The sequence below is a fragment of the Gopherus evgoodei genome, chromosome 4, assembly GCF_007399415.2.
Source record: "Gopherus evgoodei ecotype Sinaloan lineage chromosome 4, rGopEvg1_v1.p, whole genome shotgun sequence".
Taxonomy (NCBI): domain Eukaryota; kingdom Metazoa; phylum Chordata; order Testudines; family Testudinidae; genus Gopherus; species Gopherus evgoodei.
This window is the reverse complement of record NC_044325.1, coordinates 11,712,318-11,856,496: the sequence shown is the minus strand read 5'-3', so window position 1 is coordinate 11,856,496 and position 144,179 is coordinate 11,712,318. Positions and strand designations below refer to the sequence as shown.

At 42.6% G+C, this 144,179-nt stretch overlaps 1 protein-coding gene across 1 annotated transcript; it reads right to left on the bottom strand.

Annotated features, from left to right (window-relative positions):
- Positions 1 to 23,443: 23,443 nt before the first annotated feature.
- Positions 23,444 to 139,218, bottom strand: PELI2 (pellino E3 ubiquitin protein ligase family member 2). The gene is made up of 6 exons (XM_030562981.1): positions 139,036 to 139,218; positions 98,439 to 98,568; positions 44,498 to 44,599; positions 32,921 to 33,118; positions 31,961 to 32,149; positions 23,444 to 29,618 (listed from the first exon to the last, which is right to left on the bottom strand). Exons 1-6 carry the CDS (start codon positions 139,110 to 139,112, stop codon positions 29,052 to 29,054), a joined length of 1,263 nt encoding a protein of 420 aa, XP_030418841.1. The 5' UTR covers positions 139,113 to 139,218; the 3' UTR covers positions 23,444 to 29,051.
- Between the last annotated feature and the right edge of the window lie 4,961 nt (positions 139,219 to 144,179).

Genomic DNA, 144,179 nt, shown 5'->3' with positions numbered 1-144,179 from the left:
CAGCCAGTTCTGGGAGCAGCATGAGGCCAGGGCAGCCAGGGAGCCTGCCCTAGGCCTGCTGCTCCGATGACCAGGAGCCACCCAAGATAAGCATTGCCTGGCTGGAGCCTGCATCCCTCACTCCCTCCCACACCCCAACCCCCTGCCCCAATCCTGAGACTCCTCCTGCACCCAACTCCCTCCCAGAGTGCACCCTGCACTCCCTTCTGAACCCCAACCCCCTGCCCCAGACTCAGCCCCTCACCCCCTTCCACGCCTCAACCCCCTATCCCAGTACTGAGCCTCCTCCCAGAGCCCACACCCTAACCCCATACCCCAGCCCTGAGCCCCCTCCAGCATGCAAACTCCCTTCCAGAAATTGCACCCTGCACCCCCTCCTGTACCCCAACCCCTTGCCCCAGGCTCAGCCTGGAGCCCCCTCCCACACTTGGAACCCCTCAACCCCAGCCCAGAGCTCACACCCTCACCTGCACCCCAATCCCCTGCCCCAGCCTGTTGAAAGTGAGTGAGGGCAGGGGAGAGCGAGTGATGGATGGGGGTGATGAAGTGAGCGGAGGGGGGCTTGGAGAAGGGGCGGGGCCTCAGGGAAGGGGCATGGCAAAGGTGTTTGGGGTTGTGTGATTAGATAGTTGGCAACCCGACTAATTTGTGCTTCTAGAGTGCCTGTACCTCAGAATTATTATCCCTTGTGCAGAAAATAACAGAGGGGCTGCCGGGTGTCTGGAAAACAATTCCGTTTGGCAAGGTTTCGAACGTTGTGTTTGTTCAGATGTGGAATGGCAACAAGACACTTCAAAATCTGTCATGGAAAAGCATGCAAGGGAGACACCCCTAAATAGCCAGGTGGCCTAGGATAGGATACCCCCATTCAGATCCCTTCTCCACCTGATTCAGAGTAGGAATTTGAACCTGACTCTCCCAGGTGAGTGCCTTAATCCCCAGGCTATTGGGATCACTCTCCTATCACAAACCTTCCCAACGAAATGTTCATCAGAACTGATGCGTCTCCGCACAGCTTGTCCCATAGTAAGCACTGCGCCAGTGAAGCAGATGGCACCGATTCACTACCTCCTTGGCACTTTGCATTGTCCACCCTGATCTGGTACCAGTTTGCACACGTGTAAGTGATTGCTCAAGGTAGCGATGGCTCAGACCCTGTATCACAAGTCATTGCAGTAGCACTTGGGGGTAGGGTCAACGGGAGGCTTTCTGGGGGCCTGGGATTAGCCAGGATAGATGAGTTTGCAGGATCTATGGAGGTATTGGCACAGCCCCTGTGGTCAGAGTATCTGAGCATCTCACAGTCCGGAGTGTGTCCATCCCCACAACAAGGAAGTACTATGACTGTTACATTAGAGGCAGGAAGGCAAGGCACAGAGCTGCTTGCTCCAGGTGGCAGAGGACGGCTGTGTGGTGGAGCAAGAATTCAAAACTGGATCTCCCAAGCCCCAGCCCAGCCTCCTAACTATCAGACCATCTTTCCTCCCTTCTCAGAGCCCAAACTTGTCTTTTTATATCACACCACATAAATATCTAGCTCATGATCCTCTGAACCCATAGCCTGCACCTTCTGGTAGGTATCTTGCATGGTAAGAAATGCCCTGCCTGCTTGCCCGCCCTTGGGGATACATGGGAGGGAAGTAACCCTTCTCCTGACAGACCTCTCAAGCTGATTTAGTAGTTTCTGAACATCCCACGACCGTGGAAGCAGGGTGCAGAACACAATTTATTATGCTCCAAAGCGGTTATTTTAGGAAACCTATTCCAAAGCTGCATTATCTCCCGGTCCCCACATTTGCATTGTCATTATGATGCATCCGCCCGCCTGCGGTTTTTCAATTCACGTACGCTGCTTAACGGGCTGGAATAACAAAAGGGCCATAATGGTGACACATCAGAACAGTGACAGGAAAAGCCATTGAAACAGCACGGAAGGCTGTGGGGACAGGGCTGGTTGCTGGGTGCTCTTTTTCTGCCTGCAGTGTTTGCCACTGCGCTGTTTGAGGCAAGAAGGGCCAAATGGAATAAAATGATTAAAAACATGTAGCGATTTTATAAAACCCATCTGTGAACCCCCTGTAACTCAGAGCTCCAGTCTGCTCTAGGGCTGGGATTTCCAAATGTTGGCCTAACTCTGATGACAGTGCCTAGCTCTTAGCGCTTTTCATCAGTCGATCTCAAACCACTTTACAAAGGGGATCATTTTACTCCTCCATTTGCCTGTATCTATCTTCTGTCTCTTGTCTCATACATGGATTACAAGCTCTTTGGGGCAGCGGCCGTCTGTTGGTTCTGTGTTCATACAGCACCAAGCACAGCAGGGTCCTAGTCTTGACTAGGGTTCCTAGGCCCAACGGTAATACAAATAATGATTTCATAGAGGGGAAACTGAGGCACAGAGATGAAGTAACTTGTCCAAGGTCACCCATGAGGTCAGGGGCAGAACCAGGAACAGACATCTGCTCTCCTGAGTCTCACTCCCTTTATCCACTAGTCCACTCCGCCTTCCCATTTGGAAATTTTACCATTGACTTCAGGGGGAGCACAATTAGTCCAGCTCTGAGCACTTTTGAAATTCCCACCCGTAATGACATTTGCTATCTGACCAGTAGCCATTTACATGTTTAACAAAAGTGATAAAAAAATAATCTCTTCTTGATAGTTTATGAAGCACCTAGCCAGGAACAGCCTGGGAGTTAGGGCTACAGAAATCCCTGTCATACATACAAGGTGAAATATGATAATCCACACCAAAAAAACTTTAAAAAAAAAGAGAGAAAGCTAGATTAAAGAGAACACTGAAGCTGTGCAGTGAAGAACATATATTAGGAAATGGCTACGCTAAGGTTGGCTGGATAACCTTAACTGTGCCCCTTTAACATGCATTCTGATACAAATCATACTGACACCAATGTAAAGACTGCCTCTGACTAAAATGTGCTTTGGATCAAGCTGTTAGTGTTTTATTAATCAGTCACATTTCTCAAAATGAGACAAAGTAATATCATTCATTTAAAAATAAAAATAAAAAACAACCTTATAACAGATTTGGACATCTTGTAGTGATGGATAGTGTTGTGCATATGAGACCACATGCTACTCAAACTAGGGAATTTAGTATCAGACCCTTTCATTTGCAAAGCCAGGCAGCCATTTTGTGTTAATTACAATGCAAGCTATTATGTGCTCTTCTGAGACTTTATTTTTGTCCCTTCTTGCTTTGCTGTTTTCCAAAGCTAAAATAAAGGCTATTCTGATGACAAAGCACAGGGAAAAGCACTACCAGGAGTAGACAGACTGGCTAGCTGCTGTAGCCAACCAGAGGAGAAGCTGGATTTGAAGATGATTAATGGGCAGTGCAATAACAAGATAGTCATATATATTCTAGAATCATAGAATATCAGGGTTGGAAGGGACCTCAGGAGGTCATCTAGTCCAACTGCCTGCTCAAAGCAGGACCAATCCCCAGATAGATCTCGATATATATTATCCTTGATCACTTATGGCAAAAGAACATTAATAATACAAATCAATATTAATAATCAATATTTATTCATTGGAGATTTCATCCATTTTTAGCAACTTGCTGGAGCAGAGTAGATTGGCTTCCTATGGGGCGTTTCTTGCCACTATAGGCAAGATATGATCAGATCTGAGCCCCTGTGTCTAACTGCAATAGACTGGCACATCTTTACTGGCCTTTCAGAAATCCAATTTTATGGTGTCCGATGTGGGGAGTTGATTAAACCTGATTTGAATCAACAAGTGTCCAGGAAAAAAGTGTCCTGGGGAGGAAAAAAGAGTGACAGTTTAATAAACAGACCTGAGAGATAAATATCTACTTTCATTCCAATAAAGTTCCCGTGTCAAAAAATTGACAGTAGTGCTAAGGGTAAAAGAGAGAAATATCTCCAATGTAGTAACAGTTTCAAATAAATAGGCCAAGCCACTAACTACAATAGAAAAGCAAACCTGAAGCCAGTGTCCAAGCACTGCTTACCTAAGCAATATTTTATTACGTCTACATGAAGAGCAGGACATTAACACTAGAGGAAACGTTTGACCCTGTTAAAAAGCCCAGTGCACCCTGGTGCTGCTTCAGAGCCAGGCAAAAGCAGCTCTTCCTGACCCCTCTTGCAATCACTGAACACCAGGCAAGTCTAACCCTTTGTTCTCTTTGAAAATCGCATTTGACCATCTCCATTTAGGGGACCTGTGATTTTCAGTTGTACTGTAAAACTGGCTGCACTGCGGTTTCACTTCCTAGGTCATTGCACTCAGTATGCTGAGGCCAAAATGCAGGAGACCCAGACCACAGGATAAAGGAAGCAGCAGTGTAAGTACTGGGAACCTGCATGGGACCCCTTCCTTTTGGATCCATAGAGCCGAAGTGTGGCTATGAAGCCAGCAGCGCTGTCAGGGGGCAGTGAGAGGCACCCTGCTGGGTGAAGGCACTGAGCAGGGGTGCAAGTACCATGCTTCTGGCAATGCAGCCGATGTTCTACCCTTTGAAAGGTGGCCCCACCAGGTGCCAGGTCTGCCGGCTGGTGCCAGGAGAAGGGGGCATGTTCCATCCATTCCCTGTGCAGTGGACTCATGAGACCTACTGCCCTGAGGCTGGGTGTTCTCTGGCCCACAGCATTTTCTATGGCCCTGTCCTAGGGTTCAGGTTTGTGGGAAATACCATGCGTGTCGGGCGGATCCACAGAGGGGCCTGGGAGAGGTCTGCCCTCGTTTCTGGGCCAGAGGATGATATCTCATCCCTTGCACTCGTGTGATGCTCCAGTCCTGCTTCTCCGCTGCCCTGCCCAGAAAGCTACAGCTCAGACATCATTCTGCTCCTCTACGCAGGCATCCCTCCTGGACTCCCTAGATGGTATCCCTGTCCCTATTCGCTCTCCCAGACGCCACTTACCTGCCAGGCCCCTGGCTCAAACTCCCACTCTGCCCCACCTGCTGCTGCCCTTCTGGCCCCAGAGAACCATGATCTCCTCCATCCTGCTGGCAAGACCCAGCATAATCCCCTGGAGGATCAGAATCTGGCCCAGAAAAGCTTCCTCCCACCAATGCGGTTCCAGAGGAGCCAAGAAATCCTTCAGCTCTTGGCGTCTCTCTTGCATATTCATTGAGAACAGCATGAGAGCAGGCATGCACTATAAATTCCCCCCATCTTTCTCCCGCGCAGCAGTTCTGCAGTGTCAGAGCCATACATAAAACATTTCTCTATCTCCCATATTACTAGCCATGAAGATTTATCCCCAGGCACCATGTTAAATACAAACAGAAGCACTCGGGAATATAGCCCACTTCAATCCCTGTCTGAAAGCTGCAGGGTCCATATAAAAACCTTGGTCATTAATCAGGCACTTCTCGAACACTCCCTGCCTATCAGGCACTGTGATCAAACAAATAAATAACCTACCCAGAGAGGAATTTTCTTCCTCTCCTGTCAGTTAGCAGTTGCTTAATATCTTGAAGTATGAGGGTTTTATATCCCTTTAAAATATACATCTCAGCTAATGTACCAGTGAATATCCTTCTTATCCAATGTTACATCCACGTTGATGACAATTCTTCCAAGTCAGATAAAGGTCATGACAGTCACAGGACAATCGCAGATGGAGGCTGGCTCCACCCCTCCAGCTGGCCACATGCATGAGCTAGTATTTGGGTTGGAACTGGCTGGGGGGCACGTAGACATTTTACTCGTGTGTGATATTGTTCCGTGTAAGTTGAGAAATGGTACGTGACTAAGTCTTCCCTATGTACAGTAGTAGCCTTTAGTACAGGATGCCACAAATATCTGTCTAAGGCTCTATTGTTCAAAACGTATGACTAAGAGAGAGTATGTCACCATGTTATAATATTCACCACTGCCCCATGGCTGGGCTCTTCACTTTGCAACTTCAGCGTTCTTTTCATGTAAAGTGAACGCTGGCTGCTGAATGTCTTCGGACTCAACTTTAATTTACCTTATCCTGCTGACAAACGTAACTCTTACGTAATTGTTGTAATAGACAAACTGACTTCAGGGCCCTAAGATGTGCACAGGGCCATAATGTCTAGGAGCTGATCTGTGTGTGCACAAGTGCATGCTTATTTTGCATTTGCACAAACATGCATGCATGCAACTGTCCATTTTACATGTGCCCGTGAGTAAACAGACATGTATGCAAGCCAATTCAGGATGTGTGCACATGCTTAGAGTTTTGCATACACAAAATAGATGTGGCCTCAGTGGGGCACTGAAAATTGGATCCTGGAAATGCTGAAGATGTACTGTACAGAACCACACACTAAAGTCCTCAGGCTCTGCTCTCCTGTAACATACACTCCTATGAAATATACCAGGAGTTCTGTGGCAAGGGACCAGAAGCCAGCAGCGCTGACTGGAATTTATTAGAAGACGTCGTCCTCAAAGACCATGCAGTCAGTACAGAGCAGTATATATGGGACAGCTCAGACATGTGCTGGTGCTGCGTAAGATATGGTGGCTAAGGATCACTGGCGAATGTAGAGTTTGACTGTAAGAAGCTCGGTTACTTCTGGGAAAAGGGGTTGTAATACGGCAGGCTGTCCTGTGCAACAATGGGGATTGTTTACACAAGCAGAGTGGGGTGAGACTCTTTCAACAATATTTGTACAACATCTGTATTTTCATTGAAAAACTGAAACCCCCCAAACAGAACATTTTTCAATTAAAAATCTGAAAGTTTTCATTTGCCAAAAACGGGACATTTCTCGTGGAAAATTTTAGACGAAAGTTTCTGGTTTGTTGGGAATCGGGGGGGGGGACTGGAGGGGAGGGAGAAGGGGCAATATAAAATGTTTTAACTAGCTTTAATCCCAAGATTTTTGTTATTAGTTTTATTTTTTATGGCCACACATGGCCTCAGTTTTACACCTCATCTGGAAGACAGCACATCCCCAGACATGCAGATTTCTCCTGGGAAAACTGTATGTTGTTAGACACTGGAAAGTCAATCTGACAAGTTACAAACCCAAATCCCCACTGTCCCATTTCACTCACACACTCTCTTTAAATTAACCTACAATGCTACTAAAACCAAGCATTTCTATTTATAATGTTCACTGCTGCATATTCACAGAGGACTGATAAGAAATTGTCTATACACAAAATAAAAAAAAACAAGGAAACCACACAACTAATAAGTCTTCCAGATAGCCCAGACACTATAAACACAAATGTTTAAGAAATGAAAACAGAGACTATGAAGCACCAATGGCTCAACAAATAAACCAACCATGACCCATAATAAATATGTCCATATTTAGGCACTGTTGAACCAGCTATTGTGCCAGTCTGAGCCACTAGAGATTTCACAAATCAGATTATCCAGTTCATCTAGTATATGATTCCTTTGTCCCATTTTCCTATCCAAAAACCCCATAGCATCTTCACAAACAACTCATACATATTTTTTTTTTAAATCAGCATTAGTTACGCAAATCTCGTCAGAGAAACCCACAGAAACAGTCATTCTCTCACAGGCAGGAATTTCAGCTACGAATTTCCTCTTGGACCTCGAGTCCCAAATATGTCTGAAAAAATGTGTAATCTCTTTAACAGATCAAATACTTCCTTGAGAATTCCAAAACAGATATAACCTTCTCACAAACCCATGGGAACTCAAACACAGTAAGACATCTAACTCTTTAAGCTGTGCTGTGCTGTTTTAATTTCCAGGTTTCTTCCACTGTCATGAAACTCATGGAGATCAACCCTTCATTCTTCCCCAAAATTCACAGGGAAAAAACCCTTCCCTCCAGCCTGTTTTTACTGTATTGATTTGTAGGAGATAGCAGCAGCTTTCCCAATATCAGCACTGGAAAGCACTTAGTACGAGCAGAGTAGTGGTTGAAAGCTCATCCATTCTGGCTTTGGTTCCCTCTTTCCAATTGCCTCAGCAGCTTCGCAAACACAGAGTGGCAATCTTTGGGAGAGCAAAGTGGGCTTGGTTATAGAAGGAAAGCATGACATATACAATGAAAATGCCTGACACAGACTTGACACTTCTCAGCTGTCAGAGCTGACATTTACTCATGCCACGATTCAAGCTAGCTTTATTGGGACCTTCCAACCTTTCAGGTGACGTCAGCACTTGTGAGAGATGCCTGCTTGCCTGCCTGTGGGGACGTCTAGGCTGAGATAAAAGGCCCACGGCACAGCCATGGCTGGCCCTGGTCAGCTGACTCAGGCTCACAAAACATGGGCTGTCGGGCTGAAAATTGCAGCGTAGATGTTTCTGTTCATGCTGGAATCCAAGCTCTGAAACTCTGCAAGGTGGGAGGATTTCAGAGCTCCAAAGCCCAAACATCTACATTGCCAGTTTTAGCCCTGTGAGCCCAAGTTAGCTGGTCATAATTGCAATGTAGACATACCCTTAGCAACTGGTCTCACCTGTGTACAGAAATGGTGCCAGGGCAACAGCTGTGCAAGATTCCCATGGTGCTCCACTATGCAACACTTCCCTGGGAGCACCACATCATGCTACAGGCGTTATCAGTGGCAGATTACCACACAGACTAACAGGGCCCATACCAAGGGCCCTGGCCAATTTGGGGCCCCCCAAAAAATCTCCTCCAGCTGCAGCCTCAGCTCTAGAGGAGCTTTCGATCCCTTCCTTGGCCCCAGGCCAAGGCTGGGAGCACAGAGCTTTTCTGGTCTCGGTGCTGCAGCGGGCGGGGAGCCTGGCAAGGAGTGGACAGGGCGGGGGCTATAGTGGAAGGGGTGGGGCTGCAGGGGAAGGGGCAGAATGGGGTGGGGCCATAGGCAGAAGGGGTGGGGCAGGGCCCACCTCACTTGCACAAAAAGCCATGCTCTATTCTGGGCTTTGTCTACACATACAACCCGTTTAGTTAAAGCAGAACAACCTCCCCCCCTCCGCCCAAGTGTGGACACAACTGTATTGGAATAAATGTGCTGAAGGCAATACAGGATAGGGGAAATAGGGGGAATAGACTATACCAGTATAAGGCACCTCCAGATGAGTATAACTGCATCTACCCTGGTGGCGGGGGCGCGGGGGGGGGGGTTGTACTGCTCTACCTATTGCAGTTAAAAATCACACTCCAAACTGATCTGCTGCTATTGGTAAAATCAGTGTAACATCTTGGGGAAAGTCACCATTAATACCGAGCGTGTGGGCTAAGGGTGTGTGTACAGAACTGGGAGCCAGGCCTGGGCAGCATGCAACTCTGGAATTTCCGGAGGCTGGGCCTGAGCGCCAGAAGCTCCCTAGAAGTGGGGGTGCCCCCCCCCCCCCGGGGCCTGCCCCTGCTCGGCCTCCTCCCCTCGAAGGGTTTTTGCCAACGATTACAAGATTTGTGATACAATTGCAAGAGTTGGCAACGCCTGCTTGTAGTGGTAGGTACTGTATCCTCTGCCTGGGCCTGCTCCTAGGTCTAGGGGGTAACATCACTCCGTCAAACACACAACGCCACTAGATAAACCCCTGCCTTCTGCTCGCTTTGCCTTGATTTTGTTCTATGGCTTATTGCGTCACATCCTCTTTTCCTGCTCCACTTGCGAAAGGCATTTCTTCACCTTCTCATGCTGGGACTCGGCCAGCAAGGCCATTTCCCCCTTCTTCGAGATAAAGAATTGAATGTGTGTGCACACAACTGAACAGGAGCTGTATCTGCATCAGACAACTGGCATATCCAGGGAAACTGCAGCCCGCTAGCGAGAGATGTGAACAGCAGAGCAGGAAGGAAATGAACTACCCCATCTAAACCTGTCTCAAAGTTCACCAGTCAATCAGGGATTTAATCAGCTGAGGGCATCACAGCTTCCTCTCTCTTACCCAGGGGCTGGCACTCTGCTCTTATTTCTTAGGCGCCGGCTCTTCTTATAGAGAACTGGCCAGTCAGGGTACGTCTACACTGCAATTAAAAACCCACGGCTGCTCCATGCCAGCTGACTTGAGCTCGCGGGGCTAAGGAGCTGTTTAATCGCAGTGCAGACATTCAGGCTGCAGCGTGAGCTCTGGGACTCTGCCACCTCACAGGGTCTTAGAGTCCAGGCTCCGGCCCAAGCCCACCCCAGATGTCTAGACTGCAATTAAACAGACCCTTAGCCCAAGCCCCACATGAGCCAGCTGCGGGTTTTTAATCACAGTGTAGACATACCCCCATTACCCCTCGGTGCTGCCCTAAACCTGCTCCCGCTGAAGTCAACAGTGAGCACTCTTGTGAATCTTATCCCAGCTACCTAAACCGCTGTTTGTACAGTCACTAAGGGAAGCTGCGGTAGAGCTGGGCAATGTATCAGTGGCAAACTATCGTTCGGATGGATTTTGTCTCTCTCTCTTCCCGTTTGGCTTTAACTAAAATCATTCACCAGGTAATTTCCCTGCACTGTAGATGGTTCTATCACAATTCCTTCTGAATCTTTCACACCCAAAACACTGAGTGAGGGGGGTGGGTTTGGGCTTCACACCCAGCTATTGCAGCAGTCTCCATCCCAGGAATAGAAAACGGTAACTTTTCGAATCAGGTTTCTGGTGACACTAAATTATCTGCTGGTCCCTTCCGACCTTAAACTCTGAGTCTAGGAGAAACCTCAAGTTCAGACTTCACATTCCATCGCCATCTCTAATAACTCACAGGGCGTGCTCTATCCCCTGTAGCAACTGGGCTGCACAAAGGTTCAGTCTGCTGCAGCCTTTGAGTTAACAGAGCAGGGTATTTTAGCTCAGGCAGTAGTTTCAGATGTAGATTCAGAGGTCGCATGTTTTCTCTCAACTCCTGAGAACCCAGGGCACTGCATTACAGGGGCTTAAAAACTGGCTTCCGTGACCATGGAAGTGAACTGAAATCAGAGTTAAGCCCAGTGAAAGAATTCAGGCTTTTTTTCAAATGAGTATTCATGGGACTATTGCTGAGGTATTTTCCCAACTACAGTAGTTTCAATATATAGACTAGAGTTGGGCAGAAAATAAGGGTTTTTTCCCGAGTAAAATTTTGCTGATGAAAAACCAAAGTTCTCCAAGAGAAATTTTGATGTTTCATCAAAAACAAAAACAAACAACCCCTCTCCCCATAAAACGCTACCATTTTATGGCCAAAATTTTTCTGTATCCAAGAAAAAAGTTTTCAAACTAAAACCTTTTTTTTTCTCCTGCAGAAAGCAAACACTTTTTGTGAAAAAAATAGTTTTTGTCAAAAACAACTTCTTATCTGAAGATAGTTTGGATGGCAAATCTTTGAGGAGCTCAGATCCAGACAATTCTCAAATATACTATAGCTCAACCAACAGCTGTTGGGCCTAAGGCATTTTTGAAAATGGGATTTAGGCACTGAAGTCTCTTAAGTGCATTGGAAAAGTTTACTTGGGATGATCACAATGCTCTCTTCACGCCTTGAGATCCATCTCTACAGCTAGAACCTATTCCCTGATTGTCAAAGTTGTATTAACCCTGAAACAACCTTTTTAGCAGCTCTAAAAAGCTGCCCCCCATTTAGTTTGTTTGTTAAATTCATTTGTTTCTTAAAATTTGTTTCTTAAATTCATTTTGGAACATCTTGAAAAATACCGAGAAGGATTCCAGCCAACTGTTGCTGCTTCAGTCGTTTTTTGATGGGGCTTCTGAAATTAAAATTACTATGAAAATAATTATATCATCTCTGGCTGATTTCTGTTTGATCTCTTTGTAGCGTATTAAATGCTTTGCGTAATCTGATTCATAAAATTGATATGGAACTTGAAACAGCAAGAGGTCACTAGCATCAAGAATCTAGGATCGGTATTTAAATCTCAACCCTCCATTGCGATTCATGGGGGAAATTCACACCTCTGAGAGCTGCAGCTGTGTCTGAAGACTTGAGACCACCCCAACGTCACAATGTGTTTGGAAGAATATCTTTGCAAACACAAGGGCTAGAAACTGTTGTTTCTGTGATGGGATGTTAGATGGGATGGGATCTGAGTTACTACAGAGAATTCTTTCCTGGGTGCTGGCTGGTGAGTCTTGCCCACATGCTCAGGGTTTAGCTGATCACCATATTTGAGGTCGGGAAGGAATTTTTCTCCAGGGCAGATTGGCAGAGGCCCTGGAGGTTTTTCGCCTTCCTCTGCAGCATGGGTCAGGGGCCACTTGCTGGAGGATTCTCTGCAGCTTGAGGTCTTTAAACCACAATTTAAGGACTTCAATAACTCAGACATAGGTTAGGGGTTTGTTAAAGGAGTGGGAAGGTGAGATTCTGTGGCCTGCATTGTGCAAGAGGTCAGATTAGATGATCATAATGGTCCCTTCTGACCTTAAAGTCTATGAGTCTAAATGCCATTGGACAGTCTGCAGGAACTGGGGACTACCAGAGAAGTGTGGTAGCAGAAGCATTGACCAGTACTGCCTCACTTGGCCCAGGACTATGGCATCAATCCATTCTCTTCATTTTCAGCTCAATTTGTTTGCTTTAGAGCAGTGGTTCTAAAACTTATTTGATTGCGCGCCCACCTTCTCTGTGTCTGTAACAGGTTATGCACCTCCCCCCCACCATACAAGTACATATACGATATATGTGGTGGCGGTCTTTCACTTGAATCAGTTTCAGCTTCTTTGCTTTTCACTTGAGTTGGTTTTTTTCCTGTTGCATGAATGAACCAACGATCCACTGTCATAAAAAAGCAAAACTGAAATTGTGGTCCATGCTTGCAGTTAAATGTGCACACTGTGTTGTAGCAAACAGATTAAGGTATAGATGGCAAGGACTTTGTATCATGCTATGGAAGATGACCAGAAATCCATCAAAATGCACAGCACTATCGAGTGTCAAATGCACAGTGCCATTGTAGCACCTGATACGTTGGGATGCAGGGCCCGGGACATATGCCCAAAGTTTCTAGCTGCTGGCGGTGCTCCCTCTGGCTCCACCCAGGCCCCACCCCCTCTCCACTCCTTCCCCCAAGCCCCGCCTCTTCCCCACACAGTTCTGCGAGCATGCTGCACCCTCGCTCCTCCCTCCTCCCCCCGCAGCGCTTCCACACAAAACAGCTGATCAGCAGTAGGGTGAGGTGCTGATTGACAGGGCCAGCCGGTGGGCAGGAGGCACTGGGAGGAGGATTTGGTAGGGGGACTCCTTCTCGCTCCCCCTCCCCACCTGCCTCTTCTGGAAGTGTGGGGCCCCCCAAAGCATGGCCCTGGGGTGGTCGCCTGGCTGGCCATATCCTAGGGACACCTCTGACAGCACTTAGCACAATAGGGTCCTGGTCCATGACTGATGCTCTTGGAGGTGCTACCACAGTACAAATAATAATTAACACACTAATTTCTCATTCTCCTCATTTAAAGATCTCTGTGTTTCACAGCAGTTTTGTCGGAATTCTAGGAGTTGTTTCTTAACGCTAAACATAGCTGGCGTAACTGCATTGAATTCAATAGAGCCGCAACGATGTGCACCAGCTGAAAATCTGTCCATTGAACCATTTCATCACTTGTGTTCTTCATTTAATAAATGCATACACAACATCATCTATAGTTAGTTCCTAGCTGGTTTCCATTTGCCATCATTAAGCTTTTGTCAATAACACGAGCCCTTAGTAGAAATTCCCAGCATGATTTGCTGGTGACAAACGCAGTATCTCCATAGCTCAGTTCAAGCTCTTTGAAACTGAGGACGCTGTCATGGAATCACATTACTTGAACCTTTGACAAGTCTACAATTGGTTGGAAAACAGAAATTCTGATATTTTTCACCCAGCCTGGGACAAAAATGTTGAAATATCAAAAGCGTTCATTGAATAGGAAATTCCAAACAGTTTCGCTTTGGAAATGTCAAAACAAAAATGTCACCAAGTCGAATGTTCATTCAAAAGAAAAACGTTTTGAATTTTCCCACAGGAGTTTATCAAAATTGGACATTTCCCCACAAAAATGTTGAATTCCATGAAACTGTATTTTGTCAGAGAAAAAAAAAGGTGGTTCAAAAATTTCAACCAGTTCTACAATGTACAACGTGTGTATAAGCAGCACAAATGCAGCCTGTCTACAGAGCTTGGATGTTTTACCCTCCGCGACCTGCCTAAGCTGAACAGCTTTCTCCAATGACAAGTATCCTCCTTGAGATTTCATCTTTTCGCCAGTTCATGAACCTGTAAAGCTACTGGCAAGACACTAAAATAAAGAGGGTCCATTCAAATGCAATGGAGGACTAAGAAGTTAGGACAGTCTTCAGCCTGTATGCATCAAAGCATGAAGTACATGCTCAACTTCCATTGAAGTCAGCTAAGCTGCATTGGGAAATTGCCTATCGCTCATTGATTATTATTTTTTTTACAGTAGCAATATTTGTAATAAAATATAAAGTTGAAGCGAACACAAGAAGATAAAAGCCATGCCACTCACTCAGATACCATGGCGAAGGGCACAACATAAAAACCCAGACAGAGATCCATCCATACTCACTTCAGAGCAGCAGCTGTGTTAGTCTGTATCCGCACAAAGAACAGGATACTTGTGGCAACTTAGAGACTAACATTAATTTCAGCAGAAGTTTTCGTGGGCTACAGCTCACTTCTTTGGATTCATAGAGTGGAACACACAGACAGAAGATATTTATACATACAGAGAACATGAAAAGGTGGATGCACGCATATCAACTGTTAGAGTCCAATCAATTGAGATGAGCTATCATCAGCAGGAGAAAAAAAAACCTTTGAAGTGATAATCGAGATGTCCCATAGAAGGTGTGAGGAGAACTTAACATGGGGAAATAGATTCAACATTCCTAGTCTCTGTTTAAACCAGAGTTAATTGTATCTCATTTGTATATTAATTCGAGTTCAGCAGTCTCTTTGGAGTCTGTTTTTGAAGTTTTTTTTGCTGCAAAACTGCCACCTTCAAGTCTGTCACTGAGTGGTTAGAGAGGTTGAAGCGTTCTCCCACTGGTTTTTGAATGTTATCATTCCTGATGTCGGATGGTATTTCTAAAGTGACAAACCCTGTAATATCAAGGTGCTGTCTCTTGGCAGCTAGAGGTGGACACACCAGAGACCTTCAGCTAATGAGGAGGGGTAGAGTCATTGCACATGGGGATTTGTTAAATGAAGAGAACCCTTCACTGGACATTTCTTTTCTTAGGGTTAGATTAATAGATTCATAGACTCTAGGACTGGAAGGGACCTCGAGAGGTCATTGAGTCCAGTCCCCTGCCCTCATGGCAGGACCAAATACTGTCTAGACCATCCCTGATAGACATTTATCTAACCTACTCTTAAATATCTCCAGAGATGGAGATTCCACAACCTCCCTAGGCAATTTATTCCAGTGTTTAACTACCCTGACAGTTAGGAACTTTTTCCTAATGTCCAACCTAAATCTCTCTTGCTGCAGTTTAAGCCCATTGCTTCTTGTTCTATCATTGGAGGCTAAGGTGAACAAGTTTTCTCCCTCCTCCTGATGACACCCTTTTAGATACCTGAAAACTGCTATCATGTTCCCTCTCAGTCTTCTCTTTTCCAAACTAAACAAACCCAATTCCTTCAGCCTTCCTTCATAGGTCATGTTCTCAAGACCTTTCATCATTCTTGTTGCTCTTCTCTGGACCCTCTCCAATTTCTCCACATCTTTCTTGAAATGCGGTGCCCAGAACTGGACACAATACTCCAGTTGAGACCTAACCAGCGCAGAGTAGAGCGGAAGAATGACTTCTCCTGTCTTGTTCACAACACACCTGTTAATGCATCCCAGAATCACATTTGCTTTTTTTGCAACAGTATCACACTGTTGACTCATATTTAGCTTGTGGTCTACTATGACCCCTAGATCTCTTTCTGCCATACTTCTTCCTAGACAGTTTCTTCCCATTCTGTATGTGTGAAACTGATTGTTCCTTCCTAAGTGGAGCACTTTGCATTTGTCTTTATTGAACTTCATCCGGTTTACCTCAGACCATTTCTCCAATTTGTCCATTTTGAATTTTGACCCTGTCCTCCAAAGCAGTTGCAATCCCTCCCAGTTTGGTATCGGCTGCAAACTTAATAAGCGTACTTTCTATGCCAACATCTAAGTGGTTGATGAAGATATTGAACAGAGCCGGTCCCAAAACAGACCCCTGCGGAACCCCACTTGTTAGACCTTTCCAGCAGGATTGGGAGCCATTAATAACTACTCTCTGAGTATGGTTATCCAGCCAGTTATGCACCCACCTTATAGTAGCCCCATCTAAACTGTATTTGCCTAGTTTATTGAGGATATCATGCGAGACCGTATCAAATGCCTTACTAAAGTCTAGGTATACCACATCCACTGCTTCTCCCTTATCCACAAGGCTTGTTATCCTATCAAAGAAAGCTATCACATTGGTATGACACGATTTGTTCTTTACAAATCCATGCTGGCTCTTCCCTATCACCTTACCACCTTCCAAGTGTTTGCAGAGGATTTCTTTAATTACTTGCTCCATTATCTTCCCTGGCACAGAAGTTAAACTCACTGGTCTGTAGTTTCCTGGGTTGTTTTTATTTCCCTTTTTATAGATGGGCACTATATTTGCCCTTTTCCAGTCTCCCGGAATCTCTCCCATCTCCCATGACTTTCCAAAGATAATAGCTAGAGGCTCAGATACCTCCTCTATTAACTCCTTGAGTATTCTAGGATGCATTTCATCAGGCCCCGGTGACTTGCAGGCATCTAACTTTTCTAAGTGATTTTTAACTTGCTCTTTTTTTATTTTATCTTCTAAACCTACCCCCTTCCCACAAGCATTCACTATGTTAGACATTCCTTCAGACTTCTCAGTGAAGACCGAAACAAAGAAGTCATTAAGCATCTCTGCCATTTCCAAGTTTCCTGTTACTGTTTCTCCCTCCTCACTGAGCAGTGGGCTTACCCTGTCCTTGGTCTTCCTCTTGCTTCTAATGTATTGATAAAAAGTCTTCTTGTTTCCCTTTATTCCCATAACTAGTTTGAGCTCATTTTGTGCCTTTGCCTTTCTAATCTTGCCCCTACATTCCTGTGTTATTTGCCTATATTCATCCTTTGTAATCTGACCTAGTTTCCATTTTTTATATGACTCATTATTTTGTAGGTCATGCAAGATCTCGTGGTTAAGCCAAGGTGGTCTTTTGCCACATTTTCTATCTTTCCTACCCATCGGATTAGCTTGCTTTTTGGCCCTTAATAGTGTCCCTTTGAAAAACTGCCAACCAGGGTTTGTCTACACTGGTGCGTCGTTGGGAAAACTTTTGTCATTCAAGGGTGTCGCTAAAAGCCTCGTAGTATAGTCATAGCCTTAGTTACCTTCCTGAATCCTGAAGTCCAACAGCAGCGACTGTTTTACTTCAGTTAATACTTGGTCACACACTGCTCTGCCTGCATGTTTGATGGAGAAGTGCACAGGTGAGCTGTTGAGCAGATAAAGCTCATTTCTCCCCTAGGACTAATCATGCACCCAACATTTTTGATGCGAGTTTTGCCACTGCCTTCCCTAGACGCAGGATCAGACCCTCCTGGAGATTAAAGGAAGCAGGTCTGCCAACTTGTCTGGAAAACGTGGTGTTTCCAACCTTGCTCTGAGATTGCTCCCTGCCCATGCAGACTGTGGATCATGCAGAGAGGCACAATCAGAATGAAGGCAGAGATAGAACATCTGGATTACACTTGTCTGGGGGTGGAAGGACATTTTTCCAAGTGCAGAAGGCAATTCCTGTAAATTTTGCAATTCTGGCCCTCTGGAGGCTCCTGGATCCCTTCAGATCCATGTACTCAAAACCCCAGCTGCTACTAATCCAACACCTAATGCCCTTCCTCCCGCTTCCCTTTCAATGGACAGCACAACTCCTATCCACTCTACAATGATCTTCCTCAACCAAGGAGCACTAGACCAGGAATGATGCTCCTAACCTGGTCAAAGGATAGCGAGTGACAGGCCACACAGTGTGCTAGCCTGTAGCCCGGCCTGTTAGCCATTGGTGAAAATTGGCAGAGCAAAGCAGCGATCAGAGCCAGAGAACCACGCATATGGAATAAACAACCTACCAAACAATGTGGGGGCACTGGAGTTTAACCCTTTGCACTGCATATGATCCAAGCACCATGTTGTACAGTCATTGACAAATAAACCTCAAAACATTCCCAGGAGAGACAGGTGTTAATATATAGCTAGTTGGAAAATGGGTTCCCCCTCAGAACATTTCAATGAAAATGGGAGGGGGTTGTCAAAACATGGAAAGCCCACACTTGGTGTGAAAGTGTTGGTTGAAAAGCTGATTGTCCATCAAACAGTTTCAACAGAGTTTCTGCCAGTGATAGGTAAATATTATCCCCATTACACCCATATGAGGAAACAGACAGAAAGGGTATGTACTTGCCTAACGCTAGGTCAGCAGCAGAGCAGCATTCAAACTCAGGTCCTCTTGCCTCTCATGCTTGTGGCACTTTTCGTCAGACTTCTCTCTCATTTAGCTTTATGGCTTATATTGCGCTTACCTCATAGGGCGGCTGTATCATTTCAATACAAAGCCATGAGCTACATCACATTCTTACTATTACTCTTTTCCGTACTGGGGGCTGTGAGCTCCAATAGAGATCAAGGTCCTATGGTGCTAGGCACCATAAGAGACAGTGCCTGCTCCAAAGACCTTACAATCCAAAGTGTAGGAGGGGACAGAGGAGTGAGTTGCCCAGGATCACACAGCAGGTGAGTGGAGGAGCTGGGAACAGAATACGGGTCCGTACTTGTCCGAGAGATGAGATTCAGAAGCAGGTTGGGATCCTGGCAGATTTAATTAAATAGAAGTCACTCACAAAGCACCAGCAGATTTCAGTTTGCCTTTACTAAGGATTTGATTAACCCAGCCTAGCACCCCACCATCTGGACTCTCTCATAAGACAAAAACATAACCATTTAATCTTTTCCCTTTCTGCTTAGTGGAGGGGTGTGGCTGAGGGGGCATAAGGGAAAGGAGGGGGGGGACACGAGCTACAGAGCTAGCTCAGAGGTGACAGATGTTATTCGTAGCTTTGACCAGCCAGTTGAGCTGAATCTGTAACTTTAGTTTTGCAATTTGGCCCACAACCTTCTCCAGTCTCAGAGCCTGAACAGTTCCCACTGCCCCACCATGCACACACCTGGCTGGGCTGCTGGCAGCCCTTAAATCTCAGGATCTAAGTAATCTCTGTGCTGCTCATGTCACACCCTGGTGAGCTGATGATAAGGAGCAGCACATGAGGAAATCTCAGGCCTGCAATTCCCCCAGCGATCTTGGTTTGGAGTTGCCCCGTTATCAGAACTGAGCTCCCTGTCCAAACTCTGCAACAGACTCTTCACATCCCCTCACACAGAGACTCTTATTGGCACAAGGGACCTTCACAGTTCTGCAGCAGAGGCCTGGGTTTGGCCTTCAGTGCCAAGTGCTCTGGTGAAAGGACAGCCATGGCCAGCCCACGTGCTCAGGTTTTCAGCTGCCTGCTCTTATCAACCTGCTGCACTAATACAAGGGGCTAATACAAGGGGCACTTTAAACAACTTGCCTTTAGAACAAAGGTGGGTACTGCCCCCATCTCGTTACAAGAATAACTATTAGCCCTGGCACCTAGTGAAATTCCCAGTGGATAACTGCATCCTACATATCTCCCCCCCAGGCTCGCAATCCAATCCAGCATTCACTTTTAGCTCTTGCACAGCTGCCAAGGTATACCTAGGCAGCAGCTGCTTGTCCCTAGAGGGCCAAGTTTTGCCTGGAGGTTGGGAGGGGGGGGGAAGGGAGAGGGCAAGAGGGGAAGATGCATGTGCTGCCAGAGGAATGAGGGCATAATCTTCCACAGTGAGGGATCCCAGGGCTATACCCATGACATGGAAGACAATGGTAAAAACAGATAGGAACATGCTGTAGAGGTGACTTCCCATCCCCACCCTGGGTTCCAACCAGCACTGTGCGGCTGTCTAGATCACACTTTGGGTGCGTTCTGCACTCAGTGTTTTCCCCAGAGGAAGGGGCCGCTCATGCCCCAAACATTTGTTCACCCCACGTCCACTTTTGAAGTTTCCCCTCTTCCCTTTAAAGGGCTGTAGATTCACAGCCACTGGGGGATTTCATGCTGTGAAGCAAAGACAACTAGAAAAGTGCCACTGTCAAAAGGGCAATTTCACACCAAATGACGTGATCGTTGGTCAGCTGGAGGGCAGGGCTCGGGGACACCAGCTGTTTGCTGCACCATCACTGAACAGCTGCATTCCTGCTACCCGAAGAAAGAGTTGCCCTTAGTTTCACCCCACGGACTAAGGACAATGTGCTTCTATAGATTATCTGCTCTCAGTGTTGAGCAGTACATTAGTAGCAACCCCACCTACTACCGGTATCCAGGCCACCCATTAGTCAAAGAGCACCCTGGGCAAGCCAGAATTTGAATCGTCCCAAAGTAAGGAGGTGGGAACACACACTTATCGCAAAATATTAGCATGACTCACCTTTTCTGGAAGCTTGAAGAGTTGTCCAGGTTGCCCATCCATGTACAAAATGCATATTCTCAGCTTGACCAATGACACACATCACATACAGGTACCACAATGCTGTCGCACTGGACAGCCAGTCTCATCACTGCAGGCCTGTTTACTAGGCTTACTTCTGCTGTCTGCTTCCCCATCTTGGATCTCACCTTGCCATCAGGGGTATCTGGTATGGGTCAGGAATGCAGGATTACAGCCTCATGTCACACTTATCTACCGTGGAAACCTCTTCATAACAATCACTTTAAAATAAATACTTTGCATGCAGGGGATAGTCTCTCCTCATAAAGAACTTCAGCCCTCTTCAAGATTACAATGCCACAAAAACATGACACAAGGGGCACATAAATAAGACATAACTGGATCTGTGGAGATGGAGAACAACAAAGGCAACGCGATGATAGCTGCCAAATCAGTTTTCCTTCCACCAGAGCACCAGGGAGAGCTGTGGTTTAGCACCACTTAACTCTGGAGAGAAAGGTTCAATGGTGGGACTTCAGTTTGAGAGGAGGCAACATCTTATTAATTAGCACAGTGATACCCTTAGGGGACGTCAAGTAACTGTTGGTCTCAACACACTGTAGAAACTATGTGCAGAGAGAAATAATTTCATCACTGTTGAAATGCAGCCACCTACCAGGTGAAATGCTACAGCTATATAACTTGATGGCAGGAACAACAGTTTATGACCGGAAGTGAAGGATACTATTTGCATATCAAAACGGAGAATGTAAGGAGCAGGAAGATTTGGGCAGGCCAGCACTAAGCCTAAAATAACAGTCTCTATCCCTCTAAATGCATTAGGTAGCAAGATGGAGGAGGTAATATCTTTTATTGGACCAACTTCTGTTGGTGAAACAAGCTTCTGAGCTCCACAGAGCTGTTCTTCAGGTCAGTATTTTTAATCACATTCCATTATACAGCCGAGAGTGAATTCAAACTTGTTTGCTTTTTGCAAACGAGCTCCTTTTCCATCTGAAATTACTCGTGTGATCTCTAGCCAGAAAGGAACTTTATGTAAGTGAGAGATTAATTGGAGGGTTTTTTGAAATATTCAGTTTTGGAAAAAAGTGTGTTCTCTTATAAAGTCCCTCTAAACACTTTAAGTCTTGACTGGAAGACTTCTAGAAACAGTCAGCAATCCAGTGTATGCATCTTCCTGCACCTAAGTACAACAGTCTCCTCTACACTGCAATCAACAGCTGTGGTGCTTTGTTTTATACCAAATGAAACTTGAGTGTAAAGCATTCACCTCTGCACCAGTACCTCTTTGATTCTATAAAAAACATCAAACAACCCTACAATGCCTGAGAATCTGAATTAAGATCCACATAATTTGCACCCCCCTCAACATTACCCACATGGCAATGTATGCTTCCATCAGAGGCTGTCAGTGCGGTCCTAAAAATGCACAGCAGGATCTGCATGACAACTAAGTATCCAATCCACATGCAACTCTTCAGAGGCCTGCAGTAGCAGATGTTTTCTGTTAGTTCTGATTTGCCCTAGAGCTTCCCTTTTCTCCTTCTCCACCTCAGTCCTGGCTCCTAGCATCACCTCTCCCCACCTCCTCCCCCACAGCACAGAACCACCACCAAAAAATTCCTCCTCACCCAGTACCAGGATTGTAAACAGACTGTCACCACCACTACTCCTTAATAAATCAGGCCCAGCACAGCTATTTTTCACCTCTGGTGGATTCCTTCCGCCTGCAATTTTAAGGCAAGTAGTGCTACTATTGGTACATTGAGCTACTGCCTGATCAGGCTTGGGTTGCTAATGTTTAATGTGTGTTGCAGAGTTATAGTTTTCAAGACACTTTATGGATAGATAGAGGTCCCAATTCAGGAAAATATTATTTTGACCAGAAATTAAGCATGTACTTAACTTTAGGCCTCTGTTTAAATTCCACTGAAGTCAGTGAGACTTACACACATGTAACTGTAAACATATACTTGTGTGTTATCCTGAAAACAACTAAGCCAAAGCATGTCCTTAGGTACTTTCCTGAATCCTGGCCTAAAAATGCCTCAAATTTTGGAAGGCCACAATCCTTCCTGTTCTTATACACATAAGTAACTTTAAGCACCCAAGTATGTCACTATGCAAGGTTACTCACATGCAAAAATATCTGCAAGATCAGGGCTTAAGAAGAAACAACAAGTCACGGGGCAGATCAGGCATGGCTGTGGAGAAGAAAGATGCCCAGGAGTGGGGTTTTAAGGAAGCATTTGAAAGAGAAAAGTACAAATGAAACAGCTACCCACACATGACTAGTTTAAAGGCAGAAGACTGAGAAAGCTATTTTCCCATGTGTACTGGTGTTAGCCGTAAGTTACAGATAGAACCATTTATATACAGATAATCCAAACTTCTGGTTTTCCTAAAGGATCAGACCTCCTCGAAAATTATTTAAAATAATTCTCCATTAAAAACAGCCTGGTAGAAAACATCATACTACCATGCTGAGAAAAAGTTGCAGGTTTTTTTGTTTCCCCTTTTCATGCGGTCTTTAACATTCTCACTCCCCCACAAATAAAAACAAACACACAGACAACCATTCTTAGGTCATTTAAAAAAAAATGAAGTTTATATATTCTGTGTGTGCATACAAAAAAGGGACAAATACAGAGATACAAACAAAATATCAAAATTGCCATTAAGGGAATTAATTTTAAAAATCACAAAGCATGTTATTCCTGGAAATTGCTTTTATTTAGCAATGATGTTAACACCACAAGAAGGCAGCTGGCATTGAAAGCGCAAGAAAAGTTCAATTTAAACAAGGGACAAAACGTAGATTAACTGAAATTTTAGAGCATTCACACTGAATACACCCCATTAACTTGTCTGCACAGAAGTTCTCAGCCAGGGTGTTTTGGTTTCTTATGTTGACTTTAGTAACTTTTTTTGGAACTGAAAGTTACATTTCACTGACAACCTGGAGGAAAAAAAATAATTAAAGGACACAAAGTCAATATTGAGATAACATTTTAATATTTTTGAAGTGTTTCCTGTAAAATGGCTTGTACTTCCACGGGTACAACAGTGGAGAAATAATTTTTGAATCCATTTCACATGGCATACAAAAGATTAGTTTTACAAATATATCCTGAAAATTTAACAACTGGTAACACTGCAAAAGGTAAACATAGCCACTTTCCCTTGATACTGGGCTTGCTGTTCAAATGAGACTTTTCCTACAGCTGTGTTACAAGACAAGAGCCTGTGTAAGGATATCTATTTAGCAATGTGTCTGATGAAAGTGAAACATAATGCACATCTTTATCCATCAGTTAACCATGATGCAAAGGAACACAAGGTACTTGGTGAAGGTTAACTGCCCATCTGGAAAGTATAAATATGCCCCATTAAAAATAAAGTGATTTGAGAGCTACTGCTTTCTTCAACGTAACTTCTGTTTGGCGTGCCAGCAATTTATACTTTTGCTCTGCTGCTAGCAAAACCAAAGATGGCATGTCTTTCTCTAACTAGCGCTGAAAGTAATAATATACCCCCCAGCCCCCATCTATAGGAACCAAAGGCCAGATACTGTGGTCTTTTCAAGAACAAAACTAATGCTGAAGTCAATGCAAATTTGCTTGCATAAGGACCACAGAATCTGGGTACGAGTTTTGTTTGCGTAAGGAAGTCAGAAATTGATCCTGAAAAGTTACCCTTCACTTTTCCTAGTACCAGCTTTGGAGACTACTTACAATGCAAACCATTATAAATGGGAATTAAAGATAATTGCCAAAAGAGAGAAATATGTACCCCTCTTTGCTTCTTTGTGATCAAGCAATCCTGAAAGGCTTTGGTTTTTAAAACACCAGCCCTCCACAAAACACACTGGTTTTCTTGCACTGTCTACCCTAGAACTATATGAATGGAGAACAAGAGGAATTAAAATACCACAAGAAGCTGTAAACTGAGCATCAGAAAGAGGAAAAGATTTTATCCAGAATATTTCAAACTATTTGGCTTTTTTAAATCTCAAACTCAAGTGCTTAAAGACACTTCCCTTAAGTGTTTGAGGTTCAACACTTCTGTACTTCAATTCATGGGTGAGAGCTCCCACCTGGCATCTGAGTCATCCACAAAATTGGGGAAGACCAGACTTGACATTGCTCATATGGAGTAAATCCTCTCAATCCTTTGTAACGATCAGAGAGCATCAAAAAGGGGCACAAATCTTGTTTTAAAATGCCATTTGCAGCTCTCACCTTTAATATAAGTCGGAGACGCGGCAAAGCAGTTCTGTATCAGAGACAGCTTTGTTACCAAGCTGGAATGCATCTCAGTGCCTTCCATTAGCAATGATGGCAGCCAGATGATGAATTCTTTTTGGCTGGTCTTCTGCATTAGAATTTAATGTCAAGGCTTATCAACATCGGAGATAAAGGTAGATTTCTCTTTTAGGGCTCTATTTTGAAGAAGTTCCATTTCCCGTAGTATGCTTACGCCTTTAAAAAATTGTGAGCAAGGAAGTAACTTAGCTGCTGCAGCAGCCCCAAACAGACAGCTATCAAAGCTCAAACCAATAGTCATGTTCTGGCTATTTTAGTATGTTTGTGTGTGTAAATATATAAAATAATTATATAAAGACACTTTGTAGTCTCTTAAAAATAGTGAGTTATTTAAGTACAAAGATTAGGCAGCATCCCACTCCCACCCCCTCTGCTTTCTGGCCATATTCTAAAACAGGATTCTCAAATTCCAGAGTCAGAAACAAAGAGTACAAAAAATCCCTCCCCCAACCCATAAAGCAGCAGCAAGAGTGTCAAGGTTTTTTTCTTAATGAAGTGAAGACAAACCTTTGTTGGACCTATCTATAAAAAGGATTCTCTTCAATTTTTGACTGTGTAATAAGTTAAACAAGTTTGGAAAATCAACCAAGAGATGCATGAAAATCAAAATGGCTATAAACATGTTTATATCCTGTTTTGCATCATAATTGGTTTGATGCTCTTAAGAGAGCCAGTCTATTCTTAATGGCTTTCTCCTTCTTTCCACCCATGTCCCAAAGAATGTCTTCTCTAACCATCTATGCCAGGCTACTCTGAGGCACAAAGGTACCATACTTAATAATTAAATATTGAGGCATGATTAATATGAATTACTGTACTAAAAGATTTTGCTTAATTTGGACCACAATTCAAGAACAGACAACTTAATACTGAGTCTTCAGTGTAGACTTTAGCCCTCCTTCCAAAAAACTGCCTGAAAAAAGGAGAATGTGAGAGCTGCAGCATATAAGAACTGAGAAGCAGAGACTAAAAAAAAAAAACAAAACTTTAGTAGAGCTGTGCTTCAAACAGCTTTGACTCATTCAAATGAAACTGATGGAGTAACTGGTAAAATATTACTTACGGAACACTATTATTATTGCTGACTTTTGTTGAGGGATATGCTAAAGCACTGACAGGTCTGAAGGGATGGTCATTTAAATCATGAAATAAAAGAACATTTGTTTTCTGTCTAAAGATGAACTTTCTGCAGATTCCTTTGTATGTATGTATGTATGTATGTATGTATGTATGTATGTATGAGAGATACAGAACAATTTCATTAATTCAGAAAACCTGAATCCCCCTCCCTTTAATTCCAAAGCAATGAAAGAGGATTGGGGGGAAGGGCGGGAGAGAGAGAAGAGAAAGAGACTCCCTCTGATTCCAACTACTGGTCAGTGGGAGAGTACCTGGATTTATACAAGTGAACTTCTAGAAGTTGGTTTCACTGGTAAGACACTATTTCCCTTCTTGCAGCATTTCTTGCGCTAATCCAAGCCTGATGGGAATAAGAGAGTTTGGACATAGTCTTTCAAGTGATACCTCTGCAGCTGAAAAATCACAGGCCTGAAACTCCAGAGTCTTGCACTCTAAGGAGTTATTTACACCATGGCAAGGTCAGTGTGAAAACTGTGGCATTTTACACCCACTTTGTACAGGTGTACGTGATTGGGCAAGGTATAGGGACATCAGCTCCCATATCTAGATTATAATGGCGAAGGAGGAACGTAAAGAGGCTTGGTATGGAGGTGCCTGGGAACTTTTATGACTATATGGGGAGACTACACTTGCCAAAATAGTTACTATCTCAGGGATGTGAAGCATATTGTAGTCCTGTGAGTGCAAAAGGTCTCAAAATCTAGGGCTCTGACGACGACCACTGTTAATCCCTACTGCCAAGCGTTAAATCTTGTGACCTTGAGACAACAATGTACATTTCCTGAAAGTTTGATTTTGTGGCCTCTCTCATTACAAAAGCCCTCTAGCTAACAGAGACAGTTCAACAGAACAGGGTGTAGTCTGCTTCTCACAGATGAGGTATATGCTAAGTAGAACAAATGCTGCAGAATGCAAGTGGAACCTGAGGAATTTATACTGAATACAGCTAGGGAATGGAAGAGACAGTTATATCCTTACGTTTCTGCCACAAACCATGGCAAAGAAATGAAGGCTAATGGCATTTTTTTCTGTCTGGTTGGGTTGTCCTTCTTGGTGGAACATTAACCACAAGACTGCCTTGTGGAAGGACTTGGAACATGGAATCACAAAAGGATCTCACTGAAAAGGCACTACGAAGAAGTGTATAGTTCTAGACTAACAAGATTTGTCCCCTTTCCAACCAGTGAGTGAGACAAGCAAACCATACAATTTGGGATTTGTACATGGAATGCTGCAGAATGAACACTATCTTTTATGGCAAAACGAAAATAAAGTTTAAAAATAGAAGTAAAGCTATTTTCAAATTATTAAAATGCCAAACTTTTTTACACAGCAAAATTATATTAAACAGCAGCAGACAAAATAATATGTCCCACTACCATAGGCAAGAGACATTTTAAATGTTTATAATGTTAACTATAAAACAATTTGACAACCAAAATATGAACAGGCCAATTCAAGTATATACACAATATATTAAAATCATATAAATTATCTATTTATACAAAGGGCACAAATATAGCAAATTTCAAGTGATATAGTAATCACTTTAACAGAACTGAGTTTTGAATAATCAATTTCACCTTTTGATGATTTTCTCCCAAAGTTTTTCAACTTGGATAGACTGATACCTCAGATACCTAGATTACAGAGAGCAAGGATCAAGAATTATTATTCTTAACCAAATGAAACTGGCAGAGTGGGATGGTAGATCTCATGAAATTCTGATTTAATTATTTCCCTAGTAAACACCTATTTCTTCTCTTAAAAATCAGGAATTTCAGATTATCTACTGCAGATGAACAATCTACTCTATTGTGTGTATTTAATGATTACATTTGAATTCTGTTTGATTTGAAAACATTTTAAATAAAAATAGATTCCAGCACTTCTCAAAAATGCAAGAAAAGATGGCAATAAGTCAAACAAAACTACAGTTAAATTATGGAAGGATGCTCTCCTCATAGTATTTTGGCTAGTATCATGTAAGTGAGCTTAAAAAAAACAGTAGCTTATTTTTAATCACTTTTTGATTTCAAAAGAAGACAGCATGGCCCCAATCCAGTCAAGCACTTAAGCCCCACAGAAGTTGAAAGGGCTAATGATGTGCTTAAAGTTAAGCATGTGCTTAGAATGCCTTGCTGGATTTAGGTTTATGTGCATAAATTCTGTATAACAGCACTTAAACCTATATTCTATTGCTGCAGTGCTACCCCTTCATTAATGCAATTCTTAAAGGGTTGCTACATCTTAATTAACCCAGTAGTTCCAGGCATGCAAGGTGAGCAGCAAGGGCAGAAAGAGGGAGAGCACATTAAGCAGAAAGAAAGCAAAGGCAGGACTACAAATATACAGAAACTCTCTCTTTAAAAAGGTACAAACAACTTTACATGTTTAAAAGTAATTCAATTTCACAAAAGGCAGGTTAAAAAAAAATCAACCATATACTGTATTTCATGAACACTGGATATATACTACACTGAAAGGAAATCAAAGCAAACAGGAATTCCCCAGTTTCAAGTAATCCTTGATGCCTTTTTGGCCAACTGCATTATATCATAACAGGTCATTTAATAGCATTTATATGCTACAATTTATGCAGCTAGCCTTTCATGTATGACCCAAATTGACAGTTGTGTCTAGTTAACATTCACCTATGTTTGCCCACACATTCCATATTAGCTCTTTGAGAAACTATTCAAGTTAATTATATTGCAAATTAAAGACAAATTACATTCTGTATGTTCCTTCTAGATTTGAAAAAATAGGTTTTTAAAGGCTTGTCAAAGTTTAGAAGAAAAAAAATTTCCATTAAAAAATCCAAGATTAAAAAAAAATTGACTTTTTTTTTTCTGATCGAGGGTACTAATAGAAAGATTATTACAAACATACTACAATTTGATCAAGAAGACTTCATGAATATGCCGCTGATGAGCATGCAACACCACTGATATCTGTCAAGTTCCAGGTATCAATGCATCCCCATTTTGTCCCCCGTCAAGTCCCTTACCTCCCCCCCTACACACCTCCCCAGTAATAACAGTATTATAAAAAGGTAAAATCTAGAGTTAGTGGCAAAATCTTCACAGTAAATTGTTAAAGAAAAATGTTATTGTGGTCATTTGTAAAATGGCATCAGTCAATTGGACCCTGAAAAATTAGTTTGACGCAGTTGTGTTCCCCAGTCAGCTGTGCTGCACAAAAAGGGCAGGAAGCATGAAATGCATGAGTACCATGAGGCAGTGGGATTTGAGACCAGTATTTTGCAGATTTCTCAGAGCACACATGTCCACAAGGGGTGAAAGCATAAGTTGGAGGACCAGCATCCACATAAAACCCTGCCTCGCAACCAAGCCAAAGAGGCACATAGGGACCAACGGTTCTGCACATAGGACACTCGCGCTCATTGGCTTCTGTGTCACTGCGATGTCCCCAGTTGTGATAGCCATGAACGTGACCACAGCTAAGGTAAGCCCAAGGCTGTTTCTCTTCTACCACATCTTTACGATTAATGCTGGGAAACGCTAAAGTATTCAGCCCAACAGGACACTGTGGCCTAGCGGCATTTATCTCCTGTCGCAAAGCTTCAATGTGTTTCTGAGTCGGTGTGTGAAACAGACCATCTGCTGTTCTCCACAGAAGAGTGGCTCCACACAGGTCAATGAGAGAGCCATCTTGTAGTATGTTGGTCTCATTTTCTACCTAGAGGTACAACACAGACATAAATTTGAGACGGATCTTTTACAGACAATTTAGCTAATTCTGTGAATGACTCCTTTTCCTCAACATATACTATTCACTACCACAATTCTCTGGTAAAATTCCCAGACTGTTTATAAATAACCTCTCTGGAAATTATCCTCCCCTCCCCCAATACCCCTTTGATGTGGGGGGGGGTCTCTCTCCTACCTACCATATCTCTCTCTCTCTCTCATCTTCTAGTATGGATCTTCCCTGGGTTTCTCTAGCATGGATTTTCTCTGCGGTTGTCTCTGTTTTACTTACAGACAGTTCTGACAGAATTTAGAGAGTGTTCCCACTCCTTCATTCTGAGTTGTGTGCCAGATAGTCAGCTGTATCACTCCTTCAGAGCTTTCTGTTGCATTTTGCTTCCTTTGTTTGGGCGGGCAAGTGACATTTTTTATTGCAGATACCAATGCTAGCCAAATTCACAAATACTTTTGTAAGTTTAATACTAAGGCATCAAAGTAACTGACAGCTAAAGCTTAGTCCCCAATTTTCAGAAGTGAGGGCACCTATTACTCATTTTGAAGTCTATGGAAGCAGAAGGCACTCCACTCTTCTGAAAAATCAGGCTCTTAGTGTATAAACAGGCATTGTGTACAAACCACAGCATAAGATTTACTGTCTAAAAATTCTCATTTTCTCTTCTGAATGAAAGCAGGTGATTATTCAACATTTTGAGAGAATATACTAAACAAAACAACAGCTTCGGTGCAGCTTTCTTTAATTTGTTTTAATGTCAGAAACATATAGGCAATGTGCGCTGTTGGTACCACCCTTGAAATGCTGAATGCACATTAAAATGTGTGTGTGACATTAACTGAGAACAGACTGCTTCTCAGGAGCGAGAGGTGTATAATTAACCAGCCTCAGCTTTACACATTGCTAAGGGGTGGAACATCCAGTGCTGTCATATCAAATAAATATCCTGGATATTAAACAGAGCACTTCAAATAAGTGTGGCTGGCAGGAGGAGGACCACACCTGATATATTCATTCAGCCCAAATTTGTGGATTAAGAACAGTAAATCATCCCTGTAAAAACCTTAGATAGCGATACAATAATCTATTAATAAAAGGTAATTTACAGCAAGTGCTAGAGGTATGAAGTTCAGTGACCAGAACAGAAGCTCATCAAATGAGGAGTCAGAATTCTTTACAAACAGAAAAGGGAGAGGTTTCTTGGTATCATGGACTGAACACATTGCAAACTTCATGGATTTATTTTTACGAATCCACTCAAAGAATATTGCTCACAGCAGTACTAACCAGTATGCCATGTAATTTTATTTACAATAAGAAGGCAAGTTGTTTTTATCTGTGGAAGAGGAGACTTAAGAAGAGGAGACTTACTTATTCTAGAGCCGCTTTTCCTCAGCAGGACTACAGGTGTTTTGCTAACAGTGTACAATTCTGTTCTGTCATTGTATTTTTGAATATCGCAAAGGCACTTACTGCCCAGGATATGGTGCTCTCCCTTTTTATATCAGTTACAATCAAACTAGAATTAATAAGTCAATGCGTCATTGCAAGAGGTAGGAATACCTGGGGGAACAACAAGTGCCTACTCAGAAGGAGAGGACTCCTGCTTCTAAGAACTGCAGTCCTAAGCAACCCAGACAGGAAGCATCAGTCGTCTCCCCCACATATCCGTAACAGTCAGGAATGGAGGGAGGAGAGGGAAAGGGTGCAAAAAAAGAATCTCTTGAGCCCCAGAGCTGGAAGACGCAGTAGGAGTGTGGCCATACAGTGGGGAAGAGGGGAAGAATGGGTTGCCCAGTAAGAAAAAATGTGAGGCTGAAAATGGATGAGTGGGAGCTGGAAAATTATTACCTACTTCCCCCAATCCTCAGAGTCTAACAGCTTGATGGCTGAATCGTTACATCTGGCCCCTCCTTAGAAAAAAAGAAGGAAGCTGGAAAGCAGAGCACTGTAGCAAAAAAACCAGAATAGACATTGAGATGTGCAAACCCCTCCCCTCAAAGGCCTGGAGGCAGTATAGGGACCCTGCTTCTTTCTCTCTCCCAGCTAGTGGCAGATCAAAGGGAAGCCAGGCCTCTCAGGGGTCTTTAGGAAGCTGGAGGAGGAGAAGTAGAGCTCACTTCTCAGGACTGAAAAGTGTGTGTGTGTGTGTGTGTGTGTGTGTGTGTGTGTGTGTGTGTGTGTGTGTGCTCAGACACAATACTGTACTTCATGTACCTCACACTTCTAATATCAGAGTTCTCAGTACCAGAAAAATAAAGAGGTTTTCCTATGTTAGTAGTACTTTGGTTTTGAATAACTGTTCACTTTCAACTTACTAGCTTCCCCCTTTGTTGAGCAGATCTGGTTTCTCGCAGAGTATATACATCACCACAGACAGAGATTTCCCGCCACACTCCAGGTTTAGATTCTTCGGTAAACCCTCCTTTTGGATGCATGACCAGAACACCATTGGTTGTTAATCCATCCATGTGCCCATCAGGATTTTTCCATTTTGCTGCTTTTTCCTAGATGTAACACCACAACAATGGGAAAGAAGGCAGCCTTTTACTTTCAAAGCCTCAAGAGGGTCAGCACTCAAGAGTATTTCACCACCACAGTTAGTGTTTATAAGGGTGAAAAACACTCTTGGTGAAGGCTGGTGGGGGATATTTTCAAAGCAGCAAGAGATTTAGCTGCACATTTTAAACTAGTATTCAAACTTTTGCAGAAAATTGGTACTTCTAACTCAATAAACCAAATGTCATACATGAGATGCTTGTGCAATCACTATGTTGGCTTTACAGACACTTAAATCATGAAGATGCTGTTAATCACTATAGTTTATATAAATTACAGTGTTTACTGTGGCTTGTACTGGGTGGCTGTTATATCTTTTCTTGGTAGCTAGAACTCATATAGCCAAAACAATCCCACTGTAAGTCTAATTAAGGGTGAATGCCTCATCAGAACTCATGTTGCGCCCTGAAGAGCTGTTGCCGAGTCTTTTGTTTGTTTGTTTGTTGAAGAGGCCACTTAATTTAAACTCTGATATTAAAGATAGGTAGAAGCCACCGTGAAGAGTTCACAGAGTGGCAATAAATTTGGCTAATAAATTTGAAGTTCCCAAACATTTTTCAAATAATAGAATTATTGAGCTTTTAATAAACCTAGGCACCAAAGTCAATAGCAATATACACAATTTGTAATATGCAAATTCTTGTGCTTTTTTTTTTAAATCAGTCATGGCATAGTGGCTATTTTTGCTTATAGATAACATAGCAATCAGCAGTACTTACTCCAAGAAATATGTTTTTAGAAGAGTCAAATCCTGCTGCAAAAATCCTCGCTGTATATGGTGCATTCCTATCACAGACAATCCTGCATGCAAACCTGGATATGGTGCTTTGTGTGATCTGAGTTTCATCATTGTTTTGACTGCCAGAAATTGTATCTGTTACTACAAAGTCTATAGGGCTTTCTGTTGATCTCCCAACCTGCAAAAATTCAAAATGCATTTGATATACAGCTCTCTAAATATACCTCACAGAAACATCAATGCTACCATTTTCACAAAGTTAATTTGGATCACATCACAATCTGCCAACCTCCTGTCTGGAAGGTGAAATTCCTGCTCTGGACTGTCATATTTTACATATTTGCCCTTGGCAAAATTTCACCATTTTCATAGCAAGACAGCTTTTCATTTGATAAAACTGCTGTGGCTGTGTATGTACCAGCAAATCTGAAGCACATCAATTTTATTTAAAAGGGGAGGGGGGATTTTGGCCAACAGTGTGAAAATGTGGGTTACTGCTGTATTTCATACCCCTTTCTCTGCAAATAAATACTATACTCCTACGTTCAGATAAATAAAAAGTTAAAGAACTTTCTACTGTCATTTTAAAATCGCCATAAAATGAAAACATGTTTTTAGACCAAAACAGCAGTTTAAAAAATATATCTTCACAGAAAATGAGAGTAATTCATATTTTAGGTATCATTGCATTTTTGTAAGTCTTATACATAAGATTCTCAGGACAGGATACTCATTTGGCCAGATGTATTAGAGCAGGGGTCGGCAACCTTTCATAAGTGGTGTGCCGAGTCTTCATTTATTCACTCACATTTAAGGTTTCGCGTGCCAGTAATATATTTTAACATTTTTAGGTGGTCTCTTTCTATAAGTCTATAACAGGCCTGCACAACTCGTAAAGCGGCGAGGGCTATATTACTCCAAAGAAAACAGCTGAGGGCCGACCTCCCCCCCGGCCCTGCCGACCCCCACCCAGTGCCGCCAAGCCCCCCAAAACACAAGACCTCCCCAGCACCATCCAGCCCCCCTGAAATACTCCCCCCCTGCAGCACCGCCCGCCTCACAGAAACAAGCCCTCTTTCCCCAGCGCTGCCCCACCGAAACAGCAGTATTGAACCATGGTAATATGTTATAGCGGGCACCTAAGGTAGTATAATTAAGGTAAAAGAAAAATGTCTTTTTGCTAGAAGTAGAACAAGCTCTTCCCCCAACTTTGTAATCAATTGCCCTGTTGAATGAATGAGGTGTGATTGAGGAAGGCGTGGAAGGCAGCACCTCCAGACAGCTGCAACCCTTGGAGAGGGGATGGGAGCCAGAGCAGATCAGTAGACCAGGTCAGCCACTGACTCCTTGCTCATCTCCTCAGCCCCCCACCCCCTCAGCCCCCGCTAGTGCCTGCCCGCCCCTTCAGCCCCCCTCCCTCACCCACCGCTTGCCTACTCATCCCCCGGGGGCCGCACAATGAGCCCACACGGGCCACACGTGGCTCCCGGGCCGCATGTTGTGCAGGCCTGGTCTATAATATATAACTAAACTATTGTTGTATGTAAAGTAAATAAAGTTTTTAAAATGTTTTAAAAGCTTCATTTAAAATTAAATTAAAATGCAGAAACCCCTGGACCAGTGGCCAGGACCTGGGCAGTGTGAGTGCCACTGAAAATCAGCTCACGTGCTGTCTTTGGCACACGTGCCATAGGTTGCCTACACCTGTACTAGAGCCACCCATGTATTTATGCAAGACATTTTAAATAACACTTTTTGTATTAAACACTTACTCTGAGAAAAATAAAGCAGCTGAGATAAGGAACGAATCTCTCATAAGGAGTCCTAAGCATTTAAACCTTTCAACCCACATCTATAAAACAATTATAAAACAAGGAACAACTGTGCATTTGGAATTGCAAATTATAAAATGGACAAAGGGATCTGACTATCGAACAAAGGTGCAGATACAACACTGAGCTGGGACTAGTACTTCTATATGCAAGTAATGTTACACCACTCTGGACAGTAATCAGGTAGTTACAGGTTAGAAACAAAAAGAGAATTTAAAGTACTTCTGAACAGATGCATTGTGACCTGCTGCTAAGCAGAAGAAAATTATAAATATTTTGTATGCCAATGTTTCAGAGTAGCAGCCGTTTTAGTCTGTATCCGCAAAAAGAACAGGAATACTTGTGGTATCTTAGAGACTAACAGATTTATCTGAGCATAAGCCTTCATGGGCTGCAGCTCACTTCATCAGATGCACAGAATGTAACCATATAGTAACATATAGTTAATTAATTCTCATTTAATTTGAATAAGAATTAATTTGCAAACTAGATGCCATTAACTTGGGCTTGAATAGAGAATGGAAGTGGCTGGGTCATTACACATATTGAATCTATTTCCCCATGTTAAGTATCCTCACACCTTCTTGTCAATTGTCTGGAATGGGCCATCTTGATTATCACTACAAAAGTCTTTTTTTCCTCCTGCTGCTCATCTTAATTAATTAGCTTCTTAGAGTTGGTATGGCAACTTCCACTTGTTCATGTTCTCTGTATGTATATATATCTCCTTACTATATGTTCCAGTCTATGCATCCGATGAAGTGGGCTGTAGCCCATGAAAGCTTATGCTCAAATCAATTTGTTAGTCTCTAAGGTGCCACAAGTACTCCTCCTTATTTATATGTAAGATAATAACTTCTCAATGAAGATCTTTAAAAAGTTTTGTGAGGAGGTTACAATCTGTGTAGCTTACTTGCACTTCAAAGGCAAGCAATGGGAACATATATATGGATCCATCATCTGCATCAACACCTCTGCGGGTAAAAAAAAAGAGCCAATCTCTAAAACATCCCCCCTATAAATCCACTTTGTCTATACAAAGAGAGAAGAAAAGCTCTCCAAGAATTAGGCAAATATATGACTGTTAATATTCACCCTATCAAATGAACCTGTAGCAACATCAATCTATGCAGCAAACCCACCAATACATGCTGAACCTGACATTTTAACATATTAACATAAAAGCAAGCGAGGATTTCCCCTGCCCCAGCGCTAGATTGCTTTTAGAATTTAGTAAATTTGCTAAAGCAAAACCACACAGAAACAATGAAAGTACTAATCGGTCTAACCAAAACTATTCACTTTAACTTTTCAGAGAAAGTAAGATTTTTAATAGAATGTACAAAACAGATACAGTAAAAATTAGGTACACAAAGTTGGATGTGTCACAGTTTGTGCCAATTAAAAAAAAGTCAAACCAAAAATATTATAGAATGCTCCATTAACTGTACCTCTCTTGAAATCCTATTTCCAATGGACTTGTATTTGCCTCCCTATGGAATTCTTGTTAAAAGGTACCATTGTTGCACAGTAGCAACAGATTGGTCTTATTCCCACCTGACTTCAGAAACTGTTACTGACTTAGAATCTGTTCCACCTTAATTCAAACCATAACAATGTGAGGGTCACCTCAGTCATGCTGAAGCTAATTAGCTTTATTTTGCTTTAATATGAAAAAAATTCAGCTGTCTCAGTAACCTGCATATAAAGGTTAACTTGGTCCTGATTCGGTGGTAGCCGTTGACAGATTTCCCAACAAACTTTTCGCACATGTTGAAGGCTCAGAAGTTATCTTAGATTGTGCCTTTTCTTATCAATGTTGAAGTCATCAAGACACTCTAGTCTATGATTTTGCATAGTGATGCAGAGATCAGTCAAATGCTATAAAATGTAAAAGACACTTACAGATCTACTTAAAGGGACATCAGATACTACTATGTAAGTTGTTTGCTTACTACTATGGTTTCCTACTGTATTTCTTCCAGCTGTTAAACCTCTAACTCTGGATTGCTATTAGAGCTTTTAAGGTACTTAAAACAAGAGAAGAATGATCCTATTGGCCTTGAAATCCAAGTGTTAGCTCTTGGCTTTCTGCATAGCCACATCAAAACACCTGGCAACAGGGAACCTCAACTGTTTTAGACACTAGCATTAAGATCTATAGGCTTGAAGCTTTTATTTCTTGTGCCCATCGGGCTTAGACACTGCTGAAACGAGAGGAAATATTTAGTTGTCTTTTTTTTAAAAAAAAGTGGCACAGGACAAAGATAATCCTGAGATTAACACATTTGCGTTGATAAAACATATATTTGTACTAAATTTATATTCTATTTCATTCTCTTTGTAAAATGACGTAGAATTACTTCTGTGTAACAGAATACTACATATTAAATGCAATAAAGCTATTTAAAAAAATCTCTCAACATTTTACAAAGGAAATTCAGCATTTGCTAGAGGCACTAAATTCACTCAGGACTATGGTAATTTAAAACAGCAGTATACTGTTCTTATGGATGTGGCAGGAACTACCTTCACAAAAGAAAGCTATCCAGTCTCCATGCAAATTCAAATCTTTTGCCTTTGAGACTATCAAAAAAAAAAAGTTAATCAGTACCAATTGCAATGATTTTGGCCACATGGGCAATTATCCATTAGGAGATAAGTTGACCATTAAGTCATTTGACAGAGTCAAAGGACAATTACTCTGTACCTACACTAGATTTGATCTACCAATTTAGAGGTGAAAGGTTCTGGATTTCATTACCATTTCTCTGAAAGATTTAGTTCCCCCACCCAGTGTCTTTCTTTTGGAAGGTCATGCTACTAAGTATCAGGTTGCAGATTGTTGCTTCCATTTTGTTTTAATACTTTATGAGCTCTTATTTAGAGAGCTATAGGATACAGTTTGGGACACATACATGAAACATGCTAGTGGCTACAAACACTGCTATACTGTAATGCTGAAGTACTCCTGAAAGTCAATCATAACTTTTCCAGCCGATAACTTGTCAGACAGCCGATAACCTGTCAGACAGCCTCACTGCCCACGATTTGTTATTAAAAGCTATAATAAGTCACCCACTCATTGATCCACTAGTGTCTACTTAAGATCACTCTTTGAAGATTCAAAAAGCTTCAAAAACAGACTAACAAGAAACTGCTGAACTTGAATTAGTATGCAAACTAGATATCATTAAATTTAGGCTTGATAGAGACTGGGAATGGCTGAGTCATTACACAGATTGAATCTATTTCCCCATGTTAAGTATCCTCACACCTCTTGTCAACTGTCTGAAATAGGCCATCTCGATTATCACTACAAAAGTTTTTTTTTCTTCTGCTGATAACTGCTCATCTTAATTAAATTAGTCTCCGAATTGATATGGCTACTTCCACCTTTTCATGTTCTCTGTATGCATATATATCTCCTTACTATATGTTCCATTCTATGCATCTGAAGAAGTGGGCTGTAGCCCACAAAAGCTTATGCTCAAATAAATTTGTTAGTCTGTAAGGTGCTACAAGTACTCCTGTTCTTTTTGGCAGATACAGACTAACACGGCTGCTACTTTTGAAACCTGTCTTTGAAGATGGTGGGCCAAATTCTCTGATGATGTAAACAAGCGTAGACCCATTGACTTTAATGGAATTTTACTCAATGACAACAGAAGAGAATTTGACCCTACTACTTTAAACAGAATGTGGGAAGTTCGGCTCCACTCTGACAAATAAAGCCTTCATACTCAAATATATTCAGGGTCATCATTGCTTTATAGTACGTGTGATATTATTGACATGAACTGTGACCATATAGATCATTGTTGCAACCAGGGTCCTATGTTTGCACCAGGTCTTTTACGGAGGAGGTCAAATGAGGTGTCTATGGAAAGGTTGTATTTTGCTGGTTATGATTATGCTGTCAGTATGCCTGCATCATTTTTGTATTTGAAGTTACGAATATTGGCTATGTACTTGTATCTCAATGTGTTTGATTCTAAGTAGCCTCAGTGAAGCATTTGGTCAGGTTCTTGAGAAAGGACTATTCTCAGTAAGTGCTCAGTCAAGAAATTGACAATGGACTCTGGGAGACACTAATCTAGATCTGAGATTTTCTAGGAATGTTTAAACTAAAATGTAAACAATGGCGTCAGCCTGCGAAAAGCTGAATCATTCATGGACATGCGACTTGTCCAGGTGGCTACGAACTCCATCTTGTTGCTGTGACTTTGCACAGAAGAACAAAGAGGTTTCTGCCCACAAGAGAGAATATAAAAGGCCCTGGAAGCCTCTCCATTTTCTCTTCAGCTGGCTCAAGAGATGGCCTCTCCACCCTCAAGAGATGCCTGAAAGAAACTGGAACAAAGGACAGTAACTACGGGGGTAGGAGTGATTGCTGGACCCAGACTAGGAAGGAATCCAGTCTGTGAAAGAAGCTTATTGGAACATCTCTGGGGGTGAGATTACATCTGTAATCAATTTCTTAATGTATTAGGCTTAGACTTGCATGTTTTGCTTTTTGTTTTGTTTTACTTGGTAACTTACTTTGTTCTGTCTGTTACTACTTTGAACCACTTAAATCCTACTTTTTATATTTAGGACAATCACTTTTTGCTTATTAATTAACCCAGAGTAAGTAATTAATACCTGGGTGAGCAAAGAGCTGTGCATCTCTCTCTATCAGTGTTATAGAGAGCGGACAATTTATGAGTTTACCCTGTATAAGCTTTATACAGAGTAAAACTGATTTATTTGGGGTTTGGATCCCATTAGGAGTTGGGTGTCTGGGTGCTGGAGACTGGAGCACTTCTTAAGCTGTTTTCAGTTAAGTCTGCAGTGTTGGGGTGCGTGGTTCAGACCCTGGGTCTGTGTTGGAGCACACTGGTGTGTCTGGCTCAACAAGGCAGGGTTCTGGAGGCCCAAACTGGCAGAGAAAACAGGCTCAGAGGTAGTCTCAGCACATCAGGTAACAGTCCCAAGGGGATCTCTGTGACCGAACTCGTCACAGAGGGGACAGCAGGCTCTGCAAGATTGCCACTGTGAGGCAAATCCTCAGCCAAAGTAGGGCTGTGTGCTTAGCTGCCTCTCCAATGGATCCGGACCTCAACATTGGGCCCCTGTCCCATGAGCCTCCCCAGCTGCACCTTCCACACCAGCTGAGTCGGCTGCGTAACCTGCAGCCGGCCTGCCTCTGAACTGTGCCTAGGAAACAGCTGTACATGCCATGTTCCATACCCTTCACTTCCTGACCCTCATGTCCTGTCCTGACACCAAGTAGCAGGACCCCTTATCACCCGTGGAAAGTGATAAAGACAAACCTACTTAATGATGATTCCCCATTTACAATTACATTTTGAGATTGATCAGTTATCCAGTATTTAATCCATTTAATGAATTCCAAGTTATTTTTTTCTCTCTCTAGTGTTTTGATCAAAATGTTGTGTGGTACCAAGTCAAATGCTCTACAGAAGACTAAGTATATTATGTCAAAACTATTACATTTATCAACCAAACTTGTAATCTCATCAGAAAAAGATACTAGGTTCATTAGATGGGATATATTTTCCATAAATCCATATTGATGGCATTAACTGTATTTAACTCCTTTAGAGAGACAAGGTGGGTGAGGCAGTATCTTTTATTGACCAACTTTTGTTTGTGAGAGAGACAAGCTTGTTCAAGCACTCTGTGTAAGATCAAAAGCGTGTCTCTTTCACGAACAGAAAACCTTTTTCTTGGATATTAGGAAAAACTTTTTCACTAGAAGGGTGGTGAAGCACTGGAATGGGTTACCTAGGGAGGTGGTGGAATCTCCTTCCTTAGAGGTTTTTAAGGTCAGGCTTGACAAAGTCCTGGCGGGGATGATTTAGTTGGGGATTGGTCCTGCTTTGAGCAGGGGATTGGACTAGATGACTCCTGAGGTCCCTTGCAACCCTGATATTCTATGAAAATATATTACTTCACCTAGCTTCTCTCTCGAATATCCTGGGACCAACACGGCTACAGCTTAACCTCCTTTAATTCTTTATTAATAAGTCCCGTATAATCAACTCCATTATCTTGCTCAGGGTCAATATCAGGCTTACAGGCCTGTAATTACCCAGGTCATCCCGTTTACCCTTTCATTAGCTTTCTTCCAGTCTTCTGGTTCTGCAACTTCCCCAGTGTTCCAAGACTTTGGTCATGTCTAACTTACGGTGCAGTATGGGGTATGTGTAGCTACACACTGCAGTGAAACACAGCCTGTGTCCACACTTGTCACTGCAGTGTATAGCTACACGCAGCACTGAAAGGCTTCGGCAGCTCCCCACTGTGGCAATGAAAGGTTCCAGTAGTGGGGAGTCAATGGGGAAAGGCTTCCACAGTGTGGAAGCAGCAGACCACTACACTGCTAAAAACAAAAGGGTAGATGTGGGAGGCACTGCTTGGGTGTATAGAAAGCTGCGTAGGGCATACAGTCAAGATTCAGGCACATAGGGCATTCTTTTCTGCTCTATTCACTCAAGCTGTGTCTCACCATCCACACTGCTATTTATACCTATGCTAGCTGGGTGCACAGCGTCTGCACTCTACACACTGCCTTAGTGTAGCTGTACTCTATTGAAAATCAACATTAACAGTCCAATGCGCACTTGAGCTAGATCTTGGAAAACTCCTGGATGTAAGTTATTCTGACCTGCTGATTTTAAAAGGTCTAACTTTAGTAGCTGCTGTTTAACATCCTACTGCGATCTTAGTACAGTGGAAAGAGTGGTATATGATATGACTAAATCTGTTTTTTTTCCAAACATAGAACAGAAATATTGAACATTTCTGCCTTTTCTGCATTATTGAAAGTGGGGAAATTCCAGCTCCAGCTGTCAAGAAAGGCCTGATTTTGTTTATAAAAAAAATTCACTGTTGAGATTCACCGAAGTGAGAGAAAATAAAAATGGAAAAATTTGTATGGCACCGTAACGTATAGCTGGATCTGTGGACAAAAACCCAGAACAGTACATCTCCATAATATTTTCCTGTTCTATTAGTTTTCATGGAAAAGCCCATTCTTCTATTTCAATTTATTCATAATGGGCAATGCTAATTTGCTATGGCACAAAAGTACATTAAGAAAGCAAGACTATAGCAAAAACTACACTTCTCGTTAATCACTAAATGGAAGTAAAAAGAATTCATGCATCACTAGATTCCCCTGGGAGAACTTTAGATGGAGCAAGAATAGAAAATGATTGGAGCAGAGTGTATTTACATTTGGATAGTTAGGCCATTTCCTCTCCTCACTGTATCAACAAAGAAAACCAAGTGCTGAACACTTAAGTGCTACAGACTGAACAAAGGCATTTAATAACTCAAAGCAGGATGATTTAATTACTGTTAAGATGAATGTGCGTGGCCTTGACAAGAAAAGATGGTGCAAGTTTCTTTTCCTCAGCCTAGTGACCCTATGTACAGAAATCCTTTATTTTTTATAATTACTAGGGCTGTCAAGCAATTAAAAGAAGTAATTAATCACACTGTTAATAATAGAATACTATTTATATAAGTATTTATGGATGTTTTCCACATTTTCAAATATGTTGATTTCAATTACAACACAGAATACAAAGTGTACAGTGCTAACTGTATATTTTTATCATAAATATTTGCACTGTAAAAACAAAAGAGATAGTATTTTTAAATTCACCTCATACAAGTACTGTAGTGCAATCTCTATCATGAAAGTTGAACTTACAAATATAGAATTATGTACAAAAAATAACTGCATTCAAAAATAAAACAAAGTCCACTCATTCCTACTTGCTGTTCAGCCAATCGTTCAGATAAACAAGTTTGTTTGCATTTGGAGGAGATAATGCTGCCTGCTTCTTGTTTACAATGTCACCTGAAAGCGACAACAGGCATCCGCATGGCACTGTTGTAGCCAGCATTGCAAGATATTTTCATGCCAGACACGTTAAAGATTCATATGTCCCTTCATGCTTCAACCACCATTCTGGAGGACATGCGTTCATGCTGATGATGGGTTCTGCTTGATAACGATGTAAAGCAGTGCAGACCAATGCATGTTCATTTTCATCATCTGAGTCAGATGCCACCAGCAGAAGGTTGATTTTCTTTTTTGGCGATTCAGGTTCTGTAGTTACCGCATCGGAGAGTTGCTCTTTTAAGATTTCTGAAAGCATGCCCCAAACCCCGTTCCGATCAGATTTTGGAAGGCACTTCAGATACTTAAATCTTCAGCCGAGTGCTGTAGCTATCTTTAAAAAGCTCACATTGGTACCTACTTTGCATTTTGTCAAATCTGCAGTGAAAGTGTTCTTAAAACGAACAACATGCTGGGTCATCATCCGAGACCGCTATAACATGAAATATATGACAGAACGCAGGTAAAACACAGAGCAGGAGACATACAATTCTCCCCCAAGAAATTCAGTCACAAATTTAATAAACACATTTTTTTACTGAGCGTCATCAGCATGGAAGGATATCCTCTGGAATGGTGGCTGAAGCATGAAGAGGCATACAAATGTTTAGCAGATATGGCATGTAAATACCTTGCAGTGCTGGCTACTAAAGTGTCATGTGAATATTTGTTCTCACTTTCAGGTGACATTGTAAATAAGAAGCGGGACAGCATTATCTCCCGTAAATGTAAACAAACTTGTTTGTCTTAGCAATTGGCTGAACAAGAAGTAGGGCTGAGTGGATTTATAGGCTCTAAAGCTTTACATTGTTTTGTTTTTGAGTGCAGTTATGTAACAAAACAAAAAATCTACGTTTGTAAATTGCACTGTCACGATAAAGAAATTACACTACAGTATTTGCATGAGGCAAACTGAAAAAATACTATTTCTTTTGTTTATCATTTTTACAGCGCAAATATTTGTAATAAAAATAATATAAAGTGAGCAGTGTACACTCTGTATTCTGTGATGTAACTGAAATCAATATATTTGAAAACGTAGAAAAACATCCAAAATATTTAATAAATTTCAATTGGCATTCTATTATTTAACAGTGTGATTAAATCTGCGATTAAAAAAAAATTGTGATTAATTTTTGAGTTAATAACGTGAGTTAACTGCGATTAATCAACAGCCCTAAAAATGACATTAAAAAATAACCTACGTTAAGAGAATGTTACTCTTGCAAAGTCAAGCACTCAAAAGTTAGACAATGACAGAAATAAGGCTGCCTGTGTATCCTCAATTCAGCATCCTTGTTTATATGCATTATGATGCAGTCTTTAATTACAATATCGTATATTATTTTTTCCATAGGACCCCTGCCTCCTTGAAGGCATAGTTCTCATCCCTGGTTCTCACCCATGTTCCTATTCCTTGCCCCACCATCTTCTGCTCCCGTTTTGCTCCTGCCTCTCCCTTCCTTCTCCCATCTCCTGCTACCAACTACTCCCTTTCTATGCCAACCCCTTTAACTCTAGTTGTATTCTGGGCCTTAGTGTTTCTTAATGCTCCCAAATACATTGCACGTGCCATTTTTACAGCTGCTACGATATCTGTATGGAAAATAAACAGTGGTGGAATGGTAAGGATGTTTAACAGATTCTGGCTCTGGTTAAAAAAGATAGCCTGCTCAATAAGAAGAGCAACTCTAATTATGGTCATAAGAATTCTATAGCACAAAGGTAACACTTAACAAAGAGTAGAAGTGGGGTTGCTTGCAGAGGCTGCATAACAAGTATACTATTTTAATAAGCCGAGACTTACCTGAAACATATCTGTATCTTTATCATGTGTATACTCCACTACAACTGTCTGGTTTCTGGATAACGTATAAGAGATACTGTGCTGACCTTTACAGCTGATGGCCTGTTGAATAAGAGAACAAATAAGAAATTTCCATTGCACATAAACTTACCACTAAACATTATAATCAGACTCATTTCACTATATGAACACCTGACAATAATCAGGAAAAAGAACTGTACTACAACATTCTATTACAAAGCTGAGTAAATCGACACAAACAAAACCCCTTACTTCTTAGAATGGCTTTTCTGATTCAAGAACTGTATCTGTTTGCTCCCTATGTATTTTAGGACTACAAGTGTAACTAATATTTGAGAAATTTAGATTCCCCAATCTATCAGATTTGTTTTTGAAATTTCATCATGAGTCTAAAATTACTACCCCTCAGAACCCCAGCATCCATATCCCCCCCCCAGTCTTCCTTTGCACAAAAACAAAAAAGAAAAGTAGACACCACACTTACACTAGACATTTCTTTTTTTATTAAAAATTGATTTGATTCCATTTTTAGCAAGAATTATCTAAAGCTTAAATAACATCAGCGATTCACTGTTTATATACAAGTTTAAAGTAGTAACTCATTTGAAACAAAAATAATTTTTAAGCTTTCAGATTTCACCAGAATAGCATTACATTGAATATACAACATAACCATTATAAAAAAGTATGAAAAAACCAAGTCCAGCAGATAACGAGATAATACATTAACTGCATATAAATTCATTAATAATTTCTAAAGAATATCCAATGCAAATAATACTTAATTTTTTCATAACACTTTTCCGCCTCATATATCAAAGCACAAAGTACTAAGAAGGGGGTACTAAGGCAAGTGAAATACTAACTAAACTATCATCAGTGACACAAGACCATTAGAATCTAATAATTACATCTTCAAAAACAAAAACAACCAACTAGCCAACATTAACTCATTCCAGATGAATTCTAGTTTTTAAAGATAGAACAGTTTCGCTCAAGTTATTGAGATCCGCATAGTCTGCAGAGATAATAGTTATTCAGCACGCAGATGCATCTATATAAATAGAATTTCTGCAGCACAGAGTACATGTAACAATATAATGGAAATTTAAGTGTGTTAAAAATGCCCAAGTTCAACATTGTCACAACACTACAACATGATGCATAATTAATTATATCAACCGATGTTTAAATCACCAGTGTGATAGACTCTCTCTTTATTCATATTTCTCTTGATCTACAAAATGACAAGTATCCAATATGGAAAGGGATAGTTAAATTGAGCAGCTTGGTATACTTTTCTTTATTGCTTCAGATAAAACAATTTTCAGAGACTTTATTTCACTGAGACATTCTAACTGATCCCAAAGCAATAGAGTTCATTTCTTAAATGAATCCCAAAAAGCTTTTTGGAGTACCATTAAAGTACCGAGAAAGCCACAAAAAACATGGAAACAGCAAAGTCTAATATTTCAGACTGACAAACCTTTTTTTAAAAAAAAAAAAACAAAAAAAACACGACTGTAAGAAAGAAGAAATGTTTCCCATTGTTCCAGGTGAAGATGTTTAGCCATATTTCAGCTTCCTGGAATATAATTTACAACATTAAAGATGTTACAAGACTCAGGCTATGATATTTTGTTTTATGAATTTAGCTTCAATGGACAAAAACAGGACCATTTTTAATTATGAATGTATACATGCACAGTGATCACTGACAAGCTAATTCCTCCATAGATTTAGGCAATCTATCCCACATAATTATACCTGCTATAATGTATAAATACATGACAGAAGTTCCATGCATTTATAACTTTACATTGATCAGAACTGTCTCAACACTTGTTGCAGTCACCTGTTATCTCTTTAGGTCCCATCTTGCCACTGAAGTCAATGGGGCTCTATACAAGTCAGCAATTTGCCAGCATATCAGTAACTGCAGAATTGGGCCTTGGATTGTAAACTGTATAGGGCAGGGACAATCTTTTACGTTTTGTACATACAACACTTAGCACAATAGGGTCCTGAGCCCTGACGATGGTCTGCGGGTGCTATTGTAGTAGAAATAATATAGTGAAACCAGCATATGTAATATAAATCATACAATTTTTTAAACATAGAAAGCAGCAAAGCTTAATATACATAACCACATTTACAAACATTAAGACCAATTTAGTATATAAACACACGACAAACATTAATGGGGTTGGAAAGATTAATTATCAACTCTGAAACCAATTCTGGAAACACAAGTCCTATCTGTCTCAGAGCTAATAGGCACTTTATATAGTGCTGTCTATAACTGAAAGAGAAAATCAAGTAACTTTTAGCCTACACCATTAAACTAGTGTGATCTTGTTTTTTGCAGCATACCATTCTATTGCTCTCGACGTAAAGAATGTTTTCTACGTCTGTAACATACTATGGATCTTTACAGGTATTAATAATGTGGCATAGATTGCATAAATCTAATTAGAATTTTGGCTCCCTTAACATGTCTAATCGTTATTAGACTGACCTGGACCAATACTTTCTCTGAAAAAAACTAGGCCAGGACATGCCTATTTTTATCTCCATTTCTCCAGCCATTAGATTAGATTACAGTCCTCACTAGTCAGTAAGCAGTCTAATGCAACCAAAAAAACAAATCTTTTTGATGTAAGAGCTGTAATATTAGGCCCTTCATAAATGTCACCATATTCCAATGAATCCTATACCACACACTCACTAATGCATTACGGCTTTAACTCCAGTATTCTCGGTTGATTCCCGATAGCAATTTACTAGGTGACCTAAGCTGCAGATGCCTTATTGTAAACCCATACACTAGCTATTTTAGAAGGTGGTTTACCCGAAATGACTTTTAGATTAACTCCTCATAACCCATGCTTTAGAAAAATTCATTAAGATTGCCAAAGGCTGTCATTTTCTTAGGATCTGAGAAATGAAAATCACATTTGAAATAATCTGTCTAGCAATGGATGCACCTTTTCCAATCTGTTATGTCAGCAGGGTTTTTCTCTCCCTTCCATTGAAAAACTAGGTTTAAATAACATGAATTTAGCAGTGTATTTCCTGGTATTGCATAACTGCTTTTCAAAATGCTAAGAAATTGTTCAAAAGTGTACAAGATGACATACTTTGCTCCAGTTCAAAGAAATTTCATATGCATTTTTATTACTTGCCTTAGAAAGCAATTGGCCACTAAAGTAAAACTGTAAAGTCAAAGAATTAAATATCTGTCATTTGTTTCTAGCAGCACCCAGTGTATCGGGCACTGTATAAGCACAGAAAGGTACAGACCCTACCTTTGTAACAACTTGCACTAAGAAACAAAAGATAGAGAAACAATGAGGATGAGGGAAAGAAAGGAAAAAATCAAGTATGATGGTCAGTTGATAATCTGTCACTGCCAGATTATGAAAAGTTTTAACATTACCATTAAATAAAAAGTTACATAATCCCAAATTGCCAAATCCCAAAGCCTTCCAAAAGACCCTACAGAAAGTCATGAGACTGTTTTAAATCTTGTTATTTTAAAGCCAAACAGCAGGACTCAGAGGGAAGACAGAGCCCCCTACCCTGGGTAACATCTGATGGATGTGGGATGGGGACGGGGAGAGCATGGGGACCTCAGGCTTTTCAATCATCCTCACCCCAGGCTGGGCGGTGAGGAGTCACATGGAGGGTCACATGCCCCCCTTGGCTAGTGCCCACCTCCCCATACTGGTAAGACATGGATTTTACTTGCACCCCATGTTCCTACTATACCGTGTGCTGCATCCTGCAGTGCTCTATATTATCTGGAAGGCAGAGTGCTGTGTTGTCTATCACGGCAAGATGGGACATCACTCAGAATTCAGGTTGTGGGATGGGGCTGATGTATACCTTCTGGAGAGGCACAAGGCAGTGCCGGTCAACCTTAACTTTAATGCTGAGTTCTGAGGTAGTGAATTTCTTCCTTTTGTTGAAATGGTGGTAGTGCAGGAGGTACAACTGGCACATACCTTTGGGTACGGGCGCTAAAGGAACACATCACTGCTACTCAGCTACCAACTCTGCCCTCTTTCTGGTGCCTCCATGACTCCCGTACTGCTCCTGGGGCCAAGTGGAGGAAAGAAGTGGAAACCAAGAGGCTCCGAGGAGCACGACTACCAAATAGATGCAGCAAGGGGGAGTGGAGTGGAGCCCCAGATGCTGTATTCCACTTTGAGGATTAGAGGGAAGGGGTTCTGCAAAACCTTCCGGATCGTGGGAGAACTGAAGAGATATGAATGAATCCAGTCATCCCTATGGGTTCTCTTCCCCTAGAGTCTTCGCCCCTATTATGGAATACCCATTTTCAAGACAATCTAGCTATGCATGTTTTTTAAAGCAATTTGACTAAGGGCTCCCTGTTGAGAAGCGGTCCTATATCTGAGGAATTCCTTGACTAAATGACCCCAAGTTTACACCCAAGTAGTATTCCCCAACCCCTATTCCTCCTGTGACATACAAATATTTATAAAAATCTCACTATCCATGTATGTGGATTTTAGAACAAATTTATTAAAATCAGCACCTTATTAACAGTGTGTTAGTCAAGGGGTACTCAGTTAAATAACTCCACCGACACCACTGACTATCCTGGCCCCCAACACTGGTAGCACAACCACTAGTATGGTTGCATCAGCATTTCCATTTTGGACACAGGTGAAAAAAGATGTACACATTCTGGTTTGGGTTAGAGTATTACTTTGAAATGTATATTATTCTCTGTATTAATGCACAGGGGAGCAGTATCAACTGAAGTTTGATACGACTTTTAAAGAGGGGCACATGACTAAAGTTTTATTTCTTTCAGACCCTTTTTTCTAGGCACTACACCAACTTGAAGGATGAAATTGATAAGTGTGAATCCTTTGTCTGCATAGTGTTAAAGAGAAATAGGGAAAGGAGATTTTAGCTAGTGAACGAGGGATGGTGAAAAAGGTAAGATTAACATATTCCCAATGGCCATGAATCCAAAAATCAGAGCTAATGGAGATTTTGGTACTGGAAAAGGAAATTATGGCAAATGAAATGTTGTCCAAATCAGAACAGAATCTCCTGACCATTTAAAACTAGGAATTTCACTACCAATTATGAGATGGTTTCAAATAAAATTCCTTTCAATTCATACAGTCCTACTATTTGTACCTAAAGACTGATGGTTTTCAGTTTTTTATTCCACAGTAATGTAAAACTAACATCAATTAGCCAGAATTATTGCTTCTATAGTACTAGACTTCAATAAAGCTGGAAATGTATACTGACATGATAGACGACACAAAAGAAATGATACTTAATAGTTGTAACTTCTGGCAAGAGAACATTGTCATGGAAACTTCATGGGCTTTGTATGCATGGAGAGGGAGGGGGAAAGTACCCATATCAACCAGACTCTGACTCACAGCTGTTTAAAAAAAGTCTCTCCATCTGCTTCCTATTCAGCCATATACCAGCTCTTCTTTTCACATTATTGCTTTCCTTATAAACAGAAGGACTGAGCATTTATATTAGCATTACAACAAGGTCTTTAAGCTTAAGGGATTTCAACCTACTGTGCACGTTATCTGGGTATCCACTCTAACACCTCCTGGAACACTCATGAGATTGCCCTTGGTCAAAGGGTCAGCAAATCCAGATAGAAAAAGGAAAGGAAAGGAGATGCCACTAAAACAAATGTAAACAAAAACCAGGTGTTTTTTTTTAAAAGTTGCATTTATTGAACATTTTCATGACAAGAAATATTTGCAGAACTAGGCAAATTTGTTTTAGAATTAAATGGGCAAAAAAAACCTGTGCATAAATTTGTTAACTCCAACATTTACTGAAGAGATTTCAGTGTAGCTCATGATCATTTTCTAAAACCAAATGATAATCAGACTAATAGTTAAAATCACTCAATATATCCCTCATCTGAAACACTGTAAAAGGAAGATATTTTTGCAGTTTCCGGGCCATGTACAGTCCGGGTGTAACTTGCACCAGGGCTACATTTGACTTCCTGTCAACATAGTACAAATGGTACATGAAAAGCTATTTTCAAAGAGACAAATGTGGCTAAAAGGGACTTTGAACTACTTTTGTATGAATGTAATTCTGGCACTGTTGTATTTCCTTAAAGAACAGTATTCAGATTGAATTTACAGATACTACTGTTATAGGGTACTACACAAAGCTGCTGAACTAAATATTCCTTTGGAGTCATCATCAGGTGATTTCTCATGTAATAGATCCACTTAAGAGGAACAGCAATAAACTCCATACGATTCAATGGGGCAAGCTCACCACATCAGGTACCTGGCAATGTATTGCAGTGATTAAGTAATGGATTCTCAGATCCTTTAAATGCCACGCCTGACATAGCTACTGTGACCAAGTTTACATGCAAACGGATTTATAGCCCTACAGACCATCTCAGTCTGGTAACTGCAAAACAATCTTTCAGTGAAACCTCTGGTACATGGAAGCAATTGGTATTAGCTAGAATTAGGGTTGCCTGGCATCCAATCTTCGACCAGACCGCCCGTCAAAAAGGGACACTGGAGGCTTTGGTCAACAAGGCTGTCCGGGCTGCTAAAAGTTCAGTCGGCGGCATAGCAAGGCTAAGGCAGGCTCCCTGTCTGCCCTGGCTCCACACGGTTCCTGGAAGAACTCAGACTGACTTTTCTCTAAATACACAGCTCTCTTCATGATTGGTGTGACATCACCAACAGAATGAATTATGAGCTATCACACCAAAGAAGAGCATATGATCCACAGTGAAACTAGTTGGAATGCTCATAGAGGGAGGAGAGAATTCGCTACAAACTGAGTGTACAAGAGATAGGAGGAAATGAGGGTTTAAGACCTGCAGGTCACTGCTGAAGTTTACAAAATCTTTTAATAAAAATGCATGACCCCCAGCATAACACACTAGGGTTTAACTGTGTCAGGAGATCTGTCCTCTGTCTCTCCAAGTATTTCAAATAGAGAAAGAAAATTTTAAGGGCATTAGTCTCTTCCCCCTTTTCCCACTACCAAACCATTTTTTCCTCTCCTTCCATCCTATCAAATGACCTTCTATCTCCTGTGATGCTGGCAGATCAATTGCCAGCTCTTGCCAAGCCCTCTAGATCTCAATGAACACTGACAGATGCGAAGTGGAAACCAATCTGGTTCACTGTGTGTTAGTATTGTTGAGAGATATTAGATTTATAAAATATGTGTCCAGTGTTTAAACTTTATGAAATGCTTGTAAGTGGCTGTACGCATTAATCTTTCTTGTAATATCTGTATCTCAAGTCATAAGGTAATGTTTAAGTGTTTTCTCAGTAACTATATAAATATTTGCTCTGAAACTGTAAACCCAGGTGCCATCTCTTCTCCAACAAAAGAAGGCTCAAACACCAAACAAGCCATTGTGGAACATCAGTGGGCAAAAAGGCTTTGCTGATTGCTCGCCCCACACACACGAAGGGGAGACATGCACAAGCCCTCATCCTGTCAGCTTGAACTCTGTGGGGAGGGAATAAAAATCTTTGTCAAGAAGAAATTATCTCTATGTTGCTTGAACTCAGAGGAGCAAAGATTTCTAGGCATAAGCAAGAGATCCCCAGTTGTTTAGCCTAAGGATATATAGAGCTTGCACATTACAGCAACTTCTATCATCTCCTGGAACCTAAGACTAACTCATTTGTACACGTTTACCTGCTTTTAATCTTGTAAGCAATCCATTTCTTTTTCTCAGTTAATAAATCTGCAGTTAGTTTATGATAGGATTGGCTGCAAGCATTGTCTTTGGTGAGAGACTTAGGGTGCACTTGACCTCAGGTAAGTGACTGGTCCTTTGGGATTGGAAGTAACCAGAGCACTGTTGTGATATTTGGAGCAAGGGACCATCTATCACAAAGGCAAGCTTGCCTGAGTGGCAAGATAGATCGGAGTACCCAAGAGGACTATCTGTGACTGCATGTTAAGGCTATTAAAGTGCTGAGGAGTTCACATTTGATACTTAGCTAGTGAAATCTAAGTATAGAACTCATAACCGATTTGTGGTTTCTGCCCTGCTTTGTCACAGTCTGCCCTCAGGTTGGTACTCCCACTCCTGCAGCCCTCCAGACAGCTTGACATCTCCTGTCTATGTCTACTCGATATCTGGATTATCTTTTCTCCCATTATCCCCTTTTCATTTCTCCCCCACCCCCAGGAATATTTATCCAGGCTTGAGACTGGCAACCACATGAAACTGCAGCAGGCAGAGAATCTTGATTCAAGTAATCAATTTTAATTATGTTCTGCATTTGTACTTTTGAGTTATTTTCTTAAAGAAAGGTTAATTCTCATCGGTTAATAACTATTACACCACACTGATCTGAAACTAAATACAGCCTTTACACTAAATTGGTGCTTCTTTTTGCTATCCAGGAGGATGCACCATATCTATACTCATTTATTTAAGCAATCATGGACTATTGAGATTCCTAATGTTGATGTATTTTATTTTGTTACAAAATGGTGAAGGATGCATTACTTATTTACCAGATATTAATATTTTATTTGTGATTTGTGTTTAGCTCTATTAGCACATAAATTCAAATTCAATTAAAATGCAAAAAACAGATTGTTTTGATAAACTTTTTTTCTTTTGTATCCAGCACATTTGAGGTAGTTTGTCAAAGAGTTTATCAAAACATTTACATTTAAAACTGATTTATTAAAAGGAAAAATCTGTAGTTAGTGAATTGAACTGATTGTTTCTGGTCACCAGGTCCTTTGGGATTTTAGAACTAATAGATCTCATCCTCACTCATGTAGTTTTGCTTCATAGATTGGCAAAGAAAAAGAAGCCTTCCTGCTTTTTCAACTCCCAATTAGTTTCTTAACCTTGAATGAACAAATTATTGTACTGAACTAGTTGAATTAACTAAAATGAACGGAATACTCTCTGCACCTGCAGAAGAGGCTACTGTTATCAAAAGCTGGTTTAGCATTTCAGTGATCTCTAGTTCCACGTGCTTAGCCAGTGACTTCCACCCATTCAGTAGCATGACTTTCTTTAAAACTTGGCAGCAAACATACTGCTTAAGTATTTTTTCATCTTTAAATGATGTTAATAGATTATAATTTCAGGCTTTAATATTGACAACCTATTTTAAAATAGATTTTTAGAGAGTTTATTTTTAAAATAAACCCTCTACTTTAAGGTTAAAAAAAAATCAAATTTAAATAAAATCAATTTATTTAATACTTTTTTTAATCCTCCCTATCTTCCTTTGGCCTCTGACTTTCTCAGCCTCTCACTCCTGAAGACTGCAGGGGCACAAGCTACTGCAAATGCCTCAGAAAGGGAAGCAGAGCTGAGGGCACGAGCTCCCCCAAAATCAAATTCAGCCTGGAGCACAGCTAGGAATTATACATATTATTTAACTGAACTGTTAGTCCAAAAGTTTGGAGTTTTCCCCTCAGTGAAGCTCTGCACCAAGAAGTGGAGGAGGAGCTGCTTGCTGATGGGGTGGCAAATAAACCCAACCCCCATCCCCGACAAAAAAAACAAAGTGAACGATATACAGTAACGCCTCACTTAACGTCATCATGGTTAATGTTGTTTCGTTGCTGATCAATTAGAGAACATGCTCGTTTAAAGTTGCGCAATGCTCCCTTATAATGTTGCTTGGCAGCTGCCTGCTTTGTCCACTGTTTGCAGAAAGAGCAGCCCATTGGAGCTAGCTGGTGGGGGCTCGAAACCAGGGTGGACTGGCAGCCCTCCCTCTTTCCCCCACCAGGGTGTCCCCCTCCAGCTCCTTTTACCCCATCTCCACAGAGTGGGGAGGGACACACAACAGGGCTAATGATGGAGGGAGCCTGCTAGCAGCAGCAATCTCAACTTGCTGATCTACTTTAAAAGGCAGTGCATTTAGAGGGGCAATGCGCGTCTCTCTCATATACACAGGGTGTAATGTGTCTGTCTCTCTCTCTGCCATGCTGTCTCCCCTCCCTCCATCCGTGCTTCCCTGTAGAGTGAGAGGCAACATTAACAACAATGTGTTAACCGTTGAGGGCTCAGCCGAGTGCTAGTTCATCATTTAGCAGTAAGGCATTCCCTGGGAAATATCCCATCTTCCGACTTTACCACCTCAACCAAGCTTCACAATCATCATTGCTGTGTACAGTATTAAATCATTTGTTTAAAACGTATAAGGTGTGTGTGTGTGTGTGTGTGTGTGTGTGTGTGTGTGTGTGTGTGTGTGTGTGTGTGTATATATTATATATATATAGTCTTGTCTGGCGAAAACATTTTCCCAGGAACCTAAGCCCCACCCCACTATTTACATTAATTCTTATGGGGAAATTGGATTCACTTAACATAACATTGTAGTTACGTTCCTGAAAAATGCTAAGCGAGGAGTTACTGTACAGGAATCTTCTGGCAGAAGGGAAATCTTGCTACTCTACTGGCATGTCTGGTTCTGCCTCGAATCTGCAAGCAGGCTGAAGTAGTCACCGTAATGGATCTGTGGACCTTAGCACAAAGAAACAGGCAATTTGACTACAGCTACTTTGCATCACTTTGATCAGCACAGGAACTCAGCATTATCATAGCTGGGCTTGGCACAGCAGTCAGTTGTAGCATGGATTATTCACCAAGCTTGTACAAAATCAAATTCTCCTATGCATGCAAAAAGGAGCAGTTGGTTGGAATGACTAACAGTGGTTCTTCAAGCTGTGATGTAAACGTGTATAGCACTTAGTTATATTCACGCCCAGTGCACTGAAGCCTTTGGCCTAGCATTACCTGTATAAGTGCCTCATAACTGAGTAACTCGTTGTCCTAAAAAGCATCTCCTAAATGAACATTTGTTTTTTCCCTTTTCTCCAAGTAAGCGAGAAGGCCACAGATAGCCACAGGACTTAAGAGGCAACAAAGCAGTTTTTCTGGAGTACTCTTTTATACAGCAATTCCCTAACATTACATGGTAAAGGTTCGCTGGACAAATACTGCCTTATCTGTGGTCTCCTGAAGGGACAATGTTGTCCTTAGAATAATCCTGTCTTTCCTCCAGGAGGGGCAGGATTTTTCCCTTTAAGGATACACACCTACAAACTCAATACCACAGCATACACAGCTGTAGTTTGATGGTATGGCCCAAAGCTTTGCACCACTACAAGAGTTACTACAATAAGCGCAGTATAGGTAGGGTATACTAACCTGTAGAGAAGACCGATAGCTATTAATGCATAGTATACATCAAGAACAAAGCAGTGAGTGCATCATGAGGGCATGACTGTCCTTAAGAAACATGGATGGCCTCCTCTCAGCATGTGCTAGGTACACATTCTCATTAAGTCACCAGTCAGAATCCTCAAAAAAGGGAAGGAAAAATGAAGTGACAATATAAGTTCCTCAGATGACTTCTACTGACGGAGCACACTGGAGGTTTTGTACAAACTGTGCATGAGCAATGTGTGTTCCAGTGAATCTGCAACATCTATGAGCACTGATAAACCCACCACTACTGGCAGGCAGTCTCAGTATACTAATAAGATGAGAAGTTTCAGATCATTCTGCAGTTTCCAGACACTATAAATTGAATCTGACAGAGTGATTTTATATTAAGACAGCCAAAGACTCTAGTTACCTTAACACTGACACCTGTTAAGCAGCTGTCCAAAAATCTCTCATGAGAAATAAAAATAGGTATGAACCTACCCTTGCCAAAAATAATGATTGTTTACAGAAATAGTTTAATAAAACAGAACTGCTATATATCAAGCGTGAAGGAACTTTTCCTCACACACTCCCAGCAACTCAACTAGATTGTTAAGGCTTTTATCTTAGGAATAAGGCATTCTATGTTTTTACCTACTACTGAAGAAAATTATCTTCATAAAACAAGAAGTCAGCTTCAACAGATGCATCAATGAAACTTAAATCCTACTGAAACTGGTCCTGTCATTAAATAACTGCCAAATTTGACAGTATTTCTTAGTTTATATTTAGATTTGCAAGGATTAATTCTTATTCCTAAAAGTCCATCAATGTTGATTTCACCATAGGTACACAAACTGACAACTGAAATCTACAAATAGGCAAGATAAAAAATGCTGCTTGAGAACTTCTGATATGAGTTTGATTTAAGGATATTTATTTTGTGTATTTTGACATGTGATGTTGACAATTTATATTTTAAAGGTTATAAAGCTTTAACTTTTCGAATGCCAATATCTGTCATTAAATACACTGTCTGCCTCAACAATTGTGAACATTTAAAACAAATAAAAAAAAATTCAAAATGCTTAAACATCAATGCTATCTGTCAAAATTAGAGGGGAAAAATAAAGATCAAACTCTGCCAAGCCTATTCATATTACACACTGGGCTAAAAGAGAACTCTCTCAAAACAGACCAGACTGATACAACAGTTGTTGAATTAAACTGGTGGGTGAAAAATTCAGAGATGATGTAATATGCATCAGCACTGCTAAGCAAGACTTGTGTGGGGCTTTTCAGTTTTCTTACAGAAAGAACCAAAAGGGTTGTCTTGTCTATTAATTTTAAGGGCCAGAGATAATGAGATAAATCAGAAGAAGAAACTGTTACTGTGCTATTTTTCTTTGGGCAAGAAAAGCATCTCCATCTATATTTTAGCTGCCCTCCTCCTTCGCTCTGTATTGCAGTGATTCTTTCCCTGAAACACAAATAAGTTGGATCTTCTATACCCAGTCAATCCACTTTACATATAAGCAAAAGGGCAAGAAGATCACTACTGGATTGCTCAGGGAGGGAAGAAATTAACTTGGGGCAGATTCTGGAGCAAACTCTTTATACAAGACCACAATGGCTTCAAAGAGAATTCCTTGCAAGACAGTATCACACTGCCAGCTAGCTACTGTATTTCTAGGTATCTCCCTGCTCCCTCACAGGACAGTACCTTCTGATCTTTCTGAAAAAGTCACGCCAAATCATACCCCTAGAGGCATTTAACCAATTTTAAAAAGTCATTGGAAAAAATAGTGTAAAACCAATGTTAGAGAATCAGGCTCACAATCTCAGTATCTCTATACAGAAGACAAAGCACATGAACACACCAACCAAGTGATTACTCAAAATTTTCGTATTTTATCAAAGAATTTCTGCTACGCATTTGAACTTTGACCAATTATACAAGTATCCAGGATGTGCACATATACATTTTCACTTGAACTCGTGTTACACAAAACTGATTGAAGCTATGGCTGCGTATTACAGTGTTATTTTCCACCATGTTTAGTACGGTAGTACCGTTTCAATGAAAGCGAGCGTATTAGGAGTTGGTGTGAATAATTATTGCTACAGTATAATGGATAAATGGTTGGAAGCTGGTAAAAAAAATTGGGGGGGCGAATTGCACTTGTCCTTGCTTTCTAGAGATTGTATTAGGAAAAAAAAAAAAGAATTAAAGTAGCTCAAGAGTGTAGAAAGGCCCAAGGTCCTCATCTCAATTTTTTTTTTCTAAGTTGTTCACCACCAGTTTCATAATAAGAGAGACAAAGGTGGGTAAGGTAATATCTTTTACTAGACCAACTTTTGTTGGTGAGAGAGACAAGCTTTCAACACACACAGCTCTTCTTCAGGATGGGAAAGGAACTCCCAGCATCACAGCTAAATGCAAGATGGAACAGATTGTTTCGCACAAGTAGCTAGCACATATTCAAGGTACAGTGGCCTGTTAACACCTCTGCAATCTTAGGACAAAAAGAGGGTATTAGTGCGCTACAGATTGTTGGAATAAGCCATAAATCCAGTATCTCTGTTCAGTCCATGATTTTTGGTGTCTAAAAGAGTAATTACATTTAAGCTCCCAGATTCGTCTTTTGAAAGCTTGTCTCTCTCGCCAACAGAAGTTGGTCTAATAAAAGATATTACTTCACCCACCTTGGGCTTGTCTACATCAGAAAGTTGCAGCGCTGGTGAGGGAGTTACAGCGCTGCAACTTTGAAGGTGTACACATCTGCAGGGCATCACCAGCGCTGCAACTCCCTGTTTGCAGCGCTGGCCGTACTCCCGTTTTGTCTCGGGTGTAGAGGATCCAGCGCTGGTGATCCAGCGCTGGTAATCCAATGTAGACACTTACCAGCGCTTTTCTTGACCTCCGTGGAAGGAGGAAGCCTCTGGTAATCAAGCTGGTCTCCTTTCCCGGTTTGCTCTCTCGTTCCCGGAACCCCGAGCAAGCAGGTCTCCTTCCCTGCGGTTTGCAGGGTGGTTCGGGGAACGCGAGAGCAAACCGCGGCGAAGCTGGTCTCCTTTCCCGGTTTGCTCTCGCGTTCCCGGAACCCCCCTTGAAGCCGCCCAACAGCGCTGCAGTGTGGCCACATCTAACACCACTTGCAGCGCTGGTTGCTGTAAGTGTGGCCACTCTGCAGCGCTGGCCCTATACAGCTGTACTAATACAGCTGTAACAACCAGCGCTGCAAAATTTTAGATGTAGACATGGCCCTTGTCACTCTAATATCCTGGGACTGACATGGCTACAACCACACGGCATATAGCTTCATAAGATATTAAAATACTATGCTACTAGCACAAGACTCAATAACATTAAGTCTAGGAATTTAATATGCATAAAATACAGAAATTAAAGTGAACAGTCTTATTCAAAAGTGGTATGTTAACATTTAGACCAAAAAAATAAATAAAGCTTATTTCCTTAAAAATCCAGTTTCTTAAAAACTCTAGCTTAAAAAATGTATATATAAATATTCAACCCATGCAGATTTGATGTAAACTAAAAGTCTAGGTTTTCACTTTCTACCATGCTACGCCAGATGTAGCATATCCAAAAGCCATCACACTGCTTATCTCTACTATATCATTAGAGCTCTGAATATAGTTTAAAAAAAAATCAGTTCATCTTTAGACATCATTTAAAGTGGGATTTCCAAGCACCTTCCACTCTAAGTAAGAGATTAACAAACTACTATCAACATTCTACATTTCACATAAATATATGAAATAAAATACAAATAACACTAAACTAGTCAGTTTAGCCCTTTCTTGGGTCAGCAGAAAGCACAAAGGGGAACCTGCTGCAGGAAAGTATTCTGATATTTTCTTCAAAATCTCCTTTTAGCACAGAGCTCAAGCTCTTCTATATTCTAGACCAGTAAAATAAACTCCTAAACTTGGAAGCCCGGTTACAAGAAACCTTACAGCACAGGCCAAAAATAATCAGAATGCAAAATGGTTTAGTGACTATTTTTGGATGTCTTCTAGTTTCTCCTAAAAACATGTATCCATTAGGTTTTAGCTTTAATGTTGCACCAAACATCAGCAGTTAACAAAAAAGAATATTAACACCCTAAGGACAGAGTGTGCTTTTGCAGAACACAAAGAAACTGTTCTAAACAAGATCATTTACAAGCTCAAGGTACCTATTATATATAATTATGAAGTAAAGGCAATCTTGATCTTTGTAGGAGGAAGAATGTTTGTTAAAAAAAAAAAAGACCCAGCAAAATGTAATTTGAACGATAGAATACGTTTATTCGGAACTGCTGCTTCCATGTGCAAGTCCCTTCGGCAGGCATTGGCCAGTAGAGTCTGCAGAGTTTGGTCATGTTCCCCAGGCTTAAGTGATTTAAATCCCTGAATTAAATCACGATTTAAGTCACTTGATATTTCTAAGGCATTAATCTAAATCAGGTCGAGGCTTTGTAATTTAAAAATTTGTACTATTACAACTTTACATCTTAATTTGTTACCAATTTTAAACTACTTTTTTAAAATGCCTCTGGTGCAGGGGTCTCAAACACACAGCCCATGGAGTTATTTCCTGCCGCCTGCCATAAGCACTGACTCCACCAGCAGCCAATCTCCCTTCTTGCCCGACCCCCTTCCCGCTCCACCACCTACCTCCCAGCGCTTCCTGCCAAACAGCACTTAGGACTTTCCAAGAGGGAGGGAGGAGAAGCAGGGACAGGGCACGCTGAGCGCAGGAGGCAGAGAAGAGGTGGGGCCGGGGCAGAGATTTGGGGAAGGGATTGAATTGGGGGCGGGGAAGGGGTAGGAAGAGGTGGGGCCTCATGGACTAGACGATCAGTCTGAGGTATGAAGTTCAGCATGTATGATTCTTCGCTGTGAGTAGTTGGGAAGAATGTTTGTTAAAGCAGCAATGTATTTTGTATGAATAGTTACTTTAAAATGTTCATGCCATTACAGCAATGTTGATAGACTGTTAGTGTAGGTCATCATCAATATTACTGACCACAAAAGGAATAGTTACAGGTGTTTATATTTTATTAAAACCCCTCTTTGCGTTACAGTTTTTAAAAACTTAATACATTGACTTTTAATAGCATACTATATTACTCTTCATTTTTGACTATACTTTGTATTGTTGTATGAAAAGGTTTCAGTGATGTGGCCCTCAGGCCAATATACTAGTCCTCACGTGATGATTTGAGTTTGAGAGCCCTGCTCTAGTGGGTCTTTTTATTTTCACAAAAATTGCTATAGCTAACCACTCCCCACAAAGTACTGAATATCAAGACCCTGATCCTGCAAATGCTCTAACAGGTACTTTACCTTATTCACACAAATAGCCCCACTGAAGTCAAGTACTCATGTACTTAAAATTAACCATGTGCGTAAGTTTGATATATCAGCAACAAAGTTTTATTTTTTTAACAAAATCTTTGCAATTGCAGAACAAAAAATTGTTTCACCGTTCACAATAATTTTGAAGTTTATACTAGCAGTACATTAGCTATTGTGAACTTTTCAATGCACAGGCTAAAATTTTAAAAGATAGCTACCTACAGTAAAGGCTCCAAAATCAATATATAGGCACTTAAGAGTGGAATTCAAGAGCACCAAAGGCCCATCGATGTCAAACTACAAACTGCAATGGTGGAGTATAGGCTGATCAAAGCATTTCAGCTTTCTTGACATGTGCAAGTTAAATATTTATTAGATGGTGATGTTGGGCAACGAGAGCATGGGTTATTTGCTTATCAATTTTGCACTGGATTTGTCTTTCAACATTGAAAAATATTTTAAGCAATAAACGTCCGATTAGGAAAAAAGGCTGTAAAAACGGAAGTTTTACTAACCATTAAAAATAGGTTGCTAACTTTGGAGGCAGGAACTGCCTTTTGTCCCGTGTTCACACCATGACTAGCACAGTTGGTCCTGGTCCATGACTGGGGCCCCTAGGTGCTAATGTAATATAAATAACAGAACTACTAAACATTCACTTTAGTAATTTAAGTCTATATGATGGGAAGAATAGAAATGTCAGATTTTATCTGCACATTAAAAGGGATTTTTAGTTAAAAACAAACCAATAAAAAAAAAGGGATTGTCTACCCTGATGTCCCCACCTCCTTAATTCAATTTAACAGATTCAAAATGGATTAATCCACTTCATCTGAGCAAACAAAGTACAAGTATTTGTATCAGTTTTCCATCACAGGCAGGAGCAAAAGTATAGGGACTAATATATACTGAGCACAAGTAATTTCAGCACTATGTCATGCAGCCTAAAGTGTTATTAGAACTTACATCATTGCAAGCGTCTGTGCTGCTGCACCAACATATCTTAATGTAAGCAAAAGATGGGAGTTTCCATGTAGCAAAGCTGAGCCACAAGCTTCCCACCCACCCCACCCCAAATTAAAGCCAAGAGCCTAACTCAGGGGATGCACTATTGGTAGCTCTGCTACTATTCACTGACGCACATTGGGCAAGTTACTTAGAGCTTATCTACAGAACGAGTTAGCATGCAGCAAGTCATGGTGCAAATCTAAAGAGCACTAGCCTGCCATGCACTAGCTGGCCATGTGGATCCTGCACCATGCACTAAAAATCAGGTAGTGCACCTTGTAGTACTCCCACTTCAAACACGGAGATTCACACCCTGACATGCCACACACTCTCTCTCCATACAGACAAGTCTTTAGTTGCTTATGCCAGTTTAACTGTACAATGAATTTACTACTACTTACCTACGTCTCAGGAGCAATACAGGTTATTGTTATTTATATTATAAATCAGTAGTTCTCAAACTTTTGTACTGGTGACCCCCTTCACATAGCAAGCCTCTGAATGTGACCCCCCCCTTATAAATTAAAAACACTTTTAAATATATTTAACACCATTATAAATGCAGGAGGCATTTGGGATGGAGGCTGACAGCTCACAATCCCCAATGTAATAACCTCATGACCCCTGAGGGGTCCCAACCCCCAGTTTGAGAACCCCTGTTATAAATAGTAGTGCATAGGAGCCCCATTCAATGCCCTCAGCAGGCAATGCTTAGGGATGACTGATTAAACCAGATGGAGCAGCTAAAAAAGAAAGGATGATGCACAGTATACAATGCATCGACTTCAAGTTACTTACCAGCCTGTTCAACATTGTTTAACTTCTGATTTCATTAATTTACTGTGGGCAGCCCAGAGCCCTTTGAATCCCTGCTGTGGCTCTGGCGGCTGGGCTGGGGCCAGGATTTAAAGGGCTCAGGGCTCCCCTCAGCGGCAGCAGCTCTGGGCCCTTTAAATCCCTGCCACAGCCCTGCAAAGCTCCGGGTTCCCCCCAGCGGCCAGAGCCTCGGGCCATTTAATTTGCCCCTGAGCCCTGAGGGGCTCCCAGCCACCTCTTCAGCTGGGAGCCCCTGGTTGATTTAAAGGCCCTGGGTCTCCCAGCCACAGCTGGTGCCCCAGGGCCTTTAAATCTTGAGAGGCCACGCCCTTTCCGGATGAGGCCACATCCCCCTCAGAACTCTGACAGTACCGGTAAGTCCTGTAAGTTACTTTTACCCCTGCTTCCACATCACTGATGAATGCTGAGCAGTAGCATGACTAGGTCCAATCCCTGTGGAGCTCCACTAAGAACACCTCCACTCAATAATGATTTGATATCAGTTAACCAATTCTTAACCCATTTAACATGTGCTGTCATTTTAATTTTTCAAAATCAGAATGATGTGTGGTATTCAAACACCAAACAGTGTATTCTACTCAGTTACCTTTTTCAACCAAACTTGCAATCTCAAATAATGAAAATCAGGTCTGTTTGGCAAGACCCATTTTCCATAAAACTGTGCTGACTGTAATTACATTGCTATCCTTTATTAATTGAATCCCATAGCAGTTTTTCCCTTATTTTTCCTTCTATTGATGTCATGAAAAGGTGGGAGTTGTCTTACCAACTCTGAGAGGCCAATTAAGTAAGGAAAAAAAACTTTTGAAGTACTGGGCTATCTTGATTATCACTTCAAAAGTTTTTTTTCCCCTTACTTAATTGGCCACTCAGAGTTGGTAAGACAACTCCCACCTTTTCATGCTCTCTGTATGTGTATGTATATATATCTCCTCAATATATGTTCCATTCCAGGCATCCGAAGAAGTGGGCTGTAGCTCACAAAAGCTTATGCTCAAATAAATTTGTTAGTCTCTAAGGTCCCACAAGTACTTCTGTTCTTTTTGCGGATACAGACTAACACGGCTGCTACTCTGAAATGAGTCATGTTGTGTACTACTTGGATATAAACACTGATGTGGGTTCTTGTACAGTAGATACATTTGTGTGTGTGTACACATATACATACCTTCAATAAGGGTTTTTGGCTAATCACAACAAACTTGTAGTGCTGACTTGACAACTAGTGATTCAGTCAAACAAAGAAAAGAAAATGGCCTTGATAATAAAACCAAAGTTCTAAAGCATTATATGTGGCCTCAGAAGGACAGAATTCTACACACACAAAAATTACTTGTTAAAATGCTTTGAAGTATGAAAAAAATTCCTAGTTACCTTCAAGAGTAGTTGCAGATTAGGAAGTCTAAAAATACAAAGAAACCTGCTTAAAAAGAGCACACAAGAGTAATCCCATGAACAGAATATACTTACACTTTGTGTAAAATTGCAACATACTGTACAGTATTATTAATTGCCTTCAATAAAACCACCAGCTGAATGATTGGGTAGTAATAATAATAATAGCATGTTGCTCAGTTAGAATGTTGGTATGGTTTTGTTCCATGCTGAATATCTTTAAAGACTACAAAATTTAGTTACAGTAAATGAGACATTTGTCAATTGAATAAAAAAGCCAGTTGTTTAAAACATAACGGTCGATTTCATCCATTCTTTGCAATTCTGTTGTAAGAATTAACCACTTGTAATTGGCCAGACTGTGAACTCCAGGAAGGTGGAACCCCTCATTTAAAAGGGGCCAGCCACCCTGGGACAGCTCTCCATTGTTGCTACCACTGGTAGAGCAGCATCAGCAGGAAATTAAGAAACGTCTATCATAGCTATATAATCACACTATTCATGGTTATACTAGGATAGCACAGAGCTATCCAGAACAGCACAGATATTACTAAAGCATGTTACTTGTACTATTTTCTATTTGTCTTATGTAGTATCTTATGATGGCAAATTAGTCACAGACTAATCCCGTACTTTACTGTGTGGGGAAATCACAGAAAATCAGGGTTGGAAGGGACCATAGGAGGTCATCTAGTCCAACCCCCAATGGAAATGGAAATATATCTGGGAGGAGCAACACTGACTTCAGAGGGGCTGTGAGGGTGCAGTGTCAGGCTCAGATGCAATGCATTGCAGGCCTGGGGCCAGCTGCAACTGGTGTTGAAGAAAAGCACGGTTTTGCAATTCAATGCAAGAGAATTTCTATTTATATACACTGTGCTTTCCAGGGAATGCTCACAGAGTGGCTTATTTTTATCCTTTGAAGACTTAGACTAAGAATAAAAGAAGCTCTAAGGGTATGTCTACACTGCAATTAAACAGAGATAGCTGGCTGCTGTCAGCTGACTCAAGCTCACAGGGCTCAGGCTCCAGGGTTGTTGAGCTGCAGTATAGATGTTCAGGCTCAAACTGGAACCGCGGGAACGGGGAAGGTTCCAGAGCCCAGGCTCCAACCCAAGCCCGAACATCTACACTGCAACTAAACTGCGCCAGAGCCTGAGCCCAGGTCAACTGACATGGGCCAACCAATGGTGTTTAACTGTCGCATAGACATACCCTAAGGGATCAGCTAGGCTGAAGTAGTGACCATTCATAGTTCCACTGCAAGTGAAACACAGAGTCAACATGCCTGATCACTTAAATTCTGTCCCGCTCTAGAAACAGATTAATTTTATTGGTGGAAGTGTGGATCAGCAGAGGGGTATTCTGCCATTTGACACACAGATGACTGACTATCTGGCTGGAAGCTAGTATTAGGAGAAATATGACAAATAAAATGATAGTTTTGAGAAATAGTAGCTATAAGGCACAGCATGCATCCTACACTTTTCTCCTTAATGGAAGAAAAGTCAAAGCCCCACAACTTGGAAAAAATATATGGAATAGTTCACAAATTGTCAGAAATTCCCTCCTATATGTAATTCCTCTTTTGTTAGTAATGTACATATATACCCAGAGTGTGTGTAAACTGTCAATTTTCTTCATTTTATTGGTTCACAAATAGATGCTAAAAAAAGAGTTTCAAATCTGTGAATTACAATTTTATCAGAAGTGTCTAAAAATGGTTAAAAAGCCAACATGTTCCTGAAAACAAATGTTGAAGACAGTTTTCTTTTAAAGAGACCTTTAACTCTACAACCCGCTTGCAACTTGAACTGCATGTCATTTAAAAAACAAACAAAAAAAAAAGATGCAACTTTCCACCGCCAGGGGTCCTGCATTAGGTTCTACATTAGCTAGAAACCAAACGTTAACTGGGCCTATAACTCCGCCAATTACAGCGCATGGCAAATTTAAATCAAACTGCAAGAATTCACAACACAAGCCTGGTCTACACTACACAGTGAGGTTGACATAAGCTGCCTTTCATCGAATTAGCAATGAAAGGTGTCTTCACTTAAATTTGGCTCCCGCCAACGTAAATGTCTCTGTACACTTACAGTGATGAGGGATGGTCTGGGACTGGACTCTATGGAGCCTGTATATGAGGTGGAGTCAAGGATGCTGCACTTGGAGCGGAGGCCAAGGAGTGGCCAAAATCAAGGCGTACTCCACTGTGTTTCCCATGCTTGGCTCTCTTTAATGTCCTGTCTCAGCCAGCTGCTTCTTATGGGTTTTTTATCCTGGTACCAGTGAAGGAGAACAGTGCTGAGAGACTCTCCCGGCGGAAGGAGCACTCTGCACCAACGCGGAGGTACTGGGAGCTGAGTTAGACTGGCTTGGCTCCAGTGAGGGATGGCATGCTGTCTCCATCAGGAGGGACTTGAACCTGACCTCTCTGTCCTTCCTACGGGGCTTGAAGTTCCAACGGATCTGGCAGTGGTCCCTGATATGAGTCTCTCCAAGGCACTTCAGATAACTGGAGTGTGGGTCACTCACAGGCATGGGCTTGCTGCAGGAGGCACAGGGCTTGAAACCCAGGGACCCAGGCATGTCCTGGCACTGGGAGCAACAAAACTCCAATAACAGAGCAAGAAGTGCCAACTAACTACATACAGCTAATCTACAACAGTCTAAGTTAAGAAAAATAAAGTACTGGGTACAGAGAAACAAGGGGAAAGAACTAAGATCACGGAGTAGGAATATGCCAAAACAAGAGGAGCTGTTCCAGTGACAATCACAGGAGGCAAGGAAGGAACTGAGAGGGTGCAGAGCCAGCTGGGGCCCTTATACCAGTGCATGAGCACACATGAGCAGACTGAAGGTATGCCGGCATTGCTTACTCACAAGATTGGATTTCAGTGAAAAACAACAACAACAACAACAACAACATCCCAATGGTTATAGCTGCCTGATGTATCCTGCATAATATCTGTGATGCAAACAGGGAAAAGTTGCTACCACGATGGAGATGGAAGAGGAGCATCTGTCTGCTGAGTTTGAGCAGCCAGACACAAGGGCTAGTAGAGGAGTGGAGCATGGAGCTATGCAGCTCAGGGAGGCTTTGAAACAGCAGTTTAACAGTGAGCCACAGTAAATGCATGTGTACTGTACTCCACCTGACCTTGCTGTTTTGGGGCCTGTTTTGTGTGGTGCTTGGTGTACATCTATAAACACAGTACCGTCAATGAACCCCCCACCGATCCTATTAGTTGTGTCACACTGTACAACAAGTAGCAGGTGAGTATATTCTGCACTCCTAGGCATTCTGCAGCAAATGTTGGGAATTAATAAATATGAAATATTTTCCAAAGCAATAAAAATTTGAGTAACAAAATCTTTGAAGAAAAAATTCCATGCAAGTTAAAAGGCAAATACATTAAAAGCTTAATAAATTTATGGAATAGGTTATGAAAAGGAAAGAACATTCATGTCCATTTTAGCTACACATACTGCAACTGTGGCTCTCACATATTAGTGTACTTGATGCTATGGCTGTCCTTAATGTCCTTCTGTGTGGAGTGGTAGGGGTAGGGAGGCAGCCCCAGATGCCAGGTGGAATAGTTGCGGGGGAGGGAAAGAGATGTTATAATGGCATTTCCCATGAACTGCAAAGGGAGGTGAGCTTGTGACTGTTGAACCTCTGGGTCCACAAGAGTCTGCAGCATCTGTGTTTGCTACCAGAAGCCATTATGTTCTGGTGCATCTCCCTCTCCTTTTTCTGCTGGGACTCCTGAGCCTGTCTAACACTAAAATGGAACAGAAAGATCAGGTAACTTAAATATAGGTGCTGCTACTAGTTCAACTATAATTTTGGAGGCACAATAAAATGGAGGGCCAGTCTGATTCAGAAGACCTGGGTTCTATTCCCAACCCTGCCACTGACCTACTCTGTGACACTGAGAAATTCAGTTCACCTTGTGGTGGTTGTTTCCCCTGCCACCTTTGTCTATTTAGATTGTCAACAGGGCAGAAACAGTCTCTTACTATGTATTTGTACAGTGCCTGGTTGAGGTCCAATCCTGGTTGATGTCTTTAGGAACTGCTGTAAGACTTATTAATAAGTCAACCAATTGCTGAATTTGGTTTAGCTAAACGTTTAGCAGCATACACAATTGTGCTCACGTAAAAGTCCCCATTTCTATTTTTAGAAGTATGTTGTAGTTAAGCCTGTACATTTTACGCACACCTTTACATCCCTTCCAAGCAGCCTTTCCTTAAAGACATGCAACACGAAACAAGTCAGATCCCTCTCAATATTGCAAAAACATTCAACAACAATCTGTTTTTCTCATCGGATCTCATTATCTATATTACAAAGAAAGGCTACTGCACAAAAACAATCTGTGAGTAATTGAATCCAAGTATAAATTATACTAATATTTTGAAGCCAAGGGCAGAAGACCAAGAAAATCCATTTGTGATGCTGGCATTAGATTCATGTTTTGCTTACCCTATTAATAAAGCCAAACATTTAGAAACACAGTAAGTTAATAGTGTAGCAGTTAGCAATACACCATTCAATTTGACCAAATTTTAAGCAAATAACTTAGCTGTTTGAGGATTTTAAAAAGCCTTAAGGAAAAAAAGGCAGAAAAATAATGTGTTTCTAGAACTATAAAAGGTCTATATAATCATGACTGGGGAATAAGGAAGTGTTATGAAAAGGAATAAACACCACAAGAACTAGGGGTCACCAAATAAAATGAACAGGCAGCAGGTTTAAAACTAACAAAAGGCAGTATTTCTTCACACAACGCACAGTTAACAGGTGTAACTCTTTGCCAGAGGATGTTGTGAAGACAAAGACTAACAGCGTTCAAAAAAGAACTAGATAAATTCATGGAGGTTAGGTCCATCAATGGCTATTAGCCACGATGGGCAGGGATGGTGGGAATGTTAGCGGTGATAGCCGCTACTAGGGCTCCGGGCTGGAACGCAGTGGAGTGGGAAGGCCCGCGTTCCCCCTGCCATCCTCTCAAGGGTGGCAGACTCCCCCTCCCCCTGGCCTGAGGAGGCCACTCAGATCAGTCTGTGTTTGGTGCCCTGCCCAAACCGAGAGCTGGGTCCCTTTAAACTGTATTATTGCTCAGCCCTGCATCAGAGGGTCTGAGCTCCTGACTGACTTGTGTTATTGCTCCACCCTGCATCAGAGGGCCTGAGCTCCCCTGAACTTTGTGTTTGCTCAGCCCTGAGCCAAGAGGGCTATAACTGTGTGTTTGGTGCTCCACCCGACCCAAGGGCTGGGCCCCTTTAAACTGTGCCACTGCTCGGTCCTGCATCAAGGGGCTCGAGCGGCCCGAGCCTTGGGAGAGGAGGCCCTCAGTCCCAGGACTGAGGGCCTCAGACCCCGAGCTGACTTTCTGTTTACTCCGCCCTGTAGCAGAAGGCCGGAGTCCCAAGCGACTGTGCAGCGTCGCCTAACCCTGACCAAAAGGGCAGACTCGGACAGCGTGTAGTGAGGCCAGTGTGGCTCCCCTCCTCCTCAGGGAGGGTCGAGCCCCGGCTGAGCACCTTTACAGTCATCTACTGCCTATAGCAAAAAAACTTTCACATTTCTGACATATCAATGTGGAAAGTTTCTTGGTCTTCAGCAAAACACTTCACACCCTTGCTAAAAGTCAGACAGTGTCATAGGAGATGAAGTAACTAAAAGTTGTGAAGCAGAACAAGTGTGTTCCTGAGACAGGAGATCTGGAAACACTGGTAGATTACCTGGAGTCTCCCTTGAAAGATCCATTGAGAGATCCAGGAGATCTATCTGTTCATACTGGTTGGCCCTAAGTTGGAGTCATCTCAGTGACCATGTCCCATTTGACCTTTCTGACTGCCAGCAGAAATAATGGAATTCCTAGAATCGCGCAGAGATCTCTGCACCAGTCCAACAAGAACGCATCTGTTACTGCATTTGTGCTCTAGGACAAGGAAGCTCAACTGAGGACATTTTGCATTGCTGCTTAAGGCAGAGACCTAGAGAAGATCAGCACCATCTTCTGAGGCGCAGTCCACTTCTGACTGCTTCAGAGACCATTCATGCTCATCTTGTGGTCTGCAACTCAAATTCCCTTGCCATTAACACTGTCTGCCAGACATAGTCTATTAACCAGACACTAGTTCAAAGAGGACTATCGCTTCCTCATGAAGTGGCTAGGAGAGAGAGTGACCCCTGCTTGCAGAGGTAGAACATTACCATGAGGTCTGTCAGAACCTGCATAGTGCAGGTATTTCTGTGGAGATAAAAAGGTGCATGTGTTATATTCTAATACAATGTGTTCTTTAAGAGTACTTAAAAAGCAGTCCAACCTTTCTGTCTGGGGGAAAGGCTTTGTACACTTTTGCTTTCAGCATTAGTCTAAATAGCAAAGGGGGAGGTGCACAGTTTGTTATGTTCTAACGTTACATGTTATATTCATATGCATCTGGATGCAAAAGTAGAAAATTACTGACCTAAAATGGCAGCCACGTTCATGCTGATCTGATATAATTTTTTTATATTAAATTTATGCCATTTTTATATTTATACTAGTACTGAACTAGTATAGATTCTATGGGCACTTTACACAGAATTCCACAACAGGTTCTCAATTCAAAAGTAACAGAAAAGCAGAGAGACTAATTTTAGAGTTTGTTTAGCACATCTTGATTCAGAACAGGCAAAGTGATTTCAGGAAGGGGAAATCCTTACTTAAAATGATGGAATCCTCAGATGACATCAATGCCAGTTGCAGCAGCCACTGTTATGCAATCTTAGATTTTACAAAGAATTTGAAAAGTTCCACATCAAAGATAAATGTCTAGGGTGCAGAGCCATGAAATGAGAGGAAAATTGGCATGAAAACTGATAACAGGCAAAACAGCGGGAAACATATAGATATAAATGGAAAATCTTCAAAGAGAGAGAGATAAACTATGGATTAGCAATGTATTCCAGCTCTCTCTTTTTATAATAATTTGAGAGGGCAGCCTTCTCTAAATTTGCAAAGAAATGTGCATCAAGAGCAGGAACAAAGGCAATCTGATATAAAATGTTTTCCATCAAAGGAACTGTACTAGCCTAGCTTCTGTTTGTCAGAGGATGGAGACGGATGGCAGGAAAGAGATCACTTGATCATTGCCTGTTAGGTTCGCTCCCTCTGGGGCACCTGGCATTGGCCAATGTTGGTAGGCAGGATACTGGGCTAGATGGACCTTTGGTCTGACCCAGTAAGGCTGTTCTTATGTAGTACTAGATGACAATGGGGAAAATTCTTGTCTGTTTCCTTCCGCAGATTTTCTATTCCAGCGTAGACATTACTTATTGGTATATTTTTGCTCAGGTCAGACTGGCTTGTTGCTGCTAGTGCATTAGTTATACTACAAAGGATTCTGTAGCCAAGGCTCCACAACAGCAATTTTTGATCTGGGAATAAAAGGTTAGAGATCCTCTCTCAAAGTGCCATCAATAACTGTTTTTAGATCCCATTTTGCCCTAAACCCAAGAGAATTATCAGGGTAACTACAAAAATATACTTACACAAAAATGTTAAGTAATCTAAAGACATTCATTTCCATCACTTGATATTCAAGTCAAACAAGCACTTGCTGAGACACAGTATGCATCTGGAAGAATGGTATTATGGTGAAAGCACTGGAATAGGGTTTGGGATATATGGGTTCAATTCTCAGCTCTGCCACAGACTACCTGAGGGCCTGGTCTACATTTACAAACTTATGTCGACATAAGCTGCATTAAGTCAATGTGGGGGCACTACCAAGTCCCTTTTACCGACTTAAGGGGCCTGTGAAGTCTACTTCTGTACTCCACCTCCACGAGAGGTGTAGCGCTTGATTAGACATCCACAGGTCCACATGGAGATAGTGCAGACATTGTGTTGTGTAATTTGAATGAACTGGCCTCTACGAGGTGTCCCACAGTGCTCCACTGTCACCATTCTGGAGACCACTTTCAACTCCACAGCACGTCAATCAGGTACACAGCAAACAGCTGCTCCCCTGTTAAAGCCCCAGGAACTTTAAAATTTTCATTTACTGTTTGATCGGTGTGGAGAGTTTGCCAGCACAGCTGATCATAGAGACTCAAGGTGGCAAATACACTCCAGCATGGAATACGCAAGGAGATGGTGGATCTTACTGCTGCATGGGAGAAGAGTCTGTACAGGCAGAGCTCCGATCCAGCAGAAGAAACCTGATATCTATGCCAAGATCACATGGAGCATGAGGGAGAAGGGCTACACCAGGGTCACATACAATTGCTGCATGAAAATAAAGGAGCTTCGGCAAGCATACCAGAAGACAAGGGAGACGAACAGTCGTTCTGGCTCTGCCCCACAGACATGCCGCTTTTATGAGGGGCTGCATGCAATTCTCGGTGGCAACCCCACCATTACCCCAAAATGCTTCATGGATACCTCCCAGGAGCCCCAAGCAACATGGAGCAACAACGAAGAGGACATTGTGGATGAGGAGGGGGAGAATGTGTACAGGGAGATATCCATGAATATCTCTAGGAAACTTTCAAGGAGGTATTCTGCAATCCTTTACAGAAGAAGGTTTCTGGGAAGGGCTGCTTATTTCATCCACCACAGTAGGACACTTTCCCATGCCACTCCACTATTAACTCTGCTGGCATCATTGCAGCACACAGTATTGCAGCATAAGGACCAAGTTTGTACCCAGATACATGCAGCATCTGCTCCCTTGCCGCCTCTGTTACCCTCAGGATAGTGATATCGCATAGGGTCACCTAGGGGGAAACATGGGGAGTTTTCAATGCTAGCCCTTAAACTGCAAACAATTCAACAAGTAATCCACCACCCGTTTGGTGAAATCTGAATCACACAACCATGCTTTCCCAAACATGTCATGGTTTTGGTTGGAAGGGATCACCGTGTGTTGCAAGCAGCATTGAAAAAAGAGAGTGGCAGCTTCCTGTTTGTCTCCCTTCCCCCTGAACCCAGTGCCGCTTCTGTAAAAAAAACAAACTATTTGGGGGGCTTTACACTGGTGCCTCTCCTCAAACACCATCCAGGCTGCTAAGGGAAAGGGGGCTTTTCTTAAGTTCCAACCTACAATTCCAAGAATGTCTTCACAAAAGCAGCAGCACAAGATCTCATGACTCATGGCCTTACTCACTGTGGCTGAAGCAGCAAACCAACTCTTGCAATAGCCAGCGGTTGTGATTACGTTGTAGCTTGCAGTGAAGTGTATTGAGGGGTTTTTTATTATTATTATTCTTTATTTAAAAAAGTTAACTCTGTATCAGAAACAATGTATGCACGGTCAATGCTACTCTTGTGCTTTGCATTACCTGCCGCTGAAACCTTGTCCGTTGCTGCATTCTCCACACTGGGATAGACTTTCCCAGATTAGAAAATGGAAAAAGATGACTTGGGAGGATATGTTTAGTGAGTTAATGCATGCTTCAGAGTGACACGACGGAGCTCAGAGCATGGAGGATTACACTGTCCGGAAACTGGACATGGATAGTGAGGACAGGAGAGCATGCAGGGAACAAGAGCATGCCACACTGGAAGAGATACTGCAGATTATCTTACTTTTCTGAGCTGTCTGTGTAAAACTTACAACATAGAACTTAATGCTTTGAGGAGAAAAGGCTCTTTATTTATTCAACACACAGTGGTTGGTGGGGATAGAGTTTACAGAGGAGAAAATGCAATAGAGAGGACAGTTTGGTAAGGAACAACACAGATAGTGTCACATTATTCTGGATCATTGCTGAAACTGGTTTTCAAAGCCTCACGGAGACACAGACCCTCAATGTGCTCTTCTTATTGCCCTGGTGTCTGGCTGCTCAAAACTGGCTGCCAGGCAATCTGCCTCAACCCCCCACCACGGCAGAAGCTTTTCTCCCTTTGTTTCACAGATATTACGGAGCACACAGCAGGCAGCAATAACAATGAGGATATTAGTTTAACTGAACTGAGGTCTAACCTAGTGAGCAAACAATGCCAGCAACCTTTTAAACATCCAAAGGCACATTCCACCGCCATTCTGAACTTGCTCAGCCTATGGTTGAGCCAGTCCTTACCGCTGCCCAATGTGCCCGTGTACAGCTTCATAAGCCATGGGAGCAGGGGGTAGGCGGGCCTCCCAGGATCATGATTGGCCTTTCAACATCACTAATGGTTATTTTACTGTCTGGAAAGGAAGTCCCTGTTAGCAGCTTTCTGAGCAGACCTGGGTTCTTAAAGATGCATATGTCATGCACCTTTCCCAACCATCCCATGTTGATGCCGGTGAAAAGGCCCTGTGATCCACCAGTGCATGCAACACCACTGAGAAGCATCCCTTTCAATTTAAGTACTCTTTGGCAAGGTGGTCTGGTGCCAAGATAGGGATATGCATTGTCTTTCGCCCCACCGCTGATAGGGAACCCATTGTGGCAAAACCATCCACTATGTCCTGCACATTGCCCAGAGTTACTACCCTTCTTAGCAGAAGTCTGCTAATGACTCTGCAAACTTGGATCATAACAGATCCCACAATAGATTTACCCACTTCAAATTGATGCCCCGCTGACTGGTAGCAGTCTGGTGTTGCAAGCTTCCACCGAGCTATTGCCACTCGCTTCTTCACTGTCAGAGCAGCTCTAATCTTAGTATTGCTGCACCTCAGGGCTCGAGAAAACTATTCACACAGTTCCTGGAAAGTGGCCTTACAGATTCAAAAGTTCTGCAGCCACCGTTCATCATCCCATAGTTGCATAACAATGCAGTCCCACCAGTCAGTGCTTGTTTCCCAGGCCCAGAAATGGCGATCAGCCGTGTCAAGGTGATGTGCGACAGTCACCAACAACTGCAAATTTCTCTGCTCTATGTCTTCCAGCAGGGCTGCTTGCGTGGCATTATATTGTTCCACACAGCGGCTCTGGTATCAGCCATGTAAATATTGTAGGATAAGGCGCAAGATGTTTGTAATGCTCACAACAATGTACAGCTAAGTGGGGTCCATGTTTTTCATGCTATGGCGTCCATATGGGTAACCCAGGCTTGTGAAAAAGGCTTGGTTTGTTTGCCCTTGAGTTCAGGGAGGGAAGAAGGTAAGTGCATCATGGGAGGTTAACGCCATGGTCCCATAACCATCCACACCAATGTTTTTGGTTCCACAAGGCACTGCAAGCCCAACCCAAAATTCCACTCGGTTACATGCACTGTGGGATAGCTACACACAGTGCAGTGCTCCGTGCGTTGATGCAAGCCCTGCTAGTGAGGATGCACTCCACAGACACAATGGAGTGTACTGTGGAGACGCAAATCGACTTAAATCAGAGGCTCCATGTCAACTTACATAAAAAGTCAACTTAACTTTGTAGTGTAGGCATGGCCTGAGTAATCCGAGACAATTCACTGAATCCCTCTGTGCCAATCAAGATATGACTTCTTCCTTTTCCTCACCATTTGGCAGTCTTATCTAGACAGATATTAAGCTCTTTTAGGCAAGGACTGTCTATGTATGTATGGTAGTAAGTACAACAGGGCATTCATCTCAATACAAAATGATATGGTACTAAAACTCGAAAGCCAAAGAAATTTTAAACAAGATCACAGTAACCAATTATTATAATTGGACTTCCCTGATAACACCAGAGCACACAATTGTTAGAATTTCTCTAACTTGCAGTTTTATTTATAACTACTCAAGAAACATTACATTTGCTTTTTATGATAAAGCCCCGAGAACAAAATGTTCCTTCAGAATACTTGCTTGTAAAGTACTGACTGTTCAAAAATTTAGCCTTCTGAGGCCAAAATTTTTCATTTGGAACAAAATAGGGGAAAATGTCCATGCCTGAGGTTGGGTCAGCTTTGTGCCTGTCCATCTCCCATCTGGACCACCAAGATACTTCCTTATTACTCTGACCTCCAGTGCTGGAAGATCTCTAGGTGGGTTCAGGCATGCAAAGGAGGCAAGAGCTTGCAAATGTCTTTTTAAACAAAACCAAACAATACGGTACCCTGAGGAACAGGACAGGGAGGGGCAGATTTTCTATAGTACTGATGAACATACCATGGACTGTAATAAGCAGACTGTAGCAGAGACTTTTTAAGAGAGTTCTTAATTTATCTCACAGAAGAGACACACACCATGAAATCCAGTCAATTATTAAAAACTTGCCTCCTCAACCCCCTTGCCAATTTCCATGCCACTGTCCTATTTAATGTCTCTCTCCTCTTGCTATGTAGAAGACTCACAAACAAAAGGAGAGGGAGGGACTTACCACTGAGTATTCAGTGGGGGAAAATAGAGGGAAAGTGACATGCGCACCCATCTTCCATCCATGGCCCCCCCCACACTCCATCCCTGCTCCGCTTCAGCCCTACTTCCACTTGTCTCATTCCTTCTCTCCTCCCCACCTCCCGTCTCCCACCATCCATGCTCTCTATGTCTCTCCTCCACTCCCCCTCCCCAGTGAGGCCCCTGCTGCTTGCTCTCCACTTCTCTCCTCTCCTCCACTTCCTCTCCCGCAGTGAGTGCCTCATAAGGGAGAGAGGCTGGAGAAGAGGAGGAACATGGCAGGTGGGGGGGCTTCGTAGGAGCAAGGTGGAGAGGAGGGACGTGGCAAGCAGCAGGGACCTCCAGAGTGGGAGGGTGGAGTGGAGAAGAGGAGGGACTCAGCCAGGTAGCAGCGAGAGGTGAGTGCCTCAGGGAAGGGTTAGGGCCTATTATACCCACCGCCTATGGAAACTGACCATATACAGCTATTTTCTCTGATCTTTGTTACAGTAACTTAATTCATGGTACAATTAACACCTAAAGTCATAGGGGGCCATAAGAGTCACTTTTTAAAGGTATCCTTTTAATGAAGTATTCATAAACATTTACTCAGCTACCCATGGTTAACATTACCACCACAGACATTAGTTTGCCTGAATAGCCCTCCCCCTTTCCTTTTTTTTTTTAAGTTGACTCTACAGTTCTAAGGCCTGATCCTGCAACAAGATCCATGCAGGCAGATCGTTAAGTCTGTCTACCTGTACAGATCTCATTGTGCCACTGGAGCTCCAGCACATTTCTGGAGGTTATAACGTATCTTCCAGGGGTCCACCACAGCTTTCATTGCAGGATGGGGGCTCCAAAACACCATTTTAATATTCCCAACTTGAGACAAGCTATACCTTGCAACTACTGCAGCTGCTGTTCTTTGTCACCACTTTCTAGATACTACAAAGGGGTATTTGTATAAACTGTCAGGAAAATATTACTTCAATTTGTTTACTTTCTATTCAAAGTGCTATCAAATATAGTCATTTCACTGTTGACCTGTATAGGCAGTTTCTCCCTTGCAGAAAACGTCCCTATAGCTATCAACAGGTGAGCAGAAAAATCCTTGCCCCTCCATTCCTCCCAGAAAATGCTTCAGCAAAATTCAGACTATAATACTTAAAGAGCTCTACTGGACATTCAATTTTTAAAACCGCCAGTTAAGAAAATATAAAAAAACTTTTAAGTTGACCATCTCCCTTTAATTCTAGTCACACAATATGGCTTTAACCAGCAAGGTCACTACATTTAGGATTCCTTAACGTTTTTAGACATTTCCTTTCTACAAATAGTGAAGATTAGGAAAATCCACTAATTCTCACTTTCAGGGTTTTGTTCCAACCCTTAAAATTTAAAATTCATGTATTTCACTCAGCAGATTTTTAACAAAAAACTGGAACTATGAACATGTTAAGTCTCTACGTGTTTAACGGTGTAGTTATCTCACCCTAATAAATGGCTGTTGTGTTCCAACATATGAGCCCTCCAAAGCACAAGATTCTGATTACTGTATTGCCTCTCTGCCTTCTATACCACTGGTTTTCAAACTGTGGGTCAAGATCCAGTACTGTTAGAAGTCCTGTCGGCGGTGCTGTCTGATTAAGGAAGTCTAGTTCCTACCTGTGCTGACACTGCGCTGTGCCCCAGAAGCGGCCAGCAGCAGGTCCGGCTCCTAGGAATGGAGGAGTGGGGGAGGCAGCAAGAGCTGCTTCCGCACCTCCGCCTAGGAGCCAGACTGGCTGCTGGCCGCCTTCAGGGCACAGTGTGGTCCACAGTGCCAGGACAGGAAGGAAGCCTGCCTTAGCACCCCCGCTGCACCGCTGACCAGGAGCCACCCAAGGAAAGCCTGTGCCCCAATCCCCTGCCCAGCCCTGAGCCCCCCTCAACCCAGAGCACCCCAAAACCCTTATCCCTGGCCCCACCCCAGAGCCTGCACCTCCAGCCCAGAGCCCTGATCCCCTCCTGCACCCCAACCCCCTGCCCCAGCCCAGAGCCCCCCACACACCCTGAACCCCTCATTCCCAGCCCCACCCTGCAACCCTCACCCCCGAACCCTCTGCCTCAGCCCTGAGCCCCTCCCACATCCCAAACCCGTCATCCCCAGCTCTGTTGAGTCATGGGCACCAACAATTTTCTTCAACTGGGTCACCAGAAAAGAAGCTTGAAAACCACTGCTCTATACTTACTACAATTGCAACCAGATTTCACTACTGCTATCTCAAGAGCTACTATACCTAAAAGTAGCTGGATTTTTATCTTTCAAATGGCCTACAGCATTAATATGTAACTCTGGAGGTCTATGATATTGACTTATAAAATGATGCTATAATTTGAGGGAGGGGGAGAAGCAAGGTGAGGAGATTCTAATCATTTGTACAGTGCAAAGTACTTCAGTACTTTTGATAACCGCAATAAGTTACCTGATTTTACAGAATGATTACTGCCTGATTTGTTGTTGCTGAAGGCACAAGAAAACTTCAGAAGAAACTGCTACTAAAACGTTCCACTGGTTCAAACTGTAGCAGTGGTGCATTCCAAGAGTGGAAATATGCAGAGGCCAACCAAAGAGTGAATTAATTTGCAAGAAGCACAGCATTCTACTTTCTATACAAGACATATCTCGTAATGCTAACCACAGTGCTGACTACACCTTCATTGCCAAGTTTCAGTAACAGAAAAGTGGGAAGTCAGTTATCTGTAAACAGAATTTGCCTAAGACTATTCACCTTCTATAAACCATATTTGATCTGAGTGTAGAGGGAAAGATACTTATTCTTCCTGAAACCTGAATAGAAGATTGTCACAAGAGTGTGATTAGTATGGACAGAATCAAGTCTGGTAAAGACATGAACAAATGGCTCAACATCTACATGCTTAGCAAGTACTTAAGTACTTTTATACATATGAGTGGGTTCCTCATTAATCATATGGTCTGTTAGAAAAGACTGCAGAATTAAGCTCTTTAAGAGATGCACTGTTCAGTGAGTTCCACAGGCTTGTAAAGGAAGGAGTCTCCTTCAAATGGACAACACTCATGTTCTCCTCTTCTACTTAGCCATTCCTTTTTAGTTGCAAGGGAAAAGGAGAGACTCCCTGGGCTTGCTGATAGTGGGTGAGGGCAGTTGATTCAGCAGTGTTACTGAGCATGCTGACAGGGAAAAGTCGGCCCTCCTGTTGTTTTGGGCCGGAGGCCTTTTTCCCTGTAGGCCTCAAGCCTTTAGCTAAGAGCAAAGCGTTTTAGCTAAAAGCAAAACTTAGAACTTCTCCTTATTTTGTTTGTCTGTACAAAGGGCATGCAGGGACTGAAAGATAAGAACAAGGCCAAAAGAAGGGGAAATGAATATGGGAAAGGGAACTGGGTGATAAGACAGAGGGTCCCCATCCATGCCAACTTGCAACAGCTGCTTTTGCATAACCTGACTGCAAGGAAGGGGTTGTTAGAACAGTCAAACCACAGACTTGACTGGCAAAGACAATAACAACAGGAAAAACCGAATATGGGAAAATTGATTGGTCAGCTTGCTTTTGATCAGCATTATATTCCAAATAAGGCAATTAACATGTGTAACCAGCGTGCTACGTTTTGCAGTTTTAACCTTTATAATCATGGTAAAATTTGTGGTAAGCAGAGCAAGCTTACCTCTTGCATGGGGTCATGCTGTCACTCTCTGCATATATGCTTGTATCAAAATAAAGGAGCCTCAGGCTGTCTGATCCAAAATCTACCGTGTGGTCAATTTTCCACAACAATGCTCAGTCAAAGCCAAGCAGCAAATTTGTGGGGGCAAGTGATCCTACATCTCCCCCCCCACACACACACACACATCGCCTCTGGGCAGAAGAGTAATGTATTGAATCACTGTGCCTCTTAAACAACCACTAGCTTAGTAAGAGGTGATGCCATGTGGAGGCAACCCTGCTATCTAATGGACCCAACCTGAAAAGCCAAAAGCCCCTGCCTCAGCACAAAACTTTGAAGATTTGAGATACAAATTTGACTAGTAAGACAAAGGCTTCAGAATAGATGAGTACTCATAAGAATCCTGTTCACAGCACCCAAGAAGTCCAATGGGAACAAGGCAAATGAGTGAAGATACAGCACCATCTGATGGCAAGTGAATTCTACAGCACTAGCCAACATCTAGACCAAACACTGAAGCTGAAACTTCCAACAAGAGCTTCTTTGGCAACCTTTGGGGAAGTCGGGAGGGAACACTAGCCTCATTACTTTATCTAGCACTGCTCTTGCGTGCATATAAGGGGTGGTTCCATTACACTGGATTATGTGACAACAGCTCCATTGCATCTCAGACTTCCTGTGCCTATGGGATAGGTCAAGGAGCGGGATATGGCCAAAGGCAGAGATTAACTAACTAACCACCAGCTGAAGAGGAAACCGATTGTGGCAATGTTTCTTCACTCTGTTGCTACAACAGTAAACTTTCCTCAGATTTCAGAAATCCATTTTGAGGTCATTATGAAGTCATTGTCACAGCTTTTACGGCGGGGCCACATATTCTGTTAAACAATCTTCATGATCATGAGGTGACGGAGGGAAATTTCTTATTTTGACAAAGTTACTGGCCTAGTGAAGAGGTGATATAGCCTTTAGTAAGGTTTTTGACAGTCCCACACAACATTCTGATATGCAAATTAGGGAAATGTGGTCTAGATGAAATTACTATAAGGTGAGTGCATAACTGAATAAAAAACCATACTCAAAGACTCATGCAGTCAAACCAGGAGGACACTAGGACACAAAAACCTCTTAATATCAATTGAGAATGGGATTCAGAGAGGTTACAGGGATCTCTTGGGTCTGATATGTACATTCTAGTTCATCAAAGAATGTCATGTGAAATCTCAAAATCCAGTGTCACATTGGTCATCAATATCAATCGCAAAACACATATATGGAGATTATGTAGGGAGGTATGTGTATTCACCGAAAATTATGTTCCCATGGTCTGTGTCTAGGGACTGGCCATCAGCAAAAATGAAAAACGTGTGTATTTGTACTATAACTATTCAAGATGCAGCTGCAGATATGTATTCCACTCAATTGTGTGCATGCCCAGTGCACAAAAACTAGAGAACATGCTTAGCAGTACCTCTCGGGGCAGCACTCGAGCCCTCAGGTCCTTCCACGACTATTTAAGGGAAACTATTACCTGATCCCACTCAGCTCCTTCGCACCAAAAGTCAGAACTGGAGACTCCCAATGCAGAGGGGATGGAGGGTGGCTCATGAAATAAATATCTACACCCAAATCTTGAACAAGAGTTACAGTACAGGTAAGTTTCCAATTTTTCTTTGAGTGCTTACAGACAGGCACTCTACTCAGGTGACTCAAGTGGAAATGGAAAGAGGTGGGCTCAGAGTCTATTTAAAGGAATGATTTCAGGACTGCTTTTCCAAAGTTTGCATCTGATCTGGATGCAGCTGCAATAGAATAGCATTTGGTGAAAGTATGCACTGAAGACCAGGGAGCAGCACAGCAAGTGTCCAATACAGAAACAATCACCAGGAAATACGACAGAAGCCACTTTTAGGCCCTCATCGTGCAAGCCACCAGCCTCTGTGGAGATGCAGTCTGCACTACCCCACATACTGTCATAATTCAATAAGCAATCCCTCTGGAAAATTGGATGTGCAGAGACCACCCGACCTTTCCTCCTATCTGCACAGGAGACAAAAAGGCAACATAATGAACAAAATTATTTCTAGAGAGAACAGCAAGTATCGTCTCACATTGAACATAGGAAGATGCTGTTCATCTGCACTTGAGCGTGGCTTAGGAAAGAATACAGATGAGTATATTGTTTGATTAAGGTGAAACTGTGAAACGACTACTTTTGCCTTTGATAAGGAGAGACAGAGAGCAAGTTACTTAGGGGCTCAAACAGAGCCCCATGAGGGCAACCTGTACAATGTTAAGTACCACAATAGAACTATTTCTTTCCAGGTGGAAACAGATGGACACCACCACCTTTTAGAAATCTGACTACTGTGGAGTTAGTGACTTCCCTTAGGTCAGAAGATGGTTGCAAGATTGCCACTAAATGGACCCTCAAAGAGCTGAGAGACCTGAGAAACTTAGTTGTCCAGAATTTCTCAGCTGAATTTCCCAACCTACAGACCAAACTGAAAAATGCTTCCACTTGGTCAAATAAGAAGCCTAGTAGAGGGGTTTTCTGCTATGAAGCATAACTCGAACTTGTCCTGAACATTGTTCTTTCCTTCTCATCTAGCCATGCACGGAGGTACAGGCTGCTCAAAGTTGGATTCCAAATTTGATGGTGATGTTGAATCCATAGCTTAGGGAAAAGACTGGGTAAGTCAAACAGACAGACTGAGAAGATCAGAAAACCAACACTGTCTTGGCCAAGATGGCGTAATGAGTATAGTTTGGCATGATCCAACTTAAATCACAAGAATAACCTGACAAATGAGGGATCGGGGGAAAGGCGTACATGCATTGATCCCCAGATCAAAAGAAGGCGGCATCGGTTAAAGAGCCTGGATGAGACCCACCTCAAGAGTCCTTTCTTGCAAAGAGGTTGATCATCAGAATACCCCATTCTCTGGAATGAACTCAGAACGCTGCTCTTCATAGGCCACCCATGATTCTGGGAGAAATTCCTGCTGAGGTGATCAGCCAACTGATTCTGAGAACTTAGTAAATGCGCAGTTGTGGGAATATCTTCTTGATGCAAGTTTAAAAAAAAAAGGAAAGAAAAAATCTGAGAACAGGCCAAGGGGAGCACTGCGCTGATAATTCTGAACTGCCACTACAATCCTCAAACTTTCTGTGTCTTGGGAAAACCACCACTGAAATAGACATCCTGAAGATCGAGAGCAGCAAACCAGTCACCGTGATCCAAAGCAAATCATAGGTAGGGTTACCATGAGGAATCTCATGTATTTGATATATTTATTGAGACTGTGGGGATGGAAATAGGTCCTCAACTTCCCTTGGACTGTGGGATCAGGAAGTACCATGAGAAGAATCCCTCTCCCGGATGTTGAAGGAGAAACCTCCTCTATGGTTCCATAAGCATGCAGTCTGGATCTGCTCTAAGAGCAGGACTCACGAGGGCGGTCCCTGAAAAATTGACAATGTAACCTGATCCTACTGTGCTTAGGACCAATTTGTCCATGGTTATCGACTCCCAAGCACTGTAGAAGTGAGAGAACCTGTCCCCAATGGAAGGGATTATTGTTGGGAAATTATTGGAATGTTGCTCTCAACAACAGAGTTAAATCGGTTGCTTGCCCAAAGCTGATGGAGGATGGCTGGCTGAATGAAATTGAACCGGAAGGCCTTCTTCTCTGTGATGTGTATCCCTCCCTGTAGAAATCTTTCTGCCTAGCAGGATAAGTCGAATGCTGGAAATACCACAGTGAGGAGTATTGCTTGCTGCTATTGCAGACTTCCATAATAATAACTCTAATCACTGAAGTACAAAACCCACAATGAACATAAAATAGCGTGAGAGTCCTTCAAAGAATGTAATATCTCGTTTTATTCAGAAAACAAAAACAAAACAAAATCACCATCAAAGGTAAGTCCTCTATGCTTTGTTGGACTTCAGGAATTATAATAGAGTTCTGTAACCACAAAGCTGTTCTCATTGTTACAGCTGAGGTCAAAATTCTGGACGAAGCATCTGCATGTACAACGTTGACTGTAGTGATGTCTTTGCCACAAGATGACCTGCCACAATTAAAGTGTTAAACTCTTCCATGGAAGATTCTGGAAATTTATCCATAAATTTGCACATAGTTTCCCAATTTACAGGTCATCTGATAATAGTACTTGCTCATTAGCACATACCTCGCAAAGACAAAGTTGAATATTTTTCCTTACTGTTAAATCTAATCTTTTAGGCTCTCTTGCTCTGGGGACTGACCCTGCCGAGCCCAAATGGTCTCCGCACCTCGCTCCAAAGACCAATATGCCCTGCCCCACCGTGCCCCAGTTGGGCAGGCGGGCAGGCTCCACATCAGCTCCTTAGAGCCCCGTTCTGCAGGTGATAGGTGAGTCATGGGAGAGGAGCAATGGGGGGTGGGATCTGGAAAAAGAGACGGGGCAATGGGGTCCGGTTTTAAGCAATTAAAGTTAGCAGCCGTAAAACAGCGTGAGGCAAAAATACCACACAGAATTCTCTGACTCCAGCTGCAGTTAGTGAGAAGGAACTGTGGGGGATAGGGTCGGGTGGCACTGCTCTTTAATAGCCAGTCAGAGGGGCCTGAAGTTCAAGTAACACCCTGACAAGTACTGCTAAGCAAAGTTCTCCAGCTTTGGGGTGCAGAGCATGCGCACAACGGCTGCAACCACTCAAGATAAACAGGTTTTCAGTCAGACAAGAAATGTCTTCTGGCTATTTACATTTAAATTTAGAGCATGGCTACACTTGCAGATGTAGAGCACTGTAAGTAAAACCCACCTTTGTAGAGCGCAGTAAGGAAAGTGCTGGGGTCTGTCCACACTGACAGCTTCAAGCACATTGGCGTGGCCACATTTGCGGCACTTGCAGTGGCATTGGGAGCGGTGCATTATGGACAGCTATCCCAGCATGCAAGTGACTGCAACATCCTTTTAAAATGGGGTGGGGTGGGTGAGTATGTTATGTGTATGTGGGGGGAGAGAGAGTGCAGTTTTAGGGGGTTAAGAGTGTGTCAGCATGCTGTCCTTGTAAGTTCAGACACTCTTCCTCCGCCCCACCCCCTGCCCCCTCTCTCATACTCACTCAAAGCAAACAGTAAATGTTTGCTTCTTCTTGGAGCTGATAAGCAGCCGGCTTTTCCGAAACAGAGCTTTGAAAGGGCTTTTCCACATTCCTGCAGGCCAATTTTGCAACAATGACAAGAGTGGCCACTTGACTTAAAGGGGATTATTGGACATTTCCGGAGGTCGATCACAGCACAATAATGCAACACCTTGTTCAAACTGGCGCCGTGGAGCTCCAGCGGGAGAGCAGCAAACATTATTCCTCTCACCAAGGTGGAGTACCAGCAGTGCTAGAGCGCTCCGACTCTGCAGCTACATGTGCTTTGCCAGTGTGGACAGGGAGCCCGGGGCTGCTTTATTGCGCTGTAACTCACAAGTGTAGCCAAGGCCTAGGTGTTGTACAGTTCACAGCGGGTCTCCTCTGAACCAAATGCTAATGAACAACTGTGAAAACTTCAGAGAGAAAAGTAACAAGCAGCAGCAAACAGCTGGGGAGGGGAACTCTATCTCAAGGTGCACAGAGGTTTGGTCTAGTACATTTGGGGAACAGAGAGGACACCTGGTCATCCTTCCCTTACGCAGCAAACCAACAGCCAATTTTCTTCTTGAAAGAGGGGTCTCAGCCAGGCTTGGCTGAAAATGGTAGAGAGAACTTTGGGTGAGATAAGTTTCTTTAGGAAGAGGATAACTTATTAGTTAAGTTTAGGTTCCAGAAAGTGGTTATGATTTTATTTTGTATCTAACCATTTGTTTCTAATATTCTTACTCACTAATCATTTGAATCTCTGTTCCTTAATAATAAACTTATTCTTTTGTATCACTATAAATATATTTAAGTGCTGTGGTGTTAAGCAAAGTGGTGATGCTAAGTTGAAACTTCCAAGCTGGTATCTGCTGCTCCTTTAGGAACGGCAGACCTGGTAATTTTGTGAATGTTCAGTGGATAAGGGCTGGACACTGCAAGGAATGTTCCAAGACCGTGGGCTGATGTGTGCCTTTTACTAACCATACGAGAAAGCAAGGCTCATGGAGGCCTGGAAGTCATGCCTGTATTGCCGCAGGCAAGTAGTTTTAGGGAGCTGACCCACAGCGGGCAACCGACAAGGGTTCCTTACGCTAAGGGAGGTAGTGAGGAGGTGACTTGTGACCTTGGTATCCCTGGTATCACAGGCATATCTCGCAGGGTCCCAGAGGGGTCCTGCCCTTGGTCCAGTACGATTCAATATTTTCATTAATGACTTGGATAATGGAGTGAATACTATGCATACAAATTGCAGAGGCCACTGAGCTGGAAGGGGTTGCAAACATTTTGGAGAATAGGATTAGAATTCAAAATGACCTTGACAAATTGGACAATTGGTCAGAACTGAACAAGATGAAATTCAATAAAGACAAATACAAGCATGACACTTCAGAAGGAAAAAATCCAATACAAAACTACAAAATGGGGAATAACTGGGTAGGCAGTAGTACTGCTGAAAAAGGTCTAGGGATTATAGTGGATCATAAACTGAATGACTCAATGTGATACAGTTGCAAAAAATGGCTAATATTCTGGGGAGTATTAACAGGAACATCATATGTAAGACAGGGGAGATACCATCCACTACTCAGTGCTGGTGAGGCCTCAGCTGGAGTACTGTGGCCAGTTCTTAACGCCATGTGTTAAGGCAGATATGGTCGAACTGGAGGGAATCCAGAGGACAGCCATGAAGATGGTAACAGATTTGGAAAACCTGAACTAGGAGGAAAAAAAAATTACAAAAACTAGGCATGTTTAATCTTGAGAAAAGATGACTGAGGAGAAACCTGATAACAAGGGCTATTATAAAGAGGACCGTGATCAATTTTCTCCATGCTCACTGATGGAAGGACAAGAAGTAATGGGTTAAATCTGCAGCAAGGGAGATTTACGTAGATGTTAGGAAAAGCTTTCTAACTTTAAGGGTAGTTAAACTCTGGACTAGGCTTCCAAGGGAGGTTGTGGAACCCCCTCACTGGAGATTTTTAACAGGTTAGACAAAACACTTTTAAGAGATGATCGAGATATACTTTGCCCTATCTCAGCACAGGGTGGGAGGATTAAATGACCTCTTAAGGTCCCTTCCAGCCCTACATTCAATACTAAACAGACAGACCTAGGAGACAAGCTGCAATATAGGCAGGATACATTTAACAACAAGGATTTTTTGTGTGTGACCTGCAAATGATTAAGCCCCACTCCTTTCCATAATTCAACTTTAGCCATGTGTGCATGCATGGCACAAGTTGCTAATAGAGGCATTCAAAATGTTACAATATGCAGAAGTTGAGACAGTTCAGTTTATTTGCCACTGTTAAAGCCACACCCAAAAACCACATTCAGGATAGAACAGCACCGTATATAATCACTGAAGCTTTCACCTCCGTCTCAAAATGATCCAAAGAGATTTAGTTAAGAGAAACTATCCCCATCAGAAAGAACAGATTGGAGAGGGAATCCCAAAACAGCTTCTTTCATCTCCTCATAATCCTCCAATTGGATTGTGGTATGTTCCCTTCCCTGAAACGCTCTCTACCTCTACATTTCTAACAAAATGAGCCAGAGGACTTCTAGCTAATCCTAGAAAGGAGGGTAGCCAAAGAGATTACATGACAGCCTAAAAATTCAACTAAACTAGAGTAGATAAATGTTCAAACTTTATGAAGATCCATCCTTTATGGATTCAGCAATACAAAAGGGACAAACAGATGACGAGCACTAACTATAGGTATAATGACAAAACATAAGAAATCGCAACCTGGTTCCCTATTTGAAAGATCAGTTATTGCATAGCTTTACATCCAATTCCCAATGAGTATGCATGTGACTGTGGGGGATGTCTATCATTAATTGGGCAGGAGTTAAAGCCTGCCTGGGTAGCTTCATAAGACTATGAAAGTGCTGATGGCGCACAATTCTAGCCAAACAGCCTGGATCTAAAAAAGCATTTGGAAGGGTATTCTTTTTAAAGGCACTTTAGTTTTGCCTTTCTACCCCTATGAACAATATTTTCCATTTTGTTCACTCACACCACATACGTAGAGGAAACTGCCTGCTAACAATCTCTCCTCTTGATCTACACAGACACAATGGTTTTGAACTGTGCAAGTCAACAGGGGAATCCCACATTTGTGCGGTTTCCCTAGTCATTGAACAGAAAGGGTCTCACAAAAACAGCAATTATATCTATGCGTCTGCACTTTGTACTTTTCTGGTACCAGCATGAAACTTGATTAGGACTGTAGGAACCTAGTCAGTAATGGTACACGCTGCTGTTCTGATGGCAAGAGGCAGAGAGACTGACTGCGGGTAACTGAACAAGCAATCAGAAAGACCATTCGCACACAGCTTGAAAAAGTAGTCTGGAAGAGAAGGAGAATGTTCTCTTCTCCACTCACCACAAACCAGTAAAAATGAAACTGAAGTGCCTAGAAAACCAGATCATATACCTGTAAGGAGGTATTTACTATTTCTCTTTTCTTCTCCCAAAATTTTAACATAAAAAAGTTCAAAGTAATTTGCCTTTTTCTACAAGGCAAACATTAATGCCCAAATTTTGACAGAACACTCAGCTATTTGCTAGTGCAATGTCAAAACACAAAATTTGGTCTGTAAAGAATGGGCCTGCCATACTTATTGTTAGGAGTAGCTCCTTCCCATTAATTCACAGTATACTTTTGGCTTAAATTAAACTACTTTGCAAGTGATTGGGTTGTGCAGTAACTGCCTGGCTCCCACACAGAACTCATGTGCATGCTTCAAGAATGGCCCAGAAGATGAGCACTAATTCTGCCAATCCTTTAATTTTATCTTCAGGTCTTATATAATGTAGTGTTTTTCTCCAAGTCCCAGCTCTTTGAGTCAGGCAAATATGTGGGGCGGGACACACACACACACACACACACACACACACACACGGACATAGACCTGACTCATGGTTCTTGAGTGTTTGGAAGTGGAAATAATATAGCTGCTGGCCACATGTTTTCATTCCCCATCATGTGCAAACTCCTCCTTAGAAGATTCTGTGGCGTAAGGGCACTCCAGGCCCAAATTCTAGGGTACCCTTCTTTCATTCAGAGTAGGGAAAAAAGGTTACAAGCAGCATCAACCGTACCAAGTATGAGAACAATCGTAATGACTGAAGACTCAAAGCGGACATTTGTGCACATGAGAATGCGTGAGCCAAAATGTGTTGGTGTAAGTCTGCCAAAGCAGCATGTGTGGGAGTTCTGTGCTACATGCAGGTAAAACTGTTATTAGACTGCGGTAAACAGCTCATTGTCACATGATGTACCATGTAGATCCCTAGATTAAACACCTGAAAATACTTTGTGTGCATAAAAGATGCCCCTTTACAGTTAGATTTTAAGTATTACTTAAGAATATATTTTTGCTTACAAAGTTATTTATACAAAATCTGTTGAGCAAGAAAGAGAAACAGTCCCCACAAACCATGCTTGAGGTTCACTATTAGAGCAATGTAAAGAAAGCATGCACAGCTTTTTTACAAGCCACACAACAGGCCAGAGAAATTTCGGCTCAGTAGCTGCCAATCCAGCATTTTTAAGGAGCACCGAAAATCACAAGCAGCTGATTTCTATGCTAGAGTAGAGTCCTGCACGGATACAAAACTTATACCCACGGATGCCGGTATCCAGAGCTGCACAGCTCTACCGGGAACCACAGCGGTCAAAGCAGCAGCCTGGCAGGCTGCCACCTCCAGGAGCCAGTGCCCTATGCCAGCGGTGCCTCCAGCATGCCTGTACCACTCTCCCCAGTCCCTGGTCACAGTAGTGCAGTGGGCAGTGTGGGGTCAGTATAGCCACACCAGAGGAGCTGCTGGCACACAGCACTGGCTCCTGGGAATGGCAGCCTGCCAGGCTGCTGCTTTTGCTCCTGCGGTTCCCAGTAGAGCACTACAGCTCCATGGATACGTATTTATATCCGCAGATACAAATTTTATATCCACGCAGGGCCTTATAGAAGAGCCTGAAACAACCAACAAAGAGTCAGCATAATTGGAAACTTTTCTTGGATCATCATGCAATATTGTCAGCTCATCCATTTGTAGCACAATAGTGTTCGGAACAGCATTACTACATCTGAATATAAAAAGACCTGGAAAAGTGACCCCAGCACAGAAGTGACTGATGCCATTTGACTTGTGCTTTACGCACTTGATAGTGCAGGAAGAATAAGCCCCTGTAAGAAACGTCTCTCTCAAATCATACCCTGAGCCCTGTAAAATGCCAAAGCGTAGTAGTAAATTGCCCAGTGGCTTCTCAGCCCCAGGCCCTGATTCAGCAACACATGCATTTAACTTTGTGACTTACGCACATATTTAAGTGCTTTGCCAAACTGGGCTTACAAGACCATGAGTCAGTCTATGCAGAGCCCAGGCTCCATTAGGCCTAACAGTTACCTTTAGCTCTGGTATTAGCGAAATGAACCACCTCTCCTATATGCAGAGTGGCCAGAAACGAGTGTTTCAACAAAAAGGGGTTTGATTTAAATTACTAGCAGAAAGAGCAAGAGTAAAATGCATCTTCCCCTCACATGAAAGGAGAGCAACAGTTCATAACATCCCTATGGGTGGGCAAACAAAGCAGGAATACACATCTCTATCCCAGGAAATGAAGAGAAAGAAGGTGGTTGCTCATTATATTCCGTGCAGTGAAAATTTCCATTAGTCTCTCACAAATGAAAAAATGCAAATAGTGATGCTGAAGAGCTCGAGCAGAACAAAATTTTAGTGTCAAGTTATAAGTTATCACGAACAAAAAGGGTTTCTCTGCTCTTTATTCGCTCTGAGTTTCTGTAACTCCCAGCGCTGTATTGTAGTGCATATAAAATGTAATATGGATGAGAGCTGTTCTATTAGCTAACTAGATGCCTTAGGCCTTGGCTACACTTGGAGGTCTGCAGCGCTGGGAGTTACAGCTGTCTTCGTACAGCTGTGTAGGGAAAGCACTGGACTGTGGCCACACTGACAGCTACCAGCACTGCAGTGCAGCCACAGTTGCTGAATAGCTGAGCTCAAGGACAGTCCCACTAAGTTTTATGAGGTCACCGCCTCAGTTTTGTCCTAGCTTTGCACCAAAAGTTCTAAGAAATCTGAAAACGTTAAAAAGGAGCATACTTTGTGGGGACTGTATCTTAGAAATCTGACCAAATGACTACAGATTTACAAAACTTTCAAAAAGGACCTGCCATTAAAAGCAGAAAGCAAGCAGAGAGTAGTAGTGTGCACAGTAGTCATTCTGAGGACAAAATTTAAACTCACTCCTTGGGTGGGTGATCAGGTTCAATGGCTATAGGTTGCACTGATCTACCCAGTGACTAACGTCAAGCATGCCTCTATACACTCTTGCTTGCAACACAGCACCAATCTTGCAGCACATGCACAAGTCACACTCCCTCTGGTGTGGAACTTCACTGTCAGCAGCCTACAGAACCAGAGAAAACCCCTACTATTTTAAAACAGGGTATGCCCAGTGCGTCAGTAGGTGCTGGACAAAAGCCCAGTTCAAATCCATCTGGGTGATCACTTTTCAATCGTGATAGTATACACGCAATAATGAGAGCCACACTGCAAGAATTAGAAAGTTTACTGACAGGACCTTTAACCCTCTGTGAGGCACTAATTTGGTGGGAACACCCTGCACCCCCATGTTCATCCTTATAATATGATTGTGTGGTATCCAGTGCAAAGTGTGTCATGTTGGGTGTCTTCAGAAGGCTCATGATGCACTAAGCATTGTTGTTACAGTAATAGGTTGTAATTTCACATATATAGTTAGGAGGCTGAAAATGTGTCCTCATGCTTAAAACAAGTCCAGGCAAAACTCTCCAGGAGCAGAGGGGCAGGTCACACCTCATCAGGGCATGTATGGGACAAACACAGCCTCACAGGAACAAAAGGACACGGGCCTAGGCAGCAACAAAGGATCTGTTGGACTCTGAAGTGAGTCACCCCATTTCCCTTGGTCAGTTTGGGACTACAATGAGGTAGTGCTCACCTGACTCTGAAGGGGGGGGGGAAGCAAGAGGGAAGAAAGAACATGATAAAGGGAGAGACATTTGCCATGCTCTTCCTCTCTTCCACCTTCATCTACAGACATCACCAGCAAGCAACTGAGCTCTGATCAAAGGGGGGAGCCTGGCTGAAGGGCAACCGGGACAGTCTGTGGTGAGAAGCATCTAAGTTGGTAAGGGCATTGAAAGCGTTAAGATCAGCTTAGAATGCGTTTTGCTTTTATTTCATTTGACCAAATCTGACTTCTTGTGCTTTGACTTATAACCACTTAAAATCTATCTTTTGTAGTTAATAAATGTTTGTTTATTCTACCTGGAGCAGTGCGTTTGGTCTGAAGCGCGTCAGGACTCACCTTGGGATAACAAGCCTGGATATCAATTTCTTTGTTAAATTGACGAACTCTTGGGTTTGCAACATTCAGTGGGCATTACTGGACACTGCAAGATAGAGATGCTTGGGGCTGTGTCTGGGACCGGAGATACTGGGTAGTGTCATTCATTTGCATAATCCAAGCAGCAGCTGGCCAGAAGTGCTCACTCACATAGCTGGGAGCAGCTTCCATGCTGGAGCAGTGGTGGGCAAACTACGTCCTGGGAGCCACATCTGGCCCTTCAAACATTTTAATCTGGCCCTCAAGCTCCTACTGGGGAACAGGGTCCAGGGCTTGCACCGCTCTGGCACTCCCGCCAGGAAGCAGAGTCGGGGGCTTGCCTCACTCCACGCGTGCTATGGCTCTGCACAGCTCCTGGAAGCAGCAGCATGTCCCCCCCCTCCAGCTCCTACATAGAATAGCAGCCAGGGGGCTCCATATGCTGCCCCTACCCCAGGCACCACCCTCTGCAGCTCCCATAGACCAGAACCGCAACCAATGGGAGCTGCAGGGGCGGTGCCTGCAGACAGAGCAGTGCACAGAGCTGCTGGCCGTGCACACCCGCATAGGAGCCGGAGGGGGGACATGCCACTGCTTGAGGTAAGTGCCACCTGGAGCCTGCACCCCTGACCCCCCTCCTGTGCCCCAACCCCTTCTCCCAGCCCTGATTCCCTCCTGCTCTCCAACCCCTCAGTCCCTGCCCGGAGCCCCCTCCTGCATCCTGAACTCCTCATTTCTGGTCCCATCCAGAGCCTGCATGCCCAGCCAGAGCTTTCACCCCATCCCAACCCCAATTTCATGAGCATTCATGGCCCACCACACAATTCCATACCCAGATGTGGCCCTTGGGCCAAAAAGTTTGCTCATCTCTGTGCTAGAGGCTGTACATGAACAGCCCTGGAGTGAGGGTTCTCACAGCAGAGGAGAGTAGGGCTAGCTCCCAGAGTCAAGGATTGGAGTGACCTAGTAGATCACTGGTCAGATAACACCAGGGGAATGTCACACCCTCCATCTCTGCACATATGCACGTAAGAACTTGTCCCTAATTTGCCCCATTAACCCTACTACAAGCCATGAGAATCCACAGCAAGTTTCAAGAAAAATCTTGTATGCTTGTGAATTTTAAAGCATACTGAGAAAAAAAATGGATCCTTAGAAAACACTCATCTCAGCTTTATGAGGCAACAAGAGTTGACCCTTGCTGGATCCTCTGTTAGAGGCTCAATTCTACACCCACCTTGTCCGTTAGTCTCATGAGACCAATCAGCAAGTGGGAAATGGAAAGGAAGGGGTCTGAGAACAAGGACACCCTTTGTTTTTTTCAACACTTGTGTTGCTGGCTGGGTGACAGCAGTGATCACATGCAGCTGGAATTGCTGCATGCCTTCTCAGGGAGATTGTGCTTCTCTGCTGAATGGAAGGCCACCCTGAAGTTGAGAGCTACAAGGTTAGATGACTGCATCCATTTCTTAAATTCAGCCCAATCTCACAAGAGCAGGATTGCCATAAAAGCTGCAAGAATTAGCAAGTTTTGGTATTTTCTTAAAGCCCCAGCTCCTAGTGTCCCATGATTATGTGGGCATGAAGAACATGGGAGATATCTATATAATATTCTTAAAATTAATGTGTACCTCTGTCTATTTGATTACGATCATGCTGTCTGCCACAGGGCTACAAAGAGTTAACTCAGTCCTAAGTGGTTTTGCATATCTGCAGGAACCAGACTTAATGGCTGTAAATATTTAAGCACTTCTTAAACTGATAGTACAGGTTCTGTTGTTTCATCTGTCCACATAGCGGACAACCACCACCTAGCTTGGGACAGAGCCTTCAGGCATGAAATCTTAAACAGAGCATTTAAAAAATGTTACAAAAGCAGCCAAGAAAGGTCTGCAGAAGGTAGATCTCCAGCTGTGGGAGAGTGCATGGCATAAGCGAGCAACCTCCAACCCCAAAATATTTAAAGCATACTTTGTTATTTTAATCCTTGTCACCAATTTCTATGTTCCTCTAGATAAACAAATACTTGGTTTTCAAGAAGCTGTTTGGTTTCACTGGATTCTCCTACTGATCGCAGCCTCCTAGGGGAAATCACTGGTAATCACCAAATCCAGCTGGGCTTGCTAAGCAGACATGGTTGGTGCAACGCTATCTGATTGAAATATGACCATGTAGATTATTTTTGTTACCACTGTTATATAATTGCAACAAATCTTGTACGAAGTGTGGCATTTAAGATGTCTGTGGAAGAATTATGATGTGCTGAATGATTGTGCTATTTGTATACATGAATCATTTTTGTATTTGAAGTTATGAAAATTAATTATGTACCTATATTTCAAATATTGCTCCTGTGGTAACACCCCCAAGGCATTTAGCCTGCACATCTAGGGATCTAGTCAAGTTAAATGGCCCATCAAGGAACACTTAACTTACAATGGACCATGGGAAATGCCTATCTACACTTAATGGACTTCTGTGATGGCTCTACTATGGCTAAGCGAAGCACGCATGGACATGTGACTTGACCATGTGACTCCAGACACCAACTTGTCCCCTGTAATTTTTCCACAGTAAGAACAATGGATTCCCTTCCACTTGGCAGAAGCTATAAAAGGCCATGGAAACATCTCCATAGTCCAGAGGTTTGAACAGGAAAGAGGCAAAACGAATTTACACTAATGTGAACATTCTAAGCAAGGACTGAAGATTTTCCAATGATTTGGAAGCAGAGACTAAAACCACCAGTTTATTCCATCACTGCTACAAGCCTAATCCAAGAACTTTGCATTTACTGTATGTATTTGATTCCTTTAGCCAATTTTAACTCTCACCTTTCTTTCTTTTTATAAATAAACCTTTAGATATTAGATACTAAAGGATTGGCAATAGCGTGATTATTGGGTAAGATCGGAGTTATATATTGACCTGGGTATGTGGCTGTTCCTTTGGAATCAGAACCAACCTTTTGTTCGATGAAATTTGTTTTAAATAACCACTCATCATTAAGTCTAGTGTCTGGGTGTTGAATCCAGGACTGGAATACCTAAGGAGGCTGCAATTATGACTTCTTGTTAGCCAGTGTGGTCAAAAGGAAGTTTACTTTTGTTGCTGGTTTGGTATCTCTCAAAGAAGAATAACCACAGTTTTGGGTGTGTCTATCCTTTTTCCCCAGCAGCTTGTCCTGAATTGGTATGGTCAGTTGTGACCCACAACTTAGTAAACAGGGTACTGTAACCTGGAGATCCAGTTCAAAGTTGGTTGAATCATGGGATTTCACTCAGAAGTGCAGGTGTTGGACCTGTACAAGCTGCTACTTGTAAAAGGACTCCAACAGGGCAGAAGAAAGAGAAGAGAGGCAGGTCAAAGGTACAGTCCATCCTGAACCATGACAGAGAGAAATGAAAGCTGAGATTCTCTCTTTCTAATACTCATAGTTGTGATACACAGGTTGTGACTCAAGTATACTCTAAAGGCTTAAAAATCAAGAAGGCAGGTAAAAGGCACTCAGTTTTTTCTTCTTAAATCTCAATTCTGTTCATCTACTGACTAAACCAAATATGAACACTTAAGACTTTTTAAACATTCTGAGTATATTTCGATAACTGGACAGTTCATCTTCAACATGTTCTTCCACATGCTAGAAGCCTTTTCCGCGTTGATTCTTTTTCTTAAGTCAAGTCCACTTCAGCCCTGTAAGACTGATTGTTCACTATTCAAGTTTACCTGTCCCCATTAAGTCCCCCCACTTCTATTAATCATCCCTCAGGTGTATTTGTAGTGCACATTAAGCGCATTAGCAAGTTTTGTCCTGTTTTCTGGAATTTGGTCTACCAATGTTCTCTTCATATTTCCTCATCATACACTGTTTCCTGTTCTGCCTCTCCAACCTTTAAATCAGAATAGCTTTTAAGTCCCCTCTAATGCCTCATCATAGACGCCGACTGCATCGGTGCTCTGAGGCTGGAGCACCCACGGGAAAAACTGGTGGTGCTCTGCACCCACTGGCAGCACCCCGCCCAGCTCACCTCCACCTCCTCCCGTGAGCATGCTGCATCTCCGCTTTTCCCCATGGCTCTCAGCGCTTGCACTGCAAAACAGATGTTTTGCATGGCAAGAGCTGGGAGGGAGGGGGGATGAAGGGGAACACAGCGTGCTCAGAGAAGAGGTGGGGGGAGCTGAGCACCCACCGGCGCAAGTTGGCACCTATGTGCCTCATTATTTTGATGTTAATAAAATTCTTAACTATCTTAAACCAAATAACTGCATTTTCCAGCATAGTCTCATTATATCTAACCCTCTTCCCCCGCCCCCCCCCCCCCCAAAAAAAAAGCCACCACACCTAAACACTAAGTTTATTTTGTGTGGCCACAGATCATCCTCTAGATTAGCAAGAGTTCTGATCATCCTTCATCTCTCCTTTAAATCTGTTGTCTTTTCAAGATAGGTTTCTTGTATGATCACCAATGCACCTACCCAGTTTCTTTTTCAGGATGGAGACTTTTGTACTTTGTATGTTCTATAATATACTTCTTCACTGCTTGACTTTATCATTTAGCTCAATTTGTTCAAGAAAGTTGGTGAAGTTTCCATATTTTCTCTCAAAATGCTTAAACAGAAATTACACATTCAAAATCCATCACGATTGCCACAGAGACCTCTGAACAAAGGGTAATAGGCAGCTGAATGTCTACATATTGACATTTTCCTGAATTAAACAAGTCCAGTTCAAAATTCATGGAGCACAGACATTAAGATTTGTCACTTTAAATAAGATTTATATAGTCTACCATTCATTACAAAGAACAAAACTAGTCATAGTTCACTGTGGGATGTACCTTGCCCATGTTTGAGGATTTCTCAACCATTATTAGAAATAGTGCAAGAAAAAAGGCTCTTTAAAAATAATCTTACCCACATTATACAAGAAATTATATCTTCCTAACTAGTACAAAAACTTTCCACCAAGGAGTCTCAATTTTGTTTGATCAGGAGGCTCATGCTACCCATGCTTCCCTGCATAACCTATGATGGACTTGAAGAAAAAAATCCCACATCACTGGACGCACATGCACACATATGCCAGAGCCATTAATACATCAAAAGAGATTAGAGACCTGGAAAGAACAATTTCTGCATAATAAAATGGCAACTCTCTTTCGGAAGAGGTGTCAGTCAAACTGGTTTTTTTACATCCTAGTGTTAATTATTATATTACAGGTTACTAAGAGAAGGGAAATATTTGTAGGCAACACAGGTAGTTACAGTCTCTTATTCTGTGCTTCATACAGCAAAAATGGAGATTTATCACTGATAAATTACACCATCTGTATGGAAGCAACAAGATCAGATATGAATTAATCTGTTGTGAACCCTAATTTTGAGCTGAGTAGTTGTTTTCACATTTAAATTACAACGAAGAGTATCATTAGAAAGAGAAGCCACGGTACAACTTTTAATCAGGCTAGTTCATTTCAAGTCTAAACACTAACATAACCGAAATGATGGCAGCAAGGCAAAAAAAGAAAATAAGCACACCATTACCCAAAAAAGTAAGTTTTATCTTCAGCCAAAATTATCAGGAAGCAGAGACTCTCTCTCCAATTGCCACATACCTTGGATGCTTGGGGCGTTGATATCACATGAACAGTGCTGGGTTTGACTCCATTAGCCTTAGGTCGTTTATAGAGAGCAAACCTGCTTTTCCTACGTCCTCTGTCACCATTAGGGAGGGAGCCATTGTACCTAAGAACAAACAAGAAGTTCATGTTTATTCCATACTTTTTGGCTTGCAGCAGGGAAGGGAAGCAGAGCGAGAAATGAAACTATCAGATCATGTGCCACAAAGATTACAAAGCAAGGGGCAGCACTACCTGAAGCAAGAAAGTTTACTTAGGAGACAGAACCAATAAGCACAGCTTTCAATTTTCTAAAGAGTATTAACAAGTTGTGAATCTGAACTTAACACTCACTTATCTTAACAGATTTTGTGACATGCTAAGAATTGCTGCACTCAACTATCAGCCTCTTTGGGCTTGTCTACACTGGCAATTTACAGTACTGCAACTTTCTCGCTCGGGGGTGTGAAAAAACACCCCCCTGAGCGCAGCAAGTTTCAGCGATGTAAAGTACCAGTGTAGACAGTGCAGCAGCGCTGGGAGCCATGCTCCCAGTGCTGGTAGCTACGCCTCTCCTGGAGATGATTTTTTTAGGTCACTGGGAGAGCTCTCCCCCCAGCACTCTGCCGCAACCACACAAGCCACGTTAAAACACTGCCGCAGCAGCGCTGTAGTGTTGCCAGTGTAGACTAGGCCTTTAAGAACGCTGGTTTTACAAGCTATGGAACCATTTCTGCACCTCTATATTGGAACACCAGTCTAGTCTTATGACTCAACATTTCTGTACTTTAAAAAAGTGCAGAAAAGTTAAAATTGCATTCAGAGTATTGGAAGTTTTTACAATATTTGTTTTTCCCTTCCCTTCTCCAGAAACCACAGGGGGGAGGGGAAATGGTTTCCAGAAGTTCTTAAGTCTTAGAAGTACATCCCACTGAAAGAATGGGATTTATGCTCCTAAATCACTTCGGCACTTCAAAACCTACCAGAGGTCTAATGAAGGTTTGATTTATTTAGGAAATTTAAAACTCATATCCTCATCAGTGAAATGAGATACTTGAATGAAATCATTAATGAGCAGCCCCAAAGTACAAGTTAATCCAGAGGAAGGTGGATCCAACATCAGGTGAATACAGCTTCCCCAAGGACAGATTTTTGGGGGTGCACAAGCCTCAAATGCTTAGCTTTCCCAAATCCTTTGGTGAGGAAGATTCTATTGCAGTCCTTGTGCACAATGCAATGTACTGTTAGCTGTCTGAACAGACTAGGATCAGCTTTATAAATATGTCCCCCAGATTTCTCTTTCCTCAGTGCAATTAACAGAGATGCCTTCTCCATAAATCAGTTCCTGCCCATTAAAAGAGAAAAGGGTCCTGTAGGAAAAATGTACTGTCATGTAATTAACTATACCATAATGCCATATGTACAAGGTGCCAAATAAAAGGTTGTACAGGCAACCATATTTCTGGCATTTTCCCACTTGAGTGCTCACTTTTGCAGTCTCAGTGTTCTTTTAGCATTAATATATATACACATGCACACATAAAATATCTACACAAGGCAGCAATACCTGTGACATATGCTGGCAGGTTTTAGCTCGCCTTAGGACAATACTCTTTCTACTCAAGTTTTCAAACCGGAAATAGCTACCCATGTAGCCAGTAATAAACTCCTTAAGAGATCACACAAAGAATAATAGCATCATTTATGTTCTCTGTATTTAAGTGAAGCTTTTATTATGTAAACAACTGATGTTTTAGTACCAGATCGTAGTAGGGCTACTTGATAACAGAGAAAGATATGGAACGCTGCAGTTTCCATGTAAGAACCATCTCAGTGTTTTAAGTACACTACAGGGTTATGCTGGAAAAGGTTATTTTGTCTGAGCTTGCTATCTGTGTGATTTTTCTGCATTAGTTTAAATAACTCCTACTTCTGAATGACTGAGAGGTTTTAATGGAGATTTTTTAGCTAGTAATTTTTCATCCATGAAGCTGCAGACACACCTCTTTTGATCTTGTAATTCACTTGGATTCTCCTGATCACAGATGGAATGTTTTCACAAAGATCCAATCATGTCTTCTGTTTTTAATACACAAAAATTAAATTAGTGGCAAGATACATGGCATATCTATAAAGATGTTGTCTTACGACAGTGAACTATTTTATAATGATTCCCTTCCAAAATACAACAGCAGCTTACAAGGTATGTGTTGTAGAGTCTTATAAATATATTGAGGTGTACAAGAAGTACAAAAATCTACTATTTAAGCTTTGACATTTATAGTGAAGCCAAAGGGCTAGAAAAATGTTTCCATTTAGCACCTAAAAGCAGAGAGTTGCACTAGGAATAAGGACAAATATTTATGTTAGGCTTCAAATTTTAGTGCAGCTGCTTTTATTTTGCCTCCAGGACTGGCTATCTAGAATATCAAATACAGTTACTAAGTGTGCCTGAATGTTAAATCAGTGCTTAATGTCAGGGAATCTCTCTCACTTCTCACCACAAGCAACAGTTTACATATAATGTGTATATCATTTATCTAGACACATTAACACTTAAATGTGAAAGATACAAACATATTATTAAACTCCATGAAAAGCCAACCTACGAGGTCTAAATCCTCTCAACTCCACCAAAAGCCTGCAGCAAATCTAGTCTTTGGAACTTGGAAAAAGCATATTCCAGAGTTAAAGGACCTTTAATGAGAACACCCTGCTCATGTGCATGTCACCTGGAGTATGCTAGATAAGTGATTTAAAAAAAAAAAAAAAAATTCCTGGGGACCCAATTGAAAAAATTGTTGATGCCCGTGACCCAACGGAGCTGGAGATGAGGGATCTGGGATGTGAGGGTGAGGGTTGCAGGGTGTGGGAGAGGGCTCTGGGCTCGGACAGGGGTACAGGCTCTAGGATGGAGCTGGGACTTAAAGGTTTTGGGTGCAGGACGGGACTTTGGGCAAGGGGTTACCTCCAGAGGCTCCTAGTCAGCAGTGTAGCCAGGGTACAGGACAGGATATCCACCTGCCTTGGAATCACGCTGCGCCTGAAGCGGCCAACAGGAGGTACGGCTCCTAGGCAGAGGTGCACAAGCAGCCCCGCATGGTCCTCGTCCGAAGGCACTTCCCCCGCCACCAGCTCCCACTGGCTGGTTCCTGGCCAACGACAGTGTGAAGCTGGTGCTCAGGACGGGGGCAGTGCATGGAGACTGTGGTCTCCCTGCTGGCTGCTTCCGGGGCGTAGTGCGGTGTTGGAAGAGGTAGGCACTAGCCTGCCTTAGCTAGGCAGCACCGCCGATGAGACTTTTAACATGCCTTACATGCTGCAATCCAGTACTGGGTCACGATCCGAATTTTGAAAAACGCTGTCCTAGATGTCCTAAAGTGTCAGGGTAAAGCATGCAGAAAAAAGATGGGGCTTCGGGTGAGGGGGGGGGGTGCATCCACACTATTTTTCCGCTTTAAAAAGTTTCTTGGTGGTAATAATGGTGGGAAAGCTGATTCAGACTGCCACTGGCTTTTTAAACAGCATCATCTAACCCTATGGGATAAGAACTCTGCTGGCAGCTGTCCGTCACTCACACCATTGTAAAGACAAGTAGAACCGAGCTTCAGCAGGAGAAAATATAGACAAGGCCACAGATGTACAGGATCAAACACATAAGGGCTTAGAGACCTTGAACTGTACCTAGAAACCAACTGAAAGTCTTTGGTGCTCTACCTCTGGCTGCGTGCACTTGGGCGTATCACTTGTATCTCCTTTCCACTCTATGTAGTTATCCCTCACAAGGGCACTGTGATAGTCAATACTTGTATAATATTTTGAAAATGCAGAGTGCCATGGCAGTGTTACATAGTCATCTAATAGTAGTAATGCTATGCAATTTAGGGCCTCAAAAGGCATTTTAGAAAGATAGGCCAGCTGGTAATTAGTTTCCCGGATAGATTTTCCATTGAGAAACAGCAGCAGTTTTGCTCTCTGTCATTTGCATCAATCTAGTGACACAAACTTCACCTTGTACAGAGACATTTCTTAGTACAAGCCTCGCTCTGTCACTCCACAAACTTAAATCAAAATGCCTAACCAGTTTAATTTGGAAAGGACTATAGCTAGATGATAGACCAAGAAGTTACAGTAGGTCACAACAACTAGCATGACAGATGTATGGTTTCTCCCTACCTCAATGAATAATCTGAAATCTATATAGTGAGGAAGTACTTGACATAGCTTTCGAAGTCAAGTCAGAGGCAAAAGACAGACGTTAGTGTCAGTGGTGACCCTCTCAACATGACAATTTATTCCATTTCAATTTCATATATTACTGTGCAATATGGTCGGGACACAATAATTAGCATTTAGAGTTAGAGACTGCTTGAGATATGTTATGCAGCATGATGGTTAACTTCCTTGCTTTGTACAGGTGTGGCTGTAAGAGGCCCTTCGAGTTCTGATTGATTGGGAGGCCCTCTTACTACAGCACCTATATTTGCTTTTTTGGGAATGGATTAATAAAATACTCCCACAAGTACCACCTTACTTGGTGGTTATATTAATAAATACTAGAACTTCCAATTTACATTTTAAAAAACCGACAAGGAAATATTTTAACTTCATTATACAAGACTGAGGATTTTTCCCCCATTTTGGATTACATTGAATGACACTTACCTTTGTAGCTACGGAAGCCAAGGCTGTTTCAGAAAACTTAACCTCAACATTGTTTCAGCACTGCATTTCTACCTATCACTCCCTTTGAAACAGATTTTACTGCATCATTCATTATTGACCATATTTTATTTCATTGATATTTTGAGGTAAGTAATAGACAAGAATATTTTGGGGGGGGGGGGTTTAAGCTAAACACGGCTAATTCAGTACTTCTGTATTCTATTAGCAGGATGGCATCCAAATGTATGTATGTTGTCACTAAGGATGCTACCCTAAATCCCCAAGAAAGCCCACTTGAACTGAGGATAAATTTGAATCCTGCCTTATCTTCAGCCATTTGTACGAGTGAAACTACTAAAAATGCCAGTTTCAGAAGTCACCTGGGTCACTAGCAGAAGTATTGCTATAGAACAATTTGGACATAATCTTAAAAGAAAAAACAAACAACAACAAAACACTCATTAATTCTGCGCCTGTAGTGAGTCAATCAGGCTTTGGCTACACTGGCGCTTTACAGCGCTGCAACTTTCTCGCTCAGGGCTGTGAAAAAACACCCCCCCCCGAGTGCAGCAAGTTACAGCGCTGTAAAGCGCCAATGTAAACAGTGCCCCACCACTGTAAGCTAATCCCCTTGGGGAGGTGGAGTACCTGCAGCGCTGGGAGAGCTCTCTCCCAGCGCTGGCGCCGCGACCACACTCGCACTTCAAAGCGATGCCACGGGAGCACTCCTGCGGCAGCGCTTCGGAGTTTCCAGTGTAGCCAAGCCCTCAGTCAATCCATTCTAGAATGCTATTTGAATGCTCCTCCAACTAAGAGCTCTGCTTGGTGGAATACCAGTCAATGCTTTACGGCAAACTGCAGAGGGCTGCACAAAAGCCACTAGCGTAGATAGTTTTAAGAAATGGGAGAGGAGGGGTTTTTGTTTGAGGTGTTAATAGAACTAGCCTTTTAAAAACAAACAGCTGCCTTGCAAGCCTGAACACAGCACACAGCTCTCCCTTTCATCCTAAAGGGAAAGTTTATCCCATGATACTGCACATGCTTTTTGCAATCTACAACGTTGATCACTAATGAAAGAATCCATTTAAGAGATATTACAGCAGAGAATAGATTTAAAATTTTTATTGAAGTTAAAGTTTTAAAATTATATAATACATAGGTTGAGAAGAGAGTGTCTGTATATGTGGGTATAGTGCTTAGATTATCCACAAATACAAAAAAAGTTTGTTTTTGAAGTCATAAGATGCATATAGTGCATAATCAGCAATAACCCAAATTTAGGTGAATAGATTTAACAATACAGTTTAGATATTAGAATCTGTACTATAGTTAGAAGCAAAAGTACAGCTTACATCTATTTTTAAAAGGAAATTTGACACCTTAAAATTGTGAAATTCCCAGGATGTACAGAGTAGCCCCTGAACTTAGAGTAAAATCCCATAAGGATTTTTAAGACCCAGAATCTTTCACAGCAACTTGAAGTTTACTTGAGAATAAAGAATGAAATCTCTGCTCCACTTTTCAAGCAGTTATTCTGATGATACAGGGAAGTGAAGCAGGCATTTTCTGATCGTTCAGAAGTTCAAGCTGTATTTTGAACTATCAAGAGCAACTAACTGTAATACAAGGAGAGAGGAAAGATTCCAGTACATACATGCACTGTGGCATCCTTCTTCCTAGACAAGAGACAGGTCTGTGTTACCTTGACTGAATTCTTTGGGGTCAATCTTTGTTCTGTATTTGTACTGCACTAGCACAATAGGTTCCTGGTCCGTGACTAAGACTCTGGGGTGCTACAGTAATACAAGTAATACTTCAATGAACACAAAAGGTAATTAATTCATTGACATCCCCCTTCTACCCAATAAATCACTACCAACCAAAAACAAAAAAATCTAAAAACCCTACCTTAAAAAAGGCCAGGAACCCCATTAATCCACTGGGGACTTTACTACTGCCGAGAAGGGGAAGGTGCTCTAGATACTATGGTGATGAGCAGCTGTATAAAATGAAGATGACACAAGCAGACCCTGCAGTTCATTTAATGGCAGATAATCAGCAGAACATGAGTTTCTAGAGCAAAGCTGGGGCCAAAAGGATTAATGCAATCCTTGGATGCATAAACAAGGGAATCTCAAGTAGGAGCAGAGAGGTTATTTTTCTTCTGGCACTGGTGCAACCACTGCAGGCACACTGTGTCCAGTTCTGGTGTTCACAATTCAAGAAAGATGTTGGCAAATTGGACATGGTTCAGAGAAGAACCATGAGAATGATAAAGTATTAGAAACATAGCTTACAGGGATAGACAAGGAGTTCAATCTATTTAGCTTAACAAAAAGACGGTTAAGGGGTGACTTGACTGAAGTCTATGCATACCTACCTGGGGAATAAATACTTGATAATAAGCTCTTCAGTCTAGCAGCGAAGGGTATAATGATCCAGTGGTGAGACAAATTCAGACTGGAAATAGGCATACTTAGCCACTGGAACAAATTACCAAGGGTTATGGTGGATTTGCCATCACTGGCAATTTTTAAATCAAGATTGGATGTTCTTTCAAAAAAGATATGTTCTAGATAAAAAGGAATTATTTTGGGGAAGTTCCCTGGCCTATGTTACATAAAAGAGGTCAGACTAGATGATCACAATGGTACCTTCTGGCCTTGGAATCTATGAAACCTCCGGGTCCATTGAAATCCTTGATTGGCCTAAGTAGTTATGGAAGATACTGCTGACTACACTGTTCTCCCTAGGTAACATTTTTCAGTCACACCTTTGCTGCTATTGTTCTAGTAGCTTCACTGCAGTTTCAATAACCATCACCGGTTCATTCACCTGCACGTCCACCAATGTAATATACGCCATCATATGCCAGAAGTACCACTCTGCTATGTACTTCAGCCAAACTGGACAGTCCCTATGAAAAGGATAAAGGGACACAAATCAGATATTAGGAATGGCAATATACAAAAACCTGTAGGAGAACACTTCAATCTCCTTGGACTCACAATAGCAGATTTTAAAAAGGTAGCCATCCTGCAGCAAAAAACTTCAGGACCAGACTTCAAAGAGAAACTGCTGAGCTTCAGTTCATCTGCAAATTTGACACCATCAGCTCAGGATTAAATGAAGACTGTGAATAGTTAGCCAACTAAAAAACCAGTTTCTCCTCCCTTGGTGTTCACACCTGAACTGCTACAAGAGGGCCTCATTCTCCCTGATTGAACTAAGGCCATGGCTACACTGGCGCTTTACAGCGCTGCAACTTCCGCGCTCAGGGGTGTGAAAAAACACCCCCCTGAGCACTGCAAGATACAGCGCTGTAAAGCCTCAGTGTAATCAGTGCCGCAGCGCGGCTCCCAGCGCTGCAAGCTACACCCGTAAGGGATGTGTTTTACGTGCAGCGCTGGGCTCTGGCGCTCCGACCACTCACACTTCAAAGTGCTGCCGCGGCAGCGCTCCCGCAGCGCTGCCGTGGCAGTGCTTTGAAATGTCAAGTGTAGCCATACCCTAACTTTGTTATCTCCAGCCTGATTCTTGCTTGCATATTTATACCTGCCTCTGGAAATTTGCATCCGACAAAGTGAGTATTCACCCATGAAAGCTCATGCACCAATATGTCTGTTAATCTATAAGGTGCCACAGGACTCTTTGCTGCTTTTACAGATCCAGACTATCACGGCTACCCCTCCGATACTTGACATGTTTCACTGTTTCTGATGTCAAAGTCACTTCAACCCAAGTTACTCATAAAGCTCTCCTATAAAGTCAATTATATTGTGTATAGCACACATTGTGCCTATCTTTTTAAAAGCAGTTGATGATAAATTTAGATTCTTAAATCCAAAGCAAATTAAAAACTCCACAAGACAGAAAAGACTCAATGTTTGTATTGTAAAAACAAGCAGAGGACTTAAAGGCCAGAAAGAGTTTTGCTCTCTCTCAAACACATACAAAAGCAAAAATATATGTAATCTTTTCTCCACTGTGGCTCACCTTTAATGCTAATGGCTATGTACGCAATAGTGGAAGTGGATATTGGCTAATAGAGAAATTGCTCAAATGGGCGGGGTGCGGTTCGGGAGTGTGTACACATGTAGATATATTTATGTATGTGTAGAGATATATATGTGCGTGTTCCAGGCAAGGTTATATGAGGCTATGCAGGTCAATGCCCCTTCAGTGACCCTCTTACTGCTGAGAAGTACTGTCCGCAGCAGAGGGGACGGAGGGCGAGTATTGGAATACAAATAGGAACCACACATCTCGAAGAACGTCCAGTTACAGGTAAGTAACCTCCTCCTCTTCAAGTAGTGGTCCCTATATGTATTCCAAATGTGAGTGGGTAGGAAGTAGTTATCAGCATGGAAGGGGAAGTGAGGATGCAAGAGATGGCACCATCTTCTGACACCCCCTGGGTGATGGCATAATGGGTGGCGAAAGAACATATGGAACACCCTGTCACTGGTCGTCAGTTTTTGTACCAGAAGACGTCCACCAGGGAGGAAGAGGTTGCTGCCTGTGCCTGCATCAAATACACCATAATCCTGCCAGGAGGTGGGGGCATTAGACAGCACATAGCATGTTCAAATGCATCCAGATGCTGTGGGTTCTGAAGACTGACAGGAGCCACAGCTGGAGGCATAGGCAATGACGCAAGGAGGCATAGGCCAAGGAGACATAGGAATGACACACAGTGGGCTGAACACACACTGGCACATCGGCTGCAATGGATGTCCATCACTAGAGTTGTCAACATTCCGAAGGCATTTGCCACCACAGGTCGACTTCATAGGAGTGTGCCTCAATTCTGTGTCCGTACAAGCACCGACTTCTCCTCGTCGATACGGATGCTGAAAATTGCAAGGAGAGCATGAATGGCAAACATAAGCTCAGTACGTGAGGGAGCGACCAGAAGCCAGTCATCCAGGTAAGAGTACACAGAGTAACCTCGACACCGCATTTATGCTGCCACAACTGCAAAGACTTTTGTAAAGAACCTTGGGGCTCTTGTGATGCTTAAGGGGAAAACTCTGAATTGGCGGTGGCTGCTGCCCACACAGAAGCAGAGAAATTTGCAGGGGGCCAGGTGAATGTAAATGTGAAAGTATGAATATCTTTCATGTCAAAAGCTGCAAATCAGGTTCCCTAGAGGAGGGAGGGAATAGATGCATGCATCACCATATGGAATTCGGATTTTCTGATTAAGGTATTGAGGCAGTGGAGACCGAGTATAGGGCAGTGCCCCCCCCACACACCCTTTTTGGGGATGAGACAGTATAGAATAAAACCCTGTCCATGAAACGACAGGGCACCAGTTCTATGGCACCCTTCATGGGAAGTGCATCCGCCTCTAGTCATAGAAGGGTATGATTGGAGAGATCCCCAGTGGGTGCCCAAAGGGGCCCCCCAATGTGGGGGGGGGAAATGAGAAAAAAATCTAGAGAGTAACCACGGCATAGGATATTCAGTACCCAATGATCCATGGTAATCTTGTGAGCAAATAGGGCAAGATGGCCACGAAGGTGACCAGGAGGCAGGACTGCTCAGAGGATTCAGTGGATCTGGGGCAAAGTGGAGGAGCTGTGGCTTTTGTACTCACCCGGCAGCAGTCTGGGTCTTTGGTGGCATTTCTGCGGCAGGAGGCCCTTCAGTCGCTCTGTGACTTTGGCAGCAATGAAGGGCCCCCCCCACCAAAAAACCACCAAAGAGCCAGACTGCTGCTGAGTCAGGGCTTGCGGGGCCCAGGGCAAGTTACCCCACTTGCCCCCCTCCTCCTCTCGGGAGGAGGCTCACAATTATAATCATAGAATATCTAGGTCGGAAGGGACCTCAGTAGGTCATCTAATCCAACTCCCTGCTCAAAGCAGGACCAATCCCCAGACGGATTTTTGCCCCAGATCCTAAATGACCCCCTCAAGGATTGAACTCTCAACCCTGGGTTAGCAGACCAATGCTCAAACCACTGAGCTATCCCTCCCCATTTAGCTCTCTCTCCCCTTGTTTTGACTTGCATGTCAAAACTGGGTCTTGGGTATTTTTAGACCAAGGTGGTGGAGGCTGCGAGTCAGAGGTTCTGGGACGGTAACATTTTCTCTAGCGCTCTGGGTAGCATTGATAGGGATCTGATATGGTGCATACGACCAGGGACAGAAGGATTGTCACCTGTTGTCTACAATTGGGCACCAGAGCATATGGCCCAAAGGATCAAAGTGTCGTCCTCACGTCCTTCAGAGAGCAAAAGACCATCCATCTGTGCCAAGAGCAGCTAGTCTTGATCGAATAGGAGGTCTGGACCCCTCATGGGAAGCCAGAGGACTGCAGCCACAACTTTCAGCACGACTATGCCAGTGGCAAGGGACCAGAAGAATATATCCCACAGCATCAATGGTCATTTGGAGCCTCATTGTGGCTGCCAGGTGGCCTTTCTGTCATAACAGATAGCTAAGGGTTAATGTCTCTTTCACCTATAAAGGGTTAACAAACAGTGACCTGCAACAACCTGACCAGAGGACCAATCAGGAGACAAGATACTTTCAAATCTCGTGGAGGGAAGCCTTTGTTTGTGGGTTTTGGGTTTGGCTTTGTTCTCTCTGGGTCCTGGACGGGACTAGAGGTGCAACCAGGTTTCTGCCAATCTCCCTGCTACAGTCTCTTATCTATTCAGAATTGTAAGGAAGAAAAGGCGGTCATAGTCTTTTAATTTGTTTTTTTTTCCATTTGCATATGTTTATTTGCTGGAAGTAGCTTAAATTGTGTTTCTGCTGGAGAAAGTTTCTTTCTATTGTTTATAAGTTGAAAGACCCTGTAACTGTTACCATCTAAGTGCAGAGATAAACCTTTTACTTTTTTATTAAAAGTTTGCTTGTAAGACCTGTTGATTTCTCTCTCCTAATTAAGGCTCAAAGAAATTGAGTCTGTATATACCAGGGAATTGGTGGGAAGCAAGGAGGGAAAGGTAAATTTCCTCTTTGTGTTAGATTCAGGCAGCTTGAATCTGTATTGCTCTGGGTGAGGGGGAGAGAGAAACTGATCTCTCTGTGTTGTGTTTCAAGGAATTGATTCACAGTATCTCCTAGTGTACCCAGGCAGGAAAGATCTGAGAGGAGGTGAAGAGGTGGGAGGGAATGGTTTATTTCCCTTGTTGTGAGACTCAAGGAATCTGGGTCTTGGGGTCCCCGGGAAGGTTTTGGGGGGACCAGAGGGTATCAGACCCTAAAAATTCCTGATTGGTGGCAGAGCTACAAAATCTAAGCTGGTAATTAAGCTTAGAGGATTTTATGCTAGTACTCATATCCTGGACGCTAAGGTCCAGATTTGGAATTATACTATGACATCTTCCTCAACACGGGCTTGGAAACATTGCTTTTTGTCCTCTGACAGGTCATCCAAGAACTTTGTACGATTGGCATAGTTACTGAAGTCGTACTTTGCCAGCAGAACCTGGTAGTTGGCAATACCAAAATGCAATGCTGCTGAGGAGTAGACCTTCCAGCCCAGAAGGTTGAGGAGTTTGGCTGCCCAGTGCAGAGGGATAGATCTGCGTGTGTGCTGTTGTGCCTGCTCGGTCAATGGGTGCACCACCAAAGTAGTGGGGGGCAGATGAGAAAGAGAGGAAGTCTGCCCCCACTCAGAGAGGACAAAGTACCTGTGTTCCGCTGGTTTGGGCATTGCGGCACAGGAAGCCAGTGTGTGTCAGACTGCCTGCACAGACTGCAGGATACCGTCGTTAACGGGCTGCGTGACACGATGGCCTTCGGGTTTGGAGAATATCCAACAGTTGGTGTTGGTCTCGTACCTCCTCCCTGGGTATGCCCAGGTCAAGAGAAACACTCTGCAGCAGATCCTGGTATTACTTGTGATCATCAGGAGGCAAGAGGACAGGGGGAATACGGGTTTCATCTGGAAAGGAGGAAGCGGCCATAGGGACTGCGGTACAGTCTCCAGTTCTGCTTCTGCCTCTGAGCCCGACAGTTCTGCTGCAGGAGCCTGGGCAGAGGGGTATGAGGCCTGAGAAGGCAGGTAAGGTCGGTGGTAAGGGTCCCAGTGTGACCAAAGGGTCGGGTGGATGGCCTCCAGGGTATTGGTGACAATTTGGTGGTGCTGGGTCATATCCTGGTGGATGCATTGGCCGTGCGCAGGAGTCCGGGCTTCTCCTGGAAACAGGGGGAAAGGATGGTTCCACCTCAGAGAAGGCGTCAGAGTCTGACAAAATGTTCAGTAGTGGAGAAAATGGTGATAGGAGCAGTCCGCTGATAGGTCTGAGGCTTTTTTCTTCAGTAAGCAGCAGCAATCACATTAGGACAGCAGCCGCCATGAGCTAAGAAGTAGAAAAGTCATATCCGTACATTCCATCTAAATTGCATCAAAACAGCATATCATCAGACTGTTAAGAAGGTGCTCCTGTCCTAATAGTACCCGTGATCACCAGATAAAGAACTGATCTTAAGAAGTTTAGATAAAACTTAGTTTGACAGCATCCTGTCGGCAAGGAATCACTTAACAGTTGTGCTTGTGAAATCTATACTTACTTTATTGTTTTGTCTTTATGTTCCCTACTTCTCTATTGTTTATCTGTATGGTTTGTCTGATCCTTAGATTAGTTACGCATCAGTCAGAAACAATTTTGCAAGATTTGAATCAACTGAAGTGGTGGGGTATAATTAAAGAATTGTTTTGAAATGGGCTAGGATTGGTGAAAATTCTGTTTTGTAGTATTTTAGTTTTAAATGATTGGTTAAGGTAGAGTTAAGCAGGACTCAACTTTGACTATATAAACTGGGGTCCAAAGGAAGTTCTTTGGACTTAACTCCAGGACACAGCCCAAGATCAGAGCTGCCAGACCTCAACCCCCCTGCCAACCACATCGTGCACGAAGCTGCATCTGATCCTGACGGGCACTAGGAAAAGTTTGTCTGCCTCACTGGGAGCAATGAGCGTTCTATGCTTAGTGTATGTATTCTGTTTTGGTGACTGTTAGAGGCCCCCCAAACCTGCAGAAAATTATGCCCTAGGAATTGGATAAGCGTGGCCCTGAGGTCTATGAACTGGGTAAGGATGGCCAAATTAACTAGGTTATGCCTTGGGCCCATGGAAGGATAAAGGCAGGGTGCCCTAGGGTGCACAGGTAACAACATGACCTAGGGCTAGGTAGGGCCCATACAGGAGAAGCGGGCAAAGGAAAAATAGGTGGGCAGTCAGAAGAAAGGGTTAACAATGTTCAGGAGCCATGGTGACAGTAGGACTGGCAGGCACAGAAGCTAGCTGCATGGGTAGCATGTGCTCTGGAGACTGGTCTGAGTGGGGAGCCGGTGCATCAGGCAGCAGTACTGGGGTCTCTCTTCTTTGCCTTGTGCTCAGAATGGGGAATCTTAGGCGGTGGTGCAGCATGGTCCACACACAACTTCATGTGCAACCCGGCACAGCTCAAGGAGGGAATGCTGTGGCAGGTTGGAGGCAGTCCACAAGGGGGACTTCCTCCGATGCTCTCGTGCATGTTTGCGGCTCTAATGCTTGGGCTTCTCCTGCACCGGCTGTACTGCCACATCCAGGGCATGGGACATGCTACGCGGAGCACTCGCTGCTAGTGAAGGGCACTGTACTGATGGGTCTGGCAGTCTCAGATTGTGCTGTGCACACAGCTGAAGAGCCACATCCATAGGGCTCTTATAGAGGCAGAGCAGACAAGCCTCTCAGGTCCATGGTGGGATGGATCTACAGATTTCGCAGCAAGATGGGTTTCCCTGACATGGTAAAGGCAGCGTTGGTACTCCTGGCTCATGAAAAATGAGTAAGGGCATGAAGCACAGTTTTTGAACCCCGAAATGCAGGGCATAGTCCCCGGGCAAGCAGGGAGGGGGTAATGGGCAGCAATTGGGGCAATGGAAGATTAACTATGCTACCAAATGCTAAATAACTAACTATCTAGCTATAAAAGAAAACAAGAAAAACTATATACAACGGACAAGAATTCTCTCGCAGTCCAAACCACAATCATGGAGGGACAGGAATTCTAACTCCAGCCATGCATCAGAACTGAAGAGGCATTGACCTGGACAACCTCATATGAACCTTGCTGGAACACAAAGCTACGAACAACGCACGTGCGGACCAACGGATACTGCTACAACAATCATACAGCCCTGGTGCATGTCGTGCATGCATTCCCACATTTGGAACATATATAGGGACCATCACTCAAAAAAGAATTCATGTTTAAGAATTTATTTTGGTGCTTCACAGAAGACTATTTTACATTAACAGGATTGTTGAGATGGGACTCAGGCAATTGAGTATACCTGTTTTATATATGGGGATACCTAGAAACAGAGAAGTCAAGTCAATTGTCCAAGGTCACACAGATTAAGACACTAAGACATTCATTGCTTTGGCATAAAAGAAACCCAGGTACAGAAGACATCCTCTCCCCTCACTCCATCTTCTCCTTCTTGAGCACAAAAGCAAACCTAGGAACAAGATAAGCATGTGATAAAAATGAAAGCCATTCTACATTACACATTGTTCCGCCAAACCTAAAAGTTAATTATTGATCCTTTAAGCAAAGAGCTTTTACAAAATGTTAAACCCCAGTACTTTAAACCTTGAAAAGTCTGCTGTTCACCGACTACGGCACAAGCTGTTGAGGCTGAACTTTACTGTGCAGTCAACCTTAATAATTGGAGATTATGCAGTGTTAGCACAAAAAAGTCACTTTGCTTGAAAACTCACAACTCTTCTCTTTCCTTGAAAGTCAGTTCTCTACAGTTTATGAGCCTGTCTTCGCTAATCTTTTCCTTCCTCCTCCTGTAGTCGACGCAGACTTGGAGATCAAAAGGTGGCTGTCTACAGCATAGTCCAATAAGAGGCTATGGGTGTGCAAATAGCTCAACATAATCACACATACTAATCCTGATTATCTTTTAAAAGGTGAATTTATATAGAAACACAGAATGAGTTACTGGAGAAAGATATAAAAGGAGGAGTAGTTTCTCTGATATTAAAAGAGTAACACCATTTGTTCATTTCCATATACAACTACTTTTAATCATAACGCTGATGATTGAGTGACACTGCCCATTTCAAATAATTACGCTAGTATAAATCCAGAGAAACTCAAGTAGTAAATTTGGCTTTAAATAACTTCATGAAATAAGTATCAGAGGGGTAGCCGTGTTAGTCTATAATGTGCCACAGGACTCTTTGCTGCTTTTACAGGTCCAGACTAACAGGCATACTGGAGCATGAGCTTTTGTGGGTGAATACCCACTTCGTCAGATGCATGTAGTGGAAATTCCAGAGGCAGGTATAAATACGCAAGCAAGAATCAGGCTAGAGATAATGAGGTTAGTTCAGTCAGGAAGGATGATGCCCTCTTCTAGCAGCTGAGGTGTGAACACCAAGGGAGGAGAAACTGCTTTTGTAGTTGACTAGCCATTCACAGTCTTTGTTTAATCCTGAGCTAATGGTGTCAAATTTGCAGATGAACTAAAGCTCAGCAATTTCTCTTTGAAGTCTGGTCCTGAAGTTTTTTTGCTGCAGGATGGCTACCTTTAAATCTGCTATTGTGTGTCCAAGGAGACTGAAGTGTTCTCCTACAGGTTTTTGTATATTGCCATTCCTAATATCTGATTTGTGTCCATTTATCCTTTTACATAGGGACTGTCCAGTCTGGCTGATGTACATAGCAGAGGGGCATTTCTGGCATATGATGGCGTATATTACATTCATGAAATAACAGCAGGAATGCCTAGAAAAAGAAGCAGACTCAGACGTATTTCTCCTTTTGAGCTCATTTCGTCCTCTTCAGACAGATCCAGAATTTGAGATATGATGTCTACAAGTGAGTCAGCAGAGAGGAATAACATCCCAGCTTGCTCTTGAAGTGTGGGTGGGAAACACTCATCCTTTTCCTTAGATCTCTTCAGGTCTCTGAGATAACAGACAGGAGGTGGACTGTGCCCTTCACCCCACAACTTGATTTCGAGAGAGGAGAAGAGGAACTACACCTCTATCCCAACAGAATACTGTCCTCGGGAGCAAAACAAAAAAAACTTACTGCGTTTATAGCAAGCTTGCTTTGATTCGCCGGCGTGTGCAGGCCCCTCCTCCGGAGCACTGCTTTACCGCATTATATCGAAATTCGTGTTATATCGGGCTGCATTATATCAGGGTAGAGGTGCATTAGAGATCAAGAACCAAGGCTCATCAGTCCCTTCAAGAAGATGAACCTGTCCTGTTACATAACTTATGTTGGCAAGAGAAGAGGATAAGACCCCAAAGAATATGCTGCAAGGGGAAGAATGCTCAAGAAAAGGTTCACTCTAGCACATCTTTAGATCAGTTTCTTAAAGTATATCTGTGCATGATTGTGGGGGTCCCCATGTTCTCTAAAGAACTTGTAATAGCTAATCTTTGCTCCACTGCTGTTTCAACAGATCCAAGGTCCTCACTTTAAGAAATCACATTTAATAATGAGAGATTTTAATGACAAAATGTTGATTACACTAAGCTAATTCTCCGTTTCTAGGCTACATTTATGAAAATACTATCAACTGTTATGAGCACACACCAATAAAATCTGACTGGCCCCTTCAATAGTATTCCCCCTCTCATAACAATGGAAGATCAGGTATGTAATGCCTTACCATTTAGGGTTTCTGACATGCAGAACAAATAGAGTTAGATAATTAAGAACGCTGCTGTTTATCCAATAAATCCATATCCACCCAGCTGTCTCTGCAACTGTGTTTCCCTTACTCTGGAAATCTGAACAGCTCGCTGTACACCAGACCAGCTTGAACTGTATGTAATCCCCTTTCTTTCCCACTGCCTCTCCACATGTTCAATTTTTATTGTCAGCAGGATTGAGCTGAAAGCCAGACTAGGAAAAAAGGACACAGAGAAAACAAAAAACAACAAGGGAAGAAAGACCGAATCAGTTCCTAAGTGTATTCTCCCAACTATATGCAGTCATATATGCTGTTTATTGGACAAACACTGAATCTGTATTTTCTAAACAGAGTTGTGCCAAAAAAATTTGGGATAATACAGATGACAATCCCTACCACAAGACTACACACTTCCATAGGATAACACTGACTCAAGTCATTTATGAATTCTCTTAAATACACAATTTATGAAGACCAAGTTTGAAAAGAATTAAAGGAGGCAGTCAACTTGTAATCTAAAAGATTAAAGAATCCGTTTAAATTTAAAAATATAGTTTCAGATCCTACACGGGCCCCACCAAGTCATCCTACCACTTTTTATTGCTTCCCTCCACCCTGATGTTACTTTTGTGGGTGTTTTTCCTCCTCCGTTGCTGGAAGACTATATAGGCAGGGAAACTGTACAATCAAAATGGTGAAAATGACCATTCAAAGTGCTGTCAACTGCACAAAAACAAACTAAATAAATTCTCAGTTATCGTATTAGCCATTATTTTTAACATTAGAAAATGAAAAGTACTGACAGGAGTGAAATTTTGAAGTTCACCTCTAAAGGATACAATTAACTTTGCTCTAAAAAGTGAGCCATTTTATACAGGCAAACTATACATCTTTCGTTCCCTGAGGTTTTAGTTTTGCTTATCAATTGCATTGCCACAGCTTATCTGCTCAAGACTTCAATTTTCTGGATGCTAATTTGTCACTTTTGCTCTTGTGAAACCAAAGAAAATGGTGCAAAAGATTCAGCAAAGTTAAGATAAAATATCAATTCTGGAACTATTTTCATCTGGACCTACATTACTATACTATTACAAGAGCAATTACAAAGAGGAATATAAAAATATTTACTTCAAGAGGCAGTAATTAAGAGATACTCTTGCGGAAAATATTTTATACAAAAAAAGATTGCAATTCTATGAGAAAGCAATTTTCTTAACACTAATGCTAGAAAATGCAAAAATGATGCTCCTTTACATGGAGAGCTACAGCAATAGGATCTTCTTCAATGGAAGCATTGTCATGTGATCTGGCTGTTCCAAACCATTATGAAAACATGCAATGCAAGGTCACCAAGACTGTATATCACTGCAGCTAGAGGAGACAAGAACAGAACAGGACAGCCAGCTCCATCATATGCGTTTCTTAGAGACCATCCATGGCCAGGGCCGGTGCAACCATTTAGACGACCTAGGTGGTAGCCTAGGGCGCTAGGATTTGGGGGGGCGGCATTTTCTTCGGCAGCGACCACGGCGGCTGGATCTTCGACCGCCCCGGTCGCTGCTGGCATTTAGGCGGAGGGAGCTGGGGCGCGCGGGAAGGACCGCCTACAGTAAGTAAGGGAAGGGGGCGGCACGCAGGGGAACTCCCCGCCCCAGCTCACCCCTGTCCCGCCTCCTCCCCAAGCACACCGTGGCTGCTTCACTTCTCCCGCCTCCCAGGCTTGCGGTGCCAATCAGCTTAGGTACCGCAAGCCTGGGAGGCGGGAGAAGTGAAACAGTGACAGCGTGCTCAGGGTGGAGGCGGAGCAGGGGTAAGCTGGGGGGGGGCGCCTCAGGGTGGGGGCTTGGGGACGGGGGAGGGTGCAAGGTGGAAGTTTCGCCTAGGGCACAAAACATCTTTGCACCAGCCCTGTCCATGGCCATAGGATGGGAGGAATATGAAAGATTACCTTCAGTAGAAAACAGTCCCTGCAATCAGTGTCTATTACACCCACTGATTAAAAATAACTGCTCTTGTTTGTAGAATACTCTAAAACCATGAAATCTTTGTAGTTTCTTGTACTTCATCTCTTTTCAATTGCAAATGTGGGATCTGGGAGGATACAATGAAGCATTCTGTTCAAGCCATGTGTGACAACCACCTTCTCTCCTCCCACTAAGAACAAGAACAAAAAAACAAACCAAAAAACCCCACAACCTAGTGGTAATATGAAGCTAGTTTTATTCAGTGTTTTCAGTCAACCACCAATTAATACACTCACAGCAATGTACACCCCTGTTTCAGCAGCCAGCAATGTTAGAGGATGGTGATGTGTGTATTAAGGCAAGTCCTTTGTTCTACCTGGGACAGTTGGCTGGCCAGCCATTCCCTGAGCTGGAGTGGTGTGCCTGAAGAATTCATCCCTCTCCTTTTTCTGTCTCTCTCACACACACTCACCCATCTTGCTATAGGAGAAAGGCTATTCATCTGAGAATTAGACACCAAGTACCTATTTAAATACAACTAAAATTGTTTGATCCAGCATTTTGGACAACTAAGTACTGACATAGCTTAGGGGAAAAAAAAGTGAGGATACGTAGTTTTTGCCATTGCCGATCATTCAAAACACAGCAGATAAAGCAAAATACCTCTAAAAATGAAAGTACAATAAATACACCCGTAGGAAGGATAAGAGAAAATTAGTTTGCCCGAGGCAATAGATTTTTGAACCTGCATGCTTTTAATTAATGATTGTATGCAGCGTAGTTGTAGCCCAGTTGGTCCCACAATATTGTAAAGACAAGGTGAGTGCAGCAGTATCTTTTATTGAAAAAACTTCTGTTGATGAGAGAGACCAGCTTTTGAGCCACACAGAGCTCTTTTGTGGCTCGAAAGCTGGTCTCTCACCAACAGAAGTTGGTTACAACACTTCTTACCGTTCCCCCCCCACCACCACTTGCCTTACATAATCTTTGCTTTTACAAATTTCATGTTTAGGGTTACTGCTAGCTAGCCTAACTCTTGCTCACAAAAAAAAACCTGTTTGCATTAAAATCCCCTTCAAATCTCTGTTAGTTTTTGATCTACTTCCACAGTATGAAAACAGGTTCTGCATTTAAAAACAATCAATATATTAATCAAGGAAATATTATTTGTAGTTAGTGAAGTGAACTGATTATTTCTGGTTACCATGTCCTTCAAGATTTTAGAACTTAGCAGATCTGATACTCGGACTTAGTTTTCATTCAGAGAACAAGCTTTCCTGCTTTTCAATTGACAATCAGTTTCTCAGCCTTGAATGACCCACTCCACCCCTCTTTATATGGGGGAGGGGCGGCAGCCAAATTACCACACACCCCCACCTATTCCTCATAAAAAGATTGTGTACAAGTTGTACCAAATAAATAAGTCTGGAGACCTATCTATCCATCCACAAACAAGGCCCAGCATCAAGAGTTTTCCCAGGATGCCCTGCCTGGTAGTACAAAAGTAGGACCATCATGCCCCTTGCCTAGTGGAGCCATATCAGACTAGACAGGGTCTACTGCAGTTGCCTCTTATTTAAGGTGAACAGTCCCAGTCTCTTTAATCTCTCTTCATACGGTAAATGTTTCATACCCATAATTTTTGTTGCCCCTCTCTGCCGCTTTACCAATTTTAATACACCTTTGCTGAGTTGGAGCAACCAGAACCGCATGCAGTATTCAAGGTGCAGGTGCACCATGGATTTATACAGTGGCATTAAGATTTTTTGGTTTTATTACCTATCCCTTTCCTAATGGTTCCTAACATTCCTTTTGCTTTTTTGACTACCAATACACATTGAACAGATGTTTTCAGTGAACTATCCATGACGATTCCAAGATCTTTTTCCTGAGTGGTAACAGCTAATTTAGACCTTCTCTGTATAGTTAGGATTATTTCCCCCCCTCCCTCAACGTGCATTACTTTGAAATTCAATGTTGAGAAATGCATCTGCCCCATTTGTTGCCCCAGTCACCCAGTTTACTGAGATCCCTTTGTAACTCTTTACATTCAACTCTGAACTTAACTACCTTGAGTAATCGTGTCATCTGCAAATTTTGCCATCTCACTGTCCACTCTCTTTTCCAGATCATTTATGAATATGTTGAACAACACAGGTCCCATACAGATCCTTGGAGGACCCCAATATTTACCTCCTCTTCACTGAGACCATTTATTCCTACTCTGTTTCCTTTTTTAAAAAAAAGCCAGTTACGAATCCATGAGAGGACTTTCCTTCTTATCCAATGATTGTTTACTTTGCTTAAGTTTACTTTTGGTGAGGGATATGGTCAAATACTTTGGAAGTCTAAGTACACTGGATCACCCTTGTCCACATGCTCATTGACTTCCTCAAAGAATTCTAAGATTTGAGAAGAGAAATCAAGCCTCAGCAAAGGCAAACTTATTCAAAGTAAAGAGTCATGGGATAACATGTGTTTATCTAGGTGTCTATTAATTTTGTTATTCACTAGAGTTTGTCAGCTTTCCTGTTACTGAAGTCATGTTTACCACCCTGTAATTCCTAGGATTGCCCCTGAAGCCTTTTTTTTTAAAATCAATGTTACATTAGCTATCCTCCAGTCATCTTGTACAAAGGGTAATTTAAGTGATACGTTACATCCTACAGTTTAGTTCCTTCAGAACTTGCATGAATACCATCTGGTCTTGGTGACTTACTACTGTTTAATTTATCAATTTGTTCTAACTCCACCTCCTCTCCTGACACCTCAATCTGGGACAGTTCCTCATATTTGTCAAAAAAGGTAGTGTGGGGCGAGGGTCTCTATATCCTCTGCAATGAAGACCAACACAAAGAGTTCATTTAGTTTCTCCACAATGGCCTCGTCTTTGAGTGCTCCTTCAGCACTTTGATCATGCAGTGGTCCCTCCAACTGTTTGGTAGGTATCCTGCTGCTGATGTACTTAAACCAAAATTTGCTGTTAGTTTTTGTGTCTTTTGCTAGTTGCTCTTCAAATGTATTCTTGTCCTACTTTTACACTTGACTTGTAAGAAAAAAAAAAACTTAATATAGTCGAAACCATCAAAAGTTTAAGAAATTTTTTGACAATCTCTAGTCAGTATATGCTTTTTCTGTCGCGGCTCACAGCCAATACCAAGTGACTGTCTCACATAATACCTTGCCCTCCATTCATAGTTTAATGCCCTAAGACAACCGTAGCAAATGCTTCCATATGAAAAAGTAATATTTTTCCCATTCTTTATGACAGTAAGTAGAGAGTTACACTGATTCTATACTGAGCTTGTTCTTTACATTCCCATAACTGCACTATCACCGGTGGGAGCTTGGGTATGTATAAGCCCCCAGCAGTCAGAGTCAATTTACTCTCCATGTCAAATTCTGCTCAGCACTAGAAAGACACCATAGTGGTAAAAAAGAGTGGCAGCCACTCCAGCTTATCTAAAGAAGAGCTCCCACCATTGCTACAAGCAGCAGGGCTGAACAGATGGCAACAATAGAAAATGCTAAGAAAAAAAGCTTAGTGTAGACACTGCCATAGAAGCAGCTGAAAATGAAAGATAGCACCATGTGAACTGCCAACTTTCAACAGATTACCAAGTGCTGTGCAGACTACAATTTGAGAATGGCAGTCCTCAGTGTTTTGCTAATAAATTTAGTCTGTCCAGATAATGCTTCAAGATCCTTTTGACATCAAGACCATACAGCCTAACCTCCCCAAGGAAAAAGGAGGTGGGGGAAGAGGGAAAAGGAGATTATATTGTTTTCTTTGGATGGAAGTCTGACACCACTTTGACCAAGAACAAAATGGAGACACAGCACAACCTTATCTTTACAAAGCAAAGTATAGGAGGGACATTCCCCATGCTTGCCACCCTCTTGGCAAAGATTATTCGTCAAAGTTAGTTTGAGAGAATGAACAGTTGAAATTCACAACCTGAGAGGCTCAATAAGCCTAGTTAGAACATCACAGGATGACAGATTGATTAATATTCTGTATAGGATACATAGCCCCTTCAAGTAGCAATTCATACCCGTGGGATAAAGAAAGCAGAATCCTCAGAAGGACAGTAGGTCCAAAATGACAGCCAAGTTTGAATAGGGACCACATCCTTCTATTCCAAGAAATAAAAGCATGACCTGTTTATGATTTGATGCTACACCCTGACTTGTTCCTGAACCTCCATACTTTTAGAAAGATTAACAAAAGAGCCATATTCAAATGGCAGAACTAAAGTCTACCTACTCTGTTCACCCCAACATTTGCTATCTCATATAGCCAGAATAGAAAAGTTGGATTGTTAATCAATCAACACACACTCCTCCAAACACATATCTTCAAAATGGTTCTAAACCCCCAAGCAGATTATATGAATCTTAAAGTAGGGACCTCCAGAGGCAATTTCACTGAGACCTCCAACAAGCCTTTTCTGCACCTAAAACATGCTTATTATATTTCAAGAAAAATAAATCAGAAAGGCAATATAAATTTCTACAAAAGAGATGTGTTGGCTTAGTAACAGCTTCATCTTAAGTGCCCCACCACAAGAGATAGCAAAATGGTAGAACTCACTAATTGCCTCTTTGGTATTAATTGGCTGGGGGGTGGAGAGGGGTCCAGAGAGGGGAAATAAGCTAGTCCTACAGTTATACTGTCTCAAACTGAACTTTTAGCATACTTAGTATCTAGACAGATCTCTGGAGCAAATTAAAGGAGGAAACCAAAGATAAAGGACAACTTCGGTTTTATACTATTCAAGCAAAGCATGTTATGCCACACAGTATACTTATGTCCAACAGCTGTGACCAGGGAGACAGTTGCTCCTTAGTTTATTTGTAGGCTCTACCACCATATTTTAGTAAGGTTTCATGAAAAAGGGTCTGCAAGAACAGAACATGGCATAAAAACCCATGGGGCAAGAGGGGAAATGATGAATGGAGAGGGCATTAAATCTAATATTACACTGAAGTGGTACAGCAACAAACATTTAAGGAGGAGGAGAGACTGCATTTTAAAAAAAAATCTACATAAGACATGCTTATAATCACTTAGACAGGTTTTGTTTAGCACAGTGTGTTAGGCGTTACGGCAGGTGTAGAGGGAAAGAGAAAGGGCTGTCAAACAACCATCATTTCATTAATACACAGAACTCCAAATCCTATGGAAAGGAAGACCCGAGAAAAGCAAAACAAGGACACTGGACTTCAGAAACTTGGATTTCAACATACTCAGAAAAATAGAGGCAAAGTCTCATGGAAAGATCAATTAGGAAGAAAAGGAGTCGAAAGGGGCTGGTAGTTCTTAAAAGATGTAATGCTAAAGGCTCTGATGTAGAGGAAAGATAAGAGCCACAGGAGGCCAATGTTGCTGCACAAGGACAAAAAATCAGAAAAGCCAAGGCAAAGAATGAGTTAATATGTCAGACAAACAAAAAAGATCAAAGACAGTGTGGGTCCACTGCTCAATAGAGAAGGTGTGCTAGTAATGGAAGATGATAGGAAGGCAGAACTGCTCAATGCCTACTTTGCTTCAGTCTTCTCACAAAAAACAACATGCGACTGGACAACTAGCAAAGTTATTATCGACAATAAAGGGGGAGGTGTACAAATCAGGATAAATAAAGAACATGTTAGAGATCTTCTGACCAACCTGAATAAATTCAAATAAGTGGGGCCAGATGCTATTCACCCGAAGGTACTGAAGGAATTAGCTGAAAAAAATCTCAATGCCACTGGCAAGAATATTTACAAACTCATGAATGACAGAAGGGCTAATGCAGTGACATCTTAAAGGGGAAAAAAAAGGAGGGGCCACAAAACTATAGACCAATCAGCCTGACTTCAATTCCTGGGAAGCTACTAGAGCAATGTATAAAACATTCAATTTGCAAATACCTGGAGGATGAAGGGGTACTCACTAGCAGCCAGCATATATTTACCATGAACAAATTATGCCAAACCAGCTTGATTTCCTTCTTTGACAGGATAACTGATTTGGTGAATGGGGGAATGCAGAGGATATAATATACCTGGACCGCAGCAAGGCTTCTGACAGTCTCACATGACATTCTGATAAGCCAGCTGGAGAAATGCGGGCTCAAAAGAAGTACCATTAAGTGGATACATAATTGGTTAAACAGCTGCAAACAAAGAATAATTATTAATGGAATATTGTCAGATGGGAGGGATGACTCCAGTGGGGTTCCATAGGGATCTGTTCTGGATCAGGTGTGGTTTAATATCTTATTAATAACCTGGACATAGATATAGAGAGCATACTGATCAAGTATGCAAATGACAAAGCTGTGGGGGCTGCAAATACTTTTGAGGATAGAGCTAAAATTTAGAGGGATCTTAATAAATTGGAAAATTGGGCTATAGACTACAAAATGAAATTCAACAAAAGACAAATGTAAGGTGCTACACTTCAGGAAGAAACCCAAAATGCACAAATACAGAGTGGAGGGAAAACTGGCCTGGCAGCAGCACTGCTGAGAAGGATCTGGGAGTTGTGGTGGATCATAATCTCAAAGTCACTAATGTAATGCTGTTGACAAAAAACAAAACCCACGCAAATGTAATTTCACGTTGCATTAACAGAGACATAGCATGCAAAGTCATGGGAGGTAATAGTACTGCTCTACTCAGCACTGGTTAAGCCTCAGCTGGAGTACTGCGTCCAATTTTGGTCATCAATGCATAGAAAGGATGTGGAGAAACTGGAAAGATCCAGGTGAGCATCAAGGATGATCAAAGGGATAGAATGCAAGACATATGAGCAAAGGCTGAAGGACCTGTGTATGTTTAGTTTGGAAAAGAGATTAAGGGGGAGAGGGAACATAATAGCAGTCTATGAAAGGCTGCCATAAAAAAAAAAGATGGAGAAAAGTTGTTCTCTTTTGCCACAAAATATAAGTGGCAATGAGTTCAAACTACACTACAGCATAGCAGATTTAGATTAAATCCCAGGGCTTGTCTACATCACAAAGTTGCAGCGCTGGTGAGGGGGTTACAGCGCTGCAACTTAGGAGGTGTACACATCTGCAGGGCATCACCAGCGCTGCAACTCCCTGTTTGCAGCGCTGGCCGTACTCCCGTTTTGTCTCGGGTGTAGAGGATCCAGCGCTGGTGATCCAGCGCTGGTAATCAAGTGTAGACACTTACCAGCGCTTTTCTTGACCTCCGTGGAATAAGCAGGTATCCCAGCATACCTGAGGAAGCGTCTGGTAATCAGCAGGTCTCCTTCCCCGGTTTTGCAGGGGGGTTCGGGGAACGCGAGAGCAAACCGCGGGGAAGCTGGTCTCCTTTCTCGGTTTGCTCTCGCGTTCCCCGAACCCCCGTGCAAGCAGGTCTCCTTCCCTGCGGTTTGCTCTCGCGTTCCCCGAATCCCCGAGCAAGCAGGTCTCCTTTCCTGCAGTTTGCAGGGGGGTTCGGGGAACGCGAGAGCAAACCGCGGCGAAGCTGGTCTCCTTCCCCGGTTTGCTCTCGCGTTCCCCGAACCCCCCTTGAAGCCGCCCAACAGCGCTGCAGTGTGGCCACATCTAACACCACTTGCAGCGCTGGTTGCTGTAAGTGTGGCCACTCTGCAGCGCTGGCCCTATACAGCTGTACTAATACAGCTGTAACAACCAGCGCTGCAAAATTTTAGATGTAGACATACCCCCAGTAAAAGCTTCCTAACTGTAAGAACAGTAGGACAATGGCACAGATTGCCTCAGGAAGTTTTGGAAGCTTCTTCCCTGGATGTTTTCAAAAAGAGGCTGAATAGCCACATGTCTTGGATGGTTTAGACACAACAAATCCAGCATGTTGGCAGGGTGGGTAGACTAAATGATCCTTGTGGTCCCTTTTAACCCTATGATTGAGCTCAGGCTTTCCGATAGATGAATGGCTATTACCACCAATACATTATATTTCACGTCTAAGAGTTAACACAACATAGGATTATATACAAGTATCCTCCAAATGATTATTAGTTGGTAACAACTATATTAATTTTTTTTTACTACTAACTTGACACAAATTGAGTTTCATAAAATACAGTTCTGCATATATATTATTTCACCACTGGGTGCCATGTTCACTATCTCAGCTACATTCATACCAGACATGCTCAGTTTACAAGTAACAGCCTTATTTGCAACTGCCAACCCTGCAAACTCTGCCTGAAACTTGGAAGCTGGGCTATGTTCTTTCTGGCCTGGGGCTGAATAAAGATTCTGCAAATGGAATTTGGCCAACACTAGAATCCAGCTTCCTTTTTGCTGCCTGTGTTCACTCTGCAATGCCAACAGGAGCAGTAAAAGCTTATTTTTGCCATGACTCCCTGAATACGTACATGTAAAAATAACACTCTGTTAAAGCAAACCAGTCACTTCTGACCATGATGGTTTTAAATAATTTCTAGTACAGTAAGGCTGTGTGTAATCCTTCTCCTGCCCTAAAAGAAGTTTTATATTCTAAATAGCAATACACTGATGGAGACCCATTACACAACTTTAATTCTATGGAGGAGAGTTCTGATGTGTAAGCTACTCAAGCTTTGCCCTCCTACTTTATGTAGTCAGAAACCTGATTATATTACACCCCTGCAATGGTTTACAGCCTGTGTTTTCTTATGGAGGAGGAGTGGTGTTTGACCTTCTGTAATTTTCCTGGTATGTACCTTGAGATCCTTGCATGGAAAGACATTTTAAACATTACACTGGGCCCTATGTGCTGCCAGTTCATAAAACTGGTAGGAGAGTAGATACATGCTTGAGTGCCTAAGCAGCTGGAGGTTTGATTATGCAACTGTAGATGGAGATAAGGCAGGGCTGAGTCAGCAGTCTAATGGCAGCATTTTGTGCTAGCATATTAGAGGCGGTGCAGGAAGCAGAATCAGAAGTTAAGTCCCTTTTTCTCCCATAACCAATAAGGGATGAAAATGTTTCCAAGATAGCATATTCAGCCCCTGAGAGTAAGGGAAAGGAGTGTATCACATCTTTCAAGTGCTTCTAAGAAAGGTGTGCTTAGTCCTCCTTAGATCATAGAATTAACTATGTACGCCAAGTGAGGAAGATTTCAGAATTTCAGTGGCAGTTAGGCCTGGCTGACATCAATGGGAGTTGTTCCCCCAAAAAAGCCAATCAGGCCAAGGGTATAGAACTTTTAAGTTGTCCAGCAAGACTGTGAAAACAGATTTTAGATTTGCCTGTGAGAAGAGAACATAGCTTCCACTGATACTCTGACTGTGGATGCAGAAGATCAAAAACCTGTAATTTTTTTTCCTTAAATTTTTAGTAGTCTCTAAATGCAAGGTCACAGTTCCAAAATAACTGGCTTGTTAGTCATATTTAAAGGCCCCTTTCAAGTTTCAGATTTACTGTTCTCATTAACCCAGACAGGATTAAGGATAAAAGCTGTACATTCTTCTTAAAAGCAGGAGGAAAAAAACAAAGCAAAGACTAACCTGGGAATATTCCCAGGTACTGAAAACCAACTGCCTTATACTTCAAACACACACACACACACACACACAGGAGAAAAGCTGGAGTTAGAGCTCTCACTTCATAGTGACCAGAGAAACCATTCTACCTACCTATTTAGAACAGCAAGTTTTAGATGTGGGAACTAGCAGGGGAATGAAGATATAATTGCAGCAAAGATTCCCAAATCCTGCCTGAAAGATTCCCTCACATTCTGTCTTCTCAAGAAGAGTAGGAGAGCGCCTTTTTTTAATAGTACCCTGAAACACTGAATGCTGCAGCTACTTTCTGTTGTAGGTAGAACAAACTGGAAAGGACAATGTGGTTTGAGGCACAGCAGCACTTTATTGGCCAATCTGCCCGTCAGGTTTAAAAATAAAAATATCCATCTATTCCAAAGTGATGGATTCATGGTAAAAACATGCAAAGAGGAAAGAATTATTCAGTTGCTAACATCATTTTCAATAATACAATCTCATCTATGAAAGGGGAATTCCCATTAGGGCAGGAGATTAATTACTGTATATTTATTATTCCAATAAGAGTCAATGCTTCATTTAGTGAGAGTCAAAATAAAGTCACGCTGCTCTATGTGAAAAATTGCAGCTGTGCTTAAATGAAAGCTTCAGCCCATTAACTTCTGTGCCCAAACTAAACAAAGCATATAGAAAAGAATCTGCACATTTGGTCTCTAGTTTATTTATAATATGCAACAAGAGATTTCAACCTTTATTAATGCAATTCAGTTTTTCTAGTTTCTTACAGTAACTAATGGTCTTCTCAGTCAGTACCACTTTGTCATCTGTGGTGACATTTATATGCCCTAAAGGAAGTAATTCATCTGTTAAAAATCTACCTGCACATTAGCCAGCCCTGAAAGTACACCTTGTTGAAAGAATGTTATTTCATGATAGAATGTACAAAACTTACTAGATTTTGAAATAAACTGGACTATAAGCCTATCGGACTGGAAGTTAATTTTCAAGCCTCCTAAACACACATCACTGCAATTTTAATATGAACAGAAGTCTTGCAAAAACGGTCATGAAGTTTACCAACTACTTGATTCTTTGTTTCACTGGGGTAGGGAGGAAGAGAAAGGATGTATATGATGGGAAAAAACATTTCCTGCCTTTAGCAACTAGAATTTTGCAAGAGTGGTTTAATACAACAGTGATCAAACAGTTGAAATCACAGCACTGAGGTACCAGACCACACTATTTCTTGGCCTTCTTCCCTTTAACACATACTGTAGATTGGTCACTACTTAACTTCTCACTTGCCTTTTCATTTGCCTCTCCCACATTATCTTTAAGGAGATGGTGCACCATATTTCAGCTTCATACTGGTCTCATGGTAATATGAGGACAATGAAGCAGTCAGTTGTATAGACAGATGACTGCTACAGCTGAGGTATAGTTGTTGTACAGAATGCTGCACATAGGGTGATCAGATGTCCCGATTTTATAGGGACAGTCCTGATTTTTGGGTCTCTCTTATATAGGCTCCTATTACCCCCAACCCCATCCCAATTTTTCACATTTGCTGACTGGTTAACCTAGCTGCACATAACAGAAGACCATTCCTACTGCAATGCCAAGTACTGTATAGGAGCATGTTGCCCTCAGGCCATGCATTGGCCATTTCCAGTGTAATGTATCAGAACTTTTCCCATGCCAAATGAGAACATGTGACCAATTCACTCTTCATAAAGCATATTAATCGTTATCCCGAGTCACTCAAGACATGTGATGTGCCCAAGTGCCACAACAGTCAGAGCTGTGAAAACAGAAGTCAGCACCTGAAATAAACCACCTCTATAAGTACAAATATAAAGGAGGATTTCCTCATTGCTTTCCCCAAGGGAAAAAAAAAAATGTACTCATTGCTACCAAGAAACAGTCACATTTACAAAAGTGTGACCTGATTAGTTCATGCCTAACCAAGAGCCAACTTACCTCAAACAGCCATTTTGTTAACATAAATCCCTCAGTGTTGCTGAAGTACTTCAACATCCATTTTGATTGTGAAATGGATTTCCAAAAGGTGATACTGAGTCTGCACTGGGCAATTTAAAAAAATTTTCTTTTAGCTGAAAGATACGTATCTCTCACCATAGTCTAACAATTATGGATTATTTAGTAGAAGTTGCAAGTGTGCTTCCATGACAGAAGTAGCAGAGGCCCAGATCCCCCCACCACCCCATCCAGATTATCAAGAAACAACCTAAAAACATGGCCTGGGTCAACAGCCTTGGGGTTAGCTGGGCTCACACTAGTGATGTAATATAGTTGTGTAGCCAGTCCTTTGAAGTTACAACTAAGGCCCAAGCTTGGGCTCTGAAGCTAGGACGATGAGGAGGGCTTCAGAGCTGGAGCCTAACTTCAAAGTGCTGTTTATACAGTTTTTGTATGCATTAGCTAATGTGTTAACTAAGGGTACGTCTTCACTACCCGCCGATACAGCAGGTAGCAATCGATTGCTCGGGGATCGATATATCGCGTCTCATCTAGACGCGATATATCGATCCCCAAACGCGCTTATATTGATTCCGGAACTCCACCAACCCGAACAGAGTTGCGGAATCGACAGGGGGAGCCGCGGACATCGATCCCGCGCCATGAGGACAGTGAGTAATTCGATCTTAGATACTTCAACTTCAGCTACGTTATTCACATAGCTGAAGTTGCGTATCTAAGATCGATTTTCCCCCTTAGTGTAGACCAGCCCTAACAAAGTGTTAAAATCCAAGAGTAGATAAGGTAAACTACAGGTTTAACTCGTTAGCTGGTGAAGGTAGAGCTAACAAACCTTAGGATTTATCAGCTGATGTTTTAAACCTACAACTTCCCTTGTCTACACCAAAAAAACATTTGTTTAAAGCCTGTTAAAATCCTAGCGGAGCCATAGCTATAGAGAATGTGTCATTGTGTCAAGACATTTAAATAAGTCTTTCTATAACATCTTAGACATCACAGCCAAAAACTGGTTCTCAATTGCCATTAAGGCTCCAGAAGAGAAGTGTTTATTCCGAAGAGGTCAGCACAGATGAGAGATGGATTTACTTGCCTCTCGCCTATCTGACAAATATCAGTCATTGTATACTAGTCTACTATTTGGGAGGTTTGCTACTAATTAAGGCCACAATGCTTTTGATCTAGTTTTGTTTGAGGATTGAGGGAGGAAGGGAGCAAGGAAGAGAGCATGGCCAGTGTTTGACCACATGTACATACCAGTAAGACCGCTCTGATCCCCATATTAAGGCTTTCTGAATCCCTGCTGCAGCCTTCTTGTAACAGGCCATTGTAGGGATGACCAGGTCAACAAACTGGAGCTTTCTCTACAACATGAGATATTTGCTTCCCTTCTCCCAACCAAACAAGATTTCCTAGAAGACAAGACCTCCAAGAGAAGCCTCTGACTCTTTCCACTAGGCCTATCACATGGCAGTCTCCAGGCAAGAAATAGGAAGCTGGGCCTTTTCAAAATAAAGAACTCTGCACAAGCCTGCCAGTGGGAAGATATCAAAATGAACCTTCTCCACTATCTTAGCTAAGTGTCACTTCCACAATATTCCCTATGCTCATAGGAACTGGGAGTAAAGGATCACTGGGACATCAAAAGCTTTGTGCTTTGCTTCAAGACTTAATAGAGGCTAAGGGTATGTCTACATCTACAATTTTGCAGCGCTGGTTGTTACAGCTGTATTAGTACAGCTGTATAGGGGCCAGCGCTGCAGAGTGGCCACACTTACAGCAACCAGCGCTGCAAGTGGTGTTAGATGTGGCCACACTGCAGCGCTGTTGGGCGGCTTCAAGGGGGGTTCGGGGAATGCGAGAGCAAACCGGGGAAGGAGACCAGCTTCGCCGCGGTTTGCTCTCGCGTACCCCGAACCCCCCTGCAAACCGCAGGGAAGGAGACCTGCTTGCTCGGGGGTTCGGGGAACGCAAAAGCAAACCACAGGGAAGGAGACCTGCTTGCACTGGGGTTCGGGGAACGCGAGAGCAAACCGGGAAAGGAGACCAGCTTCCCCGCGGTTTGCTCTCGTGTACCCCGAACCCCCCTGCAAACCGCAGGGATGGAGACCTGCTTGCTCGGGGGTTCGGGGAACGCGAGAGCAAACCGGGGAAGGAGACCAGCTTCCCCGCGGTTTGCTCTCGCGTACCCCGAACCCCCCTGCAAACCGCAGGGAAGGAGACCTGCTTGCTCGGGGGTTCGGGGAACGCGAGAGCAAACCGGGGAAGGAGACCAGCTTCCTCGCGGTTTGCTCTCGTGTTCCCCGAACCCCCCTGCAAACCGCAGGGAAGGAGACCTGCTTGCTCGGGGGTTCGGGGAACGCGAGAGCAAACCGCAGGGAAGGAGACCTGCTTGCACTGGGGTTTGGGGAACGCGAGAGCAAACCGGGGAAGGAGACCAGCTTCCCCGCGGTTTGCTCTCGCGTTCCCCGAACCCCCCTGCAAACCGCAGGGAAGGAGACCTGCTTGCTCGGGGGTTCGGGGAACGCGAGAGCAAACCGGGGAAGGAGACCTGCTTGATTACCAGAGAGGCTTCCTCAGGTATGCTGGGATACCTGCTTATTCCACGGAGGTCAAGAAAGCGCTGGTAAGTGTCTACACTTGATTACCAGCGCTGGATCACCAGCGCTGGATCCTCTACACCCGAGACAAAACGGGAGTACGGCCAGCGCTGCAAACAGGGAGTTGCAACGCTGGTGATGCCCTGCAGATGTGTACACCTTCAAAGTTGCAGCGCTGTAACCCTCTCACCAGTGCTGCAACTTTGTGATGTAGACAAGCCCTAAGATTCTGACAGTACGCCTGCTGTCATCACTTTTCAGTGGAGCCCAGTGGATTCCTACAGTATCCATACATTTATGAAGTCCAGTAGAATGCAGAAGGCTGTGCACCACTGATCTTACTGGCCCTGGCAGAAAGATAAGCACTTTAGCTCTTTACCTAGAGTGCAGTAAACATGAAGGCAAGGAACCCAGAAAATAAGTTTGTCAGACTTGTTTTCTTCTGAGTAAATGCAGACTATGTCTTCCTTTTTCTTTCCAAATATGGAACTTATTCTACTTCCCTATGTGTGATGGGCTTGCTGGCTGTACATTCCCCGGCCGGGGGGGGGGGGGGGGGGCGGAGAGGGTGTGTCAGAATTACAGTTTACTTTTGGAGTGCATCTAACTTCATTTTCTAGCAAGTATTAAACATGCAAGGTATTTGACATTTTGCTGGAAGTTAAAATCCACATATTCTTGTATCAAGTAAATCAGTCTGAAGTGATTGATGTTATTTTATGTCACTAGCTGGGATTTTATATTGATGTGGCAATGCACTGAATAAGGTCAGCTGTTAGAACCTTGGTCTGTGCATAAGATATATAGCAAAATTCTGTCCTATTCCTATAACACCTACAAGAACCAAGTTAAAACTGTATTTTGTTTATACTAAGTTAAAAAAATAAACTTTTGCTCTATCATGCTGAGTGCCAGCTTTTGCTAAATAACCATGTAATCTTATTGCTGCAACCATCATCCTTCCTTTAACCACTCCCTCCTGTTTTACTACACACTTTGTTGCATCATGTCTACAGTTCTATTTAGGTATCATGCCCACCACTATGGCAGTATCTGAGTGTAATTTCACTGAAAGCTCTTGAGAAGACAAGGATCATGTCTTCTTAACTGGTCTAGTTTATGGAACATGATACCACATAATAAACTATTTCCATGAAGTGCCCACCCACAAAGATCTCAATGACCCTACTGCTAGTAATAAATAGAAGAAAATCAGTTTCTGCAGAACTGAGTCCTTCCAGCGGTGACTTTTGAACAAACCGATCATGTTCGCTCTTCTCTTCATCAATACAGTAAGCAGTGCCCTAAAATATGTTGAAGCCATTGACCACCATGACATTTACCAGAGAATGATTCTTATGTGAAACCTAGGGTGATCTATTAAATAAGACCTGATAGCAAAACCTGAGCTGCTTGAATACTAAGTTTCAGACAAGGCATCTATGCCATATACTCTGTTCTTCAGAGGTGAAAAGTTTATATAAAAAGACTCAAGCTACGAAGCAAAAAAGCATCACACAACACGATGAGGCTGAAGTTTAAATTAATAACAAGGTCCCACACAATCCGTGGTTATATTTGCTGCAGAATCCACCCCTTGTCACATAATTATGTTCCAAACTATTTTTTAAACCCTCCTGGTTGTAAAGAAGGCTGTGTAGTCTAGTGGACAGAGTGTTCACTGGGACTCAGGAAACCTGGGTTCTATTCCTGAACATAACATAAGAACAGCCATACTTGGTCAAACCAATGGTTCATCTAACCCAGTATCCTGTCTTCCAACAGTAGCCAATGCCAGGTGCTTTGGAGGGAATGAACAGAACAGGCAATCAAGTGATCCATTCCCTGTTGTTCATTCTTAGCTTCTGGCAAGCAGAGGCTAGGGACACCTAGAACAGTGGTTCTCAACCTTTCCAGACTACTGTACTCCTTTCAGAAGTCAGATTTGTCCTGAATTCCCCAAAGTTTCATCTTACAAAATCAGACATAAAAAATACAAAATATGTCACAGCACACTATTACTGAAAATTTGCTCACTTTCACCATATAATTATAAAATAAATCCACTGGAATATTGTACTTGCATTCCAGTGTGATACTTGAGCCTGTTTTTCACTTGTGAACCTTGTCTGAAGCCCAAGCCCTGCCACCTGGGGCTGAAATATGTAACTTAGCTTCGCAAGGCCCCCTGTAGCATGGAACTCCAGACAATTGCCCTACTTCCTACTCCCTAATGCCACCCTGCACTTGCAACACCCCCTAAACCTATCCCACAACTCCCAGGCTGAAAAACACTGATCTAAATGAGTTGAGTTCCCTCTGGAAGACCTCTGTGTACCCTCAGGTACATGGCTGAGAACCACTGACCTAGAGCTAGGGATGTAAAAGGTTAACCAGTAAACATTAGCCTTTCTGGTTAACTCGCTTTAACTGTTAACCCCCGTGACACCCAGAGCAACCCCAGCCGGCCCTGCACCACCCAAAAAGGCCCCAGCCATCAGAGCAGCACCGCACCGGCCGCACCACCGAGGGACCAGCCCTTTAATCGGTTTACCATTTAAACGAAATATTTTTAATTGTTTAAACAGTTAACTTTTTAAATTATCTTTACATTCCTACCTAGAGCATGGGGTTGCAGACCTGATCATCCTGGCTAATAACCATTCATGGACCTATCCTCCACGAACTTATCTAGCTCCTTTTTGAACCCTGCTACAGTTTTGACCTTCAAAAAATTGCCCTGGTAACGAGTTCCATAGGTTGACTGTACATTGTGTGAAAAAGTACCTTCCTTTGTTCATTTTAAACCTGCCATCTATTCCTGGTTTTGCCAGTCGCCTACGGGATAACTTTGAACAAGTCAAGTCTTCTCTCTGCCTCAGTTTCCACAACTGTAAAATGGGGATAATGATACTTAGCTTCTTTATAAAGTCCTTTGAGAACTACTGATGGAAAGCACTATTAAGACATGAAAGAAGTGGAAGCCAATGCCTGAAACAACAGCTCTAATGAGTCATATCTGTAAAGAGTTAACTCAGGTCTATGAATAAAGAACACAGGCCCTACTTACATGATGCGGGGGCTCTATTCTGGGAAGCAGTGACTCTGAAAAAAGACATGGTGATCATGGTGCATAATCAATCGAACATCAGCTCCCAGTGCGATGCTGTGGACAAAGGCGGCTAATGTGAATCTCAGATACGTAAACAGGAGAACAACAAGTAGGAGTTGGGAGATAATATTACTTCTATCTGGCACTGGTTCTGGCATCCACAATTCAACAAGGATGTTAATAAATGGGAGAGTTCAGAGAAGAGCGATGGGAATGATTAAAGGATTGCAAAACATGCCTTATAGTGCAAGACTCCAGGAGCTCACTCTATTTAGGTTACCCAAGAGAAGGGTAAAGGGTGACTTGATTGATGTTTTATGCTTACCCCATGATCAAACTAACAGGCTGACAAGGAATCACAGACGTAGCTAAGTACATTCTCTCAGATAACATGTTCAACTTTTGGCATTACGTATAGTTTTCCCAGTGGAATATTTTTCTTTGATTGTTAGCTTAATTCATATGTAGAATGTAACCGAGGTCATAACACTATTATATGTAAGGTGAGCAGAGGTGGGAGCAGGGGGAAATTTATTTTCTTAATAAGGATTATTTGCAATGGTTTGCAGAGCAAGTTAGCTTCACTACACATCATCAGTTTACGGTTATCTAATTTTAACCAGTCTTAGAGCACTTACGAATGAAGAAAGCCTGTGGAACTCGTTGCCAGGTGATGTTGTGAAGGCCAAAAATATAACTGAGTTCAAAAAAGCATTAGATAAGTTCATGGAGGATAGGTCCATCATTGGCTACTAGCCAAGATTGTCAGGGACGTGCAACCCCATGCTCTGTATGTCCCTAAACCTCAAACTGCAACTGGACAACAACTGATGGATCACATGAAATTACTGTTTTTTTTCCCATTCCTTCTGAAGCATCTAGCACTGACCATTGTCAGATACATGATACTTGGCTAGATGGACCATTGGTCTGACTCAGCATGACTATTCTTCCATCCTTGTTCAATACATAACATTATTTTTTTCTATTTAAGCTGTTTAAATAGCATTGTAACCATTAAAACAGAATCTTAAATTGTCATTTGATCTGTTAAACAGGTCATCTTATTACTCTTAATTAAGCAATTGCCACAAGGAGAGTTACACTTCTGGTACTTGACTTTTTTGTCATTTGGAGGTGTTAATGTAAACCTAATCCTCCAAAAATTAGATTATCTCATTCAAAACCTTGTTACCTGGAATTATTTTGTTTCATACAAAGGTAACAGGCAGAATAACCTTTGAATTTTCCTATTTTTTTCAGAATGATGAACAGATGCTCAAACTGTTCTGAGAGTTCCCAGCAGTGATTCAGCACTATGATTAGAAAAAAGAAAATAAGTTTTATGCTATTTATGGCACTACTTATAGCAAGTGTTCTCAATTTGAGGTGGGGTGGGGTGGGATGGGATAGGCATGCAGCAGATTATATATTTATAATTTAGTGCCTTAAACTCTAATTGTGACAAAATGGAAGATGTACACAATGTAGTAATTTAGTTTTCTGACTTTGACCTATCCCCACACCATTAGTCTACTAAATAACACTAATGTGTTTTAACATGGTTTGATTAGTCAAAGGCAAAGCTAAACATACCAAGACACAGTTGAGGCACTACCACATTAGAAGAGTTACTCACCTAAGTAATTCTGTTGTGTGGACAGGCCCTAATGTAACAAGGGTTACATTAGTAACAATGTTGTGCACAGATGTTAGCATTTTGCAAAAAAGGCATAAGAACGTTCAGTTTGTATAAAAATATCTCAGTACATTTGGAAAGCAAAAAATAGGATGTGTCTTAACCTATTCAAACCAATTTGATGTTTACTGAAAATCTCATTATTATAAGCTTCATATTAAATAGAAATGCATGGCACTAAAGAATGAGACATTTGTTTATATCAATCAATAAGATCACCAACATTGTTATTTAAAAAGCAGAACAGAATCTACCGAATTAAGTTCAGAGCCAAACGTTTTACACTTATGCACTTTCAAATACTGCTAAATATAGCAAAGCAGCAGAAAGGGAAATGTGTTTCTAGCCGAACACAAAAGCATCTGCAGCACATCATTTCATACAATATAATTAAATTAAGGATTTAACATTGCACTATGGTTCTACAGTGAGACACACAAACTGTTTCACAGCTAAAGTTATCCTCCATTCTCACCACATCACCAGTAACAATACACCTTTTCCTGCTCTGAACAGCTTGATATGGACTTTTCCAATTGAAACTGATGAAATAAACAGCTTTTCTACAATTCACACTTTTCAAAGATTAGTAGTTGCATTTACAGCAGTAGTTGAACTCCATTCCATAGTAACTATGTCTAAATATATTATTTTTGTCACCATACACACATTTTGTGTCACTTCTAAAACCACCCCATAGGACATAGAGACCACTTACGAGAGCAAAATTAAAAGGCTTTTCCTTTCTGTTGGATTTTAAAATCCAATTAATTGCTTTGCTGAAGAGAACATCTTTTCATAAGAGACTGTTAGTCTAAAAATAATTAAGGCTTTCTACTTCATTCTAGTAAGCATTTAACAATATTTGTAGTGGGGGAGGCAAGTTATTAATACAGCAATTCTTTAATTGTTCAGGAACTCTGCTTCATGGTCGGTTTTAAAGCTTTATGTATTTATTTGCTAAAAATGTTCCCCATTTGCTGAACATGCATAAGTTTACAGTTATCAAAATTAAATACATCTTACAGGGTTCTCTGGGGCACTCAGTGAATAAGGCTTACATGCCTTATGTTCATCAGTAGCTTCTATGATGTTCAGCAGAAAAGCTGCAAGCTCTAACAGCAGGGCAGGAACATTAATACCAAGCAGATTACTTTAAGATCCATATCAAGCTGAAAAAATAAACATTTCCACTAGAATCTGAATGTAAGTAAATGCCTCTTCCTCCTCCCCTAATTTCATCATCTCCCCTGCAATGTGGAAGATAAGGACAATGTCTATCATATGAACAAGATGCCACTAGAAAATGTAAGCTGATGAAGGGAAGCTTTTAATTGTTGAAGTGTAATGATTACAGGCAATTGCCACCTACAAACTGCAGATTGCACAGAGAAAGGTAAGCAGGATCTCTTCACACGCTCCATAATCAGTGTTCAGGAACTTTGGTGTGTGCGTTTGCACTCGTCCTGCTGCATACTTAGGAATTTGGCGTGTTTGCTGAGTGAGAGCCAGCCCTTGCTAGGGTGCCATCTACAGCAGCTCCAGTGCCACTGGGACACAAACATGCTGATACCTGCCCAGCAGAGAGGCCCCAAAGCTCAGCACACTGTGGCCAGCTCCCCCGAGAAACAGGGTCCATGGAACCAGCACAGTCATTATCCCTAACCATCCATAGCAGGCCCTTGCCTGAGCCAAGCTGGGAGCGTAAATCCATCCCACAGATCCGCATTAGGCTAATGGGAGACAGACAAGAGAGAGAGAGGCTGCCAGCTCCTGGGGAACTGCATGTGCTTTAGTTACCCGGGGGCACGGATCACTTACACACTCACACTCCCCAATGGAAGTTGTGCCTTAGATCTGGAGCAGCAAGAGGACAATGGACCAGCCCAGCAGCACCACCAGGACAACATGAGAGCCAGCCCTGCCCCCCTCCCCCCCGTAGAGAACATCCCCCAGCAGGCGAGGAAGCAGGGAACTCCCCCCCCACTGCCAGGGACGAAGGATGCCCCCCCCGCCCCGGACCCTCCACGAGCAGCCCAGAGCTGGGGCGCTGGGGGGGGGGGGGCACGAGCTTCCTGCCCCCTAGAGTTTCACCTTCACAGCCAAAAAGAGGAGACAACGATCCCTGCGCCACCCCACGGAGGGCGGGGGGAGAAGGGGGAATCCCCCCCCGCTCCCTCCCCTCAGGGACCCTCAGTCACTCCCCCCTCAGCGTCCTCACAGGGACCTGAGCCTCATTTCCCCCCCCCCGAGATTCCCTCCCCCCTCAGGAGTTTGACACCCCCCCACACTCTACCGCACGAAATCACCCCGCGCGCGCGCTCAGGACGCCGCTCCCCCCCTCAGCTCGCGCACCGACCCCCGCCTCAGCCACACAGCCCCGCCCCCTCGGACATTCCCCCCCCCCCCCGCGCTCACTCACCCCAGCACCACCAGCTCCCCGTACTTGACGGGCTCCTTGTTGGGGGCGCAGTGCTCCTCCTGGCTGGGGGAAAACATGGGGCCGCCGCTGCTCGCTCGCTCGCTCGCCCGCCGCTACAATCCCATCGGGAGGTGGCGAGTCCGGAGCGGGCTCCGCGCTGGCCCCGCACTGAGCCCGCGAGCGCCCGACAACAGACACTAATGCCGAGGGGGAGGGGGGAGATACCAACTCGCGTCAGGAGGCGGGGGGAGGTGCAGAGTTAGGGCTGGCCCAGCTCCCCGTCGGCTCCTCCCCCCCTCACACGCTGCCCGCGGGCGGGGGGCGGGAGTCGCCGCGTAGCCGCCCCGCTCTGCTTTCCCCCCTCCGGGGACCGCAGTGGTACAGCCCGCTCTGTTATGTAAACATAGTGTAAGGAGACGGGGCAGTTCTTAAAGGGGCCGCGTTGGCTTCAGCCAAGCCCCCTCCAGCGCGGGCGGCTGCGGCTCTGCACCGCGGCCTCCACAGCATGGGGTTCTAGATCGGCACAGGTACCCGCGAGGTTCTAGAGCATCGCCTGCAGGCAGGGCCGGCGCTTCCGTTTAGGCGACCCAGGGGGGAGGGCGGCAGGCTGCCCCGGTGGCACGCCTGCGGCAGGTCCACCGGAGACCCGGGACCAGCGAGCCAGCCCTGCGCCTAGGGCGCCAAAAACCCTGGGGCCGCTCCTGTAGGCAGGGCTCTGGATCTGCGCAGTACAGGCGGTGGGTGCTAGGTCGGCAGGCTGTCCGCCTTGTTCTAGGTCATCCCACACCAGGGCAGGGGTTTGAGACTCGCAAGCGCTTCGCTCCGCACCAGAGTGATCTAGAGCATTATGCCCCTCCCCCACGTGCCAGAGCAAGGGCTCTAGACTGGCATCTCTCCCAGATCCCAACCTGTCAGAGCAGGGGTTCTAGCTCCGCATTCTAGTCACAACGCACCACAGGCGGTGTTCTAGATCCGTGTCTTCTTCACCCGCACCAGAACAGGTGTTCTAGAACTGCATTCCCTTCCCACTGCACACCACAGCAGGAGTTTGAGGTCAGTGTCCCCCTCCATCCTACACCAGAGCTGAGGTTCTAGGTCCCCAGCAACTACATCACAACTAGCAATGGGTTATAAATCACTGACACCTATCTGTCCAGTCAGAGTGGTGTCTTCCAGATCACTAGCACAACCAATCTGGGCAGGATTCCATGTGAGCAACAACCCATCCATGTTACGTGTTGTAGATTGATGGTGCAAATATCCAGAGCAGGAGATCTATATTGCAAGCACAACTCCACAGAACTGGGAACTCTACATTTCAGGTGCAAACGTGATCTGGAGCAGGAATTCTGATTGCTGGCATAGGCAACCAGACCAAGATGTTTTAGATTATTCTTTCAAAGCCGGGATTCTAGTTTACCATCATCACAACTCTTAGTGGGGAATTCAGGTGACCAGCACAGCCACCAAGCTAGATTACTTGCTACATGTTATATGCAAGTGTTGAAGAACAGAAGAGCGCTCCTCTTCTGAAACTAGACAGCCAGCATTAGGACTAGGGGGTATAACTAGTTCTGTCCATTTTTTATTTATTCCTGTTTTCTGAGCCACTACATTCAGATTCTGAATCTCAGTCCCTCCCACCCCTGCAAGCACAGCCTGGAGCTGTTTAAAGGCAGGACCTCTCAGCTAGATGCAAACATGTCTCTAATATTTTTCAAATAAATCTATCATGTTCTATGTGACCTAGCAAGATGTTGTTTGTAAGCAAAGATAGAAGTGGTGACAGATAATCCTAAAATGAGCCACCTTTGAGAGACACTACCCCGAGGAGACACCAAAAGCAAAGGTTGGTGGCAGCATTCAAGACTAACAAGGAAATCCTCCAAAATTGTCAAGGACAAATCCATTACATTAGAGGGCCATCCATGAACAGAAGCACATTCAACATTTTCATCTTGTTTCATAAGTAGTAAAACTTTCTTTTAAAACTTCCCTCTTTACCAACACCTCCCGCTTCTTCACCAAAAGTGGGCAAATTAAGGACAGCAGTAATGATGCTTTTATGGCAGGGGAAACATGGTCATGCTGACCATATTCACTGCACTGCCCAGGACATTACTCAGTAGCAGGTAATTGGCTGGACACTCAACGCGTGGATAAATTCATGAATAAGCCAAAGTTCATTGTCTTTAATTTTCTAATTTTAGCACTGGCACCTATGAGATTTTCCCCAAAGAGTCTTTTTATTGTTGTGTTTGGTGGTGGGATGAAGGAAACACTGTTCAGGATTTTATTTATCAGCAACTTTAAAGTGCACATTTCCAGCCACTTATGCTTGGTTTCATCTTCTAAAGGCTTGAAAAGCATCCCATGCTTTTGTTCTTCAAGCAGCTCTTGTTTTATGCTTAAAAAAATTAAAGGGCAATTTAAGGAAAAATTCTTTAAAAGTCCATGTTTTCACTTTGCAGACATTTATGCTCCATTGATCTGTGCAGACGTTACAATGATCTGGAGCTTCTGAGCTTTTTCGCTTTAGGGAGTTGGGTTTGTGTTTTGTTTTTTTAAATGCCTTCAAACTTTCCTTTTAAAAAAAAATGTCTTGCATAAAAGCCAGTGATCAGATTATAAATGAGTCCCACTGCAGATAATAGGAATGAATGCTGTCTGTTTCTTCTGCCTTTCCGGAAAAGGAGCATTGCAACTATTCTGTAGTCTGCAGGAGGCTTCTCTGAAGACAACAGTGAAATCCTGGGGAGAGAACTTAAGGTTGGATGGTGGGGAACTTTGAAAATTAGGGTTAAAGAATAGCCACATTACTAAAAACTAGAGGGGTTATAGCACAGTAAGTCATTAGTATAAATAAGTGAAACTTTCTACACCAGATCATGGCTCCTGCTATGACTCTTTTGCATATCTCCAGTGGTGCAAAAGGAATGCCAAGCTGCCTAAACAACCCATTGAGGTTCCCACCGTGTAGGGAGTGCCAAGGCAGAAGAGGGCATAGCTAAAGCACTGCAGCACTCCAGCAATCCCTGGCTGCTGTAATAAGCCATTAAGGAGCCACCATCAACCAGTGGATGTTAGCAGCCTCCAAGTTGGTCTCTGACTAGTACTGGGTGGCCCAGTCAGCTGCAGGATCTGGGGAGCATAAAGATCATATTTGTCCCATCTCCCCACCTTGGGTCCTGCACCAACCAGAGCTTGGCCACTCTTGAGAATCAAGCCCATTGAGTCAGATTTTTCAGCCAGTCTCAAGATGGATTCCATTTTATTTTACTCACTCACAAAGGCTGTGCACCTATAGTTTTGGGCAAGCAGGTATCTGATGTGCATGACCAAACTGAGGTTGTATGTGCACAAAATGAGTCCATAGCTAATATCATTGGCAATTAGCTGCACTCACACTAAAATGGAAACCGAGGCAGAAAAATGAGCTAATACTTTTTACAATTATTTCTAAAGACTTTTATTTCCTGCTGCATAAGTACACAGTACCATAGTCTGTTACAGTATGGAGTTTGCCTGACAAATCCCATTAGATTTCAGCTTTTTATTTTCTCACTGTTTGATGCCTATCAAAAGCACAAAATCAACCAAGGCTAGATAGAAATCAATTCAATTGAGTTGGAAAGTCTCGTGTACACAATATTTGGCTCCTACACCACTGTGAACATAGTAAGAATATGAAGTGACTGTAACCATCCATGTTTCTGATTAGGATGGCCTTGATTCCACAATGAGCTTCACGTGGGCCTGCAAGTAGCTCATTCCAGCATCCAGCCTCAGAATGGCTTAAACTCCATTGAAATAGTTGTTAATTAAGTTCTGGTTCTCCTACTGAAAGATCTGGTTTTCCTTCACTGAAATTGTCCCTAGCTATTAATTTCCCCGGCAATGATATTCTTCTGTCACTGCTGGTGATAAGGTAAAATGAAAATTCAGACAACTGGAATTTTCTTAGAGGCTTTGAGCAAATGACGGGATTTTATTAAAGAGAGAGAGCTGAATTACAGATATATTTATCTTCTTTATCGCTTGACACAAACAGCAAGGAGAGCTGGGCACTAAGTCACTGTCAGAGAAAACTAATACAAATCAAAAACCAATGTGAAAAATTCCAACATACTAGCCGCATCCTCTTCAAGCTTTCCTACATTTCCTCTCTTTACCTCCCGTGTGAACAAGAGTTTGCACTTACTCCTCCTCTTTTATATAATCTAAACAAAATTAGCTTAACTCTCAAGAACTGCTGCAAAACAATTCAACCCAGTCCTACTCCCACTAAGACAATAGCAAAACTCCCCTGCACTTCACAGGGAACAGGATCGTCTTTCAAACAAAGAGTTCTTTTGGCACCCAAATGTGCATGAGCATTTTGCGTTCTCCTACTACAGCCCCTTTTATAGCATGTAATCGAGCGCTGATCTAGGGATGAGAGGATGGGTAGATGAGTGAGGAAAAACACACTTCCCTTATGAGATTTCTGATAAAGTTTCAGAGAGTTTAGGTACCTGTGAGGTCTCTACAACTGTGGCCTCTAGAGAGCTGGTGAGTGGAAAGAAGAAAGCCTCTTGACATCTTGCACTTGCTGGGGTCAAATATGGGTGTTGTAAGTAAGGTTAGTGGCCCGCCTGCCTCTCACAGCTTCATCTTGGAGGCATCTAGCCTATATGAGAATACTCAGGCACATTGGGAGTAATCTGATCAGCTCCCTGCACCCCTAACAATTCCATTTCATGGCCACTTTCAAGGTGTTGTCATTTTGTTTTCATTCTGCATTGCAACAAGTGTTTTTGCAAAACGTAATTGTGTCGAAATGGCCAGTTTCACATAGAAAACCCAAAGCTTTTGATTCATGTTTCCAGCTCGTCAGAAGTGACCAGAAAGCTTCAGGAGCAAAAGATCCTTCCTGATGAAAACTTCATGGCACCTGGTACATCTCCACAAAATGCTTTGACTCCCATAAAACAGCAGTTCTTTTCAAAGTTGTTCCAGCCTGCTCTAAGAGTGCAGGAGGGTTGTCCAGCAGACAGAGACCCAAGGAGGAATTCTGGCGGATTTGAGCTAGAATCCCCCCCCCACCCCCAATGAGCCTCCAGGCAGCATACACTGGTGTGCTCACTGCATCATAGGTGCTGGAG

What these genes read in the sequence shown, in the direction of transcription:
- PELI2 (XM_030562981.1), bottom strand. Translation starts at nt 139,112, where the DNA reads ATGTTTTCCCCCAGCCAGGAGGAGCACTGCGCCCCCAACAAGGAGCCC. An exon ending in GGGGAGCTGGTGGTGCTGGG is followed by an intron (nt 98,569 to 139,035) that starts GTGAGTGAGCGC and finishes GTTTGTTCTTAG; the next exon opens with GTACAATGGCTCCCTCCCTA. An exon ending in CTAAAAACATATTTCTTGGA is followed by an intron (nt 32,150 to 32,920) that starts GTAAGTACTGCT and finishes TGTTACATCTAG; the next exon opens with GAAAAAGCAGCAAAATGGAA.